Here is a 144179-nt window from a genome sequence, read left to right as displayed (position 1 = left end):
GTAATGAATTATATCATGATTTTAACTCAATACATTGTAAAACATGTCCAAACATATGAAGAAAGTATGTATTCTTCTTTCCTTCTTAATTTTTTCAACAAAATGTATCCAAGAATTGACTTTACTATAGTATATAAGAAGTAGGTCAATTTTACGCTATCCCAACAAAGCCTGTTTCGTCAGCATACATTTAAATTGATTGTTTTCATTTTTTTCTCCATTTTTATGCTTGTCTCTTCAATTATTGTACCACAGCAAGGAAGAGATTTTATTTTCCATTAAGAGAGCTTAGTATGTGACAAAATGTACCTTTATGCATGTTGATCATCAGAGACTTTAGCCTACAACTATTAGAAGTCAAAACTCTCAAATATACCAAAACAAGCAAACATATTAGAAAATAACAGACATGCAGTAACATATTTGTATTATTCATATGCATCCACAGACTGTATCTGTCCTTGCATCACTTTTTAAGCCCTCCACACTCAGCTGTATTTCTATCTATTGTTTCTTCCTATCTCCTCACCTCCCCCCATCATTATTGCATCATCTTTCTTGCTCCACCCTAATATCACATCCCTACAACTCACTCCTGTTCCACCTCCCTCTTATCAGCTCAGTCACCAACCTGTCACTTATTCCTCAGAGCACTAGGACACAGCTGCTGGGTATCTGTAACCTCAATACACATGCACACGCATGTGATTGTCCCCTTCTGCCTCTCTGGGCTGTAATCAGTGGTGTCTCAGCTGCAGGTATGACCATCTCTTCTCCGAGGACTGCAGAGATCAGTTTCCCCTCCCGGGGAATGACAGTATGTCTGTGTTTGTGTATGTACTACAATTTTCAAACATTTGGGGACAAATTTAGATTGCCCCGTCTAATTAGCGACAAATCTGGTGTCCCCAAATACTTTTTACTGCAGCTGCATTCAATGTTAGCTAAAACAATTTGGATTATCTGAGGATTTCATTCTGAAAACCTTTTAAAACAATGTGCAGTGATGTTTGTTTGGCTCCACATCAGACTGACCTGCTGACTCATGAAACTCTGTGGCAGTTAATAAATTCACCGTATCTCGTAACTCCATCAGCCAAACTCAGCCTGATTGATGATTATTTTGTGGGGGGTTTCCTGCTTTTTACTGAGCTGGTTATAAATGAAGATTTACATTCACATGTGATCAGAAATTCTGTAATTCAAAGTTAAAAACAAACAAGTAAAATATGAATCACAATTTAAACACAAGCAGTAAATGCTTACAATGAAAAACAAAATGAAACAATGAGTTGAAAGATGCTGAAATACTGAACTGCAAAGTTTTGTCAACCATGATTATAGTGATTAACAACTAATAATAATAATTTTTTCAAAAAGGCCACTCATGTAATGAATGTTTCATATTCTGGGGAGGAAAGTGACCTTTTTTATTCCATTACTGCATTATTATTGTGCATTTTATGGAGTAGTTAGGTCAACGTGTCAGTGTAATGCTCATAGAAGGAGATTTAAAACAGGATGCATATCTGAGAGACAGCTTTTGAAGAAATTCATTAATCTGAGTGTGTTTGTGTGTACATGTGCAAGCTACTGTGTGTTTGTCAGCCTATCCATATTATACGTGCATGAATGCACACATGTCAGTGCCTGTGTAAGTTCTCCTGATCCCTGAAGGTCAGCGGTGAGGTGATTATACTTCAGCTACATCCAGGTCTGGAGCACAAATGGCTGAACTTCCACATTGATTTCCTGTCACTCCAGATGGAAATTCGTACTGTATGCCAGATTGGACTCCACAGCCCCACCTCAACCTCTCTTTCTTGCTCTCTCTCACACACACATGCACATAAACACACATGCAGACTAATCATCCTCAAACTGATGAATCATTTCAAAGTTGGCGGTTAAAAGGTGAAGGATCGGGCTGTGTTTGTGACAGGTTGCTGATGGTTTTTGTGGATGGGTGGAAATGTATTCTCTTGGATCTGGATGAACTGTCAAATGAGGTTATAGGAAACGGTTTCATCTGGAATTTTAATTCTGAAATTTTAAACGTCTGACATGTTATTGAAATTCAAATGACCACCTCCCCAGTATTTCTCAATCTTACCACATGAATATGAATGGAGCAATAGCCTCCATCTGATTCTTCCTTAATATGCATGAGAGCAGAAGACTTGATGAATTGCTAAAATCTGTGTACTGATCTCTATTTGAGATTATTGGACCAAGAAACCAATTGTTCTATAATGAGAACCATTTACGGTTGCTCCGAATGGACTTTTAATGTTATTTAGTTTCCATACTGACCTGGCCTTCTTATATGAGAGGTCAGGGGTCATACTTTTTGTGAAGGGAGTATCCGTCACACTTGACATTTTGTATTGACCTCTGTAGAGAGCGCACCGAGGAAGCTGTGAGGGCGGGGAAGCTGCTGACAGATCATCAGCAAAGGTGCAACGACTGGAAGCGCACATAAACACAAGAAGACACACATGCATACACGCACACACGCTTTCCACTTTCAAACCACACGTCCTCCATCCCACACGTGTTTTAAAAGCTTTTCATTTCAAACAGTGATTGTGGGCTTTAAACATAATTTGTGAATGGGGACCACCATTACGCGTTGTTCATCGCTGTGCTAACAGCCCTGCTCCCGGTGACATGTCAGGGCTGAGTAAGTGGAGCCACATAAGTGATGAAGTGGCGCAGGATGAAATCAATGCCTAATTTTTATGCAAAAAGCTTTGCTGCAAATGAAAATCATCATTTGGCATCATGCCATGTAATGAATTTCAACCCGACATATTTGACCCGCAGTCTATAATTTTACTCTTTCTTCATTTTTTCGATTATTTTAGACTCTAAATCTCAGCAAGTTGGATTTGAAAACCATTTTCTTTAGAACAGAAAATCGGTGGTGGATGCTGTATTTAATGTGACGCTACAGGGTACTTTTTACTGGTGTGACTGGGTGAGGTCACCTGTGAGCTGGACTCTTATGGTGGCTGCAGGACGCATCTGTGATGCATGCAGGTGCATCTAAGGTTGTGGTTTGCAAACTGCTTTCTAACACTTTAAGGAATGAGGAAAATAATATACTAAAATTTTATAAACATGCAGTGAGCATACAAGTAATGAGATGCATAAATGCATTAGTGGAAATTAACATTTCTTCAAATGTTGAAATTTTTATATATTGCTGGGTAAATGTAACATTAAAATCAGGCACCTCATTAAAATGCTGCTCATATGTTATTGCATCAGCAATCAGAGATGAGAGGAGGTATTCAATCAGAAACACCTCTTCTGAAACCCCTAAGTAGATGTTGGTGTGTAAACTCATAATTTAAAAACCCTCTTGCAATACAAAGTTATAACAGTTGGCAGATTATATATAAATATGCCCTATACCCTCTCCGTACGACTACAGGGCAGGAGGAAAGACGGGGCTTTATAATATTGTAGATATAAACAGTTAGTAGTACAGTATGAAGTATAATGTTGAGCACGAGGAGTAATTCTAGTATAGTATGGATTTTAGTTAAACACGTCAGCAATTATACTGAGCTATAATAATAGTACAACACAATGAGTTCCCTGTTAAATACATATTTTTGAGTATACCAATTTCAAATGAGTGATAGCTTGAACCTTTTTACTTATAATGTATTTTTTCTTATTTTAATTGTAACCACAGTATCTGATTACCTTCCCCACCACTTCATTTAACTGCAATTTTGAACTATTGTGTCTTTGTGGTGCAGTGGTAATGATTTCCCCCTCAAAGAAAAAAAAGTTTAGTGCTGGAATAAGGTTGATAGGAGCATTTGTGTCTTTGCAGGGAGGGTTAGATGGACACGACCAGTGCATTTGTGCAGGAGCTTTCCTCACAGACACACACACACAAACACACACTTTCATAATTGATGTGGGAGAAGGGACTCCCTAAGGGTCATCTCCTCTCTCTTCATCCCTCCCAATTTCCCCAGCTGTTCTTGGCTGTCTCCCACTCACTTTCGCCTCTCCTTCTTCCTCGTCTTTACATTTTCAACCCTTCATCCCCTGCCTTTCATCTTGTCCATCCATTTACATGCCTACTGGCTCTCAGTCATTTAATGCACTGACAGAGCTAGGGGTTACCCGTTTGAATCCAGAAAACCACTCATAGCAACATGCTTTTCTTTTTCACCTCCTCACTGCTTGCTCCTCTCCCTTGGCGTCTCTGCACCTAGTGCATATATGTATCTCCAAATAAATTCACCCTCCCCCACAGGCATGAATTCACACAAAACCCTCAGTTTGCAATTTACTCATGGATAGATGCTCAGACATATAAGCACCTTGTATTCTCTGACTATCTCGCTCTCTCTCACTCTCTCCTCAGGGGCTTTTATCCACCATACCTGGGTCCCTATCCAGATGTTAAGTGTCTTGCTGGCTGGTGGAGATAGGAGTAAGGAGAAGTGAGGCAAGAGGAAACACACAAAAACACACACTGGATATAGATATCCATTGTATGGTAGGGACCACCAGCACCTCACACACATACGTTTACGGTGAGAGACTACGACATTAGTTTAGATCTTGCTGAAATCTTCATATATATATATATATATATATATATAAATTACAAATGATGTGTCTCAGTTTATCAGATGTGACAGTCATACTTTCTTCAGCAGTAATTGTGGCACTACGAGTTGATGTTGCATTAAATTTCTTTTTATTGGATTTATTATCGTGGTTGCTGAAATGGAACATGTTTTATTGCGGAAGTGAAAAAAAATGCACACCTCATAAAATCACTCCGACTGAGTGAGAAGATCTGTTACATTCAAACACACAGAAATCTTATTCTGCCATCCTTGTGCAGAAGCTCATCAAAAATACTGTGATAAATGGAACACGGACGTGTGAAAGAGTTTGAGGAAGTGTAGGAGGCTCAACTTGTTCAATAATTGAAAGTGAACTTAAATGAATTAAAATGCAATTAGATGCCTCCCTTAATTTTCCAAAGTCTATTTCCTTTTGTCCTCTTCACTTTAATGTTTGCAGTTTGATTTTGTCAGTCTAAATTAATGAACTCGCTGTTGTTCTGCTGCTGATTTCAGCTGGAAAAGGGTTGATAGCAACCGAGTTGCCTTCCATTATTACAGCATGCTTGAAAAAAAGAAAAAACAAAGAAAAACACAGGGCGCAGTTAATCTTTTTGCTCAAGGTTGTTGAGCCTGTGTGTACAACCTGAAAGGAAGCCCTGCGAACACTGTGAGGGTGTCAAGGCTGGGAACAGGTTTTATTTTGAGATGCTTGTAGGGATGTCAGATGTTAATTATTTTGCATGCACAGCCATTTTGAATAATTTATTTTGTTCTTAATTGATTTAAATGTTTCAGAAATAAAGCAAACCACAATAAGCACCCATTTCTCTTTTAAATGACAATGCTTGGGTGGGTTATGGGTCACACCATAGCCTGAGGAGACTGTCTGGAGACTCTGTCTGGTTAGGGTGCCTCGCAGGCAGCCCCAGAGCCCAAGGAGGGTCCCTGCTCCCTGGGGACCATATGACCAACCTCCAGTCACTAAACCAGCAGATGGTGGAGCACTGATTGATATGAACTCCCCGCTGAAATGGTCTATAAAAACAAGTGATATAAGTGAAAACACGGCCACACCGAGGAGCAACAATGAATAAAACATAGGGCTGTGACTCCTATTTGACTCCTTTCTGTTGACATTTTTTCTGTTCAAAAAAGAAAAGGAAGAAAAGACAAGCTCTTCAATACGAGAGTCAGGGGAGATTGGGTAAATTTACATGCAGCAGATCTACTGAAATGATTTTATGTGACAGGAGAAACTGACGATTATGAGACATCTCTGGTTTAATACTAGACAGCAGGAGAGGGAGTAACAGGAAAGATGGGCACAGGGAGATGTGAAACAACGTCTTTGAGTTGGTATCAAACCTGCAAAACCCAAGAACTCATGTACACAGAAAACACAAGGTTTGCTCTGTCAAAACACAGGAAAGCAATCACTTTCACTTGAAACGGAAGTTTTTAAATTTAATAATATTATAATAAAGCTCTACGCTGTCATGACAGAGGCAAGTTTAAACTTCATCTCTCCTCTAGTTCCTAATAGGCCAAAGTTTTTGATGATAATCTATTGCAGCAACAACAACTTAGTTTCTATTAACTTTGAAGAATGCAAACTTTGTCCTTGTAGTCCTGTGGAGTAAATTAACAGAGTTTGAGAAACAGTTAACAGGATAACTCATGCTTGTAGTGTTCAAGAGATTAGGTGTGCTGCCGGAAAATTACTAACACATTTACTGAATGGAATTCTAAATATCAATGTAGTCTTTGTTTCACTACGAGTTTGCAGCATTTGTAGCTGAAGTAAAGATGAAAATAAATAACATGGTGTTTAATTGCTTCAATAACTTATGTTCAAAACATAATCAAGCATATACGTATTTAAACAGTTTAACTTTCCAGGGTGACACCCACAGTACTTCATCAAAAACAGCTGAGAAAGAGGGTTAAATTTGCAAATGTACATCAGTGCATCAGCCTGCGTTCCCAATGGGTTACACACATGGGTCCTGCACATGCTGCATATTAGCTGATGGATCACACGATTACAGGAGTTCACGCTGGTTGAATGGGTGGTAATCATGCATGTTGCAAAGTGTTTTTCACCACTGTATTAGTTGCAGGGCCCACATCTGCTAAGCCTGAGAGAACAAATAGCTCCATCTGAAATATTCGATCAGACACGCATGCTTACAAACACACACACACGCACTGAGTTATGTTTACTCCGCAGAGACAAGCTCATTTACAACAAATGTGTAGCAGCTTTTACCATCCCTCACATAGTTCATGATCATCTAAATATTGTGAAGTGTGTGGAGAGGTTCATGGCACGGTAGCGCTGATGGATGGGGTGAAGCTCCCAGAGTCCTTCCTGCTCATATTGGATTAACACAAACACACTCAAAAATAGAGCTTCCCAAACCACTGAAATGGTCCTTTCACATGTGATAAATCAGAAACAACAAATATGCAAAGAAAGGGGTGATTTGATTATAGCTGACACCAGCAAGTGTTGTTTTGATACAATAACAGAGGCCAAATCTGCTTGATATAATTTAGTTTAACTGGCCATTTATCTTCCTCAGTTTACCACCAGTTACTAAAAAGGTCTCTGTCCCTCCATTGCAGCTGCCATGCACCCAATTAATTTATATTTCAGAGGTTGATGAAACCTTCAGCAAGGTAGTGTTTGTGTTTCCCCATTTTGAGAATCAACCCTACCTGCAGGCTTACACTGAGATGAAAACTGTTGCACTTGTTTTAACCCGAGTCCACTCTGTGAAAGATGGCTAAGGGGGTTCAGGCTGAAGGTTAATGAAGAAGATGGAAGAATGAATGTGTTAGAAATGCACACACACACACACACACACTTCTTTCTTTGTGAGGACACTCTTTGACACATTGTGTCTCTTAGCTCCATAAAGGGTGCGTACACAGGAAAGCCTTTATGCTGTGATATCTGTGTGGTAGGACAAAACTTAGCATAATCCATCCTGCCTTATATGAACAGCTCAGGCTGGTGATAGTGGTGTAGAAGAGTATCTTCTTTACCTCCTTTGATTTTCTCTTTAGTAGCCCTTTTTTATTGGCTGACTGTGGCTCAGGAGGTAGAGTGGGTTGTCTAATATTACTTATTTTTCTTAGATGTAGGAGTCATTAATGCACACTATGGGTGACTGTGGCAATCTGCTAAGAACCAAAGCAATCACAAGGAGGGTTTTTTAGTGCTGTACCCTTGTGACAGACAGCAGCTACCAGAAACCACTTAGTCTACTTGGAAAGAAGAGGCTTGGTCTCCAGCCTACATGCTGAAGTATCCTTGGACAGGATGTGTGTGAATCTTAGCAGTGTGTGTGTGTGTGTGTGTGTGTGTGTGTGTACTTGTTTTCGTGACATCTGAGGACAATTTTATGATAACACACTCACAAAATGAGGACGCTCGGAAAAATGAGGACATTTTTGAGGTCCTCATTTTTCCGAGCCTTCTAAAGTGTTCTAGAGGCTCCCAACATGCTCCTAAACCAAAAATCTCGAATGTCCTGAAATATCACAATTTTATGAAAAAGTGTGTTTAAGTGTGTTTAGCGTTTTTGCTCACTTTCAGTTTCGCCGCCTACTGGCCAGTTTTGGAACAAAACACACTTTAAACACACTTTCAGTGACGTCACTCATGAGTCCTCATTTTGTAGGTGTGTCAGACACAATAACACATTTGACCCAGGTTATAGTGACGTCACTCTGCGAGTCCTCATTTTGTAGGTGTGTCAGACACAATAACACATTTGACCCAGGTTATACCCTTCTTGGGGCTTATGCAAGGGTAACAACAGTTAAATCAGGCAAATCTTGACAAAATGAAGGTCTTTAGATTCAGTTATCAGTGCCTGTACATCTTGGGGTTTTTTGTTGTTGACAAAATGTCTCAAAATATAAATTTTCAACATTTGTGTAATTATATTACTATTATTTAATGAGTCTTACTTCTCAAGATCAATGCACAAATTGTCTGACCTTCACTAAGCAGAATGATGTGTGTGCAGATTTTGACCCTTGAAGAGTTTACATTAATCTGCATTAATATAATTGCATCTGCAATCTGCAGTTGAACTTAGAGATTCCTGCCGCTGTCATGCGATTCAGTATGATCATCAGGCTCAGTCTTGACTCTGTGAATTCCAAGATGGCAGCAGCATGTCTCCTTGTTGAATGTCTGCTTTGAATTTTAGGTTGTTGTTTTTTTCCTTCTACTATCTTAAATGGATTTTAGTTTTTTCTAACAAGCTTTTTAAGAGTATTTTAAACTATTCTGTAAATTCTTGAAAATGTTTTTGGGGACCTCTGCTGCTACCAGAAGTTGTCTGCACCACACCAGGGCCTGTGCTGTTTTCTGAGGCCATCTCACTGCACGGGTCCTGTTCTGCTGGCTGGGGCCATCTGCACCACACCAGGGCCTTTACTGCTGTGTAATCAATTACTGTAAATGTACATGTTATCAGGAAATGATCAGACAGCAGAGGGTTTTCAGGAAACACTGTTAAATGTTCAGTTTCTATTTCATATGTTAAAACAAGATCTAGAGTGTGATTAAAGTGGTGGGTGGGTTCTTTTACATTTTGAGAGAAGCCAATTGAGTCTAATAACAGATTAAATGCCATGTTGACACTGTCATTTTTAGCATCTACATGGATGTTAAAATCACCCACAATAATTATTTTATCTGAGCTGAGCACTAAATCAGATAAAAAGTCTGAGAAATCAGACAGAAACTCTGTAAGGCCCAGGTGGACAATAGATGATAACAAGTAAGACTGGTTTCTGAGTTTTACAGCTGGGGTGGACAGGGGTAAGCATCAGGCTTTCAAATGAATTAAAAGTCTGTCTTGGTCTTTCGTTAATTAATAGGCTGGTGTGGAAAAATTGCTGCCACACCGCCCCCCTCCGCCTGTGCTTTGCGATTTCTGGTAGTTAGAATGACTCGGGGGTGTGGATTCATTTAAACTAACATAATCATCCTGCTGCAACCAGGTTTCTGTAAGGCAGAGTACATCGATTTGTTGATCAATTAAGTCATGTACTAACAGAGACTTGGAAGAGAGCGACCTAATATTTAATAATCCACAATGTTTTACTCTTTGGTTCAGATGTGGATACTGTATTGTTCTTTTCTTTTGATTTTTTTTATGTTTAAGTTGTTTTTGCTGGTTTTAGTTTGTTTTTTGTCTGTTTGGGAGCTGACACAGTCTCAATGGAGATGGGTTTTTGGGGGGGTAGCAGGAGGAGAGAAGCTGCAGAGAGGCGTGTAAGACTGCAACTCTGCTTCCTGGTCCCAAATCTGGATAGTCATATTTTGGGGGGTTTAATAAATTTGTCCATATTTCTAGAAATGAGAGCTGCTCCATCCAAAGTGGGATGGATGCCGTCTCCTAACAAGACCAGGTTTCCTCCAGAAGCTTTGCCAATTATCTATGAAGCCCACATCATTTCTGGGACAACACTCAGACAGCAATTTAAGGAGAAATGCAGCTAAACAGGTCACTCCTGGTCTGATTGGGGAGGGATTAGAGAAAACTACAGAGTCAACATTGTTTTGGCAAAGTTACACACTGATTCGATATTGATTTCAGTGACCTCCGATTGGCGTAACTGGGTGTCATTACTGCCGGTGTGAATTATGATTTTACTGAATTTACTTTTACCCTTATGTGGTGGCGCGAATGAGGAATAACCGGGGACGGTAACTAAGATGTTGACAACGCCACCTGGGGGAGGGAGTTACAACCCAGGAAAGATATCTCTAGCCAATGTAAGTGTTACACTGGCAACCAAAGCCCACAGACTCGTTATTAACGGCAATCGTGAGGCAGGTGAATTTTACAAATCAAGGTTTATTAAGAACTACTAAAAACATAGAATTATAAAATCAAAAAGGCACCTAAGGTAGCAGGGTTGAGACGGCAAAATAGTTAATTAAAACGACCAGACTCCCTACCAGGATGCTACCCTAAAAACAATCACAACATGATAAAAGAGCAACTAAACAAAATGGTGGAGACCGGCCACTTGAGGAGGCAACCTACAGGGAGGAGTGCCCAAGGGCGCCACCAATATCTCACCCATGTGATTTCACTGCAGACCTCACTCACACTAAACGGTGCAATCTACCTATGCCCGTGTGTACACTTGCATGCATCGGGAGGATTCCACCTCATGTGCCTAGCCCCTCAACAAGCGGCCACACCTCCACTAAAGCAATAAAAGAAAGCGTAAAACGTTAAACAGATTAGTAAAAGATCTACATAAAACAAATACACCCCAAATTACTGTTTTTTATAAAAGCATTATGTAACAAACAAACAAAACAGCATATGACAAGACAGCAGTAGTATAGTGCAAGCCAGCAACAAAAGAGGGAAACAGTTGTCAAAGTCCACCCTACTATGCCACGTTATGATGAACACAAGAGTCCCACTTACCACTCTCTAAAGGGCAATACTAAACTGAGTAACTTTCCTGTAGAGATCTGCAGCGCTTAACTGCCTAATGCCACCTTGGATGGACAAGACTACCAAATGACTCCTTCTGGTAGTGAAGCGCAGCTGTTTCTTATAAGCCTGCTAATTGTCAACTGGGAAGGTGTGGATGTTAGTGGTGCGTTTGTGGACATCATGTAAAATCCTACCCCAGAATCTACTTCACTACACTTAGCCAGCAGTTTTAAATTTCCTTCAATGTCGCCTGCTCTGGCCCCTGGAAGACAATTGACTATGGTTGCCGGTGTCTCTAGCTTCACATGTCTGAGAACAGAATCACCAATTACCAGAGTTTGACCCCCGACGGGTGTGTCGCCGAGTGGGGAAAAACGGTTAGACACATGTATGAATTTGAGGAATGGACCCAAAATGCAGACACAAAGGAACGTGAAAGAAAATTTTAATATTAACAGAAAGCAAGCTGTTTATTAAGGCTGGTAAAATAGGCAGAACCAGCTTCCAGTTTGGATTCGGGAGACAGACACCATCTCTACTTTTAAGATTAGGCTTCAAACTTTCCTTTTTGCTAAAGCATATAGTTAGGGCAGGATCAGGTGACCCTGAATCCTCCCTTAGTTGTGCTGCAGTGGACGTGAGGCTGATGGGGATTCCCATGATGCACTGAGGTTTTTCCTTTCCAGTCACCTTTCTCACTCACTATGTGTTAATAGACCTCTCTGCACTGAATCATGCTTGTTATTAATCCACAGCATGTCTTTATCCTGTCTTCCTTCTCTCACCCCAACCAATCACAGCAGATGGCCCGCCCCTCCCTGAGCCTGGTTCTGCTGGAGGTTTCTTCCTGTTAAAGGGAGTTTTTCCTTCGCACTGTCGCCAAAGTGCTTGCTCATAGGTGGTCATATGATTGTTGGGTTTTTCCTCTGTATCTATTATTGTGCGATCTACTGTACAATATAAAGCGCCTTGAGGCGATTGTTGTTGTGATTTGGTGCTATATAAATAAAATTGAATTTAATTGAATTAAAAGATTACAAAACAAAAGGCAGAAGTGAAGCTAAACAATAACCTAACCTGGGGACAAACCATGAAACCTGACATGGATACAAACATACCTGGAACATGGAAACGTGGCACCAAAGACAACAGATGACCTGACACTGAACAAATGAGGACAGGACTTACAGTGGCTTGCAAAAGTATTCGCCCCTTGAACTTTTCCACATTTTGTCACATTACTGCCACAAACATGAATCAATTTTATTGGAATTCCACGTGAAAGACCAACACAAAGTGGTGTACACGTGAGAAGTGGAACGAAAATCATACATGATTCCAAACATTTTTACAAATAAATAACTGAAAAGGGGCTGTGCCTAATTATTCAGCCCCTGAGTCAATACTTTGTAGAACCACCTTTTGCTGAAATTGGATTCCATTAAAATTGATTCATGTTTGTAGCAGTAATGTGACAAAATGTGGAAAAGCGGGACGAATACTTTTGCAAGCCATTGTAAGTACACAGAGAGACAATGAGGGGATGAGGAACAGCTGGGACAAATCAGACCTAACAAGACAAGGGGAAACAAAACTAGACTCACTGCATATAGGACAAGGACTTTCACAATAAAACAGACATCACAAGGGTAATCTAATAAACAAATGAACTTAGCTAACCTAAAGAACTTATAAATAAACATCGACATCCAAACAAACTAAAACTTAAAATGCTGGGTCAACAGACCCAGGAAAGTGACAGTAAAATCATTTATTATACACATTATACTTATTTTCTTAAATTGCTTATCTATTATCTGTATTTTCACCTGAGGGTCTAAGGGTGCTGCTCTTCTTTTCATGACAAATTAGGACATGTTTATGATAACACACTGACAATATCAGGCCAATTTTGGCATTACTCCATCAGTGAACAGCATGCCCATGCTAACTTAAACTAGACCAGCAAGCTAACCACATGTGTATTAAGTGTTACTTAAGAATAGGAACCAAACAAATTAACGGAACGAAATTAACTGTAACAGCAGTTTGCAAAACACTGTGACACTTCTCAAGTGTTCCTACCTCAAATACAGCGAGTGTTGCTGTGTTTTTGTTGTTAAATGGACGAGGAGAGCCCGTGGCTGGTGAGAGGATGCGGCATTTCGTCAGTGGAACATAGAACGACGTCTGTGATTGGTCAACACGTGAGTAACGCTGCATCTGATTGTTCGAAAGCCTCAACCAAAGATCTGCTGGTCACGGCAAGATACAAACTCGCCGAGAGCTCTGAGTGAACGGCACATCCGGGACCTTCAGCACTCAGCAGAGATTTGTCTTGACGTATGTATTTACCTTTGATATCCATGACTCGACGCACATTTAGCAAGGTAGGTTGTATGTTTAACAAGCTAATTAACGCTAGTTAAACGGAATTAAAACAATACACAATCGATTTGAACAAACTGTGTAATGAATGATGATGAATGCTAAAAAATTACTTAAGATTTATCTTCAACAATAGATATTAGAAGTTAAATTTAACTGTTTTAAATTTCCACGGAGTTAAAGGGACCTGCGACCTTGCACGTGCTCTGCATCTGCAACTGCACAGACAGTCAGTCTAAGCTCTTTTTAAGTGTAGCTAACTGCAACACACACTTTTTTTTTTTCAACACAAGATATGTTTGGGGGATTTAAATGTTAATAATAATGTTTTCGTATTTAGCACAAACCAATAGGTCTGGGTCTCTGGCCCAGCGTTTCTGACGTTATTCTAAGGTTTTTGAGTTTCTTATGTTTAGTGGTGGGTTAGTTGAGTTTGGCTTAACGTTATTAACATTGTTTTAAGGAGTTTATGTTAGGGTTGTATATTACAACGTTTGTATTTTCATGCCATTTTCCTGTTTTATTTTGAAAGAGTCTGTTGTGTTCAGTTCATTAATCTCACTACCCTGTTGTGTCAATAGAATCATTTGTGCCAGCTACTTCCCTGCTCTCCTTCCATCCTGTCTCAACCTCCAACAGGAAAGTAGAAGTCCTCATATGGTAGGACCAGTGATTGTAGTGTGTGTGTTACACTGTCCTCATATTGTTTTAAGCTGTGAAGGACATGAGTGTGTTTCAGTTGCCTTCCTCATGTGGTAGGACCAACAACTCTAGTGTGTCTTACACTGTCCTCATATTGTTTTAAGCTGTGAAGGACATGAGTGTGTTTAAGTAGAAGTCCTCATATGGTAGGACCAGTGATTGTAGTGTGTTTTTACACTGTCCTCATATTGTTTTAAGGTGTGAAGGACATGAGTGTGTTTCAGTTGCCTTCCTCATGTGCTTGGACCAACAACTCTAGTGTGTGTTACACTGTCCTCATATTGTTGGTAGCAGAACTGTACAGTGTTAAGTTTCTATAGAATCTGGTATAAGGAAGTCAGATCCTTCTGTAATAATGTTCACTGATACAAATATGATCTGTAGTTGATCATCTAGTCGGGATTTATACTAGAGAATGTTTCTGACGGTATATTGTTGTCTTTTGTTGCAGACACCAAGTGCTGAGGTCCTGTCTCAGCCTCATACAGACCAATTGGTGAGTGACATACCCACTTCATTCTTCCAACAGGTTACACATCATGTTTTTGTATTTGGTATCAAGTATATGTGTCAGTTGGGCCTAGTGCATAAATGAAATGCACTTTGATTATACTAAAACAATCAGTTTGAGTGAAAGTTTCCCAAAAACAACATTAGCATTAGGAGAAAGTAATTGTCTGTAACATTTGTTAGTCCAAACTTTCCCTTAAAGCATCAGCTTGATCTTTATTCTGACTACATTTGATATTTTTGTCCTTTTACACATGTTTTTGTCCATTTAACCTCCCGCTGATCAGTTTACATGATTTAATTTCTGGGGAAATAGATGGCTTTACATCAGTGTTGGGTTTAGAGCTTTTATTGACAACAGCAGGAGAAGTTAGAAGTCAGGAAACTGAACTTTACATGTGTTCAGTTGTCATGTCCTCATATTGTTTTAAGCTGTGAAGGACATGAGTGTGTTTAAGTAGAAGTCCTCATATGGTAGGACCAGTGATTGTAGTGTGTGTTACACTGTCCTCATATTGTTTTAAGCTGTGAAGGACATGAGTGTGTTTCAGTTGCCTTCCTCATGTGCTTGGACCAACAACTCTAGTGTGTGTTACACTGTCCTCATATTGTTGGTAGCAGAACTGTACAGTGTTAAGTTTCTTTAGAATCTGGTATAAGGAAGTCAGATCCTTCTGTAATAATGTTCACTGATACAAATATGATCTGTAGTTGATCATCTAGTCGGGATTTATACTAGAGAATGTTTCTGACGTTATATTGTTGTCTTTTTGTTGCAGACACCAAGTGCTGAGGTCCTGTCTCAGCCTCATACAGACCAATTGGTGAGTGACATACCCACTTCATTCTTCCAACAGGTTACACATCATGTTTTTGTATTTGGTATCAAGTATATGTGCCAGTTGGGTCTAGTGCATAAATGAAATGCACTTTGATTGTATTAAAACAATCAGTTTGAGGAAAGGTTTCCCAACATCAACATTAGCATTAGGAGAAAGTAATTGTCTGTAACATTTGTTAGTCCAAACTTTCCTTAAAGCATCAGCGTGATCTTTATTCTGACTACATTTGATATTTTTGTCCTTTTACACATGTTTTTGTCCATTTAACCTCCCGCTGATCAGTTTACATGATTTAATTTCTGGGGAAATAGATGGCTTTACATCAGTGTTGGGTCTAGAGCTTTTATTGACAACAGCAGGAGAAGTTAGAAGTCAGGAACATGAACTCTACATGTGTTCAGTCGTCATGTCCTCATATTGTTTTAAGCTGTGAAGGACATGAGTGTGTTTAAGAAGAAGTCCTCATATGGTAGGACCAGTGATTGTAGTGTGTGTGTTACACTGTCCTCATATTGTTTTAAGCTGTGAAGGACATGAGTGTGTTTAAGTAGAAGTCCTCATATGGTAGGACCAGTGATTGTAGTGTGTGTGTTACACTGTCCTCATATTGTTTTAAGCTGTGAAGGAGATGAGTGTGTTTCAGTTGCCTTCCTCATGTGCTTGGACCAACAACTCTAGTGTGTGTTACACTGTCCTCATATTGTTGGTAGCAGAACTGTACAGTGTTAAGTTTCTTTAGAATCTGGTATAAGGAAGTCAGATCCTTCTGTAATAATGTTCACTGATACAAATATGATCTGTAGTTGATCATCTAGTCGGGATTTATACTAGAGAATGTTTCTGACGTTATATTGTTGTCTTTTGTTGCAGACACCAAGTGCTGAGGTCCTGTCTCAGCCTCAAACAGACCAATTGGTGAGTGACATACCCACTTCATTCTTCCAACAGGTTACACATCATGTTTTTGTATTTGGTATCAAGTATATGTGCCAGTTGGGTCTAGTGCATAAATGAAATGCACTTTGATTATATTAAAACAATCAGTTTGAGGAAAGGTTTCCCAAAATCAACATTAGCATTAGGAGAAAGTAATTGTCTGTAACATTTGTTAGTCCAAACTTTCCCTTAAAGCATCAGCGTGATCTTTATTCTGACTACATTTGATATTTTTGTCCTTTTACACATGTTTTTGTCCATTTAACCTCCCGCTGATCAGTTTACATGATTTAATTTCTGGGGAAATAGATGGCTTTACATCAGTGTTGGGTCTAGAGCTTTTATTGACAACAGCAGGAGAAGTTAGAAGTCAGGAACATGAACTCTACATGTGTTCAGTCGTCATGTCCTCATATTGTTTTAAGCTGTGAAGGACATGAGTGTGTTTAAGTAGAAGTCCTCATATGGTAGGACCAGTGATTGTAGTGTGTGTGTTACACTGTCCTCATATTGTTTTAAGCTGTGAAGGACATGAGTGTGTTTCAGTTGCCTTCCTCATGTGCTTGGACCAACAACTCTAGTGTGTGTTACACTGTCCTCATATTGTTGGTAGCAGAACTGTACAGTGTTAAGTTTCTTTAGAATCTGGTATAAGGAAGTCAGATCCTTCTGTAATAATGTTCACTGATACAAATATGATCTGTAGTTGATCATCTAGTCGGGATTTATACTAGAGAATGTTTCTGACGTTATTGTTGTTGTCTTTTGTTGCAGACACCAAGTGCTGAGGTCCTGTCTCAGCCTCATACAGACCAATTGGTGAGTGACATACCCACTTCATTCTTCCAACAGGTTACACATCATGTTTTTGTATTTGGTATCAAGTATATGTGCCAGTTGGGCCTAGTGCATAAATGAAATGCACTTTGATTATACTAAAACAATCAGTTTGAGTGAAAGTTTCCCAAAACAACATTAGCATTAGGAGAAAGTAATTGTCTGTAACATTTGTTAGTCCAAACTTTCCTTAAAGCATCAGCTTGATCTTTATTCTGACTACATTTGATATTTTTGTCTTTTACACATGTTTTTGTCCATTTAACCTCCCGCTGATCAGTTTACATGATTTAATTTCTGGGGAAATAGATGGCTTTACATCAGTGTTGGGTCTAGAGCTTTTATTGACAACAGCAGGAGAAGTTAGAAGTCAGGAACATGAACTCTACATGTGTTCAGTCGTCATGTCCTCATATTGTTTTAAGCTGTGAAGGACATGAGTGTGTTTAAGTAGAAGTCCTCATATGGTAGGACCAGTGATTGTAGTGTGTGTGTTACACTGTCCTCATATTGTTTTAAGCTGTGAAGGAGATGAGTGTGTTTCAGTTGCCTTCCTCATGTGCTTGGACCAACAACTCTAGTGTGTGTTACACTGTCCTCATATTGTTGGTAGCAGAACTGTACAGTGTTAAGTTTCTTTAGAATCTGGTATAAGGAAGTCAGATCCTTCTGTAATAATGTTCACTGATACAAATATGATCTGTAGTTGATCATCTAGTCGGGATTTATACTAGAGAATGTTTCTGACGTTATATTGTTGTCTTTTGTTGCAGACACCAAGTGCTGAGGTCCTGTCTCAGCCTCATACAGACCAATTGGTGAGTGACATACCCACTTCATTCTTCCAACAGGTTACACATCATGTTTTTGTGTTTGGTATCAAGTATATGTGTCAGTTGGGCCTAGTGCATAAATGAAATGCACTTTGATTATACTAAAACAATCAGTTTGAGTGAAAGTTTCCCAAAAACAACATTAGCATTAGGAGAAAGTAATTGTCTGTAACATTTGTTAGTCCAAACTTTCCCTTAAAGCATCAGCTTGATCTTTATTCTGACTACATTTGATATTTTGTCCTTTTACACATGTTTTTGTCCATTTAACCTCCCGCTGATCAGTTTACATGATTTAATTTCTGGGGAAATAGATGGCTTTACATCAGTGTTGGGTTTAGAGCTTTTATTGACAACAGCAGGAGAAGTTAGAAGTCAGGAAACTGAACTTTACATGTGTTCAGTTGTCATGTCCTCATATTGTTTTAAGCTGTGAAGGACATGAGTGTGTTTAAGTAGAAGTCCTCATATGGTAGGACCAGTGATTGTAGTGTGTGTTACACTGTCCTCATATTGTTTTAAGCTGTGAAGGACATGAGTGTGTTTCAGTTGCCTTCCTCATGTGCTTGGACCAACAACTCTAGTGTGTGTTACACTGTCCTCATATTGTTGGTAGCAGAACTGTACAGTGTTAAGTTTCTTTAGAATCTGGTATAAGGAAGTCAGATCCTTCTGTAATAATGTTCACTGATACAAATATGATCTGTAGTTGATCATCTAGTCGGGATTTATACTAGAGAATGTTTCTGACGTTATATTGTTGTCTTTTGTTGCAGACACCAAGTGCTGAGGTCCTGTCTCAGCCTCATACAGACCAATTGGTGAGTGACATACCCACTTCATTCTTCCAACAGGTTACACATCATGTTTTTGTATTTGGTATCAAGTATATGTGCCAGTTGGGCCTAGTGCATAAATGAAATGCACTTTGATTATACTAAAACAATCAGTTTGAGTGAAAGTTTCCCAAAAACAACATTAGCATTAGGAGAAAGTAATTGTCTGTAACATTTGTTAGTCCAAACTTTCCTTAAAGCATCAGCTTGATCTTTATTCTGACTACATTTGATATTTTTGTCTTTTACACATGTTTTTGTCCATTTAACCTCCCGCTGATCAGTTTACATGATTTAATTTCTGGGGAAATAGATGGCTTTACATCAGTGTTGGGTTTAGAGCTTTTATTGACAACAGCAGGAGAAGTTAGAAGTCAGGAACATGAACTCTACATGTGTTCAGTCGTCATGTCCTCATATTGTTTTAAGCTGTGAAGGACATGAGTGTGTTTAAGAAGAAGTCCTCATATGGTAGGACCAGTGATTGTAGTGTGTGTGTTACACTGTCCTCATATTGTTTTAAGCTGTGAAGGACATGAGTGTGTTTAAGTAGAAGTCCTCATATGGTAGGACCAGTGATTGTAGTGTGTGTGTTACACTGTCCTCATATTGTTTTAAGCTGTGAAGGAGATGAGTGTGTTTCAGTTGCCTTCCTCATGTGCTTGGACCAACAACTCTAGTGTGTGTTACACTGTCCTCATATTGTTGGTAGCAGAACTGTACAGTGTTAAGTTTCTTTAGAATCTGGTATAAGGAAGTCAGATCCTTCTGTAATAATGTTCACTGATACAAATATGATCTGTAGTTGATCATCTAGTCGGGATTTATACTAGAGAATGTTTCTGACGTTATATTGTTGTCTTTTGTTGCAGACACCAAGTGCTGAGGTCCTGTCTCAGCCTCAAACAGACCAATTGGTGAGTGACATACCCACTTCATTCTTCCAACAGGTTACACATCATGTTTTTGTATTTGGTATCAAGTATATGTGCCAGTTGGGTCTAGTGCATAAATGAAATGCACTTTGATTATATTAAAACAATCAGTTTGAGGAAAGGTTTCCCAAAATCAACATTAGCATTAGGAGAAAGTAATTGTCTGTAACATTTGTTAGTCCAAACTTTCCCTTAAAGCATCAGCGTGATCTTTATTCTGACTACATTTGATATTTTTGTCCTTTTACACATGTTTTGTCCATTTAACCTCCCGCTGATCAGTTTACATGATTTAATTTCTGGGGAAATAGATGGCTTTACATCAGTGTTGGGTCTAGAGCTTTTATTGACAACAGCAGGAGAAGTTAGAAGTCAGGAACATGAACTCTACATGTGTTCAGTCGTCATGTCCTCATATTGTTTTAAGCTGTGAAGGACATGAGTGTGTTTAAGTAGAAGTCCTCATATGGTAGGACCAGTGATTGTAGTGTGTGTGTTACACTGTCCTCATATTGTTTTAAGCTGTGAAGGACATGAGTGTGTTTCAGTTGCCTTCCTCATGTGCTTGGACCAACAACTCTAGTGTGTGTTACACTGTCCTCATATTGTTGGTAGCAGAACTGTACAGTGTTAAGTTTCTTTAGAATCTGGTATAAGGAAGTCAGATCCTTCTGTAATAATGTTCACTGATACAAATATGATCTGTAGTTGATCATCTAGTCGGGATTTATACTAGAGAATGTTTCTGACGTTATATTGTTGTCTTTTGTTGCAGACACCAAGTGCTGAGGTCCTGTCTCAGCCTCATACAGACCAATTGGTGAGTGACATACCCACTTCATTCTTCCAACAGGTTACACATCATGTTTTTGTATTTGGTATCAAGTATATGTGCCAGTTGGGCCTAGTGCATAAATGAAATGCACTTTGATTATATTAAAACAATCAGTTTGAGGAAAGGTTTCCCAAAATCAACATTAGCATTAGGAGAAAGTAATTGTCTGTAACATTTGTTAGTCCAAACTTTCCCTTAAAGCATCAGCTTGATCTTTATTCTGACTACATTTGATATTTTTGTCCTTTTACACATGTTTTTGTCCATTTAACCTCCCGCTGATCAGTTTACATGATTTAATTTCTGGGGAAATAGATGGCTTTACATCAGTGTTGGGTTTAGAGCTTTTATTGACAACAGCAGGAGAAGTTAGAAGTCAGGAACATGAACTCTACATGTGTTCAGTCGTCATGTCCTCATATTGTTTTAAGCTGTGAAGGACATGAGTGTGTTTAAGAAGAAGTCCTCATATGGTAGGACCAGTGATTGTAGTGTGTGTTACACTGTCCTCATATTGTTTTAAGCTGTGAAGGACATGAGTGTGTTTAAAGAAGAAGTCCTCATATGGTAGGACCAGTGGTTGTAGTGTGTGTTACACTGTCCTCATATTGTTTTAAGCTGTGAATGACATGAATGTGTTTTGTAGCCTTTCTCAATTGGTAGAACCAACAACTCTAGTTTGTGTTACATTGCTCCTTTAAAGTGCTCCAGTAGAAAGCAAGGTTTAAGAACATTTTGTATTCACATTATAAACTATAAACTAGAATATTTTCTATCTTCTACCTCAGTTTTCACTAGTGTCTTTGACTCTATTGGTCCCTGTATTGTGGAAATGATAAATATTTCTCTTCATACTGGCTCAGTTTCCAGCTTCTTTAAAAAGCTGTTGTTGAGCCAATATTAAAGAAACTTTACCCAGATCCATGCCTCCCTAACGATTACAGGCCAATATCCAAATTGTCTTTTGTACCAAAGATTTTGGAACAAACTGGAGGACAACAACTTAACTATTTCCTGGAGAAAAATGCTGCTATGGACGTTTTCCAGTCTGGTTTTCGTAAATTGCACTCTACAGAAGCGGCTTTGCTTTAAGTGTTTAGTGACATCTTGATGGCAGCAGACTCTGGAGAGTACACAGATCTGGTCCTGTTGGGTCTGCTTTTGATACTGTAGGTCACAGCATCATGATAACCAGACTCAAGAACCTGTTTGGGATTACTGGTATTGTTTCAAATTGTTCATGTCATATTTGTCTGGGAGATCTTTTACTGTTCGTATGAACCAAGTGATGATCAACAGTTTTGCCTTTGTGAGGTACCTCAGGGATCTGTCCTGTGTCCAATTCTCGTTTTGCTTTACATATTCCCCCCTAGGCCAAAAATATTAGGCGCTACAATAATATCTCCTACTATCTCTATGCTGATGACATTCAGTTATACTGTTCTTTAAAGTCTCTTAGTTTCATAAATTGTCTAGTTTAAGTAATTGCCTGACAGAAATTATGCAATTGTTAAATGACAGCTTCCTCCAGCTAAACTCTGATAAAACAGAAACTCCTTTAAAACTCCTTTAAAGCATCAGCTTGATCTTTATTCCTACTAAATTTGATATTTTTGTGTTTTTGTGTTACATTGTCCTCACATTGTTTTAAGCTGTGAAGGACATGAATGTGTTTTTGTAGCCTTTCTCAATTGGTAGAACCAACAACTCTAGTTTGTGTTACATTGCTCCTTTAAAGTGCTCCAGTAGAAAGCAAGGTTTAAGAACATTTTGTATTCACATTATAAACTATAAACTAGAATATTTTCTATCTTTTCTTGCATTCACATTAAGATATTTTCTTTTGTTTCCATTTATGACAGCTGGGAAGGTGAGAAGCAAGTGGACAAATGATGAAGTAAAGGTTGCTGCAAAGTACCAGGTAAAAGGAATGTGACTGCTGCTTCCAAGCAGAGCCGGCAGCTCTGAAAGGCAGAGACTGGGTTGCCATAAAGTACTACATCCACAACAGGATCATAGCATTAAAAGAAAGATGCAAGGAAAAAAGAAACAACCAAAAGAGATACTTTGTTGCTTCCACAGTTATGTCAGTATTGTAGTTTTCTGTATTGCATTGTTCTTACTCATAAATCTGTGGTTTATGCTGGGTGCTTTTTGCAATTAAATGATAAGAAAGGCAGATAATGTTCCACGTTTTTATTCACATGAACATTCACTACAAAATGAATTAATGCATTACAATAATAAGACGACTTAAAAAGTAGACTGACCACATTTGACCTATGTCTTTTTTTAAGTCTCTACACAGCTCATATTTACTGTTTTATTAACACATAAATGTCTGATATTTCTGTCAGAAGTTACCCGACTGGTGAGCATCCATGCCTATTATATTGTAATCTCAAAAGGAGCCAAGCTAAAAATACAGAACCTACCCTTACCTGGTCCTTATAAGTCATGTATACTTGAAAATTATGTGTTTCCATGGGCTTCACAATTCACCTAAACATGAAATATCAGTGTGTGACCTTATGGTACTCATAACTCACATAAACCTGACAGTGTCCTCACAAGTAGCATTAAATTCAGGTTTGACCAAAATTTCACCCTAGCCAAAATCTCAACAGATGGGCGTGTTCCTGGAAGCATGGGTCAAACTTTGTGTGATTCCCATGCCTCTAGGACCTTCAGAAAGGCACGTTCCCATTTGTCACATTTTTGTCATAGGTCCTGATATTTCACGAAAATGTGTGTGTGTGTGTGTGTGTGTGTGTGTGTGTGTGTGTGTGTGTGTGTGTGTGTGTGTGTGTGTGTACCAATCCATTTACTATTAAGTATCAACTGAGTAATCCTGATAATTCCTTAACCTAATTTTAACCAAGTAAAAATTTAATCCTTAAACACTCTTTGAAGGAGTGACACAAAGTAAGAACCTGCTAAAATGTCAACCAATATTAATTTGGATGTATCACTTTAATCATTTTACCTGAGAACTGAAAGTGCTTGACACTACACCCAACATTCATACCCTGTTTACCTGCTAAGTCACAGCTGCTGCGTCCTCACTCAGGAGGTCTATCGGGGGTAAATACTCTGACGCAGACACAGACAGCTGCAGACAGAAGGAGTAATCATTCCTGCTTTGTTTTATTCAAGACATGTGCACAGAGCATCATGCCCACCATGTGATTTTTTTAAACATGGAAACAAGTAGACCCTTGTGCACTCACAGGCAGCGATACTCTAACACCTATCCAAAAATCCAACTGGTCCTCACAAAGATAGGTGCATGGGCTAACACACACTTTGAGGGGGAAGAGTGAATGTGGAGGATTGCTCTCATTTGTCAAAGACCTATTTTTGTTCCCATCATTTTTACAGTTTTAGGACTATCCAAATGCCAAAATCCAGATGGGAGAAGGGCTGAGTTGATCAAAATGTAAAAACTCTCATCTGAGTCACCTTGAGTTATTACTCTGTGCTCACAGATTTAAGCTTTACAAGCACTAGCAAATCATTTTGTGGATCTTTGTGGCCCGTGGCAACCATTCAGCATAAGCTACCCTACAAGGAAGACTGCTGGTCACTACTTAAAGCGATAAAAGTCATCCAACTGTTCGGCATTGTTTTTGCAGAAATAGATCATCAGAGATTCATAAATGAAAGATAATGGCACAAAGATAGCATTCTTTATCTTACTCAGCTCAGTGAGCTGCATGCAGCATGGCTCCTGCTTAGTGGTGTTGTCAGTCTCATTAGAACACACATGCTTTCCAAGTGCTTGGAAAACACATATCTTTGCTACGGATGGGGACTTGACACATAAATAGGAGTGCTTTGAAAAATAGAGGCAGACAGAGTAAGAGACAGAAGGCATAAGCGCAACGATCCATACAATCTTTCTGAAATCCCATGATGTTAATAAAGCACTTACAGGTATTTAGTTGAGCCGAGAGCACAGAATATCCTCCACATACTCTCATTTACACACACACAACATAATCCATGCTGTTGGCACTGGAGTCTTGGAGCAGTTGCCGTGCTGCACACACTGAAACATCATCTGGCTACTGAGAAAAGCCTGTCAGCTATCACACATTTGGACAGACGTGTACAATCCTGAACTTGCACATCCACATACAAGTACAGTCACACACTCTCGAAATGTCACAAGCACCCACATCACGCAATAAATTATGAAGTAAGCTGCGCAGATTGAATGTAGGTGATCTTCTCTTCTCTCTTAGAAAGGAACACTTGAGCTGCACAGCAATGAATACGACCTCATGAATTCTTCACTAAAACTCTATCAATAAACAAACAGAACAATAAATAAACCACTAAGTTTAGTTGCAGCAAGACAACAGACTGGCAGGAAGGCAGGCAAAGAAAGGCACGGAGTGTCCCATTTGTCTGTTAGCTTTTTGTGTCTGCTTGAGATATTCTGCACAACAATGCACGCAGTAATAAACTTGAGACATTGTTGATTATAGATGGGGTGCAGGGATTTAGAGAGTGATTTACAGGAGAAAACATCCGGGAAGGCAAGCTGGAAGGAGACAAAGGCAGTCTGGAGGACAGTGGATGCCTGTATGCTAAATCATATGGAGAAATGTGCAGCACCAATAGGATTTTCTCAGAGGAGTCCAAGGTAGTGGGATTTGGGCAACAGGATTAGCTGCTGTGTAATAATGTGGATGTGATGGGGGCAGCATGCTCAGAAGATTCAGCCCATGTGGTGTGTGTGTGTGTGTGTGTGTGTGTGTGTGTGTGTGTGTGTGTGTGTGTGTGTGTGGAGCGAGGGGTTGAAGAGAGCAGTCAAAGGGATTAGGATGGTCCTGAGAATGAAATGTTCTTCTCCGTCTTCCTTTCCCAGTTGACAGATTTGATGTATCCATCCCAATTTTAGGGCGTAATGTAACAAGAATGAGGCCGGCTTGGTTTGCTGGTTTGGGGCCGTTCTCATCTCTCTCTCTCTCTCTCTCTCTCTCTCTCTCTCTCATACAGCCTACACATGCACACTGACACAAACAAGACCAGCCCAAACACAGGACTAAGCCTCCCAGTACAACAAGTATTAATTTTAGAGTGAAAATAAAAATAATCGCCAGTGTTTTCTGATTGCCCACATCACAACAGGTAAAAACTCTGAAGTGAACACAAGAAACAGTTATCACACATTAAAAATAAGAAATGATAAAATACTTTTCAGATGCAGTTGTCAAGAAAAACATTTCCAAACAATTCCTACTCTGATCCCTGAGAGCAGATTTTTCTAATTTGGGCATTTTTTGAACAGCTGGAAAAAAAAACATCATCACATTTATGAATTCTGTTACTGGGAGTAACCACCATGGAAATTCACACTCGGGAGGCAGACAGAGTAAACAAAGAGCTCACCTTTATTGGTGTGCAATCAAAAGAAACAAAGTCCGTGAACAAAGTAACCTACATGGAGGAGAAATTCTGGGAAACACACCAAGAGGTTATACAGACACTGTAACAAAGGACAAAGGCAATACGGCTGTATTTATACACACAGACACACAAAAGGGAATAGGAAACACTTGGGTAACAAGCCACAGATGAAAACAATCAAAACAACAAGACAGAATCAAAACTCAAAGGGCACAGATACAGACAAAAGGGGGGGGGATGACACAGATATTCAGATGATATCTGTGTCATGAGGGTTATTGTAAAAATTATTTTTTTCCAACATAAACAAGAAAACTTTGGCCTCAGTCACATAGGCCTAGACCCCCTGACAACCTCTAGGCGCTAGGAAGTTGGTGAGTGGTTTTTGGTACTAGTTGCCGTCTGTCTTTAGTTGAAATCTAAAATAATCCTTGTGATTGCTTTGGTTGTTTACAGATTGCCACGATTGTCGGGTATTTGCATGACAGACGTCATCTTCTGTGCCAACACTCTGAGCTGTAATGAAAGTTGCATCTTTTGACTTTGAAGGCAATGGTCGCCGTTCCTGGTTTGCATTGATCTTTTATAGCTTCACCACATTTCTGTTTGCAGACCTTTGGTAGTTGGCATCGTCAGTGAAAATTACTGGCGACTGTGGCAACCTACACGAGACCAAGACAAGTGCAACTAGGTTTTCACTGCACTACCAGGTATTTCACACTAGTGACTGCCAGCAACCACTTGCCAAACACTTGCCGAGCAGTTGGGGAATGTAGACTTTTCCTTTGCAAAGTCCTTCTCTGTGAGGTTGAAAGAGTGGCAAAAAAAAGAAAAAGAAAAAATCTTTGGACTTTTCTCAGTAGGAACCTAATATTTTTTTTTAAAAAAACTTCCTCAGTCAATCCTATCTGAATCCATTATCACCATAGCTGTTATTGTTCCTGCTGGGGTTTTTTTCAGTGTTCCTACTCAAAACTGTTGACATCTGATAAATGTTTAGCCAGCCTGAGGACTGCTTTGTTAGAAAACAAATAAAATAGAAAGACATGAGATTATTGACATTCTGTAAACCACTCACCAGGGCTATATTATCTGCTGACACATAGTAAAGCTAAATATCTGAAGTACTGGCTTGTGGGGAGGCATTTTAACTAAGAAGACATGAAAAACACGTTTCAATCATGCTGATCTGGAAACCAAATCAGTGGAGTATTCGTTAAAGATGTCCTGTTTTCCACCACAGTAGGAGTAATGTCCGGACCAATGTCTAAATCCCAATTAAACAGAAAAATAACCTAAAAACTGTGGAAGAAATGCACCACTGACACACTTTTCCTTGTCAGCTATAAGTGCACTTAAATGCAATTAAAGAATGATCTTTTTTCTGCTAAGTGTGCCTTTTAAAACAGAGACATTCAAAAAATGACAATTTAAATGTATTGATTATATAACTAAATACATCGTGTCATTTTTAGACTGGCATGCCCGTTGCACAAATCATCAAGAGAAAAAGCAGAAACATTTACCAAGTGAAAATGCAGGAGCTTCCTTATTTTGTCAGTGTAACAGATGCTGATAGCATTATCTGCTGTGAAGCATGTATTGTCCACAGTTTCTGTCCAGATCAGACAACAATCACCATCAGAAAACACAAACTATGAGTCAAGGTCAGACTGAAATTTGCTGAGACTAATCAAGTGGTTGTGACATGTCTACCTCTTGACCTTTGCATGTTATTACATTCCTCTCTGCAATCCCATATCTTTTTCTCAACTGAAAACCAACTAATAGAAAGAACTTCAGAGGAATCATATCCTAAAATATCATCCGACTTTCTGCCTATCTTTTCATATTTCTGTTTACTATTGCTGTGCTTTGAAGCACATATATTAAAATAAGTAGATGGAAGTGATATTGCTGTATTTTCACCTCAAGATACCTGCAGATAAACAAATACAGGCACAGGGAAAATGAATCTAGATGAATGGAAGAAATAAAAGAAAGTCAGTTTGCATTATTGTGGTCTACACAATACTAACATGGTTGTCCCTGCATCCACTCTGCCTTTGTTCTTGCCTGTGCTTCACTTAATATCACTGCTAGAAAAAAAACACTAACAAAAAAAAAAAACAAAGGGCTTTGTTTTTCAGTTTGGCAGCTCGGTATTGCAGCCCTTCATACTACAGATCTAGACTGACAGGTAAGGATGTGAATTGTCCCCCTTTGTCGCTTACAGTACTCTGACCTCTGATGTGTCATCTCATAGCGTTCTGCTGTCTCAGTCTCTCTCTCTCAAATATTTGTATCCTATCATCAACATAAGTGCATTTTTAAAATTGCGTCTCAAAACCTCTATTTTTGTTTTTTTGGGGCAGTACACTGCAAAAGTCTTGACCCAACCCTCATTTATATTTATTTTGTTTCCAAGGAGCCAGACCAGACTTAATTGTAATTTTTTAAAGTGGTCTTGAGCAATAGTTCTCCAAACCACTTCTTCATTCATTCATCATTCACGTTCATTTTCAGTCCAGTCCTTAAAGAAATATTAGGGGACTGGATAAGTGGAGGACAAAAGATCAACAGTACCTAAAAGTATTGTCTTTAAGAAATAGGAAAAATTCAGCAAAGACCTGACGCAGGACCTGAGAGTTGCATCTGGGCCTTCAGTTGACCCATGTCCTGTTCGCTAAAGCTCAATCAAAAAAGGATCAATCGTGAAGCCCGGAGAACCATCCCTGAAGACTACTTAAAGAAATGATGAGAAAGCTTGCATAAGAAGGTTCAGGTTGCGTTAAAGAACAAAGGTGGTCATGCCAAATATCGACTTTCGAGCTCATTAGAAATGTACAAACTTTGTTTTTGCCTTATATAAAATATTTCATTGTATGTTTGCAGGTTTCAATAAAGTGCTGAACCTGCTTCTGATTTTTCTTGCAAAATATAAAAAAATGAGGAGTGCTTGAGTTTTTTGGCACAGTATTGCGGGAAAATGAGTCCATTAGACTACATATTTTACTGTCCAGTTGTGATTGCTTGTGATTCAGAAGTTGTCCAAATGAGAGATATTTATTAAAAATTATTTCTAGGCTTTTCTTTTTCTTTCACTAATGCCCTACCCATGTTAGAATCCAAAATACACCCTCATTTCTCTCAGTACAATCCCTCTAGCCCCAAACCCAAAGGTATTCAATTATATTCATAAACAGCAGGGGAATGTAAAATACCTGAGAGCCTTGCATCCAAACATATTTTCCTTTGTTTCCTTAATGCATGAACTTACAGAGGCAATCGATAATCAAAATCATTGCTATTCTGCTTCCAGTCAATTAAGTGAAAAATATACCCTTCTTTTCATGTCTAGAATGTTCAATACAAGCTGTAAACAGAGCTATTTATCTTGTTTATGTTTATGTATGTTTTTATTTAGTTTGGTCCTTATCAACTCTTAGAATGGTAAAGCTTAGAAAAGGCATCATATGTATGTATGATTTGTACTTTTTTCCTTGTGTTGCCAGGGATTAAAGCGTAACCACCAGATATTCTGTCTTGATTCCTTTTATCCTTTGTGATTTTGTTGGTTTATTAAAGTCCTGAAATATTTCATTCCTCATAATTTAAGAGTTAACAGTAAAGTAAAAGATTCATCGTGACAACATCTAATCAGACTTGGCAGGTTCTACTGGAAGAGAAGCAATCACTTGACTGAAAATTTAATTTCCTATCCATAACTTCAGGAAACTCTGTGTTGAATTGGCTGGATTGGTTTGTAACACACCATGTTCACTGAACTAGGGAGCAGAACTTCCCCATCAGGTCCAAATGCAAGACCAGCTACAGCTACAAAATACCCCGAAGGATGTAACAGTCAGTCATCCCTCTGTCCTACTTTCCCTGTTTTCATATTCCTCCTCCTTCTCCTCCTCCTCTCACATCTTCCCACTCTCTAACTCCATCCCTCCATTTCACTCCTCCAATGCAAGAAAATAGCATCACTGGTCTGATTGCTCTAAAGTGGCATCAATAAAAATAAAAACACCACTTTGTGGACGTATCTGGGAAAATTCACCAGAACGCTGAAGGTTGTTCTGGCTGGCTTGGATCATTGGATATTAAATTACAGTTGCCCTTCATGGGAGAAAATTTGGGTAGCAATTCTCTAGTTCTCACTTCATATGTGCAGTAGCTAAATATTAGAAATAAAATAAATTATAAACATGCACAAAGGGTAACTAAAGAGTAGATGCATGAGAGTCATTCCAATATTGATAAATCTCAAACTGAACAAGCTGCAAAAAGCACACAAGTTCATTTCTCATCTATGTTCCTTTCTTTTCTGTGTCCAAAGAAAAAGTGCCGAACAACCAAGAAAGGAAGTCAGTATAGAGGCCTGCAGTGTACTAAACTGGTAACTACACATGTAGTATTTAAAACCGCAACTAATGCAATTCATTCATACACAGTTTTTTGGGGTTTTTTTTTTTTACAAATGTTAAAGCTTCTTTTAAGATGTGCACACATCACTGTAATTCTCTGCCCTGATGTTTTTTTAAAGACACATAGGCTACACAACAAAGCCTATTTCAGTCTGCAAAATAGTCAGGAAATTGTATTTATTTATTCGTGTTTTTTCAAACAAATCGTAATACTTCCAAATCCAAAGATCAATAAAGTCTGCATATTGAGGCAAGATTTTGAGTCAGAGGCAGAAGTCATTCATTTAATAGACCTGACTTTAAATCGCAGCAGCAATCTTATAATACCAATAATAGCAAGCTTTGGCTGTCATTCTGTGTTTACCCTCTTTTTCACTTGATGTTTGGTTAGGTTGATTAGATTTTGGCACCAAAACTGTCTGGTTAGATTAAGAACTAGATCATCTTCTGAGTAAAAATATAACTTCTACCAATCACTTTGTTAGGTGCAGCTTGCTGGTATGGTGTTGGCCCCACTTTTGTCTTCAAACTGCTTCATGGCAAAGATTCAACAAGGTGTTGGAAACATTCCTCAGAGATTTTGGTCCATATTGACATGATAGCATCAAAGTAGCTGCAGATTCTAAATTGATACTGAGGGGCTCAAAGTGTGCCAAGAAAATATCCCCCACACAATTGCACCACCGGCAGCCTGAACCATTAATGCAAGGCTGGATGGATCCATGCTTTCATGCTGTTTCTTGCCAAATTTTGATCATTGCAGCAGAAATCAATACTCAACAGACCAGGCAATGTTTTTTAGATTTTTTGTTGCCCAATTTTGGGGAGCCAGTGAGGGCTGTGGCCTCAGTTTCCAGTTTTTAGCTGACAGGAGTGGCACCGCATGAGGTCTTCTGCTGCCTAAGCCCATCTGCTTCAAGGTTCGACATGCTGTTTGTTGTAACGAGGGGTTATTTGATACTCTTACTGTTGCTTTCCTCTCAGCTTGGAGCCTGGCCATTCTCCTCTGACCTTTGGCACCAATAAAGCATTTTTTTCCCAGTGAACTGCCCCTTAGTGGATATTTTCTCTGGTTCTCTGGATGGTTGTGTGGGAAAAATCCCAGCAGATCAGCAGTTTCCGAAATGCTCAGACCAGCCACCCTGACACCAACAAACATCTCATGTTCAAAGTCACGTAAATCACCTTTCTTCCCCATTCTGATGCTCGGTTTGAACTTCAGCGGGCCATCTTGGCCATATCTACACGCCTAGGACTATAATATGTGTACAACTATCTTCCCACAACTTGTATATGGAACAAAAATGTAACCCTTCCATTCCAGAAAAGCATAACCAGCAAAAATCATGTCTGGTTTATGAATGTATTTGTAGGACGCAGGATTCAAGATTTTAATGGTGAATAAAGTAATTATTTTCCAATTATGCTTTAACTGTGCTGGGACTAGGCGATAGTCAGTATAGCAGAAATACATAGAAAGACATACAAAACTACAGAGATGCAGACAGACAGACACAGAGAAAGACAGAATGGCAGACCAATAGAGGCAAGGTCAGCAGGTGCAGAAGACAGGAAGAAACACAGAGAGTAAAGGACATTGACAGACATATAAGACAGAGAAAGACGAAAGGCAGGAAGAGAGGAGGATGGTGAGCTCCCCTGGCTGTGAACCTGCCATGTGTAGAGGCATGCTGCACCATCTGTGTTGAGACTGTTTACGTAACACACCGCTGCCGCAGAAACCCTGCAGATGCACACCCCATACCACCTTGCCTAGGACATCACAGGGCAGGGCGGTGCCATGCTTCACTTCCCAGAGCAATGAAAACAACAACAACAAAAACCCTCCACAGCAAAATCCAGTGAAAACAAAAATAAAAGTCAGGATATACACTAAACTACAAACACACGAGAAAAGAGGATATAAAGTTTTACATTAAAACATGTTTGTTTTTTTTAGATTTCAAGAAAGCACTGGCAATAAAGTCAGAGCCGACAGCAGTCAAGAGGAAAAGAAATCGTGCAATAAAAATGAAAGAACTCGGCAGCCTGATACTGCCAACACTCGTCACCCTGTAACAAAACATGACCCTAAACAGCACTGACAGCCATTGACTGTTGTCTGTCATTAGACCCAGAATCACAGCTGTAAACAGTGACCCAAGATACAACCACCACATTATCTGCTGAAGCTACGCACTGAGAACAAAGAGAATCAAGACAGTGAAAGAAAGAACAAGACAGAAAGGACAAACAACAGAAGTGATGTCACACATATTGACAGAGAGGGCAAGACAAGGCAAGACGTGAGTTTTGCAAGAAGGGAGCCTAACAAGTGTGAAAGGACTAGCAGGGCAAGTGGGGTAAAAGTAGACCATGAAAAAATCGCCAGGGAGGCAGGGAGAGTCTAGTGCGTGTTGACAGTGCTGTCGTGTCTTGGCAGTGCCAGTTAGACTCTGGAGACGTCTTCAGCAGACATCGCCGCTTTTTGTCCAGAACCAAACAAATGTCCACAGGGAGGTGTTGGTAATTATGGTGGCCTCTTAGACTTATTTTGCCGTCAAGCAAGATATTAAAATTTTTACTTCATTTTCATTCAGTTTTATTTATATAGCAACAATTCAAGACAATAGTTGGCTCAAGCTGTTTTATTTATTTAGTAGGCTAGAACCCTTACTTAGTCACTTAGTACTTAGTGACAGTGGGAAGGAGAGACTCTATTTGACAGGAAGAACCAACAAGGACAAGGGTCAAGAAGGGCCAGCCATCTGTCATGACTGGTTGGAGGTGAGGGGAAAGTGAAGAAAGTATAGGCAGACAGGGCAAAAGAGACATTATAGAGTTAAATAATTACTAATGCTGGTTTAAACCTCTAAACGCAATAGTGGTGTATAAACACATTAGAATGAAAGGAGGTGAGTGAAGGAGAAATGCTCAGTCCAGTGGGAATGCCCCTCCCACCAGAAGCGTACCTGATCGTGAACCATCTCTTAGCTTTATCAAAAAGGAAAGTTTGAAGTCTGATCTTGTGAGTGGAGAGTGTTTGTCTTCCAAAACCAAACTGGAGGCAGGTTCCACAGCAGAGGGTCCTAATAGCTGAAGGCTCATGCTGTTTTTAGTTGTTCAGCATCACTTCGAGACAGGATGTTTCTAATTTTAGACTGCAGTAGGAGGCACAAGAAGGCAATCCTACATATTTGTTTAATGAATCCGTTGAAGGACATATCCTGGTCAGAACTACAGATTCCTTGGCTAAGTAATGTTGTGCATTGCAGCGAGGAGTGCTCAGACCTCTGCATAGGAGAAACCAAATAGCCACCCCATAAATGCATGGCACAACATAGACGAGCCTCCTTGACAGGACAAGACTCTGCTGTACATCTGCATCTAAAGGATAAAGGTCACTCAAGACAGATTTTTTAAAAGAGGTGCAAAAGAGGGCATGCAAATGCACAAACCATCTTTGAACAGAGGGTGTGGTTTATGACGCCAACTGTCTACCATATACAACGCAGTTTTGAGATTAGAACTGAAGAAGCTTCTTGGATGAGAGGTGCCTTCAAGAAACTTCAAGAAGTCCAGTCCCTTTCTTTCTAAGCTCTTTAGACTACCATGATCTGGATGACTGAGAACCTACACAGACATATACACAATGAAACTGTTTGGATGATTCAATTTAAACTAGTGTGCTAGCATTTATGGTAATTGAGCATAGTGTTAGATTAGATAGGCCACCAAGCTAATCCTTCAAATTTGGTACATGAGCTAGTAACAGTGCATTTTAGTTCATGCCCTTCTGTTCATTATTTTGACAAATCTAATCTGGCATCTCTTATTTAAGTTCCCTTAGCCTGACTGCAGTTGGTGCTGATTCTGCAAGCAGCTTTGCAAGCCACCTCCAATTCCAGCTTTTCCAGCTTCACATTGTGTCTGATTTAATCAGTGTCATGTCTGTTCTGCTGTGGTGGCTGATCTGCTCCCTTCACATACCAGTAAGGCAGGGCTGGGAGTTCCCAGAATGGAGTATTTACTAAACAAATTACTGTAGATGTAAATAAATACCTACTTTTGACCAAAGTTGTCCAGACTGACAAAAAAGATTTTTGCAATATATGCATTAACACAACAATAGCTAATGGCATTATTTTGTGGAGCTTGAGGTTTTGTTAGAAGAAAAAAAGACAGAGACAAGAGCATCTAAGTCTAAGTTAGTTAATCAGTCCTAGATTCACTGTGCACAGTTTTTATTTGTGGACATAAATTAAACAGTGTTTACTGTCGTGAAATTAAAATGATGGGTGTTATAAGAAGTTGGTCATTTTAGCCCATTGGCAAGTGGTTGTAAGAATTCTGATTCTGATTTTGATATGATAAAGACATAAAATGTGATGTAGAAAAGACTCTTCAAGGTCTACAATATACTTGTATGCCAGGTTTGGCTGCCCATTTGATGTGTAGGACTAAAGAGAAGCAACTGTGTTCTAGAGTCTGATATCTTTATCCTAAAATCCTTCCCTGATTCTGTTACATTATTCTTACTCATTACTGTTGTTAGGGGCAAAACAGCTAAAAAACCTTGGCTTTTCTTTCATCTTCTCTGCACGAATCATCACCTGTAATCATCACCTGAAGGGTTTTCCCTTCAGTAGGACTGAGTTTTTAATCACTCTGCGAGCACTTGCTCAGAGCAGCCTTCTGTTTCTTGTTTTGCCCTAACACTTATTTCTGTTTTGTTATGTCAATCAGCTCCTTTTTCTGGTCCATGAACTTGACTTCCTGTTTTTCCCACCATTGTGATTTACATTCCCTGCCTCATTGTGTGTCTCCAGTGTTTTTCCCTTGTCGTATTTGTTTCCCTGATATTGATTCCCCACCTGTGTATTAATCCCTACTTGCCCGCTAAAGACTTGCCCTGCCTTGTCCTGTTTTGCAGTCGTCTGCTTGTTAGACAACTACCAGAGTTAAGTTGCTAAAATAAGCTTTCATGAGTGAAACATGAAAAGCTGCTTCTCTGTGTATGTTGATAGGATACAAAAGGTTATTTGGTTAAAAATCTGATTAAAAATAGTAATATCATAAGACCTAGGTAAATACAGCACCCGACTGTATTGACAGAAGCTGAAACTGAATATGAATGTCCCATAAAGTCAAAGGGACATGCAGTATCAAGGTTTCCGTTTCACTGAGCGATGCAGAGCACCATATGTGAGACGAACCTGCTTCAATGGCATATATAATTCATCAAAACACACAGAAAACTGCATAAAAATATTCTTATGCCACAGTAGCAAACTTCTTTCGTTTATGCCAGGTGAACTTTGCCTGCGCCAAGGTCGTCTCCATAATATCATATCGCAAGATCAAAACCGCAACTTGTTTATTGGAAAATCTGCCCATCTGGCTAAGCATCATAGCTGGCAGCAAGATGAAAAGATGACTCACAGAAATAATGTTGGGGAATGAGGGAAAAGCAAACGATGTGAATCATGAGTATAGCCTGGCAGTTCCCGATTGGCTCTATAATGGAAACCAGACTATACTCAGCCAGACGAGGCTGGGTGCCCAGCATTGCCACCTAGGGCAGTGGACCAGCAGAGAGGCACTAGCTGAATGAACATGCCTATTCAATTTGCCAACTGTGCAGCCAGCTAGGTAGAGCATGGAGGCAGAAACAGAGAGAGACAGAGAAAGATGAGAGTTTGAGAAAGACATCATGGTCATAGCTAGAAGGGTTTGGAAGAGCAAAGACTTTGAAAAAAAAAGTGGGGATGGAAAGGAGGACAGGAAGTTAGTTTTAAAAGAAATAATGATGTATCTGCTTTGAACAATGTGGACAGCAGGACAGAAGCAGTGCTATGACCTTTCAATGGAGCGGCCTTTGTGGTAGTGTTTCCTGTGCTATGCTTTTTAGTGAGAAAACTTTGACAAGTTTAAGTACTATGCAGGAAGCTCAGCAGGCTTTAGTGTCATAGCAACACTGCATGTGTAAAGATTTCAGACCCTTTCTGCAAGTTTTCTGCATTCTGGTTTCAGACTAATCTTAAAATGGATTCAAGTCGTTTTTGTCCAGATCAATCTGTTCACAATATTTTACAATGGCAGAGCAAATAATGGGTTTGTGAAAAGGGGTTTTTTTGTGTGTAAAAATAATATTTGCACAAGTTTTCTAATACCTTCAATAAGTCGTGTTCTACCGATATTCTTGGCAAAACCATTCAAGCACATGGAGTGGGGGGTGGGGGGTGGGGTATCTATGCACCGTCATTTTTTTTTCTTTCCAAGATGCTGTATTGGGGTCAGGCTTGAATTCTGGCTGTGGCACACTCGGACATTCACTAAGATTCCCTGAAGCCCATCCTGAGCTTTCTTGGCTGTATTTTTCTGGTTGTTCTCTAGTTGGAAAAATGAAAACCTTTTCTCCAGTTTAAGCTCCTGGACAATCTGGCTTAATATTGTTTTCTGCATCCATCTTTCCCCTCTGTCCTAACCACTCTCCCAGTCCTTGTCACAAAAAAACATCCCCAGAGCATGATGCCCCCTCCCCTGGGTTTGACTGCTGTATTGCTTCCTCTCAGATTTGACAAAAGGGCTGCATGTAACAATATCAGGTGCTATGAAACTCTAGTAGATAGGAGGCAAGTGGAAACAGGACATACCAAAAGAAGAAAACTGCAGTTCAAAAACAGAGTCATTCCCCATACTGTCAAAATGCCTATGAGGAAAAAACCCGTCTCCAGCCTAGTACCAAAAATGATTGATATCTAATTTTGCTCGGCTACTCTTATGGGACACAGTTTGGAATCACATTCTTGCTTCAACTGTTTTTAGGTAAATAGCTGAGAGCGTTTACACGTTTAACGACAGATAGGTGCCAATACCAATCTGGGTTAGCAGAAAAAAACTTTTTCTCTCTCTCAAAAACATGGTAGCATTGGTAGTATTCCAGTGTCTAATGTAAGGCCACCTATCTGAGCACTAAAGTTTCAGTTATTGCTGCGAAAGGTGGTTCTTGGAGTTACTGAATGATTAAGGTGAAGTTTTTCACAGGACTACATAGAAAGCGCTGAAAATTAGCTTTACTAGCTAGCCGTCTGCTAGATGTTCCCTTAGCTAACTCGAGTCACTGAGCTGGATTTCATGAACCAGTTGGTGACCTCATGGTATATTCACCCACTTTTTACAGACAGCTACACTGAAAACTGTGTTCATTGCAGATTTTTTAAAATCTGTCATATTATTATTACATGGTAATTAAAGTACCGCTGTTTAAAAAAAATCCCCACTTTCTGTTAAATTCATGGAAGCTCTGAGCTCTGAGTTTTGAGTTTGTCTCAAATCCATTTAATTTTTGATGTCCCTCCTTGCTCGTTTTAGTCTCCTGAATTCTTGAAACTTGTACTAATTAAAGCAGGACCTCCTGATTGCTGCTTCTCAAACTGTGATCTTCCTCAGAAACGATCCCATGAACGAGTTGTCAGAGAAGTCCCTGCTTACGTTTGCATTACCACAAGCGTAAATGCAGCTTTGGCAAGAAAATAAAGGTGACTCATTGCCAACTGTGATAGATGTCATGCCAACTTCCAGCATCTACGAGATAATTTTCATATTTTACTATCATGAATGAAACAAATGACTCCCTGCAAGGTAGAAAACAAATCAGTGAACTTGTGTTCGAAGATGGCTGGCAGCAACATAAAGTACATGATTTGTAGTTAATGGGCTAAAACAGACCTTTCATGCATCACACTGTGGAAAAAAAACAACACAGTTAGCATATTGAACTCTTTCAGCATGTTGCAAAGGTTAAAGGAGCATCAGTTTATTATCTTTAGTTTTATTGACAGTCATTCATCATGCTTTGCTGTGTCTTTGAGGAAAAAAAACATTATAGCTGATTTGTAGATGGACAAGTAGCCTCGATATCAAAGAAAACAAAGACGAGAGTTAATTTTAGACCTGCAGAACAAAGTAGAACATCATAGAAAATTAGAACCAGGCTTCATGGGGATGAAATGTTATACTAGTAACATGAATGAAACAGGTTTGTAATACTGGCACAAGTTTCATATACTCATATCTCAGGATAATAAAACAAACTTTTAAAAAAAGAAATTAAAAATTTATATATTGGAGCAGTCAATGTCCACATTTTTTGCAGACATAAGCTAAGAAAGTTGAGTTTGAAAAGGGAAAGATGGAGAAAGAGTTTTAACATCCCCTGTCTAGAGGAGGAAGACTTGGTTCTGAAGCTAGAGAGGAGCTTATATGTGTAGAGCAGACAGAGTTTGGAAAGTCACGAGAGAATGTTGTAAAAATCAAGACGATGGGATACGAGAAGACAGAACCTGCGAGAAGCTGGGTGCCCCAGTTCATTTAAAAAAACGAGATGAAACTCCATTCAAGTCAGCAACTTTCATATAAACATGCAAGGAAGATACCGCTGCTAAAACCTTTCCTGTCTGTGCCCCGCAGCAAGATGTTAATTCTACAAGGATAATAACAGAGTGGAAAAAAGAAGAAATACATAATACATACATAATTGGAAAGAAGAGAGTTTCAGAATAGAAGGGAAAATCATAATTTGCAAAACACTTGTTTGTGTGAGGACTGACCACAGGTGGGTTATTGGGGCTTAAGGTTGAACGGTCAATTTGGAAAGAAAACTAACGTAGAGAACCACTGAATATCTGATGTGGCCATTCTGCTCGAAACAGCCAGAGGAATGATGTATGACCATTTATCACCATGAGACCATGAGAAAAGTAGTGCATTCTCCTAAAACATTGCCAAATTCCCAAATTAAACCAGGTATAAGTCCAGAACTATAAATCATGTGACAGAACCCCTGAAGGGTCACAAAGGTAAAACATTGGTACCTTAGCTTGCAAAAACGTTTGCATTTCTTCTAGCCCCTACAAGAAAGCTCAGCTGTATGATACAGTAGGCTATTATGTACAGTAGATTGTAGATTGTAGAGTAACTGCACTCTCAGCTCAGCAGCACAGGCACAAGTTTGCACCATTGCATTTAGAAACAAAACCAAAGAAAGTCACTGACCAGCTCTCAGACTGTAGGTTAGATTATGACTGCAGCCTTGAAACATATATTCAGGTAGACAAAAAATCAAATCGAGTACCTGCCACGATTCAGCAGTTTGTATCAGCAATAGCAAATTTACTCTCTTCTTTTTGACTTTATCTGTCTGTCACATCATTGTGGAGGAATTTTTTTTTTTTTTTTTTTTTTTTTTGTCTGTCCCATTTGGTTCTTTAGCCGTCAGAATTGTTGTCTGAAGACCAACAAGGATACCAAATGGATTTATTTTGCCAAATGGATCATCATGGCATTGCCGTATTGGTCCATTTGATCAAACTTAGTTATTTTTATTTATTTTATTTTCAGTTGTTACAGATGGGACAGACATGACTGGGGGATAGGAAAGGAGAAAGAAAGAGAGGAAGGAAAGAAAAACAGAAGGAAAAGGGACAGTGAGAAAGGGCACTTACAAAGACAAAGAGGGAGAAAAAAAAAAAAAAAAAAAAATCTCCTGGATCACCTGTTGAGAGAAAAAGGAGAAGACAAGCAAAAAAAAAAAACCAAAGCAACATACTAAACACAACACCATCACGTTAATCTAGCTAAGTGTGAACAGCAGTAAATACTAAATATTGAAAGTTGTTGTGCAGCACACAGGACAGACAGCGCACAATGTGCTTTGAAGTAGCAGCTACGAAAAGTGTAGTTTGTCTCACGAACAGTGAACACCGTGTGTACACCTGTGTGGATCAACGCGCTTGTATACAAAAAAGGTTTCCCCATGTAACGGTCTGCTAGAGGGTGGAGGCCCATAGCCCCGCCCCCAGGGCATGAAGCAGGCATGGAGGAGATCCAGGCTCCAGACATCCAGAGGCCCCAGAGTGCGAGAGCCCAAGGAGGACCACCGGAGGGGCATCCGTGCCACCTTCCTGGGAAGGGCTGAGGGGATCCCCAGACGAGGGGTCACCCAGCAGCCACGGAGCAGAAGCCAGAGGGGCTGCACCGGCATGCCCGCCGGCTCTGCCGGCAGCCAGCTGTGCCAGAGTGAACCGAGTTGCAGGCCCCGAGGCCGAGGCCCGAGGGCCCCTTTGCTCGGAAGAGGCCTGACCGAGCGACAGGCATCAGGCCCCGCCAATTAGCCACCGGGAGTGAGCTGGTGCATACCTGAGCGCCCAGCCCCGGACACCAAGAACCACCAATGCACCAACCCCTGAGGGCATCAGTTACCAGCAGGGAGTGTGGTGAGGGGAGATAGGCCTCCACACTTGGAGGGCCTGGGAGTACCCAGGGAGGTGGAGTCTAAGACCCGACCTGACATATAGACACAGACAAACAGGCACACACAGACATAAACATGCTTTCCCACCCTCATGCACACATATACAAACACTCAGCACTCACCCAACGTAGGGACAGACATACATAGACATGTACACACAATCATACTCCCAAACATACTCTATGCCCGGGTCCAGGTGCCTCGCCCCAGAGGGGAAACGGCACCCAGACCCAAGATATGTGACCCTTTCCCCCGGGGTGGAGGCAAGCAGACCGCCCCAGGCTCCGCAGCAGCAGGGAGGCCAATCGGACGGCCAACACCATTGTGGAGGAATTTTTGGCTCACTCTTCTTTATAACGTTGCTTCATTTCATTAATGTTTGAGAGCATTTGCTTATGGAGCCATTGCAACACCTTGATTCTTTTCTCTTGTTGCAGATGCATATCCCAGTTCAGCCCAAACTTTAGTTGTCAGCCTCAGTCATGGTGCCCAGGTTCTATTGCTACAAATCATTCCTAAATCACGACCCCTCCACACTGTGCTTCATGATGAGTATGAGTCAAACTTGTCACTGTGACCAAACATCTCCACTTTGGTCATGGTTTTAAACATGCTACCTGAGCCCTGTAGAGTCTGAGATGTAGTTTTTGCAGTTTTTGTGATTAACGCATGGCTGAATTTGCTATAGGATCTACACCGCTGGGAAGATTGTAGCATTGTGTTAACACACACACACGAAACGAATGACAGACTTGCACCTGGCCAAAATTTCTGCTTTTATGCAGGTGGTCACCCTTACTGATAATCAATCAATTTGATTATCAGCACCTGGCTGCTACTTACCCTCTTAATTCCTATGGAAGCAGTAAAGGTACATTTTCTTTTTCACATTACTGTAGCTGTCATAGTGATCTATCGCTCGGGTTTATCACAGCAAAAGAGATAAAAAAAGAAAATAAAAAGCTATTTTTGCATCATTTCTAGCACTATACTCAGAGGTTAAAGTGGATTGGAACAAGGGCTGCTGTCCTTCTACAGAAGAGGAGCCGGCATAAAGAGAGTAGTAATGTTTTGTGGCAGTTTATTTCAAATGCAATTTTCTAACAGTTCAACAAATATCAGCAAACACACAAACTGCGTCTGTTCAGCGTGACACACAATGTGCCTGCTAGCTAAAGGTACGGCTGCTTTATTTCCCAGGGAGAAAAAAGAGAGTGCGATAACTTCACTCAGAGATGGAAAAAGATGTGAGAAAGAAAGAAGAAGAAGAAAAGAGATTATTTTTTTAAAGGCAAGCGCTGCCCAGTGACATTTGATAAACTGGAAATTTAAAGCTTACACGTAATGTCCTCATTCATTCTATTTTTAAAAAATAAATCTGATATTGGATCTGCACGTGATGTGAAACATCCTGCAAAACAAATTGAGAAACACTAAGTTTGGGTTATTCAAAAGTTGCATAAAAATAGTTTGCAGTTTGGTGCAGGCTACAGTGTTTAGTTTGCAGTGCTGTGGGGAATTTATAATAACGGGCTATGTTGGACTGGCGCAGAGAGGCTGTGGTGTTCAGCGTCAGTGTTAGGTTACATCAAGCGTAGCAGACATCAGTTTGAATTTAAGCTGATGTTGGTGGTTAGATTCACTCACTTTGCACCTTTGCATTGTCTAGATGGTGGAAATCAGCCATGATAGAGCTCGTGTAACATCTGTTCATATTTTGATGAATTGAGCTGTGTAAATCCACAATGAGCAGTAACCCTCAGAGCAGCAGCAGCAACACATGTCAGCTGATCACAGCCTGTACGCAAAGAATATCTACTTTCGCTCAAAAATATGAATTAATGTGACATTTTTCTAATTTATTTGTTTCCTCCCATATTGCACTACAAGACCCATCTGCCACATTAAACCCTGACTATATTTAGTTTTCTGTTCAGGTGTGAAGGTAAAGTCACTTATCTCCAATCCAAGCAACAGTAAATAGAGTTTTTTCCTCTACTTGTGTTCTACATAACAGATGTTCAAGCCAAGTAAATTCTTTTGAGTTGAATCTGCTGTTTACTTTTATACTCTGATTGCATTTGAGAGCCTGTACTTTGTCACATTTACTCGAATAAAGAAGTTGGATCAGTACCTTAACTTTTACCAGGGCATTTTCTTTAAAAAACATATATCTGTACTTCGACTTGTCTGTACTTATGTGACACCTGCTATAAACTGTACCAAAGGATGAGCCACAGCTTCACCATCAGATCCAAACCCCTTAATAATAAACACCTTCATTTAGAAACTGTATTTTGTGTTTACTTGCGTTATCTGTGTCTAATATTTAATTTTATTTGATGATCTGAAACATTTAAGTGTGACAAACACTTAAATGGAAATCACTTTTTCACACCACTGTATGCAAAACATAGTTTTTTTGAACTTTTTAATAATTTCTCAGCTGTAATTGTTACCGACTCTGAAGTGGAAGTCAAGCAAAACAGTGCTTGACAGCAACCTTCTAAAAAAGGTTGCATAGCTGATACAGACTGGTCCCAGTACAGCAATTTCCAAGGTAAAAGGTGGTAGAAATTGCACAACTTAAATGTGTGGAAACACTTTTGCACGGCGTATAACTGTATACCTTAAGCTGTGGAAGCAGTGTGTCAGATTGAAAAAAAAAAAAAAAGGTGTGTGTGACAGGCAGTAAAAGGGAGAGGAAGTGGCATAAAAACAACTGTTAACAAGTGAAGAGTGAAAAAACAAATAAAAGCAACTGAACGTGCAAAGGTTAAAAGGAAATAATGAGTTTAAGGAAGAACTATCAGACCTGCTTTTAAAACTATCACATGGATGTATCATTTAAGTCCATCCTCAGAGGTGAGTGTAAAGTTCAGATGTTTAACTGTTTTCATATTTGTCTCAGAGTTGATTGGTTTAAAACTCTGCTGTAGATAAAAAAAAAAAATATCTGCACTTTTTTGATCCACGCGATTTGAGCTGGGATCATGATACAGCTTTTCTAATGGCTCGCGCTGACAACACGCTCTTAAATCGCGTCAACCCCAGAATGCCTCAGATATGTCACAAAAAGGCTACGGGGGCAGGCTGACATGCCTCAAGGTTGCGGATTACACGAAGAAAGTAGCCTGATCTACATTATTACTAATTTATTTCACATTAGATACCCCTCAGCCCATTTGCAGAGCTTGTTGGGAGCCAAAAGGAGTTGAGCTGTGAATCCAAAAGTAACTCAATGTTTTAATAATTCAGTTCTCACAGATTCTGTGACAGGAAAAAACCTCTTCACTCGAATGCTCGTCATCTCTTAAATAAACAAAACAGTCAAAATAAACGTACCTCATTAAAGAGCTGTTCTTATTTGATAAGCTGTTGGTTTTGCTTCATGTTCTTTACTGGCTCTGAGTTATTGTATTTGCACAGTGGTTGCAGCTTTAGACATTCATGATGTCTTAATAGACACAAAGTGATAGATAATGTGCACTGGAAATAAGTAGCTGCAAGGGTTTTAGGAATCACTCAGACTCAAAAGATGCATCAAGAAAAATGCTGTTACCTGTCATTCGTAGGTGGAATTGCCTATATACTACAGTTGTGTACATTGCCTGTAAATGCTCCCAGTGTGTTATAGCCTTAGGAGAAATTATATTACTTGTCAGTTTTTGCAGGTTTTTCACATTTTGCAGCATCATGCCTTAACACGCCTCAAGAAACACATCAATTGAGGAACGTGTTCGGATATTTTCGTGCCTCAGCGGTAACAAAATCACTTGCACAGTGCATCTGTTCAATAAACCTGACGGCAGCCAATCAAATTGCTTGAGAAAGACATCATTTGTTCATGGTTGGAAGAGCGGGGCTTAGTTTTCAAATAGAACTTCTTTATCTTGCCCTAATAAAACCTGAAACTTCTTTCACCCTGTCATATCACTCGTTACGACCTTATAACTAACCAAATATGCCCCAAATAAAGAGTTTTATTGAATTATATTTAGTTGCAGTGCACTTCATTCTGATGTGTTCAGTATTTTACCATACATGCGGAACATCAGCTGTTAAACAGTCCTAATTGGGATGATTTTGTGCTTTTGGGTGTCTGAGAATAAGTTGAGAAAATGCTTTAAAACTAAAACCACAGTCTGATTATTTGCAGTAAAATGAGAACTCATTTTAAAAGGTGAATCAATACATCAATCAATCAATTAATCCAATGATCATTCTTTAATTCATCAATCTTGCAGTTTGCCACTGCTGTTCCTGAGCCAGCTGAGAGATGCAGTCACAGTAAAGACAAAATACACACTCTCAGTACTAAGGCATAATAAAAACAAATAACTAGTGTTTATCAGGTCTTAAAATATTGGCTCACACTTCTTTACAACTCTACTTCAGTCTATTTTGGTTTGTAGGTATTTATTTAAGTACAGCTCCCACCACAGAATTTCAATCAGGCTGATGTTTGGACTCTAACTCAAAAACTGGAATACTTTGATTCTATTGTAGATTTGCTGGTTTGCTCTCTTTTTCTCATTGCACTGTCCTGTCACGTGAACCGAGGCTTGTAGACTCTGAGACGTAGCTCTTAAGTTTTTTGCAGTTTCTCTGAGCATTTCACTGTCTGACCTTGAGGTTAATTTGCTGGGACATCCACTCCTGAGAAGATCGGCAACTGTCTTGAATGTTTTCCACTTATGAACAATCTTTCTCGCTGTAGAATGATAGATTTCAAATGGTTTGGAAATGGACTTATAACCTTTCCCAGATTGATGGGCAGCAACAATTCCTCCTTGGCATTGTGTTAACACAAACCTAAATGCTTCAGACCAGCAAACCGCCCAAATGTCTGCTTTGATAAAGGGGCCACACTTGGTGATGCTCATTTAATAATGAGCACCTGGCTGCTACTTACCCTCTTAATTCCCTTGCTTAGTTTTCCACACACTGCTTTGGCATTTTTGGTTTAGTTTTGTTAAATAAATAATGGCACGGTGTAATATGCCATGTGGTGCTGTTCATCCGAGGTTATATTTACCTCATTTTAAAATCTGGCAAGGACCAGATTATTTTTATTATGTTTTGATATGTAAAACCTCTGAACTGAAAGTGGGTGTACTTTCCTTTTACCTTGAATATATAATTGCTCTAGAAGTTTCTGGGTTTGCCCCGGGGCCTCCTGCCACCTGCATATGCAGGAAACCTTTCAAGGGGAGCTGGATGCCACCTTAGCTGTCTCCTATCAGCGTGAAGGAACATTAGCTCTGCTCTGACCTCTCTGCTGACGTCTGAGCTCCTCACCTTAGCTTCAAGTCTGAACCCAGCCACAATCTCCCTCTCTCCTTCTTTTTCAGGCACTACTAAGTTGAGGATTGGAACTTGGATTGGAAATACTTCAGCGTCCCACTCAGCGGTCTCTTCACCACAACGGTCTGCTTTACACACGCTCCATCAATCCACACGTCCAGATCTCACACGCTACCTTCCCATTATAGAAGACGATCAGGATCTGGAGCTACTTAAACTCCTTCGCTCGAGGCAACAGCTCTTTCCAAATCAACAGGGAGAAATCAGCCATTTTCATCAGAGAACTGTGGCCTCAGATTCAGAATTTGAGGCACTAATTCCAGTCGCTTCATACTCAGAAAAGTGCTCCAGTCCGTCTTAAAGGTCACATTTTGATAAAACCAACCAAAAAGCGAGAACCTGAGTTTGCGCTCTCTAAAATAAATACATATTCCTTGAGATTCTGTCTATGGTAATCAGAAGAATGATGGCAGACAGGGGGCAACCCTCTAAAAGTCCAACACCCACTGAAAATATATTTGACCAACCTACCAAGGACACAGAATGGCAAAAACAGTTCTGGAAATGTGGGAGGTATAGAGGTAAGTCAAGTTGGTCCTTTTATAACTCCACTTTCTACTGGAAAGAACATTTTAAACGTTTTAACAACCAACCACACATAAGAGACAATGACATGCAAAACAAACTGCTCTTGACACGACACAGATTTATTATGACTACCTCTCTCCCCGCCATTGTTCACTTTCTATTAGCTGCTCATAGCATGCGTGTCCATTGTGAAGGGTTGCTCGTCATAAAAGACTGGTGCTATCTGTGCAACTTAATACTACTGTTGTGACTCTCAGCCGTTGTTCATCTCTTACAAAAGACACTCATGATCCTGTCTCCTTTGTTGTTGGAAAGTAGCAGTTGTCAAGCAGGCCCGAGACAAGCGTAGCTGTAGAGACGGGGATTAGACATGTGAACTTACTGTACACACACACAAGTATGTAGCTCATTGTCCGCTGTTTAGACATAACGCCTTTACAAAATATAATAATTATACAGACAAATGCAAACATCTAATGCTGAACCAAAAAAGTTACATCTATTTTACTTCATGTACAAACTGAGCTAGACAACATGTTTTTGGCGTATTTGGACAAATAATCCATAAGAACCTTTCTTATGAATTTATTTTTTCTGTTAACTGGACTCTTGTACTTCCTCTTGGTCCTCTTTTTAGATTTTAGAAAATCTTGCCTGTGATAGAAGACTCTGACCAATCACAAGGCTAGATCAAGTGAACAGTGAAAAAGTCTGCATGTGAAAAAAGATGCAGTTAAGCAAATAAATTTTATCTGGTTACTAGAGCTTCAAATACAAGGTGAACCGAAAAGTTTGCACTGATTTCCTTTTAGTGCTTATAAAGTGTGTGCATATGCTAATCTCATGGGAAGGGCTACAAAAACAGAGGGGAGAGACACATGATGACAGCCTATTCTGAATTTCTGCCTGTAGATTTCCTAGTTAAAAGTCAGTTAAAAAACTAAAAGCTACCAAAGGTAATTGGATGAGTTATCGGATGCAGAGCAGCTAATCTTGAATGCAGTGCATGTATAAGCTAGTTTCTAATGTAACAGTTACTTCTGCACCTACAAGTCTTTGTTATTTCTGGCTCTGCATTTCTTTGTTTCCACTTTTTGGTTTGCAAGACCTTACTCTATTTACATCTTTAGGTATTAGCTTTTGGTCACAGCAGCTTTAAATCAGTACCCTTCAATGAAATTGCCTCAGTTTGCCGGGATCAAGTACATTCATGTGGCACTTTCACAGTCCAATGTCAAAAGTTTCAACTTTTCACATGTAAATGTGCAGTGAGGACTGCTCGCCAACTACTGAGTCTGAAATTGAGAAGGCATCCAATTTTATACAGACGTGTTCTACTGACTAGGAAGCACCATCAGTAGAGTTTTCTCATTTGTATCAATTTGCCTCAAACTAAACTGGCGACATCCAATGACGAACCCTGCACAACCAGCAAGCCACCATTTCAATGAGCTTGGAATGAATTTCACGGGCAGATTTTTTTTGCAATGACCAGGCACTTTAAAGGGTAAGGGTAGGTTGTGTTACTGCTTCTTTTTGTATTTGCTCAGTCTGGGTTTTTCTTGGCGTAACAGCTTGTGTAAACATTGTTGCAACTTACCTATCCGCAATACATAAACCTGTTTTTTTTCTACTTTATGTAGAAGGCAAGACTGAGTAAAAACAAAGAGGAAAATTGAGTCAGTGTTGTGGGTAGTGGCGCACTACTGGGTTCAATTGTTTGTTGGCTTTTGTGTATCGTAGAAGGGAACTATCAGTGTCTGTCATCTGTGGCTCAGCTCTGTCAGCCCTACAGGACCACAGCCACATACGGAGGTAAGTCCATTTGAGACTTATTAAAGCTAGACAAGTACAGCATCCCCCGACTAGCTGCTTCGTAAAAAAAAAGTGTGTTCCTCTCTGTGTGGTGTCCAGCCTGACTTAGTTTGCCTCATAACACACACCAGAGCAAGTAAACTGCTTTGACAAGTACACGCAGAGACCCAACTCACCAGACATTAATACACAGGCATAGACACATACTCCTCCTATTCCTCTCATTGGGACTGTGTGTGCTGTATCTTGCTGGATCTCAGTGTGAGTCTCAGTGTGTGAGTGTCTTTTTTCCTCATCTTTTTTTTTTTTTTTCCAGGCATCCATCTCTGCATCTCGGCCTTGCCATCTGTTCTCCATGCTGTGGAACATGGCGCTCCCTCTGGCTGCAGGCGTTTTCACATGGTGGCAAAAATTGTCAATTGTGGAGTTTTGAAGAAAGGAAAAAAAAAAACCTGAGGACAGAAATTGTTTAGGATGTGGTCTAAAATGCAGCAATTCAGACGTGTGTAAGGAGAGTGTGTAAACATGTCTAGCTTGGATCTTGTTTGAAAGGTGGGGATTATTTATATATGTCTTTGCATATTACTTTGGAAGAAAAAGCAGTTTTATCTGTTGCCTTTTTTCCTTTTTTTGCACTATATTTAAGTAGTTTAACAGTTGCTACACTAATTGGCAATTACTGGACCTACTGCAAGCAGGGTTCCCATAGTAAAGTTCTTCCATTTTACAAGCTGGAAGTGGCAGTAATTTTGTTTGGTTGAGTGCGTATTTTTGTTTTTATCATCTGTCTACCTGCTGATTATCCTATTAACAGAGCTTGCCACCTGCTAAAGTTGGACATAATCAGCAGTAGAACCACATGAAAAGTTGCCTTATGACTGAAGGAGAACTTTTTGAAATGCAAATATCGTTTGAGAATATTCTTTTAAACATTTCTAAAGTAAAGACAGGCATGAGAAGTTTCTCCTAACGTCATATTTACGACTCCATTTCTCCACCACTAATCTGGCTTTAGAGCAGCAGCTTGGGGTTAAGAAAAGCAGCTTTCTCCCCAACATCTTTCTGCCAGGAGGAGGAACCAGAGGGGTTCCTCAGCCAGGTGGCATTTATTATCACTCAAGTGTGTTTTGCACACGACTCATGAGATGTCTCAAATGACATATCCAAGAAGCATCCTGATCCGAACCCCAAGCCATCTTAACTGGATCCTTTGAGCTCCTCACCCTCTGGCAAATGAAAATTCCAGGCATCCAGCAAAGAAAGCTGATTTTTTCATTTTTGAGTGTTTCTACTGATCTAAAGGCACAGCTTACTAACACCAACACAGCAATAAGCCACGAATCGCCTGCTGATGTTATCCTGACTCATTAACAAGACTTTAGAGGTATTTGCAATAACAACCTGCTCCAAAAACAATCCCAAATAATTTGTCTTCAGAGAGCCACAGACAGAGAAACTAAGTCACAGATGGCTGGAAAGGAGCCTTACTAAATAAATGTTGGAGATCAATGTCTAATGAGGGCAACACATCAACATCACCAACAAGAAGCATTAATGCTTTCTTGAAGTTAAAACGCCATCTCTTAGTAAGGAAAGGAAGAATCATGACAATCTCTTTCTTGTATGCTCATAAATGGAACTTGTAATTAAGGCCTCAGTCACACAGGGCAAGGGCTGGTTGGCCTGGCAACCTCTGGTTGCTAGGGAAAAATGTATATTCCCCAATTGGTCGGTGAGTGGTCGCTGTCAGTTTCTGAATGAAATTGGTCACAAAGAGGCCACAGCACCCAAAGCTTCCTCGTCATTGCTCTGGTCGTTAACAGACTGGTGCAGCTGCCCATAGCTTGTATAGAAGATGTCACGATGTTTGCAAATGCTCACCAACTACTAGCTGGGCAGAAGGCAATGCTAAACAGTGTGTTGCAGTTTTCACAGTTTTGTGACTGCTCGGTTAGTAGTAAGTGTTTGCGGGCAAGTTGGTGCCTTCCATGGAAGTCTGGGCAACTGTGGCAATCTGCTGGTGACCAAAGTTATTACAAGGAGGTCTTCTTTGCCACCAAATTCACCTTGTGACTGCCCGCAACCATTTGCAAATTAGTCGAAGAATATACAGGCCACCCTCCCAGCCTGTGATTGGGGTCTCTGACTAGTCTCCAGGCCTGCATCACTGGGGCTTTTACAATCAATCTCACCCTAACTTCAATCTCTAGCAACCACTTGCCAGTCTGTCAGGAGTACACGTTTTTCCCTACTGGTGGTTGCTAGATGTTGACCTACTGTTCCCTCTCTGGTGCCTAACTGACTTAAAATTTAAAAAGCCATGTGACAAACACTACATAGGTAAGCAAGTTTGAACATATACACAAAAAGGAACCAATCACCCAATATACACGCCACTGACTGTACACTTTACAAATGAAATTCTTCATTTTGCCAGAAAAAAAAAAACCAGTCTAACAGATCAAATCACCAGAGAATGCAGAGAAGAGCTATTGGATAGATCTAATAAAGTAAATGGGTTCACTAAAGCTCCAGGGGAAAACAACACCTGGGAATTAGGGAACTTCTCAAGCTTTGGTTCAGTGTGGACGTGAGGAAATTATGCACATACACGCATACACAAAAGGGCAGATGCACAAACAAGGACACAGTCATGCACCCATGTTCTCACAGACACACATTCGTGCACACAGTCTCATACACACAATCACGCTGGAGGTCTGCTGTGCCTCCCAGAACTCCCATCTGTTGAACCAGCAGTCCAGGTTGGTCTTAATGAGAAATAATGAGCCTTCACTAAATAACAACAGCTTGGATGGATTTCACCTCCACTTCAGATTTTATTAGAATGGCATGGAGAGTAGTTCATTCTTCAAGCTACACAATGCATTTGTTGTAGTTCAAATGACATTTTGACATTTAATTTCCTTTTTTTTTTCTTTTTCTGAGGGTACAAAGGAAAGAAGCTAAATGACTGTTGGCACATTTTCATCAGCTACATCTTGTTATAAGGAATGTATAAGGAAAGCAAGCATTAATTTACTAGAGGGTGGAGAAAACATTATTAAACAAACTTGTTCAAGTACAACTCATACTGATGAATTTGGGGTAATTTCCCGCTATAAAATCCAGGCTCTGAGTAATGAGTGCAAAAAGGAGTTCAAAAGGGAACTCCTTCCTTCAAACTTGACATATTTCTCAAATAAATCAGAGCACAAATTTAATTGCTAGGCCTCTAACAGCTGCATGGCTGTCAGCAAAAACACCATTAACATATAGTTCGTGTGCTTGTGTGTGTCTGTGTGTGTGTGGCTGTACAAAGTCCAAAAGGCATCATGTCAGGGAATCCAGCTGTCCTTGGACGATTTCGAGCTGAAAGAAAGAGGGGAAATGATGAGTTTTTGGAGCGAATATGTGCACAAAAGAATGACACAAAGAAGCAGAGGAAGTCTGAAAGAGAAATTTAAAAAGAGAGGGAGTAGAATGTATCGAAGTATGAAGGAGTGCAAAATGCAACATGGATACTTGGCACAAAAACACGAAGATGATGTGGCATGAAAATGGCACGGACACACACACACGAAACGAACCTTGTTGTACAAATCAAGCAGTTGCTGGTGGTTAAACTCAACGAAGACATTTTCCTGAACCTGGAGAGACAGCGAGAGAAACGAGGTTAGAGACAGTCAGAGAGGCATAACATTTATGGGAGGAAACAATCGAAAAAGTAAGAAAAGTTCCGAAATATACAGAAGCAGCAGCGATGAAAGCACATAGGTAAGAGGCATGACGCAGATTTCTCGAGCTGGCTTCTTGTGCTTTCTATAAAAGCCTTCATTAATTATTACTGCTCTCTGACCAGTATGCACCATCTTTTAAGTCTTATCCATCAGTTGTTTAAAAATACACAGAAGAAAAAAAGCTGTCCGCCATCTTGCACAGGGAAAACCCATCACTCTGTCTCCATTCTGTTGGCTTACTTTGAAAACTTGTAGACTTCTGTCACCGTGTCACCAACCGTAGTACAAAACTACACACATGACTAAATAATACAGGACACTCCTTCTTCTACACTATCAAGCATATAAACCATCATCCGCTTTCTATGTCAGAATTAAACAAAGCAAATACTCTTTTTCCAGTTTATTCTTAAACAACGGTTTTTTTCCATCTCATGAAACAAAAAAATATCAAGTAACATAGATGTGAAACACCATGAATCCAATCATGTGACAGTTTAATGAAATTAGTCTTGTTCAAGAAACATTTGCATATGCATGGTTTGACTTTTGGAGCTAAAAACATGTTCACTACTTAAATTAAGATTATTTGTCTACATGTTTCCTTTTACCAGCAGACAGGTGTAGTGTAATGTCACAAACAGCGGGTTACCCAGGGGAAGCTCATACAGCACATTGACTTGAGGTTAGCACACTGCAGACATTCAAGAAAGAAATGTGTGATTTGAGTAATGGGGAGCCTGTGCCACAGTAGATCTTTATGTCTAACAATGCCTCTGGCTCCTGTTATAGACTCAGGAGTGAAGTCATGTTAATGATGGATCACAAAAGTTAGAGCAGCTTTTGTTTTTTTATACATTAAATGATGCATTTTTCATCAGTGAAGCTGGAATATCAAACTAAGATACATGAACAGTCCAAGTTTGCCTTTAGTTTCATAAAGTTTATTACTTTATGTGCTAATTCTTAGGTTAACCCTGGAGCCTTTTTCTCTGCAGACTCTGTGGAAAACTATACAGAACCAAGGGCAACCATCACTGAACTACCATCATCATCGTCGTCATCATCGTCATCATTATCCCATCAGAAACTCAGACTGAACGATAATCCACCTCTGTGAGCGGGCGTAATGGGGAGACACTTTATCAACACCCATCACAGAGAAAATAGCTATAATGTGTGAAATGGATGGAGAGTACAGAATGAGAACAGCAGTTTTGTAGCCAACTAAAGTGCATTTATTGATGTTACCCTAAATGTACCAAACTCTGATCCAAGAAGGATAGCAGACAGGAGGGAAAAGACAGAATGAACGAGATAGACACAAAGGGAGAAAAAGGAATTAAATAAGTTCATGCTGAAAGGCAGTAAAACTAAATGTGAGTTTTCTGATTGTACACTCCCATCTAAAGCTCCACTCCCAGCAGTTTGGTGCTCGGAGACTAACCGGAGCTTGGGGGCTTGAAGCTAACTGGCTGGCTGGTTGGGTGGGTGGAGGGAGGCCATGTGTCATGGTAAATTAATGACAGAGATATTAATTAGAAGCTACATTAAAAGTCCATAAAAGAGAGCACAGAGGGCTGTTATCTCTTGTCAAAGCTCCCACTCGACAGCAGCTTCACAACACAAGGAAAATGTAGGACAGCCTTGAATTTAGCTAGAGCTGAGGGAGCGCTGCAAGGACAGCCCAGCAGGTACTGAAACAACTAAATAAAGTGTTGTTACTGAGCGAGATAAAATGAAAAGAAGATGCACATCAAAGAAGATCTACGAGGTGATAAATCATTTCTCAGAGGAAAGACAGTTGCTGTTAGGAAATGATTTGATTTGAAGGAAAAAATTGTGCATGCAGTGAAATTAGTTGAATGATGAACACGTTTTGCTTCCAGTAGCATTAATCAGCCTCAATTCACGCAACTCCCTCCCATTGATCTCCACTGTGGCAAACACTATTATAATGAGCAGACTCCTGTGCTGCATAATAACTTATCTTGGTTAACAGTCTTTAAGTGTGCTCGGGTCACGGCAGCACCAGGAGACTTGGTGGAAAAGCAGAAATAAACACTTGTCAGCTGGCTGAGCCGCCTACTGTTTTCTGACAGAGGTAAGACAAGGGACAGCCAAAATGACGGTTGTATGTTTGTGACTGCGATCAAAACTAACCTATGAGAAAGTGCGTACAACAAACCGCTGTACCGCTTGGTGTCTTCATGTGTTACGCTTTTGTGAATGTGAGACTGACACTGTGTTCTGATAAGATTTTCAAAAGACTGCTGTGTGTGTGTGTGTGTGTGTGTGGTGTGTGTGTTTTATCTTGGAAAACACATTCCTAAATGTGTATGTGAGTGTGAGTGAGTGTGAGTGTGTGTTTGGCCCATCAAATTGTTCCTCAGGGTTGAGATTTTGCCAGGCAGTAACCCAACAAGGCTCTGACAGATCTGGGCTAACACTAATGGGGATAGGATGCATCATCCTTGTCATCACAGCCCTATACAGCCCTAAAGTAGGCACACGCACGCACGCACACACACAGATATACATAAACGTTTCATCTGTCTTAGTGCTAAAAAAACAGAAAACAGGAAACAGGATAAACCCATTAACATAATCACAGATTCACTTGCATCTGGTGTTCCATATGCACTACATGTTAGACCGTATATAGGCTAGACACTGAGGGAAACCCAAAGCATGAGGGAGAATGAACGAGCAAAGGCGTAAATTAGCAAATAAAGGAGCTATAAAGTCATAAAATAAATCAACAAAACTTCTTGAAATATATCCTTGAAATGTAGGACAAACTTTTTTTCTCTCAGTGCTAAAAGCTCTCAACAATGTCACTTGTACAATTCTCAAGATGAGTCAACAAAGTCACAGAGGATAAAGACTCTTTGGGGATTACAGCATAACTCACCATGAGGACGCCATGTTAATTCTTTAGTCTCTGGACACTTAAAGCGAAATTACAACAAGCACATGATTTCCACAGCTCTGGCCTTCAGTGCTATCAGTAATAACAACGTTGTTATGTCAGTTTCTCCAATCTGGATGCGCAGTTTGATAGCAGAGAAACAAAGACAGTGAGATATTAAATAGATGCACATTATAGGAAATGTTAGAGGAGAAAAAAAAGGTACCATTACTATCAAAACTGACTGTAATGTCAATGTAACATCTTACTTTCTTTCATTATGTGATAAATGGTTACTTATATTCTGGCTGTGTTCACTTGAAGTTTTACTTTTAAATCGAGGTAGACAGCCTGTCTAACTGGCAGCTTTAAAAAGCTGGACCCCAAACATGCTATTTCCTTTATAGCACCAAAATTGGGTTAAAATTTTGTTATTATTATTGTTATTTTCCTTATTTCATTTTTTATATAGTCTTTTTATCCCCAGGACTGCCTTAATTCTTACAGGTGCTGGAAACATTCCTCAGAGATTTTAGTCCATATTGACATGATAGCATCACACAGTTGCTGCAGATTTGTCAGCTTCACATCTATGATGCAAATCTCTCATTCCATCACATCTTACAGGCGCTCTTCTGGATTGACATCTGATGACTATGGGGGCTATTTGAATACAGCGAACTCACTGTCATGTACACGAAACCAGTTTAAAATGATTTTGAAGCTTTGTGACATGACACGTTATCCTGCTGGCAGCAGCCATCAGAAAATGGCCACACTGTGGTCATGAAGGGACATGATCAGAAACAGCAGTCAGGTATGCTGTGGTGTTTAAATGATGCTCGGTTGGTACTAAAAGGCCCAAAGTGTGCCGAGGAAATATCCCCTACATCATTACGCTAACACCTGGCCAAACTGCAGGTAGAGAGCAGGATGGATGCATGCTTTGGTTGTTGCTGTTTTTGGCACATTCTGACCCTACCCCAGCAAAAATAAAGGCTCATAAGGCCACACACTGTTTTTCCAACCTTCTACTGGTCAGTTTTGGTGAGCCTAGGTGAACTGTATAACAATTTGCATTTCTTAGCTGACAACAATGGCATCCTTGAAGCAAACGAGCTCTAGTTGCTGCTATAGCCCATTTACTTCAAGGTTCAACTGTCGTATTCAGAGATGCTCTTCCCCTACTTTTTTTTGCAACAAGTGGTTATCTGAGTTACATCAGCTCGAAGAAGTATAGCCATTTTCCTCTGTTCCTCTTTGGCAATACGACCCTTTCTCACAGAGATCTGCCATTCACTGGATATTTTCTCTTTTACCTTTTTCCCCCTTCTGATGCTGGATTAGATATAAGATCTTTGTATTAAGGATAAACTGTGGCTGTTGCTCAGGAGGCAGAGCAGGTCATCTACTAATCGGAAGGTTGGTGTTTCGTTCCCTGGCTGCTCCAGTCTGCATGCTAAATATCCTTGGGCACGATACTGTGAATGTGTGCAAATGTTAGACAGAAAGCATTTAAGCTCAAAAAAGTGCTTCTATGAATGCATGAATGGGGTATGTTGTATCAAGAGCTTTGAGTCATCGAGTAGAAATATATAAGAACCAGTTGCACAAGTGTACCTAATGAATTGGCTGGTGAGTATATATAGTTTTCAACGATGGATTTCTATGAACTTGGCACATACATTTGTTGCACCCAGGTGAGGAAACCTAGTAGCTCCAGTCATCTCCTGACTTTTTACCTGGAGCTGCAAACACCAAATATTTCACACACAGATGGCACAGATGTTGGACTTCATCTCTTTTTCCACCAGCAGTTTGACATTTGTGATTCATAGTGCAGGTCTGGAGAAACCTTAGATAAATTTCCAGGCTTAAGGTGACCTTTGCTAGTCCCCTGACTTTACTGGTCTATTGACTTTCCATCGAGTGTCACAATCAGGTCAAATAAATATCGGCATATTTGTATAACAGGTGTGTTTTCTTTATGACCGCAGAGTCACAAGTGTGAATGCCGACTCTGTCTTGTTCTCGTACAACCTGTTTATCCTTGGGCTCCTGAGTTTTGTTTTGTTTTTTCTGCTTGTCATAGTTTATTTTATAGATCTTACTATTTCTGATCTCCGACATTACTCCGAGGAACACAACAAAATCTGACCATGACCTAAAACCTAAACCCAAACTGAAGCATTTTAAACAAGAATTTCCCTTTTAAATAAATATGAAACGGAAAAACACTACTCCTCCTGAAGCTCAGAGAGGCAATCATCTTCTGTCATCTAGACGAACAACGGGTAACTCCAGCACTGACGTTGAGAACAGAGCAATTTCGTGTTATTCGGCTTAAAGAGGTTTGTTGTATTCTTGAGTGCTCCAATCAATGTGTTCCAATTGATAAAGAAAACGACACTTTCAACAAATGGTGCTTTTATCTCATCAAGTTGTTACTGTAGCCAGTTATAACAATTTTAAAGAGACTGTGGTGGACAACATGGAGCAGTAACGGCTCTTAATTCACACGGAGTTCATTGGAATGGGGCTAGGAGGACGCAAAAACACACTCTTCATAAATTATTTGCTCCAGTACAATAAAGTAAGGCTTGGATTTGAAACACTTGTCAAAGGAGTGATTTTTTTCTTTCCTGAGCACTACACAAAAACTGGATTTCTTATTTCTGACAAATATAAAACAAAGAAGGGCATGGTGGGAATAAGGAACGGGAGAGTGAGTACAACATGACAAGGAAAATAGAATGACAAAAAAAGAGAGGATGGGAGAAATGAGCAGCATACTGAAAGCAAGAGTAGAGGAAAATGTGACTCTCAAAGACAGAATAAGAATCTAAGAGAAGGTTCTTTGTAACAAACAAAAAAAACCCTCTTCTATTACTTAAATCCAGAAATTTGCAAACCTGATATAACAACACAGCTGTGGATAATTTCACAGAGAGCGATAGAGACTGAAAGTGGGGCACTTTTCAATGTCAGGGTGAAGCTGTCTGCTGGGTGAAGCAATCTTAAAATATGCATGGCAGAGTCGATACCAGACAGACACGATGTGAAGCAAATCAGACTCAAGTGTTGAATACAAGTGACAATCAATCTTCTGCAGAATAGTTAAATGATATGTGTGGCCGTGTGAAGGGGCATCACAGTGGTGCCGCGGTGAACAACGTCACCTCACAGCAAAACAATTTCGTGTTTGATTGAGAGCCTTTCTGTGTGGAGTCTGCGTGCTGTCCCTGTGCCCGTACAGGTTAATTCACCATAATCTCGAGTGTGAGTGAGAAGGGTTTGTATTCTCGCATTTCTGGAAGATTGTTTGCAAATTCAAAGTTAGGTTCTCAGTACAGCAGTTTTTTTTGTGTGTGTGTCTATTTTCAAGGCACATTCTGTGAAGTTCAGGGTTGACAGCACTCACAGTCCTCTGTGCAAAAACATGCTCACTGTACAGCTTTGTTTTGCTGCTGCGCTCACGACAGTTTCAGCTGAAAATAGTTGTGAAATACGACTGCGCTCGTCTGTATCACTTCTCAAGAAGTGGTGGCATTTACAATACAAACACTGTCCTGTCACGTCTGAGGTGAAACTAATCCTAGCTGTGACTAACAACCGAATTATTTTGATCTACTGAACAAAATACTTTTTAACCTTGTAAAAACAAGCTGTTTTGAAAAAAAAAAGCCCCTCCAGAAACAAGGTCATTAGAGATTCCTGTGCCTGTGAACACAGACCCTTAAACTTTTCTGCAAGATGAATTCACGAGTTATTTTTTTAATTCTGGTGCAGTGTTCATCACATGATTACTTTCTTTAACTTCTCAGCCTGCCTCTGTCATCTGTGTGTGTAGAAGCAACCAGCTGTGCCATAGACATGACAGTTGGGAAAGAAAAAGCATTTCCCTAGATAAGCGTTTTCCCTCTGGGGCACCTAGATACCCATGTGGAAGGTTTTTAACATTAAACTTGGCACTTCTTCCAGAAATGATGTCACATTCATGAGAGGTCTTAATTAGCAGAAAAATACATGAAGGCTGTGAAAAAATAAAAACAGACTCATCCTCTTGGTATTTACACAAACTGTAAAGAGTAATAAAATATTTTTAGGTCTTGATACGTCCCACATGTTTATGGCAACTGACATAAATGATTTAAGAAGTTTTGAAGCCACTGATTCTGACAGATTTTGAGAGCATTAAAGTTGAAATATTTATCACGAAAAAATGTTTTGCAGTTCATCTCAACCAAAACAAATGTGATGCAAAAGTTTTAATGAAAAACTTTAGAATAAAGGCGCTATTAACCTGCCTTTCTGGTTCCTTTAATGCAACACAAGAAAGAAAGAGTTGCTTTAATTTCAACAGCTGAAGAGCTCTGCAGTAAGAGGATATGGTACAATCTTTGTCACTTTGCTGCATTACAAGTTTTCTGTGACTATGAGCTCTTTCAAAGTTTATTCAAACAGCAGACTCTAACGCCGTCTCTCTGTTGACTTTTCCAGACAAAGAAATCTCTACTCTGAAAGACAAATAGATAGAAAGGGAGATGGAATATGCAGGTTAAGCTATTGGATTTTAGTGGCCCTATTCTCACCACACACACACACACACACACACACACACACACACACTTGTAATTAGTGACCATCTTTTGATGGCAATACATGAGCTGTGACACCAGTGAGCTCTTGGACCTCAACTGCTGTGGAAAATATTATATTTTAATATACATAAAATGGTTTAAAAATAAGAAAAAAAGTACAGTGGCCTTGAGAGGTCAAACACACTGCAGCGTGAGAAAACACCTGCAAATAGAACAATGCTGGAAAAACCTTGCAAAACACAGCGGAAATGATTAGGGAAGATAATGATGTTACGGACACGCTGTGGAACGACAGAAACTGAAATATGTGAAAGATTACACTGAGACACACTTAAAAGAAGTGGAGGATTCGTCGGTACTGTGAGGGGAAAAATATGCACGTTAATGTGTGTTCTTATTGCTTCATTGAGATAATACTGTAGCTACAGGCAGCTGCTCCAACCCATTGTTGACTCCTCTAAATCACTTCTTTTTTTTCTTTTAATTTGCTGGTGTTTTCTTCAGTTTCAGTGCATTTGACCTAAGGTAGGATGACCATGAGATCGTTGCCTGTCCCACAAGGCTGTGAAAAAAATATAGGTACTCAAGAAACGAATTGATTTTAAAAATTACTATTGGATTAGGTATGCATTTGTAACAGCATTAGTCCCGTCTTCACCTCCTCCAGTTAAACAACTTATAACCAGCATGTTTGCAGGCTGGCAGGGACTCGCAGTGGAAGTAGTTCATACCAAGTTAAGCCCCAGTCACCCAGGTCTAGATAGTGACATAGTGGCAACCCGAAATCCTTGCAATGTCCGGTAATTGCTAAATGACTGAAATAAAAATTTGCATTTGCTAGCTTATTTTCCATTTGCGGTTGGTGTGTTGGAATACACATTTTTCCCTAGCGACCAGTGGTTGCCAACCCGTCACTAGGCCTGCGTGCTTGGGGCTTTGCTCAGCACTCATATCTCAGACCAGATCCATCTTCAGACTTGAACTTCATTTGAAACCACAGCTGTAAAATTTGGGCTTTGCATAACTAGCGCTGTTATTGTGTTGACAAACTCTATCTGGACAGACCGACATATAAACATCTGCCAAAGTGCTCAAAACCCTCTTTGTCCTTCTTTGCCCCTCCAGGGCCAGACTTTGTCGAGATGACACACAGACACACAAGGTGAAAACAATGCAAGCTTTGCTATGGCGGGTGGTTACAAATACACCCTTCCCTTTCCTGGTTGCTATACGGTATTTTAAAATACACATATGCTCTTTGTTTCAGCCTGGCTTCACTGAACATACACAGCATTAACAAAAAAAACAAAAAGGAGCAACAATGGAATGAGTGTTGGTTTATCTTATTCTTCTGGCTCCAAGTTGTCTTTATGCTTGACTGCCGTCCTGTCTCTCTGTAGCCAGTTCACAGTAAGTCCTCTGTACACCCCTGTTTGTCAGTTAGCCTAAAGTGCACGCATCACTGCAAACCTGTCTGCTGATCCTCTTCTCTGTGTTCGTGCTAGCCAAATTTCACAAGCTCTACCTGGCGTCTCTGTTGCTTTCTGTCATCTTGCTGAAGGGTGATCAGCAGGAGTTACTGAAAGAGGATACGCTCGTCTTTCACTGGGCATGCAGACAGGTGATAAAACTGTGGCATAAAGACTGAGTGACGTTTAGGAGAAAACAGCAATTACATCAAATACGCTGGAATCTCATCATTGTTGATGTACTTAATAAAGTTGCATACTAAAACTTCCTTTAATATCCAAATTAACAACCAAAACACATCTGTTGCATCATAGCAGAAAAAAAACAAAGTCAAAATCAAATGTGAGCCTAGTTTATTTATACATGGTGGCGCATGTGTTTCCATGTACATGGTTGTAAGGGTGCAAAGCTGTCTGTCACTAACAACTCAAATACTGGCAGGTGTGCTGACAAAACAGTCTTTAAACCTCTCAAACATTTTTGTTGTTTGCTGCACAGCCACAGGTGTGCTACATCCTCTTTCATGCCACGAGTGCTTCTGTCAATGTGTCTATCTCATCAACACTTCTGAGATTTGCCTAGATTGCAGCCACCTGATTCACCTTGTTGGATGAAGAACTCAGGTGGGAAAATCAGAGACAGGTCAAAGTTGCAGCTGAGGAGAAAAACTAATTTGTTTAAGCATTATACTTTGTTGGGGAGCTTTAAACTCATTATGGCACACCAATCAAACAAAATGTAATGTATCATAAATCTAATATGTGCTGTAACTACATTTTCGGAACAAGCACAGGGTGCCATAATAAGACAATTACAAAATGGTGACTACTGACCCTTAAAACGTCCAAAATGTCATGATCTATTAGAGCCAGCATTTCTCAAATTAAGGCATGTTGCTGGGTATTCCCTCAGCCAGTTAGTGGACAGGCACAATACATGGTATTAGTATTCAGAAGGTTTTTTGGGGTAAAGCATGATTTGCAAGTAAATGGTCACTACTGATTACAAGACGTAATTAATACAAAGATGTTTCTACTCAAGAACTCCACCCAGTGAACTGAAAACTGCCCACAGGTTGCAGATTATAGAATTATCCTATCCTAGCATCCAACATTTGTACTATTTTTGCGTTAAAAAAAGTGCTACCTACATAGAACTTCAATAAAGTGTGACATCCTATCTCTGCAAAACCACAAGACAATTACCTGCTTTTTTATTTTCGCTATTGCAAAAGGGGCGGCAAGGTTAAAGATTGTTTCATCTCCCTGAGCCGTCAGTGTCTGACATTTTTGTCCTCACATACACCACCATTAGGCAAAGATCAGAGTAGTTCAGTGCTCTTCAGTGCTGTGATATAACTTTTGTTTGAGATATCTGATTGCCAGAAAAGTGAGTCTGAAACACTGAAATACTGGTATTATTTTAACTTTTTATTTTATATTGTAGTAGTAAAATGCACAAATAACAATCAAACTGTCAAAAACCCATTTTCAGTAACATGAAACCTTTCTTTTAAACATATACAGTGTAACAGTACACAATAGCTCTTATGTTCAGAAATGAAAAAAAAAAAACAGAAATCACCAGCGCAATAATTAACCATGTTTAATCTTCCCATGACCCGTTGAGACCGTAGCCATTGAGAAAAAGCAGTCTATAGGAGCCACATATGCTCTATGCATAAATGCTGAAAGAGGGGCAACCATTAACTGGTATCCACTCTACAACACTGCCCTGTAGCCATCACACAGTGACAGACATGGAACCTCAAAACGTCAGCCATTCACCAAAAGCCCGTTGAGTGCAACAAATAAGAGCTGTCAAAGCCAAACACTAGAAACTGTCAATCACCTCTGGTATTTATAACAGAAACGGGCACAAGCAGATATGCGCGTACACGTGCACTCCCCACACAAATACACAAAGAAGAAAAGTTATTTTCCAAAGCTCTGTCAGACTTATGACATACAATAGATGACATGATGGAAAACCCATCCTGCAAACGGTAAGTCAGGGGCCTTCTGAAAACATGTAATGGGGCCAACACATCACTCAGACTTTCTAATTTCTTTGATTTGGAAAAAAAAAAGGAAAAAAAAAAGCATCGAGCAATAAACTGGCCCACTGACTTTATCCCTCTTAATATTTTCTTCCTTTTTCAACTGTCCTTTTGATAAAACCCTCATTTTCTCTAAACTCTGAAAACTGCAGGGAGTAACTAAAAGCATAGAAGAGTGGAGTGCACGTCAGGGGAGACAGTGGGAACTTTGACGACAATAAAAAGATAAATAAAGCAGGCAAAACAATAAACAAACTGTAGCTCTTGTTTTGGTATGAAGACAAGAGGAAGCAGCAGGTTCTAAGCCCAGCGGGTAGGATTCCTGAAAGCACACCAGGACACACACACACACACACACACACACATCTCTAACTAGCCCCCACGACAACAAACAAAACATAACACATATATTTTAGGCTCATGGGGACGTATATACACAAGCATGCACGGGTACAAAAGCACCCACCCAATAACACAAACAATAACCATATACATATTTAGGAGGAAGTAACATAGAAGAGTTGCTTTTATGTTAAAACGCTATAAAAAGCACAGTTTGTTTGCATGTACACTAACACATCAATTACCCTCTGGATGTTATATTAGGCCATTTATTATTTAAAAGCAGTTGCTGCAATGATACAAATAAATAATTAATATTTTCCGTGTTGGTCTGGGTGAATATGTCAGTGGCCATTAATTTCTGATGAAGGACACCTGCTAAGTGGTTCCAGTGAAGCTGTCTGTTCATTCTTCTTGATTAATGGGTAGCCTCAATCTAAAGTAGGTTAAAGTTTGCCAACGTGTTACAACAGTTAGCGAGTTAACCAGATGATACCAAATTAAATAATTTACACGAAGCACTGTCTAGAACAACGCTCACAACTGTCAGTGATCTGTTGTTTTTTTCTACCCAGCTTTACACTGTAGAATCCTACGTCAAGGTCTTGGAGCAGCTGCTCCCTGAATTTCCTCCTGATGAAACATCTGCTTGAAAGATTGGGAAGTCCTGTGTTCAGAAAGTCGAGCCAATTTCTGGCCATTTCCACCAGGAAATTCTTACCGAACTTCAAAACTTTGGCTCAGGTGGCACTGCTAATTCTAGTTTTGAGTGTGGCAGTAAAGTCTAAACTCACAGTTTAGAAATTATAAATCAAACTGGACATGAAAAGCAGTCACTTTTCCAAGGGCCAAGACTTGAAAGCAAATGACAATCACCTCTGTAGGCAACCTCTTTCAAGTAAGCATCTACTTCAAGTCTTTCTTTTTTATCAAAACTGCTTGTTTAAGCACAAAGACTGTGGTGTTTTAGTAGCATGGGAAAAAAATCATCTGCTTTCATGTGATGCCTTATTTTCATCTTTTCTGTCTATCCCCTTACAACTGCACACTCTGTTCTCCATCTATCCATTTTCTTTCGCTTATCAGGGTTTCTGAGAGGCTGGACCTATCCCAGCTGTCATGGGGTGGGGTGCAGCCTGGACTGGTCACCAAACAAAGAGACAGACAACCATTCATGCTCGCATTCACATTTACGGTCCATTTAGAATCACCAGAGATTATTGGGAGAGCATGTAAACTGCACACCGAGTTGGAGCTGGTAGATTTGAACCTAGGACCCCTCTTACTGTGCCATGACAGTCCTAACCACCACACCACTGTTCCACTAATGCACATATCTTTATACTCTGTCTGCTATGTTGGTTATTATTGTGATTGTTTCTTTTAAACTACTTCAAGAATACAAGAATTAGGATGCAACTAATAAAACAATAAAACTATGAAATGGGCAGTTAATACACCGAGAGTCCTTCTAGAACATAGAAATGAAAGATCTCCCCCTATGAAAAACTGCACTGCCGACGCTCTGAATGTGAAACTACAGGAGTTTAAAACTGCTGTGCACTCCAACAAGGCAGATAAAAAGTACAGTGTTACCAACCTAAGGAGCAGAAACTCTTCTACTAACCTTAGTTTAACTAAATTTTATGTCAAGACTAGAAATGAGGTGTTCAAAGCCAGACAAGTGTGTTACATTAAAAGTGGCGAAGAGACCAACCTCCACCCCTCAAACCTCCCTGCATCTCTTTCTACCAGTACATCCCTCTGCCTGGTTACAAAAATGTTGTTTGACATCCAACTGTTTTTTGGCTCTGCCTGACAGGATGGGCAAGTGAGCAAACCATCTTTCATCCTCCACAGAGATGGAGTCAGTCTGGTGCACAGTCAACAAACTAAGAATCATAAAACCTAGACTAACGCCCACAAGGAAAACCCAAGAGGCTTTTCTGTTTGAAAAGTCTAATGATCTGCTCAAATCTGATACAATCTTTAAGAAATATATTCCTAAATATGTCCATCAGGTGCCAAATGATAAGACAGTAGGTGTCTACAACATCACGTACACATAATGTCTCTTGATATAATAAACATGACAGGCTTAGACTAAATATTGTCTCCTCCACCCCCAAACCTATGAAATATCCTTATTATTTAACACCTTAGGCATTTACCCAAACTGCAACATTCAAAGCAATGCTTCGGGTCAGCCCTCTGACACAGGCCCAGAGAGCTATCAGATAATGTCAAGACATTAATGTGAGGGCAGCCTGCAGGCTCACTGGCCTCCGTCACTGTGGGAGAGATGAGCACAGAGTCGTGGCTTGTCATATTCCAATGTGCCAACAAGCAGTACCCACCATGGCCAGCTGACAGCTGACTAACAACCTGCTTACATAGGTCACTCTGTTTTCTAGCTTTTAGTCTTACTCAATGCAAGATTATGTTAATTTTGTAAATTATGGTTACTGTTATTGTCAGAAAGGAGGATGAAGCAACTTTAGGGTGGGTTGACAAGTTGCTACCACGCGGGCATGCAGTGTCCCTCAGTTTCTTAGTCACCTCCACCACTCACTCGTCATGACTCATTTAAAAAAAAAAGTTATCTGAATAACAAATGGGTGATGTCACATCTGCCAGGTTCATCTTTTGTATACAGTCTATGGTATGCATTACATTTTACTAAGCATTTCAGGATCTGCCAACACATTTGCATGTTCTAAATATTTACTTAATGTATTTTAACTATGAATACATTTAAATTAACTACCTAACATATACTTTTAGCTGTTATTGTCAGCTAAGTAGTTCTGACGCAGGTTATTATTGTTCCAAATAACTAAGGATGACTGGCAGCCAAGTTGGTATCAGCTGAACTTTGAACATCTCCTCTGGTAAACCCAGTTAGGAAGCGTCGCACACACAAATCACAAGTTTGCAGACTCACAGAGATACATCACTGCTAGTACGTGACCTCCTTCCTGTCACACACGCCATGTGGTTTCACAATCACTGCCCTCAGATTGCAGTAGGATGAGGTGAGGTTTTGCTCCGTCTCCTTCTTCCTGTTGAGGTAATTTCTGCCTCCCTGTCCCGCTTTCATCTTTTCCCCATCTCTCACTGGCAAGAAACACTACCCTTTCTTGATGTATGCTTTTTTCTTTATCTCTGTAACTTCGCCTCATCTCCTGTCTTGCCTTGCATTAAGTGACGTCTTGTTATAAACAGCCCATCAGTGAGCTGTCCATCCGTAACCCGCCCGTGGACTGACATTTATTAAGAGTCAGCTTTGCCTGCAGTCTCCCTCCCTCGTTCTGCATCCCCACATGAATACAGAGAACCAATTAGAGAAAGAACAGGGCATATGTAACGTCTACATGCTCAGAGAGGTTAAGCCACATACACAAACAGATATCTAAACAGAGACAGCAGACAGATGGAGAAATGGACAGAGAAGAAGAGGAGAAGGGGACAGAGAGCAGATGAAAGAAGATGGGAGTAGATGAGAAAGAAAAAGGTGCAGGGGAGGATTTGAATGAACCTCAATAAATAGAGAAATGGAAATACTACCTACGGTGCTAAATGGCTGCTGCAACAAAGGCAGAGAACGGAAACACACTAGCTAAATAAACACACAGCACCTTTATTCAAGAGATTAAAAACACTGGGAGACTGCAGACAAGTAAATTGTGCAGCAAACTCTCATTCAGCAATGATGAGTCTTGACATTTACCATGAGCAGCGGGAAGCAGCTCCTGGGGCTATACAAATAATGTCCTCAGTGGTGGACTGAATAGAACGAGGGATATTTTGCCTATTGGTTTAGTCCCACGTGGATGAGGTCACCTATGTCCTGCCTGTCCAGTTTCGGTGTTTGTGCTTGTTCCTTATTTGTTTGTGTGTGTGTGTGTGTGTGTGTACAGTCCACCACATCCTGTGTTGTGGCTAGAGACAATGGGACATGACTAGGTTTTCACATCCGCCTCTTGAACCTTCGCATGCTATGCAGCAAAACACAGCGCAACAGAAACACAAACACAAGTAACTTATTGATGAGGAGCTTCATGTGACGGATTAATTTAGGCATGAATCGCACTCGGACGAGCCAGGGAGACACAGAAAGAAATAAACTCCAGTTAGGTATGAAATCTGGAACAAACATTGTTTTGTCTGCCTTAACCTTACACGAACAGGCCTTCACTTTGAAAAAGTTCCTTCTGAGCCTAAAAGAAAACTGTTACAGAGTTTTATGTTTGCAAGATCAGAAAATGCAACACAGAAAGTTTATTGCAGGCACAAGTTGAGAGACTGTTTGCATTCCTTACAGCCATCACATTATCTCCCCCTGAACAAGCAAAGACTTTTCTATTACACATACATTTTCTTCCACATGTGCAACTTTGATCACGTACCTTGCAGAAGTCTAATGCCTTCAGAGTAAATCTCCCACTTTGAAAAGGATTCTGTGATCAGCTTTTTTACCTAAATTATGAGGTTTAAGAATGTAAAATTTTAATCTAGGTTTCCAGTGACAGCCTTTGAAAATATATGGTCATTGAACTTTAATTAAAATCCCTACATACGCCGTTTACTCGCCAGCGTTTTTCCTTAATACTCCTCTTCTCGGGATGGTATAAGCAAAAGTGCTGACTGATACACTGTGTTTTCATCATAATCGAGCTACGAAAACACATCACAAAAGACTGCCTGAAATGCAGTGAACTGGAAAAGTTATTTTAGTTACCTGTCTCATACAGTGTGCAGGATCATTTATTTAATTTCTTTGCGTTGGGATAGACTGTTTAATGTCTGAGGTTTCTGTAAGCACTATACCTATTAAAGCAGAGACACACAGGAACAGTATACCTAATATGGATACTTCAATACTATTTTATTACCAACTATTATCACCACGTTGAAAAATATTATCCCTAATCACAGATTTTTCTCACATCATGCAGGCTGTTATTAGTTTATGTTCACAGCATAGTACCGCACATCTTCATTCTGACTGGAGGACTAATTAGCATGATGATTGAAAACGTGGAGTGTGTGCAGGACCTTTAATCCTGCCACGAGCAATGCTTCACTCCGCACGTAATAAACTTTATTAACAGGCAGAATGGATATAAACATGTGGAAAATAAATAGTTTATGTACTAATAAGTGATGGCAAGCACACCGGTAAAGAAGGTTTTATTTAGATTCTTAATAGTAAACCCAAATGTCTAAAAACTAAAGAGCGTGAATTACTGGGTACACAGTAGTAGTTATATAGGTAAACAATAAATAAACAGTGGAAGCCACTTGATCAGCAAATTCTCTGCTAAAGGCAGTGCCAATCCTAATGCTGTATCTCAAAAGTTTAACGAAAGTGATGCCAACACGCACAAAAATTGATTTAGACTTCTGTGGGAAATCTACATCTTCACTCACGTAGTAACCGGAAACTTCTTTTATGCCTACACTGCAACTTTCTACACCATGCAAGTTGTATGCATCGACCCAATGTGTAGAGGTGCACATCAGGTTACGTAGAAGGTTGTGGTGTAGGGTTAAAATGGGGTTCTGGTGACGGCGTAAGGACTTGTTTTGGCTAATTGCATTGACCAGAGGAAAACAGGCAGAATTAGATGCTGAGATAATAGTCTAACCACACAGACAGTGTAATGCCTGAGGAAAGAGTGTACAGAGGGACACAAAGACAAACAGAAAGAGACAGACAGGCAGCAACAGTGGAGCTGGGTCTGAGAGAGAACAGTGCAGCGCCTGCCAGAGGTCATTTGTCAGGCCATTAGGTTCACCAGTTAATGCAATAAAGGAATAATAACAAATTCCCCTGTAATGTCCAACACAGAGACTGGCTGTTAGTGTGGAGTCCTCTTTCACCCACCACTTCCCATCCTACACACATATGAATACATGCACCCACCCACACACACACACACACACACACACACACACACACACACACACACACACACACACACACACACACACATACACACACACACAAGCACTGTCTTTTCTTTCTGGGTTTCTTTCTTTCTTGCACGCATACACACAGAGCTGACAGTCTCTAGGTGGGCAAGGGTGGGATTTTCACACGCCTCACTCCCCAGAGCACATTCAGTACAGTACAGAGCGTGGCAGCAGGACATACACACAAAGGCTGGGATTGTCGGCACCCCATAAGCCACTCACTGAACTAGAATGACAGAAACACACTGAAGCAAGGATGCACACACATACACAGGCTCCTTGGGGGCATGCCTGAACACACACACACACACACACACACACACACACACACACACACACACACACACACACACACACACACACACACACACACAAACTCACACCGAATTCAGATGCACATTTTTCAGAAGTCAGCAGAGCTAAAGCTTTTCCTTTTGGGCCCCCAAGACAAGAATGAAGACATCGCCATTCATTATTTCATCAAAAAAACAAAAAAAAAACGCTAATTATGCAGAGATGCAATCACTCAACAACATTAAACTCACACAATCACTCACTCTTTGGCGAGCTTTGGACTCAGGCATGTTGTTTACAAGCTCAACAAACACAATTTCAAACAGAACCAATACTCTATATGCAAATAATACCCTTATCAACCTGCAGTCAAGCCTTTGCTAACTTTAATGCATTTTGACAAAAGTTCAGCTGTTCCACTTTGATGGCCCTCCTGCAGAGTCATAAATTTTTTAGGCATTTTTAGCAGTTAATTCATAAATAATAACCAAGGCCACGAAGGACTCTGGAACCTAACTGAAATAAACATCCAAATCTCACTTACTGTTCTCTGAATAAAATATTCTGCTCTCCTTATTTTATCAAGCATGGCAATATGAAAAGCTCCCTGTATCTCTGTCAAACATGGATGGTTTCTTTCAGGACTGGCTGTTGACATGCTGTGCTGAAAGATTCATAGAGAATGGATAAATAGTAGAGAGTGGCATATGCACTAAGAGTGCTAATTGTTTAATTTCCTTTCAAAGTGTTTGGTTTGTGCAGTTTGTTACGGACAACACTTCAGTTTTGTTTTTTGGGTTTTTTTTTTTTTTTACATTTTAAGTACATTCTCATTCTTTTCTTACTTCTTTACTTCATCCCTCAGTAGTTTAGTGTCTTCCAATTAAAGGCATTATTTAACTTTTGATGTTTTTCCTAGAAGCAAAGTGACACACTGAAAACAGCATGCCAAAATATGTTAAAAACAACAAAACTGAAATAACAAAAGTATAGATTAGCTGTCTAATAACTGACATTATCACTTCTCCAAGAAAATAAATAGAAAGATTCTTTCCGCTGCTCCCTCACTCACAAGGCGTTCGCATACTTGATCTGGCAGATTTTATGCTGAATGCCCTTCCTGACATAACCCCCCAAAGGATTTGTGTCTCCTCCCTGTCTCGAACTGGAGACCTTCCACTTCACAGCCAAATGTGTAAACCGCTAACTATGGACTATGGACCACTGCAAGAAGGAAAATAAGTCACCCTTGAAAGATCAAATTCAAGTGCCTACAGTAATTGATCTACTTCACATGCAATGAGTCCACAGGAACACAATTAAGAGGTAATAATCAGCATCCGAGCAGATTATGAGCATCTGAACTTTTAGCCTTTGTCGACCTCGATGAATACTTAAAAAGACACTGTAATTATTAATTACTGTAATGTTAACAAGTCACTTGGGGAATCAAACCCTGGACCTCTGAATCCTCAGAGAAAATTACTCACTTGTATCTCTGGGAGATGTGATTTTTCTCACTACCTACAAATTGAGGCAACGGTATCAGATGTCCAAAACTATTTACAGTTAAAAATGCTAACAAATGTCAAAGGAGTGAGAAAAGCACATCATTCTGCTTGTTTTGAATGGACTGTCAAATACTTTGGTGAGGTTTGATTAAAAAAAAAAATGCTGTGCATACGGTACTAATTACAGTAAGGAGGGATTCTGCCAGTTTGTTACAAACCCCAAGAACCACCAAACTGACCCCTCGGCTTAAGCCCCAGGAGATTTAGTACTTTAAGATCTTTAAGGATATATACTACAACTGCTAAGTCAGCTAATGTATCTTATTAGCTAGTGTAACCTGAAAGGATTATTAAAACTATAAAGAAAAGAAAAAGCAGTTTAAAAAGGAACCAAACAGATGTTATGTCTCATAACTGTGTTGCTAAAGTGGTTCATCAATATAGGCTGCGTTACATTTATATTTATGAAGTGGGAAATGAACTCCCTATTGTATCTCTCACTCTTGGCACCGGCAGGAGTGCATCAGGTGAGTCGTAAGACCTGAACCTATGCAGCTCTGCATATTTTAGAGCAGATGACCAACAGAGCAAAGATGCAGATGACTTTAGAGACTAAAATAATGAACCAGTTTTTAATCCTCGCCAAAATATTTTTGCGACAATGACACAAATGCTAACTCAGTCGTTACAGTTGGTACACTTCCCTGAACTTTGTGGGCTGAGTAGTGGCTAGACTGCTTTTGCATCATATGCGTGCATTGGACATGTACGCAAAACATGATATTAGTATGTAACTTTAAGTTAAATCAAAGGCACGGGTGACCCAAAATCAAAAATTTCAGACTTTTCCTCTGGCCTGTAGTACTAATCCTTCTACCTTGTTTTATCGAGGGTTGCTTATATTTTGAAATACGGGCTGTAGCTCTACCTTCTTCACTGCAACTAGCCCAACACTAATACTGATTTCTCTGCTCTGCACTGATGACATAACATTTACTTAATTAAAGAAGCAAAATGTCAGTTTTGGCCAGAATGTTAAGAGTTCAAATAGTTGGGTTGATAAAACTCTAACAGATAAAACAAAATTAATCATTTTAAACACCAAAGCTTCCATCTAACACTGGATCTGATGAGAAATCTTATCATGGAAGATAATCACTATGTCTTCCAGATAACTGTGTCATGACTTCACTGGAAGGCAAAATATCCCCGAATTCACTTAACGTTTCATTAAATGAGCCAAAGCCATAGCCTGCAGGTACAAAAATGCAATGTGGATTTTAAAGCAAGATAAATACGAGCTGACAGATACGTTTGTCTGCTTGTGATGAGACGAAGGGTTTCTAGTGACTTTCATAAATGGGTGAATGTCAAGCCATGATGTTTTGGAATAAATCTGGTTCACATCTTGCAGGGGCGTGCACTCGTGGTGCTTCAGAGGCAGCATCTGTGCTGATCAGTGGCCTCTTTGAGGCTAAATGACGATGACTGGGACTACCGCATCACTTCCACATCCTTTATGCATGTCTGTCACTGCTTAGCAGCTTCAACTTTAATCAAAAACACAAAAACATGCTTGGCCACAAAAAACTTCTGTGGGGTTAAAAGCAGTGCAGTACTTTTTGTGGTGCCAGTGACTCTTGTGAACTTCCATGACAAATGTTCCGATTTCTCTCCTCCTTCCGTGAACCCTGTTTCTCCAACTTCACTCAAGTGAGGTGCAGCCAAATTATTATTCATCCACATGGGAATCTCTCTCTTCTTGCTCTAGGGAAATATGACAGTTCCTCAATCCCTCTATCCTACTCCTACTCCTCCCTCCCTACTGTGGTCACTGTTGAATAGAAACAGAGCCTGGTTCTGATCATCCTTCTAGCACGTCTGCAATGCGTCATCTGCCATATGCTGCGGTTGCTGGTTTCTCCATGGCTTCACAGGCTCTAAGCCTAAACCAATATACAAGGAATAAGTGCTTGTGTTATTGATTGGCTGCATTTTCACTGCCTAATGTTAATATGCATCCCCACTGCCTAAAGATTAAACCAGAAATCAATAATTCAAGCTTTCAACTATGAGAGTTTTTCCTTAAAAAACACCATGATGTTATTTTAGACTGGCTTTGGTGGGTTTTTTCATTCATTTATTCATTTATTAATTTACCTTTTTTTGCTTGGTCATTTTCCCTGCCTAATAACTGTCCTTATACCAAGCCTCATGTGTCAGCCAGGTTCGATTATGCTTCCAGGCAGCATCGCCCAAAGCTGAGCCAACGGCAGCAAAAAGGAAACAATACACACCATAGCATCTACAAAACAGCTTTTAAATTTTTAATAACTGAATCTGGGGCACTTTCTTCATTTTTTAGAAGACACTGAAATACTTATTGAGGTTTCATATCAAAAACATCCCATCCATTTTATATATAGTACATTTATTTCTATGCTTTCTGCTGGAGTACATTTTAATTCTGTGCCTGACACACTATACTTTGATACATCAGTAATTCCCCTTTTGAAGCCCAGCGTCTGATGCATGACTGATAACTGCTCACAATAAAAGAAAATACATGCAGAAGGCTTTATTAGACTCTGATTAAACCTCTCCATATGTGGTGTGGGAAGAAGCAGTGAAAGCCATTAAGTTTTTTCTACATCAAACCAGTCCCCCAACCACCTAAGCTTGACAATCTTAATGTGACAAACCAGAGCAGTTCATGACTATTTCATTGATGTATGAACTTGAAAATTTGTAAGAAAAGCCTCTAGAGAGTCTTTAAATCCAAGTGCACCCTTAAAAACTCATCTGAGACAAGGCTCAGGCACCTTTTCATCATCGCAAGAGGAATCCTGAGGTTTCAACCCTGTAGTAAATTTCTGTACTGTGAGATGCATGAAGCAAGAAAAAAATACATTTAGCTCCCACCTACAAACTTCCAACTTGTATTTCACGCTTTTTAAGTTCACTCCTTGTTGTATCTTCCAAAAAACAAGCGCTGTTTAAGCTACTACCAAAGTATTTTACTCATTCACTCTGTTGTTCTGCTGTGGAGCTTATGAATATGGGATTCACAGAAAGAAAGCTGCACTTTGAGAGGAATTTGGTCAAGATGAGAAAGTCAGCTTAATGCCAGCTTAACATAAGTGGAAGCTTGTGTTTAGGCACTATGTAGTGTCTGCAAAAATGTGATGCAAAAACGTCTCTGTACCTGACCTCCTTTTAAACATTTTCTCAACAAAGTAAATCATGAAATGACAAACCGGAGTATTAAAAGACAGAAGATATAAGATACTAGGGAAAAAGAGACAAAGAGAGCATGGAAGAGGACGGGAAAATAATCCAGGAGCTGGGACAGCAAACTGATGGAAGAGGACAAAGAGAGAAGCCCAAAGATGAGCAATTTAATTTTGATTGTAAGAGAAAAAAAAAAAAACTTAATCCATTTCATAGTCACCCACCACACCACCCATCATATGTGGTCTGTGGGAGTGGCAAGGGCTGGGCTGGCCTAGATACATGCAAAATGAATAAAGCTATATTATCCTTTGATACAAGTCTTTGAAACACGTTCAGCTTCGAGCAGCATCTGTTCCCACTTTTAATCTGGTTAGGGTATTTCTCTAAATACAGCCAAGTATTATCGTCATCAGCAGGCGTTACGGATAGGGGGATGTGACATGATCAATGGAGTGCACTAATTTAGTGGAAAATAATGTCAATAATCCTTGTTAATTCAATTTCTCAGTGTACATTTTTAACTCTGTCAGCGACTGTGAGATCCGTATAGGAGCACCAGAGGGGAAAAAAACCCCATATAAACACAATAATATTGATGAATAATAAAACAGCTAATTTGGGTGTATATCTGAGAGAAAATAGGTTTGCTATTTGGCTCATACTGTGCTCTATATCTCCAACAATCTCCCCTATGTGGCCTATTTAGCCCAACTAACATCCAGCATCTGAAAAGGACCAGACCTCAAAGTGTGTGAAGCCTCTCCCCGTGCTCGTCATTACCATGTTTGTTTATCTACTGCTCACTCCCTCAAAGGAACACCCAGCCTTGTTAAGGAGGGAGAAGAAAGCTTTAAAAGTGGAAATAAGGCATACATTTGAGTCCGATCCCAGGACGATGCGCAGCGCCGAGCTATTTCCATAATGGTAGCTTAACGGGAGCTAGCCGGCTGAGCGAGGGGCACGTCGCCCTCATTAAGGCACTCGCTCAGGAACAGATTAGCGCTTCATTAACATACAGAGAGAAGCGGGGGAAATTACCACTCTCCATTTCACAGTCTGAAAGGCAGGCAAAGACCAGTTAGAGATAAGTGGTAGGGAAAAGATGGACTCAATTTAGGGGATGATAAAAATCGGTGTACGGTATAAAATTTCCTATTAAAGCATCCTGAATGTCTCTGACCATAAATGTGCATGACAGAGTTTCCTGTTTCTGTCCCCATATTTCTTTCGCTCCTTGTCAATCTCTTTTATTCTCTCTTTTTAACAACTTTGTCACTCTTACTGCCCCATTGCTTTTAAAAAGATACCTTCCTGGCCATCATTATACATTAGTTTGAAGAGAATGCGAGTAGTTGCCCTAGGCTGTATTGCTATATCCTAATACCCTAAGTTTCTGCACAATCAGATGCATCAACAAAGCCAGACTTCCCTCTTCCTAATTAGCCTGATGCTAAACGGGAGGAAGACGAGGCAGGACAGTGTGTTGAATAATGAACCAGCATCTGAGAAGCCAACCTGCAGTTAGAGCAAGTCACACTAAAAATTATGAATCTTAAATTTTACTTGTAATGAGCTCCTTTAACTATCCCAAACCAACAATGTACATATGAAGGTCATTTGATGTTCATTTAAGTTGGAAAAAAAACCCCCCATCGTATCGTGGTGGGTCCCTTCTGTCTGCTCACATTCAAAAGTCGAAGCTCGGGGAGCACGTTTGGCAGAAAAAGATTAATTAGCCCTTTGTGAAGAATTTTAAAAGAAACCAGAGTGGTCAAAAAAAGCCTTTTAGAAAAAAGATATGATTAGGCTTTCTCCAGCCAATTCTCCAAATGCATTTGGAGAATGTTCACAACAATTTCCTATTAACCTGCCCTTCACCTTCACAGTCTCATGTCCAATCTTTACAATGATAAATTCCGCTAAAATGTATTTACTGGTTACATTTAATGCGCCTAATTAGTGAAACTACCTGTCAGAAGACGGCAGAAATAGAAATGACCCTTTCGTTAAAAACTAAAACTTAGCTCAAAGAAGTGTCTAATTAGGGAAGCTACCTGGAACAGGACATTTGCACAAAAAGGGAGAATGAACTTTTCTCACCTCTAACTTCACGATGCGACTTTTACACGTTTCTGCCCTCATGTTAGTGACCCTCACAAAACTCCATATTTTAACCTTTCCAGGATGTTTAATTAGGGAGAGGTCTGTCTTGGCGCTCTGGCCAATTAACATAAGGAAGATGTGAGCATATCCTGGATCCTCTCCGTATATAGGATAAGTATACAGCTATGCTAACTGATCCAAATGCAAACTGTAACAAAAAAATATTTTGAGCCCTGCTTGGCTCTAATTAGCCTCTGGAATCTAACAAAGACAACTTAGTGCTGAAATTAACTTACCTATTTTATTCCTTGTCCCCCGCTGTCATTAAATAATTTACAGTAATTTCCAACCTACTCAGAGAATTTTCCCCTTTGTCGATCTGTTTGTTATTAATACCTTTCTTTCACTTTAACTCTCAACTGGACTCTTGGAGGGAAGCTTATTATCCAAAGGTTGGCAGGGTTATTATTATCTACACAGTCTGAGCTGACTTTGGCCAGACGGACTCTGACTGAACAATGCGCTCCAAGTTAATAATCTGTGCTTCATTCTATATAGAAAAGAATATATTTCAAAGCTCTGTGAACTACACCTCACTGAAGCCATATATTAACCTTGCAGGAGTCGTTTTAAAATCTCTGGTGTCAAAAATGATTATTTTTTATTTTTTCCATACACATTTTTATTTAACCTAAGCTAGAAGATCAAGGATGAGATAAAAGCAAAAAAGTAGTCTGGTGTGACGCCACACTTTACCGTATTCTCCAAAAATCAAAGCCTTAACCCATCAAATTTCAAAACAATCAACAACACATATGATTTTTGCCTTCAGGTTTCCTTTTCTTTTTGTAGCTTATGGTGAATAAAATGACACTAAAAAGCTAATCTACTACTACAACATCACTTTAAGTTAAAAAATAAAATGTAAGAGCTACCATTCAAATTAACCTCAGCAAAGCATGACCACGAATCAGATAAGTGAATAAGAAAATAGGTGGGCTGACAGTAATATGTTTTTAACGATACTGAATATCAATTTTAATTTCGGCTTTAAAAGCTGTCCACAATCTTGCAGTTTGGTACTTGAAATGATTTCTCGAACATGTAGGAATATTTGCAAAGGTTGTCTGAGTAGTAAGATTTCTGTGCTGTTCTGTAGCTCACATAAAAAAAGAGACCTGTCGGACACCAAAACAATATAATTAACATGGAGTCAGTGGTGTAAGATACACCGAACTTTAACTACAGCCTACAGATTGTGGTAACTTGCAGTGCAATAATTAAAATTCACATTTTAACCTTCTCAACTCTCACAAAATTAAATGAATTAACTTCAGCTCTCATGCAGTAGTGTTCTCCTCTCCCCGAGGAGTATGTCAGTACGACTACAGTTGGAATTAAATGATAAATGAACCATACAGGCAGCACCACTACTGACAGTGAGAACACTGATTTACAACATAATGAGCTCAACCTGTGCAATACGGTTCATTCAAAGTGAGACAATTGCGTCTTGCAGTATATTTTGTGTTTCTCAGAGAGCAGCCACACTAGTTTACAGTGAAAGCAAGAAATCGAGTTGACTTATAACCCTTGCTGCGTAATATTAAATAAATATGGGCATTTTGGGAGTTAAGTTCTTTTCAGAAGTTTTTTCATTACCTCTCAAAGTATAAATAATCATAACTACTTTTCTATTTGTTATACAAATGAGATAAAATCTAATAATTAGACAGCCTTAAAGGTGTCTGCAGGCAGTTTTGTTTTAGTTTTTCACTGAGCCAGGATAGCTGTTTTAAACTGCTTCCTACACCAAGCTAAGCTGAGCTAAAATAAACCAAGATAAGATAAGCTGAGTGGCTTTGAGCTTCACATTAAACACATACAGCAAGACGCCATTTCAAAGCTTGGATTTAATCGTCAACTCAAACCAGCTTTTACTCCCATATTATCCTGATTTTATCAAAATTCTCATGAACTTGAGAAGAAATCACATTAAACATCAACTTGATAGACAAAACATTCACAACACAGGAGCCGGTAAGATAGCAGAGGTTTCCACATTTTCAATCGTATCACATGATCTTCCTTAGCAGATGGAGCTCACACGGTTATCATGCAAGTAAACAAGTTCAATCTCACCTCCAATCTTAAAAAAGGCATCTGTTGAGCATTTTCCAACAGCTAATGTTTCCAATGTTGTAGCTGAACTCATTTTAACTTGAATATTACATACTGGATGTCATATAGTGATGTACAGTGGCAAAAACAGTTAAATTATAACAATTATTAATTATTCTATAAAAATAAAAAAAAAAACTATTTGTATCCACTGCATCATACTGAATTTTTAAGTTTGCTTGTGCAAGAAAATAATTTTTATGATTTCATTTTAATGGAGAAAGACAGACTATCCAGCTCCAATGGATTGGCCATGTGTCCATGTGGCACAAAGATTACAATCAATTAATGCACAACGCTGGAATATCCATCAGCAATAAGCTTGGTGAGAAGATGACAACGCCTGGTGCGATTATTTGGAAACTTAAATAAATATAAAATGACCGTCAGTCTCACTCGGTCTGGAGCTCTGAACAAGAAACTCCTTCCTTCACCCAGAACATAACAATGACCCAAAACGTACCGCCAAGACAACAAAGGCACAGCTAAAAGAAGAAGCTTATTGAGGTCACGGAGTGGCCCAGCCAGTCTCCAGACCTGAATCCTATAGAAAATCTGCAGAGGGAGCTGAAAGCAGCTGCCAAGAAATCAAAAAGATTTAGAAAGTTTCAGTCAAGAGTCAAGTTTTGCTTAGAGGTCAAATAGCTATATCATTGAATAACATGCAAATCAATTTATAACTTTTATGTTTGGTTTTTTTTGGTTGATATTCTGTCTTTCTCCATTAAAATTAAAGTACCATAAAACTCACCTAGTCTAAATAGAAGAGTAAACATTCATTCATTCTTTATTCAGATTAACTGAATAAATTCACATGCAAAGGGAACATATGTCACAATTTCAGCATGCTTTAAAGTGATGCATTCCTGAAATAAAATTCAACCCCATAAAATAACATCACAGACTCAGCTCATCCCAATGCAGTAGCCTAGTTTCTGTTTCTCTCTTTCAACATCTCACAGAGGGGGGAAAAAGATATGAAAGCTTTGATTGTACTTTATCCTTGAAGTATGAAAAAGTAAACGCAAGGAGAGAGAGAACGGGGGAAAAAAGGTGGGAAAGGAGCTTCAGGTGCCATCCAGATTCCACCGCTATCTTTTAGTCTTTCATGACCAAATCAAAACATATCTAGTGTCTCTCGTCTTTATTGTCAATGCCTTTAATGTCTTTTCCCCTGCTTCAGCTCCTCCATCCATCCATCAACCCATGTTTTTCTAACCTTAAAGCACACAAAGGCTCATGCACAGACAAATAAACACTAAATAGTATCCCAGCCATCTCACACTACAACCATAACCACATACTTATTATGCAGAAACAACACATGCCCGTGCGCTTACACATGCACGCCTGCATATGCCACCCATTCAGAGAGCCACACACCTCAACCACCTTTAACCATTCCTGTCTCCACACTCAAGTCGTGATGGCTGCTTCCAAGATGTGGGAGACAGTAGAAGCGTAGCCTCTGCTGAGCCTCCTGAAATGCTAGAGTTGTTTTTCAGCCAGGCTTTCACGATCTCAGGTCAAATATGCTTGCTGCTGAAGGCATTTCATCATCTCGCAAATTTTAGAAAGGTCTATGAAAGGTTTTCCGATGTTTCGAGTCCAGGTTGCGTGCTGTCTCTTTCAAAAATGGATGACTTCTGTCAACTTAAGTGCCTTGCTGGAAATGCAATTCCAAGCTGAACCATTTACCTGCGTGGGTGCGTTCAGGTGCTATCCAACTTTAAAAGTCTTTGTGGTGTCAGTGTTAATAAGAAACTTTATTCCATGCTGCAGGTACAAATATGAACTCAACCCTTAATGTGACAGTCATCCAATTTGGGATAGTCCAGATAACTTTGTAGGTTTAAAAACTGTAAAAGCAAGAGTGAAACATGCCTTCAGATAGAATTAACTAAGTATTAAACCAATGGTGACAAAGATGAAGCGTTAAAATGTGGGGTGTATGTTGGGGTAACTGTCTCCCTCTGAGGGTTTCTCCCATCTCTGCTGTGACTAAAGGGATTGCAGAGACTTTTTTTTTTTTTGACGTAATAGCAGAGAGAGGAAACAGCCTTCTTGGAAGCAACTGCCAAAATGATTTTTCCATCCTTGCCACCCCCTTTGCCACCTTCCTCCTTTCCTCATCTCCTTTCTCCTCCTCCTCACTAACCTATCTCTTCATACTGCTCTTCACACCAATGTGTCTTTTTTAGAGCCTTCAGAGGCTGGGTGTCTTATCGAGGTTTCCCAGGTCTACGGGCAAAGCTGAGGAGAAGCTACTGTCAGCTCCTCTCTCTGCTATCAGCCCCGTGGCAGTCACAATGACACTGACATGCATACTCAAGCAAGCACATTACCACACGCACACAAATGCACGCACGCACGCACACACACAAGGGAATTTATCAACCCCAAACAAAAGTCTGCTTTAGACTGGAGTCATTTTCCCAGAGGGCTGCAGCAGAAAGAAAAATTGTGCTTAATGGACATTATTGTAAAAGTGCTTTATGAAATCTGTCAAAAGGCTACCAGACCAGTAAATAGAGCAGGATGAAGCTTACAAGAAGCCGACACCTTATTCAAATAAGATGCTGAACACATCTAAATCCTATCCAGTCGGTGAAAAGGAATGCATAAAAAGCACATTCTTGCCAAAATGATTTCAAGAAACAAAGAACAGGACCATTTATTTTTTCTCTCTGTTCCCTCAAAATGATGTAATTGACTATGTTTCTCAGTGTTAATAAGACAAAACAAAAAGATCTTTTACCAACTGTTTTAACTCCATATATCAGCTGTTTGTTTACTTCGTTGCTGTCATTTCACGGCTAACTGTCATGTTTGTCTCTCTTAAAAAAGAACAGTCACTGACAAATCGAGACTGTGTTTATTATTGTAAAGTGGTTAACTACAAATGTGTGATGAGTCATGTCATAGAGAAAAAAGTACGCTGAGAAATCTTCCTGTTCGTCAAATTTACATAAGATCTCTGATAACAAAAAAAAAAACAGAGAATGGAGAGCCATTCCAAGAATGAGGCAACATGAAAAGACATGCAGACACTTTAGTTCTTTGTCCATTGTTCTCTCACCCTTTGCCAGCATGTTTATCAGATGAGCAATGTGAACCACTCCCACTGGCTTAATTGGTGACCCATGTATCTCATACAGTAAACAAACACTCTGAAATAACTTATTACGCCCTGTGCCATGTTATTAATGTGTGTGTGTGTGTGTGTGTGTGTGTGTGTGTGTGTGTGTGTGTGTGTGTGTGTGTGTGTGTGTGTGTGTGTGTGTGTGTGTGTGTGTGTTAAAGGGGGGCTGAGTTGGAAGGAGAAAAGGTGGGTGTGCTGTAGCATGACAGAGAAAAACATTCTCACAAATTAAAATTACTACACTAAAATGGGCTTCGCTTAGCAGAAGGCAGCCAAAGAAATTAACAGGCATGTCAGAAAATTCAGCCAGGATCATCTATCTATATCATCAGAGGTTCCTAACTGAGAGAGTTTGTCATTAATATTGCTTAACATAAAGAGACTTTTAATATATGTATATATTTATATATAAAATGAGTAATATCATAAGAGACACCACAAGCCTCCACACTTTAAGTCTTTAAGTAATGTTAGATATGTTACATGCTCCTTGGGGAAATTTGTCTTCTTCATTTGACCCATCCAATCTAATTAGAGGCAGCAGGCACTCACAGTGCAGCACCCAGTGGCCAGCTCCAGCTCCTTGGTCAAGGGCAACAGCAGGAGTATTCCCAAATTCTAACATGGTGTGAGAGAAAAATGGCACACACAGTGAAAGCGAATGCAGAGAGGACAAGTAAAGTTTTTCTTCTCTCTTCTGTTCTGTCTTTATTTAACCTACTTGGCTTCTCTATATCTAGGAGAAAATTGAAAACAATATAAACTTCATGCAAAGCGAGTTTAATATTGCCTTGGAGAGTTGGGGCATGTGACATTTAGCTCTGGTAACCTTTGCTTTCTGTGGCTTTACTCTCAAAGCTGCAGGCAAAGTTAAATCCCAGCAGTTTTGTTTACACGGCGTCCAGTTTTCCTGACATACACAACAGGATGTGTGTGGGGGGGGGGAATCACCTGCAGGATGCATTTAATCAATAACAACCACTGCAAGTTGTTTGTGTAAAAAGATGTGCAACACCAACGTGTGTATGTTACATGCCCAAGAAAGGTTGCCCGTTTTGCTGTTGTACAGAAACTTACATATATGTATGAAGGGGCCAAAGTCTGTGAAACGTAGAGGAAGAAGACGCCTACATAAACAAGTGGGTTCTGACACTTGTACTAGACTTAGAACAATGAGGATTACTTCTCAACACCCACCAACACTGGCATGTTCTGGCCTATCTGACAAGCTGTCATCTTCTACATTGTTCACTCTGTGCAATTGCACAGTGACAAACGGTATGAACAAAACTGTGTAGGAGAATAGCACAGATTTCAGAAAAAAATGTCAAACTACAGTACATAATCTCTGCCACTGGCAATCACTTAAACAGCTAAGCTAGAGCCATGTGCACTGAATCTACCTACACATCAAATATCGAGCTGAACGCCACATCTGCACTGTCAGATATCTTCAATGGTAATCCTTCGCCATTCATATCAACTGTACAATGCTAATGCTAATATTGAAAAACAGTGCCAACAACTACTGCCCTTCTTTAAACAATAAGTTGGCTGTCTTTCATGCAACAGTGTCAGTTTTATTTGGCTCTCAACAACACATTATACAAACTGAAAATTAATGCAACCTTCAAGCTGTTGAACCATCACCAAGTCACAGCTGGGAGCCACTTGGAAGGCTTTTATAGTTGCTTTAAAATGGGGGGATATATTCAGAGCACTAGGGGGAATTACAGCTGAGTGTGTGTGTGTGTGTGTGTGTGTGTGTATACGCATTACTCATTTAGTGGGGACATAAATCCGTTTATATAGTCACAGTTCAAGGGCTTTCCTTTTTTTTTTAAATAAACAAGAAATATGACAATTAAATTAATTAAATCAAATTTTATTTTGTCCAGTCTAATGATGGCCTCCTTCACTTTCATTGACATTTCTTGGAGAATTCAGTTCAACACTTGGATCCAACTTCAGATCTTCTATCTGCTTAATTTGTCATGAAATAATGAGGGAACATGCTTCACCTGGACCTCATGACTGCTTAATTGTCCAATTAACTTTTCAGCCGTTGAAACTGTGGGACTGTGTATAATAATCACTGTAATTCCTAAACAGTTAATTCAATACTTTCATTAAACCCTTGAAATTAAATGCACTCCAATCACATCTTGATGGTCTAGAGACAAAATCACCAAATATTACCAAAACTTTGTGCTGCCCAAATACTTTAGGACCTCACTGCACCTGTACCTTGTTTGTGTGATGAAAAGCAGTTGTGCTCGAAATGTTACAGCTGCAATAAAGAGATGAAATTGGAGTCTTCTGGTGTGTGAGCTGTTGATTTTTTTACATTCAAAATGTTGACTTGCTTTGAGCCCAGTACCTTCCCCGTGGTTTTTTTGGTATGGATGTGTGTATATTTTTTTCTACGTTGCTTATCTGTACCTAAAGCATAATGTTTAGGGTACGCATCCCAATGAATGTGTCCTTGCAAACACAAAGAAACCAACAAGTGTGGAGTGTGTGCACTGCACATCTGTTTGCACATAATGCCTGAACATGAGAGAGCGTGTGAGTCTATGCATATGTGTGCACCATCATTAGAGGAAGGTCAGTGTGACACCCTGTATGCTTCATAAATAATGTAAAACAGCACAGGAATTAGACTTTGTAATTATAACTCTTCACAGCACTATGGCTGCTGTTTGCATGTATACATGTGTGCATTATGAGCATCTGTGTCTTTGTGTGTGTGTGTGTTTGTCTAATCTCTAATTAGCTCCAAGAGAATACACTGCCTACTAAAGTGTTGCATTACTTATTGCTGGGGATGAGGGAAGTGGTGGAGGGCTAAAAATGCCTCGGTTCATTATCATTTGTCTCGTGTAGTTTATGTAGCTGTTTTAAAGAAATTCACAAAAGGAATACATGAGAGAAAGAAAAGGGGGAGAAAAGAAAGACAACATTTAGAAATATGCAAGCTCACAGGCTTATACTCTATTTGTGTGAATGAGCATGAGTGAATGGCTCATGTTTATAAAGTGAGCCTGGCAGTGAGTGTATGTGAGTGTTGCACTTGTAATCATATTCATCCCTGTCAGGTCAGCCACAGTTTACACTGCCACTTTCAATCTAGCGGCTGTGACTTTGCTTTAAACAGCACACACATGGTATTTGGCTGCTATTCTAATGACATTTAACGCTGACCGATAGGGACTGCATGTCACTCTAATTAGAAGAAGCGTTCCCCTGTATGGCTAACTGTTAGACTAACATCGACTCCTCCCTGCAAATTTGGGGATGAATTATTGAAAAGGGCAAAGCTGAGCACCTTGATGAGGATGGCACATTTGGCTGGCTAAACAGTCAAACTGACACAGCTCAGAGAAAGAGAATAAAGGCCATCACTATCACACTAGTTCAGAGTGCAGCTTTGTGTGGAACCTGGACCTTATCATAGAAACTACTGGCAATCCATCCCAAAGATGACCTAAAAGCCAGAAGTTACCAAAGTTCAAATTAACATCAAATTTTGAACAGCTGCCTTTGTGGTAGTATTTATCAGAAACCAGCATTATGGCTCAGCCACACTAGAGTAAAAACAGGATGGCAACTCCCTCGTGATTAGGAATAACTGATGTTTGCACAGTAATTACAATAAATTTTTTTCCACATTCAGCAACAGACTGCTGGCATTTGTGGTGAACAAGTGGTTGTCCAGAGATTGAATCACAAGACAACTGCATGGCTCACCTGCTGGGAGTAAATCTGTCTTCAAACAGTCACAGTTTGAGAACTGACTGCAATCACCTTCAGACAGACTGGCGAAGATTTGCAAATAATCACAGTCTAGTTTATAAATGCAGACACTGTGCTAAACATTCAGTCAGTGTGTGCACCACAATTCATTTATGACACATCTCTTTTCAATAACGGACTTTGCTGAACTGGTTGTCAACTGGTTGTATGAGTTTCTGGCTGAAGTTACTGCGAAGTCCCGTTTAATGAGAATTTCTATGCATGCAGATGCAATGCATTTGCAATTTTCACAGAGTTAATCGCCGTATGATCAGAAACAGTTCTCATATAACTGCCAACTTGAATGGATAGCGGACATATTACTAGTCATATTATTGTTTTATCGTAGTCTTGATCAGAGATGGGCAGTAACGCGTTACAAGTAACGCGTTACTGTAATCTGATTACTTTTTTCAAGTAACGAGTAATGTAAGGGATTACTATTGCAAAAACGGTAATTAGATTACCGTTACTTTTCACGTAGGAACGCCTGCGTTACTGCGTTACTAAAACCGTGATTTTTTTTGCGAGAACGCCTCATGACAGTGACGTAAGCGAGTGCGACGTTCGTGACAACAGCTGTCTGCAGATCATAATATATCGAGTGCGGGACAGAGTGTAGCATGCAGCGTTTAAAGCGTGGAAGTACTAACCTTATTTTGAGTTTGATTCCATAAAAGTGACAAAAACATTAGTGTCCGTTGTGCGTGGAAGAAAACTTCTTTTACAGCGAAAAAAACCCTAAACTTCCAAGCAAGCACCGAGTGTACTACGACGTAATGTGAAACTCACAGAGAAACTCGCGGATTCTTCCACTGACCGCTGCAGCACACCTGCACCAGGGTAAACCTCCGCCTAACCCAGTCCTGCTTTACAGGTGAAAATAGAGCAACAGGACCGCTAGTCTTTGATTTTATTTATTTTCTGCTGTGTTTTACTTGCATCTATTTGAAAGAGTGAGTGTAAACACAAAAAAATATTTTTTTTTATGTGCTGGAATGTGCAGAAAATAGGTTTAAATGTTAAACAAATTTCTTCCAGTCAGAGAATGTGCATATAATTTAATTTTTGCTTGATGCATAAAGTTAAAAGATTAAAACTAATAAAACAAGTTTTAAAAAGAGACTTTTCCATTTGATTACATTTTGTATGATGAATTATGCAGGAAAAAGTAGAATTGGGCTGAAAGATCTATCGCTTTATCACCTATTCAGGTTGTAAATCGTGTTTTTAAAAAGTAACTAAGTAACTAAGTAATTAATTACTTTCAAAAATAAGTAATCAGTAAAGTAACGGGATTACTTTTTGGGGGAAGTAATCAGTAATTAGTAACTGATTACTTTTTTCAAGTAACTTGACCAACACTGGTCTTGATAACTGGTCACAGTAACTTTGGTCATGCCACAGTTTCCAACATCTGTTTTCCCTACTGTGACTAGGGCAGGGCAATACGGCCAAAAATATTTATCACGATATATATTTGAAAATTTGCGATAACGATATAATGGAGGATATAACTGACGCAAGACAAAATACTTTACAACTCCACAACTTTATTAGTGCAAAAAACTTCATCAATGTATTTTCACTTAAACAAGCAGCTGTTTTTTATGTGCATTAAAGTTATATAAAAATGTAACACTGCAAATTCCTTGCTGACAGTTTAACCAAAAGGCATTTCCAGTGGAAATTGGCCGACATCTTGAGCATAACCATGTATAATATCCACAAAACTTAAAAAGAGGTTATACACACACAATACGGTAATATTATGTTGAAGAACAGTACGTATCACTCCGCGAGGCTCCCGACTACGGTAGTCGTAATGCTCCAACAATCCATCAAGCAGTGCGGCTTCGTAGCTTACCAAAGTTGTACTAAAACATTTTTTGACAGATTTTTGTGCGCCGTGTACCACATAAAATTGGTTCGAGGTCAGTAAGCACGACCAGAATTCATACATAAGGCGCACCGGATTATAAGATTTTTCAGAAAATCAAAGGATTGATTTTAAGTGTGCCTTATTTTCTGAAAAACATGGTAATAACGACGGCCCACTTGCATGCTCTACCAAAAATTGTGCTTTGGTGTGTATCTGACGGACGAAAGCCAAACCAGTTCCACACCACTGAAGTTGCAGCATTTTTTCAAACCAATTCTGGTTCATCTGTTTCATTCAACGATCTGCTTTCGCCCTTCTCATTCGGTTACACCAGTATAATGTTAGGCAATGATAAGAAAATGAAATATCGCGATAGAATATGGGTAAAACGCGCATGCGCAGTGCCTTTGTTTTCGTACGCACATGGCGGAAAAAGCATGGCCCAGCCCTAACTGTGACTTTAGCATTAGGTATTAAAACGTTTTGAATGCAAAAGGTGTAGCTTCAGTGCACCTAGCAGCAAGAGCTTAATGGCCCTCATTTACTAATATGTGTGTAGAAATTTTCTTATCCTTTGCAAATAACAAGTGCGTACACAAAATTACCGCCGGATTTATGAAGGGTGCACACTTGCGTATTTGGTTCTTACCACCATTCGCACATTAATAAATCACAACCAATAGCAATGGCAATGTTGTGAGACAAAAATCTACACCTCGAAGGAAAGAAAGCTTGAGTGTGTGTGTTCGTGAGAGAGTGAGTATTAGTGTGAGAGAGAAAAAGAGTGTTGAGTGTGTATGTGACATTGTCACGAAATGTACTTAAAATTGAGGGTGGCACTCCGCAAAAATGCCCCCCCCCCAGGAGCCAGAGGCAGACAGAGATGGATCCAGGAGAACCGGGCCATCCACAGCCCCAAGAGTACCGAGGACCTAAGGCCACACATCTCGGTGATATCTGTGCTCCCATCCTAGTAAGAGAAGGAGCAAGGCCCTAGATGGAACACCCACGGCCAAGGGGTGGAAGTCCCAGAGGACCAGAGTCGACTGGTGTGAGCAGAGATCAGGGTCCCAGGGCTCCAGGCGCCCAAGAACCGCCCAGTACCCAGTAGAGCAGTTTATTAGTCAGTGTAAATGTCTTTTTGAGGACACTGAAAAAAGAACCAATACATGCGCAAGTACCCGCCTGTTTTAATAAAACCATAATATGTAAGTGAACGGCAATAAGCGATATGGTGTGTTTTTGCTGGATGTCACTGGTTAAAAGCTAAAACTGAATTCTTAAAGGCTGCAGAAAAAAGATCAGATCACCTCAAAGTCTCCGGTGAGGTGTTGATAATCAATTGTACATTCAGACATAATCGAATAAATGTACTTCTTTGTTTTCAGTAGCAGACGCAGGAAAACAAAACAAATTCATTGATATGCATTCTTCAGCTGCCTTGGGGACATTTACTTAAATGACTAAACTGAGATGACTGAAGATTGAAATCTAATTTGTTGCTTTGCTACATTCCAAAAGCTTTCTTACCAATCGCTTTGATGGCTGAATCCAAATTTTGCTACAGAGCAACCCAGATAACTAAACGATTCAGTGCAGTTGTAGATCCTGAATATGTGTATAAACCTCTTTCATGTGTGAGCATGAGAGAAATAAAGAGTCTGTTAGCCGTTCCCAAGTGATGATTGACGCCGCTGATGACAGAACGGTGGCATCGGATTCTTTTCCGTCTTGCTCCCAAGGCTCCTGACCCACCTAATTGGTTTTCATTGTTTAAAAGACCAAACCATCAAAGGCACCACTGTCAATCTGACGGCTTTCACTTTCAGATTAGGCTCTCTCTATTATTTATAACTGACAAGAAACTTTCTGATATACTCTCTCAAATATACAGACAACAATCCCAACTTGTCTACATACAGACCACACTTTGGTGATCATATATGCACACTTATGCTTTCTCTGCAAGCATGCGTACACACAGAGTGTAAGTACGTTCAGAGACAGCCAGCACACCCTGACACAGCAAAGAGAATATATGACCAAAGGGACTTTTTCAGTGTGTCTGTGTGCGAGTGTTTGTGGATGTGGTATGTTTGAGAGAGGAAAATGAAGATGGACAGTGTGTGTTTGCATATGTATGTATTTCAGAAGGAGACAGACTGATTTTGTGAGTGTGTGTATGTGTGTCTGTGTGTGTTCAAAGCCTTCATATTTTGCCTCTGTACAGACTCTGCAGAACTGCTGTGACAGTGCAGAACTACCGACAATGATACAAGTTCTGTGAGAGTTTCTGCTCCAGACAATACAGAAAAGGCTCGTTCTAATGATCAAAGCACTAGAATAACCCAAGGAAATGTCACTACATAATCCTAGACATTAAAAATAGCCTCGTAAATTCTTGTTTAACTTTGCTGAGCACAAAAATAAATACCACGCACAATGGACTCGGAGGCTTAAATGTTAAACTCCAATCAGAGAAATATTTGACATAAAATAAATGTTTCTGAACTCTCTCTTCCCTCAAAATGACTTTCCCATCTCCACAAATAGGCTAAACTTCAACAACTCCTCTGACAGCTACACAAACATCCTCCCGTTCAGCCTCTTCCACATCAGCACGTTAGCTAACGGCTGAAGAAACAGCCAAAACCACTACAAACAACATGGTTTTCCTTCCTGCTATGCATCTAATCTGCACCTATCTCCCCTAACTCCACATCAGGGATACAAATTTAGCACAGATTGAGTCGTGCTTTGAAAGGAGGCTAGATGCTGTAAAGCTATCTTTCTAGTTTGGTGGAACCCCAGTATGCAGTCTGATAACATCAGATACACCTCAAACCAGGAGAAGGTCCGACTCCACCTACTTCCACCCACACACGTTCAAGGTATTCACTACACAAACACATACACACACCTCTTTTATCCCAAGCTCTGTTTCGTCTTTAAGATGCCAATCAAACATTGATAAGCACTTGCTTTTAGACTTACAGTGACAACATCCTTCTCTACCTGCCTGTCTATTTTCCTTTCTTCTTTACACAATTCTGACAATATGAGTTTTGTCAATATTGCATAGCAGCCTCTCTTTCATTCTCCCTCTTTTTTCCTACTGTGATAGTGATCCAAGCGATAAAGCTTGCCTCTATTATTAGCAGAGTAATAGAGGGCTGTGGTTGTGAGGATCTGACAAGGAGATGATAACAGAAGTGCTTACTCCTCCGTTCTCCCCGTTCTCCCCCTATATCATTTAGAAAATAGTTGCAGTGCTGCAGCAGATCATGGCTGGCTAATGGCCTTAGAACATAACTGCTGCCACAGTAAGACACACTCACCATTACTCAATTTGTACAGACATTAAAAAGAACATCATTAAATGTAAGAATGTATCTGTTATTTCACTACTCAAACATGCTCCAATAAATATTTGTGACCAGGCACAAGGACCAGAAGCCAAATTAAGAGGTGTAATTAAGAAAGAGTGAGACTTTAGCTCCGCAGGCCTAGGGCTGCTTTCAGGATTGAGCTTCCTATTACGAACTCACAGCTGCTTTGTCTGAATGTGCATACCTCCTGGTTTTGGCAGCTCTCAACCAAAACATGCATCTTTTTCTTTTGAAATTGCCAGTGGGTGCATTTCCAGACAGACTTATCTTCTGTTGCAAATTATTTTCTTTGGAGAAGCTCCAGATCTGACACCTGGCGACATCAAGGAGTTAAAATTAGGTCTACAACATTAGGCTTTAGGGGAGTGTGCTCATTCAGTCCCGAAATACAGATCACATTTTGTCTGCCCAGCAATGTAAGATCCATGGAGTAAAGTAGAGTAGAGTAAAGACCCTAGTTGAAGGAAGAAACCACTTTATTTGTAGTTGGGTCTAATTTCAATAACAATATTCAAATGTAAGAAAAGTAAAATACTAAAACCTGAGAAAACAAAGCCAACACCGCATCACAGTAAAAGAGGGAAGGAAACAAAAGCAGTCATTGTTAGAACAGCAAAAGTAACCATGACCGGTCAAAGTTATGGTCACTTTTAACAAACAGACTGTGTAAAACTGTTACCAGCTTTGTTTACTGTTATAAATGAGTTCATCTTACTGTATCTGAGGGTTTCTTTACAACTTGTAACATGCCACGCCTTTTGCTGTCAAGTATATTCAGTATATAGTATATATATATTGCTCTTATTTTATTCACTAATCTTTAGTGTAATTAATTTGTATATTTTATTCATTTTTTTGTCTTTTTTATTAATTTAACAAAGGGTTTCTTTGAAGCTTTTTATTAACTGCTCATTTTTTTAACGCTGTGTAATTACCAGCTTGTTCAATCGTCTGTGAAGTACTCTGAAATACACTATCCTACATGAAAGATCTTATACAGCACAAAGCCTGATTGATGTTCACTTAGTCAGTACAATGCTGTTATTACCAGCATGAATTTTTGCATGGCGTCCAACAACAACAGAAGACAACACAACATAATGTAGTAGTGTGGCAGCGAAGAAAAAGAATGAAGATTTCAGCAGACACAACATAAAATGGACCACATCCCAGTTTGAAAAGATGTGTGAAAAGTCCTGTTAGAGAAACTTCACACACGTTCTTATCTGTTAAGCTCAGAAAAAGAACTATAAACCACGAGCTTATTTCCATAGGCTAATGATTTTTACGCTGCAAGTATTCCTGCGCCAGTTCTGCGAGAAAGGTCAATAACAGGTGCTTTTTGTATGTGTGTGCGTTCACTGAGTTTGGCTCTGACAGCAGCACTGAAGACAACCAAAGCCTGCATAGATTTCTAGGGGGTATGTATTTGGAGCGCTGTGGGTGACTATGGAAAGCGTTCAGAATAAAAAAAGAATAGTTCTCCAAGAGACCACCTGCTGTGTGTCTCTACACTATGAGTTTTCTGCTATGCATCTGTTACTTACATATACACAATTTAGCCTCGGTTTGAATACATTCACCTCAAATGGTGTGCTTCTCTGTGTGTTTGTGTGTCTGCATCGAGTCTAGCACTCTCAAGTGTGTGTTCCACCAAGCCTAAGAAGGTGACATATTGGAGGAGCTTCCTGTATCTATAATTCATAATGCAGCCTCTAAACAAAGAACTGAGTGCTCGACTCCCATCAGATATGCTACAGGGGAACTGACACGGTTGCAAAAGCTGCAAACAAAATATAGCTGGATAGCTAGGACCTGGAGCTAATAAGAGGTATTACAGACTGTGATAACAGAAAAGAGTACACAGACTGACAAGCAGGCTGACAGCCACATGTGGAATAAGGAATACTATTTTCTTTCCGTCTCTTTTTCTCGCCGCCTTGATGGATTTTCTCTGACCCACATTATCAGGAAACAGACAGGCAGACGTGTAAACAAGTTCAAATATGACTCAGTGTGCTGTCTACACTGAAACAAAGGCTCTTTCAACGCACTGCAATATTTCCTTTGTTGTGATAGACACCTGTAATCACCCCGTGCTCACAATGAGGACAATCATGCAATATTTAGAAACTCAAGCTCAAATCATTCTCCAAGGGAAGATGCAACATTTATACCTGTTGTGTGCTGAGGTTTGTCTTCATGCTACACAGGTAGAAGTTTGTCACATTAGTCAAGCAAACCACTCATCCCTGCCGAAGGAAACATTGTGCACCTTTTCTTTCAAACACAGGGTGGGGCGAGCACAGATAATTTCAAATAAGAGAACAGCCAGAGCACAAATATTGAATATAGCACAAAGCCGAATAAGTGTAGAGCTGAGAAGATGAAAAGCTTATTTGTGTGTGAGAAAAATTAATAATCTGCAATTTTTAAAATCAACTTAAATGTTTAAGTAATCTTTCATCTGTTTTATATAATTAGCCATTGAATATATGTGGATTTTACAGAGTTAATATAGATGATCCCTCTGACCACACTGACAGAGGTATATGCACACACTTCTAGCCTCAAAATGTGTTCATGGTGTTCGGCTTGTTGGTACTCGCAGTAAGTGACAAAATCAGTTGCGTGAAAAATGAACAGAGAGTTTAAGAATTTATCTTCTGCCTGCTGCTTGTGGCTGTGCATGTTTGTGAGTTTGGACATGTCTTCAACAAAAAATATGAATGCTGAAATTTATTATTTGCAGAAGTTCAGACAGACCAAAGTTAATCTTAAACAAAGATAATCAACAAATTAATATTCTGTGTTTAAATCTATAAACCTATTTCAAGTTCCTACATTTGCCTTTCCTAGAAAACAAAATCTACTTTTGCAAATAATGAACACTCAAGTCACACACTGTCTGAACACTAAGATGCAATGATGGCAGCATATAGCACCAAGCTCACATCTGTTCCTGTGAGTCTGTGTCCTCTTAATTAAATAGCTCCATATTGTTAATAGCAGGTGACAAATGCGATTCTCTCAAACACAAATTGTCATGGGCTTCTGATAACAATGCGATGCTTGCTGCAATTATCGCACAGATGAAGGAGCCAGGCAGAAGGGAATATGTTCATTAAGATGGTACAAGGAAAAATAACCTGAGTTAGAAGAAGACAAAAAGAGGTGGAAAAAGAAGGATAGGTGATTGCAAAGTTGGTAAGATACACTAAGATTGGTGTAGATAAGACATCGGCAATGATGGAGTGGGAAAAAAGTGGCTTTTTCACCACTGATGGAAGAATCATTCCTCGTCTATTCAGATGTAACTGGCTCATCCTTCAGTGCAGCCAAAAATAGCTTCCTCGCCAATTGCACATGGTACATTCCCCACCTCATTCATTCTGCTCAACTCAATCAGAGGATGAAGGAAAGTAAACGTCGGGATTATAATTCATATAAATATGTAAACATGTGCAACAGCATAAGACTAGTACAGTTGGACTGTGATATGTTCACTACGGTGCAATAATGTTCCACGAGTGTAAGCTTTTTTATCAAATTTGCTGTGATTACTTCTGGTTCTAGAAAACTGTCACATTTGCACGAAATGGTTCATTTATTTCTTTTAAAAAATCTGTTTTTATTAGTTAAATTATCAGGATAACTGATAATGATCTATAAAAACTAAAGCAAAACAAGCTTTCGAATTTAAAAAAAAAAAATGTATTATTAATAAACTCCCTGAAAGGTCTGTACATCAACACTCCCCATCCCAGCTAAGAGTCTGGCTGATTTTGCCAAGAAGAAAGGGAAAAAACCCAAAAGAAAGCTGTGCCAAGCTTATAGCAAAATTTCCACAAAGACCTGAGTCTGTCAGTGCTGCCAAAGGCGGTACAACCAAGTACTAAGTAAAAGGTCTGAATACTTCATATTTTATATACCCAAATATACTGTTCTTTAAGTTTTACTTTGAGAAAATTAATAAAATATAGAGTGATGGGTTTTAATTAATGTGAAATATGTTAAATTAATAAAGGTGCATATTAAATTACAAAATTGAAAGGGTCTGAAAAAGGGCCAAGTATACAGGTATTCAATGAGCGAACACAATTGTTTTCTTCAAGACTTGATGTATTGTGCATTCAGAGTTACTCCTGCATACTTTGGTTGTAACAAGAGGCTATTTTGGTTACTGTTTCCTTCCCACTAGCTTGAAGAAGACTGGATATTCTCCTCTGACCTCTGACATCAACAAGGTATTTTCGCCCATAGAACTACTATTCACTGGATATTTTCTATGTTTCAGACCTGCCTCTGTAAACCACTGAAGTGGTTGTGCAGGAAAATCTCTGTAGATCAATAGTTTCTGAAATAGTCAGACCAGTTGGTTCGCCACCAACAATTATGTTCAAGTAATTTAAATCACCTTTCTACGTGACTGGCTGATTAGATACGTCCATTAAAGACCAGTTGAACAGGTGTACCTAACACCTTTCGTAGCCAGTGAGTGTATATAAAGCACAACTTTAAAGTTTTGCAAGTTTGTCAGCACTCCTGACAATGCTTGATATTGGCACCAAAACCAGGGTCTTGGGGAGTTATATAATACTCTTTTTAAAACGACTAGGCCACCAGGACTTATAAACACTGACAAAGCGAAAGAGAGTTGGTGAAGAGATGAAATAAGAACAAACTGTAAACAAAAGCAAGAGTAGTTGGAGAAATGTAACTAATGTGGAAGTACAGTATATCCTGTTAGAATGGCACCTGTCTGGAAGTAGCCTGGTGCTTTCACATTGTTTGTTCACACCGCCCACGCTGCTTAGTTGGAGGGTGACAACGCTGAAAGGACGCAAATCATATTAGGCACCTAAAAATTACTGAGTCCTGAACTGGAATGACTGGAGCTGGCAGCTTATCCGTGGGCAGAGGAAATGCTGCCTGTGTGGACCGTTTATCCAGTGCTATTCAGCATCTGATTTTCAGATCAACCCTCGCAATGCTTTCAGCTCATTTAGGCTATGCCCACACCAATGAGATACAATTAAAACGCCTTAAACAGGTGAAGAAGATTTCTTGGAATACTGCCTAGATTCTTTTTTTTAAGTTGAGGGTACAAGGGTAGTCTGATATGTTGTTTTTAAACAGCTTAATTTTTAAGCAGTAAAATCTTCCCTAATTAAAAAATAAATAAATAAATCAGACTTTTTAGAAGTTCAATTGAAATCAGTCAAAGTTTGTCCAATTTTCAACATCACACTTGTCTAAGTTACTCACTGGATTGGGTTTGAGTTAAGAAGTCACAAATCTTGCTCAGTGCTGAAGGAGCTCATCTTCAGCACAGATTTTGAGTTCAAACTCTCAGCAGAAGCATTTCAAAATAACATTTCAAGTACTTCTAGTGAATTACTTTACCTCAAATGCATTCGACAGGTGAAACAGCAGTCGAAGGACAAGCCGTTTATTTCTCATAAACATTGGTATTGATCACATTTATGTATTTATCCAAAAATCTTCAATAAGACAACTTTATTTATGATGTAATGTTAACTTTAAATTAATGTTTACTAATGCAATGAGTATTGGAACGAAAAATGAGTTAAAAGAGGCATCTACCCTAAAGTTATTTTCCACAAACTCAAGGCAACTAAATGCTGGCACTGCGTTGTGCATCATGTGGAGCTGAAGCAAGTCGTGTGTAACTTGAAGCCACTTTTGAATTTCTCATGAACAATTACTGAATGACTTTATTAAAACCATTTAAATGTGTCTGGCAGCACTGCAGACATAAACAATGCTCTTCTGGTGCATTCCTGACAAAGTAGAAGCTTAATGAGTGTTTGTTCACTGAGCTGCACTCATTGAGCTTATTGTTAATACCGGTAAAACTGTCAAAGAAGAGAATTTTGGGAGAATCAGGTCAGGATATTTTTCCACAGTTGTCCTTTCCAACATGCAGAACACCTGCAGGAAACACACTAATTGCTTGTATATATTTCTCATTAACACTTTGTTAGAAGCTCACATCATCAGCTGGTATCGAACAGCTGCAGTTCCTTGCGTTTTCACCCACATGCTGATCTAACACAGTCCGTTATTTCCTCAAATTCATACCGCGTTCTTTTTTTAAACCAACAACACTCATGTTTAAGAGCATCTAAATCAGGAGGCTTGACGCTGCGAGCCAGGGAAAATGGAGACACGATCAGCTCAAGCGCCAAGACAAACAAGCCAAGGAACACGAGCCGCTTGTGAGCCATAACAGGATCATTATGGTGGTGGCAGCTAGGTACCCTCGCCTGATATGCAGAAACAGGGAAGATGCCATGTCATGTACCAGCCTCTGCTGCCAAGCTCATACACTCGGTCTCCTTTCCAACAGGGCTGGGAAATAATGTTCCCACTGATGTGCAGCTACCACAGGAAAGCTGCAAAGACTATATACTGTATTGACTGCATGATGTGAACTAATTTAAGAGCTCTAAATTTTGGGCTCCTTTTGCATATAACCCCCATTTTATGCTTGTTATTTGACAAGCCCCAAGTTGTACGAGCAAACTTAAAGTTTCCTCCACCAAACCCGATGCTCACCTCTGAATCTGCTTACTACAACATGATATCGAGACAACACAGCTAAAAAAAATCTGTGTCAAACCTTAATCATCTAAATGTGTGTGGGGTGAGTTGAGGAAGAAGTGCAGCTAGCCAACATCTTATAGCACGAGCCTTAACTAAGGCTTGGCGTGCCAGATTTAAGCATGAGAGGCACTCAACCCCTTCAGCCAGGGCCTCCATTTTGAAACAGTAGGCATTTTAATGTATTAAGTTGGCACAAGGTTAGAGTGGAGGTCATGGGTAAATGAGCTGGGTCCGTTAAGGAGAGAGAGAGAGGCTTGCAGAGGACGAGTAACGGCTGCTATTCACCACTGCAGGCCTGCTTCTTTCTGCTATGTGGCAGCCCTAGACGATTACCAAGGCAGCCACCCTGTGCCCCTATGGTATGTAGACACTGTCGCTCTCATACACAAGGAAAGAGAAGGGGGAGTACTGAAATGTGCGTGTGAGAGAGAGACAGAAAAAGAGATATGGGGTGGGGAGGGTTGAGGGGCAGTTTACAGTACAGCTTGCAAGAGACAATAGCCGTGATCCTTCCAATACAGCAAAACATTCCATCTCGACCGAACACCACAAAGCCAGATATAAATATGGTGTCATCAACAAATACTGTAGCTATGAGAAGAGACAATGAAGTTTTCCCACTTCTTTCCTGTTCTATAGTTAATGCCAAAATACAAAATCTATTTATTGAGGGTGGAAACCTAAAAATGTAAGTATCAAAAGGAAGGAGAAAAGCAGGTATTCAGTGCCAGGTCAAGTGTAGTTTTCACTTAAAACCCCAATTCTGAAAACACAGAGATGTTTTGGAAAATGTAAAAAATGAACAATAAAAAAAACCAAGAATGCAATGGTTTGCAAATCTCATAAACTCTTGTCCTATTTACAACAGAACACAGAAAACATATCAAGTGTTCAAACTGAGAGATTTTATTGTTTCATGAAAAATAATCGGTCATTTTAAAATTGATGGTCTCTCTACAAACTGTGCAACAATTTCAGAATAAAGCCCCTAAACATAAAATTGAAAATTCTTTGAATATCTTATCGTCTACAGTATAACATCATCAAAGTATTCAGAGAATCTGGAGAAATCTCTGCACGCAAAAGACAAAGTTGAAAATCAATAGTGGATGCCCGTCACTTCTGACTGGCACTGTATTAAAAATCAGGCATGATGGAAAACACTGCATGGACTCGATGATTTCTGAAAATGATTCCAGAAATCACTGACTGTGTATACAGTTTGCTGTGCAATCCAAAAAATGCTGGTTAAAGTGCTATCAAGCAAAGAAGAAGTTATATAAGAACATGCTGCTGCCTTCTTTGGGCCAGAGCTCATTTAAAATGAACTGAGGAAAAGTGTTCTGTGGTCAGATTAATCAAAATTTGAAATTATTTTTGGAAAACATGGACATCACGTCCTCTGTGCTAAAAACTACAGAGAGACCATCTGGCTTGTTATCAGTGCTCAGTTCAAAAGGCTGCATCTCTGATCGTATGGGGGTGCATTAATGCCTATGGACCTAGCAGCTTGCACATCTGGAAAGGTGCCATCAGTGCTGAAAGGTATATACAGGTTTTAGAGCAACATATGCTCCCATCCAGACAACATCTCTTTCTTGGAAAGCCTTACATATTTCAGCAAGACAATGATAACCCGAATACTGCTGCTACTACCACCATGGCTTTGCAGTAGAAGAGGTGCACCTGCAGTCCAGACCTGTCACCAACTAAAATTTCATGCATCATGAAATAAAAAATACAACAAAAAAGACTTGGACATCTTTCCTCTCCCAAAAGTCCAGAAACTGACTTCAGACGTTTACAGGCTGTTAAAAGAAAAGGGGAAGTGACACAATGGTAAATGTGGCCTTTTCCCAACGTTTTGAGACATGTTACTGCCGTCAAAAATGAAATAACCTTGTTTGTTAAAATGTTCATTTCCTTAGTTTAGACATTTAATATGTTTTTATGTTCTACTGTAAATAAAATATGAGTTTATGAGGTTTGAAAATAAGCACTTTCTGTGTTTATTTACCTTTTTACACAGCGTTTTTTTTGTTTGTTTTTTTGATTGGGGTTATATTTCTTTGTTCTTTAATTACCACACGTCCATGCTACAGTAGCGTTTGGTGCAGCTGACTATGAAATGAAAACGATTCAAAGCTTTTTAGAGAGCTGTAGGTACATATAGGCAAAAAAGAGGTCATTTTAGCCTATTACTAAGTGGTTGCTAGGAAACATGATGACATCATGATCTCTGATATGTACCTTCAGCCACCTAAGATGTACTTGTAACACACAGACAGAGATGTTGTGTATTACAGTACAATACTTGTGTGTATTTAAAATGGCCATTTCTTGTATGGCTGCCTGTTTTTAGACACCATTTGAGATGCTTGATTCATTTTTGTTAAATCAGAAAACAGGTTTTGTAGAAAATCGTGTTTATTTGTCCATCTCACAAATACAACGGATCGCATATGCTTCTGATCAGTCAATACAGCTGTCTGCACAGCAGGAGCAACATTTGGTGTTCCACTGGTGCTTTACAGTTGTAGTCAAGAGCCTAATTGAATCCATATATGTCTATACATGTGTACTGTGTATACATCTATACCCATGGTGCAGGTGAAGCAAATAAATTCCACTCTGAACATATGAAGTAATTTCAAAAGTACTGTTTTATCTTTCAACAGTCAAATACCAGTGTAGCATCAAAGAGGGTGGGCATTCAATAAGAAACTGGTGACAATTTGTTGATATAGGCAGAGGGAGCAGTCTTTGCCCTATCATTGCAAGTCAGACGACAGCAGTGTCAGGCTGCAACCCACTCATTATAATCATTATTTCAAGGCAGGCAAAAAGCCTATAGCTCAGATCCTTTCATTGTGATTACATCTCGTCACAGTGTGATGCAAGCAGACAAAGACAGCTCGAAAAACAAAAGAACACGGCGACAATTACAATAGAAACCAGAAGAGTAAACATCCAAACCTGTTCATGATGGGATGATATGTCTACATTACTATCAATATCTGGCATTTGAATAAAGCAAAAACAGCCTTTTCATTCTGTATGCCTATCAGATAACTTTCACTGGAATGAATGGATGTGATTTGGCTCTATGCTTCTGCAATCAGTGCGTCTTGTTTAAACTCAAATAGATTTCTCACCCCAGCATAGTTCAGCCAAGTGGCAGAGCAGCTTCTCAAAAATAAATGCCAAAAAAATTAAAATGACGAACAGAAAAAACACACACACGCACATCTGAAAATGGCACTCTTAAGCATTTCTACCAGCTTCTACAAAATGGCCAACAGATTAACAGGGGATTAATGATTACTTCACAAACTGGGTGTAAAACAAACCAGGCTGAATAACCAAAGAGAAATAAAAGCTGATCACAGGAGTGGGAGAATAAAAGGGGGACGTTAAATCAATGAGATTTAAATGGGAGTTGCAGTTGGATTTGCAGGGTTGATGGTTCGCCTATCTGGGTGTCAAGCATGTACCGTGGGTGTGCTAAACAACATCCAAACATACCCAAATCCCCCAGGCGCCTTTTAAGAGGCGAAAGAATTTGGGAAGGGGATTGGCTGAGGAAAACAGGAGTGGAGGTTGGGGAGAGAGCGGGGTGGACAGGAGAGATATAGAGAGTGTGTAATGGGGAGATCGAATCAATGGGTACCCCCGGAGCAAATAGGAGCCATGACATCATCGTATGGCAAGCAGCAAGGAGTGGGGTGGCGAGAAGTTGGGGGGAGAAAGAGAGAGAGAAAGAGAGAAAGAGCGAGAGAGCGAAGGCAGAGACGAGAGCACCCACAGTCACCCATTCTGCATCTCGGGGCCCATCCACTAGAATGGATAAGAGCTGAACAATGCACTCTGAATGAATGGGATCCCAAATCCCACAGGAGAAAAACAAATCACCAGTGGGAAAGTGGAAGGGCGAGGGAGAGATGGAGAAAGAGACAGAGAGAGATGGAGAGAGAAAGGGAGACCCTTAAAAAGATGTGCACACAAAGCAACAAAGCATCTTGGGACATGTAGAGCAAGGCAAGTAGAGACTGAGACAAAGCTGCTTTTGTCCTTCCCGGCTGGTGGGTGGCTTGGTGTGAAGGATTTGAACGTGGTACCATTTACATCAAAGCTCTCAAATATATTGATTGGGCTATGTAATCCCTCAAATGGAAAAATGAAAAGGTTGGATCTACAGTGGATGAGTTGTTTTTTGGGTCTACATGACGACAGCATGTGGGAGGCAAGAATGAGGCCTTACGTAACTTGTCAGGAGGACTTCGAATTGTGTTTAAAGTTTGCCCCGCATCCTCGTGATGCTGCTTTGACAGAGACACGTGAGGCAAGCAGGGACGTTCAGGGAGGCTCTGATCACAGCACCTCCTCGCAGAAGTCGAAAAGGGATGTTTAATTGTGTGTCTCATCACACAGTGTTAATAAATAAAGTCACAGCCTTCACTGAGAGGGCTCAAAACGTGTGCCGAGTGTGTATTGTTGTGTGCTTTCGAACACAGAGCTTTCATTCCTCCTTCATTACAGCACTGGTGCTATAAGCCAAAACAGAGAAAATAAATTAGAATCACACAACAAAAAAACTCTTTCATGTTGGATGCTTTGATAAGAAAAACAGGTTTCCACAAACTACATTTAGTTGGCTTATATTTTGGAGCTAGCTAGGGACAACCTGACACACAAAAAAATAATAATACAAATTTATGAGATTCACTCATAAAAAAATCACAAATAAAAGATAGGAGAGAAAAAAAACTAGGTCATAAAATTTATTTGAGGATCGATAAAAAGGAAAAGCGCTGAAAGCGTGGACTGGAGTAAAACAATGCAAATTTGGAGGAATCCGACAGAATAAGACCCCGAAATGTGAATCAGGAATCAGAAATATGCTCTTTCTGAAAAGAAGCACTTGCGTATGAATGAGCACAATTAACAGCATGCGTATTTGATGCTTAGAAACACTCTGCCTACGAGAAAGAAGCCACTCTTCCGAGTCCAAATTTTATTGAGAGCTGTTTAAACTACCACAGCATCATCCACCATCCATCAGGAACAGTGAGGCAAAACAAACTCAATTGTTCCCTTCCCAGACGCTACAAGAAATGGACTGTTGACTGTTTTACTTTGGTTACAGTTTTGTGTTATAATATAGTGATCTGTTTGTACTCTGTGACATTTAAGAAACAGGTGAGTGCAGTTAAAATGTAAGTGCAGTGAGCGCAGTTTAAATGACAGATGCATTTAAACACAATTTATATAGCAAAAAGCTGAGATTGTGAGGTCTAAAGCGAGCCCAGACATTGAAAAGAGGACCAGAGGAGACGCCTGTTAATAAAAATCAATGTTAGTGGACTGAAATTACCTGGAGTGAAATACTGTATCTCTCTGAGATCAGAGGTGCTGACCCTAATCTCTAACCTCTGAACTTCTTTTAAGTAACAAAGTATTTTCTCTATACTTACTCTAGCTACATTTTTCAATCAATTAATTGATTAGTCTACAAACTGTCAGAAACTGATAAATCCTCGTTTTCTGAAACCCACAGTAAAATTCTCAAATTGCTCCTTTTATCAAACTAAACATTTGTTAAAGCTAAACAATAAAAAACAGCAAACATTTACATTTGAAAAGCCAGATATAGCAAATATATGCCATTTTCATTTTATAATTAGAAATTACAAAAAAAAAAACAAATTCCGATTATCTTGGGTGACAGACACTTAGAGAAGATCCTCCTCGAGTTTGAGCTTCTCCTCTTCTCTCCTTCATGTGTATATTTGCTTTCCCTCTTATTTATTATGGGGAGGACGTCGCTAGGTTTGTTAAAACTGTCTGATTTTAAAGAAATATTTTATTTTTATTGTTATAAGTTTTGTAGAGTGAGTTTTCCTTATCAGGATTGAGGCTCTAAGGCCAGCAGGGTGTTGTATCAACCAGTCACTTGAGCCCCACAGTGAAATGAAAAACAACAAGACTGAATGAAACAAGTACTTGGGCGGCGTCCAGTGGAAACTCCAGCTCTAGGGGAAAAGCTATTCCTGCTTACAAGTTTTTGATTGAATAGGCCATAGGAAGAACATAAGAAAAATCTGTTGGGAAAAGTCTGGGATTTGTCTCAAAGCTGCATTTAGTACATTTTTTCCCCTTTGAGGCTTAAAAACTCAGAAGAGCTTTGCTTTATCAATTCTCATCAAGTCTGTCTGAAGCTATCAAGCAAAGATATCCTTTGAAGTCGGAGCCAGCATGTAGAGGGTACATTAGCTCGCTAGCTCTTACCCCGTGCTTTTGCAGCCTAGCATGCGCACAATAAATATTAAAATCGACAGAGTCTGCCTTGCAAGTGGATGTTCCGTATTATAATTTTCACCCTAGCCTTTGGTCAGCAGGCCAGTGGCTCATCCTAATGCCAAAAGATAGAGACAGACACCAAGAGCGGTAAAGGATTTTAATTTTAAGACTCATTAAAGTGACATCAAAATTTCCTTTTTATGAATGTATGTTTAGAAAACAAACTTAAGCATCCAAAGGTTTTTTAAATCAATCAGTCTATCTTAAGGTGGTCACAAGTAGCACCGCTAAAAGGGGTCAAAAGGCTGATTTGTAATATTGTTTTACAAGTTAACAAAAATTTTAAACAAATGCAGGCTGTGCCCACTTGAGTATAGCCACTTGTACTTTCCTCCATGGAATATCTGTCTTTTCCTCAAATTATTTATCCGAGCGTTTCAAAACAGAAAAAGACCCAGTGTGCTCCTTTAAGCACTGCTAAGGATGTAATATCCACTCACTCATAAAAAGCCTCCTCAAAAAGCCTCCATCAGAAGTGGGTTTTCTCTCGGTCCTATTCCCAAAGTGTTGTGCCGCACAAATTAACAGTGCAACTGATTGACGTGTTTACACTAAGCTGCTTATTCTGTGGCCAAATATTTTGAGTATGACTAATGGCCCTGCAAATGCTTACCTTACATCATATACTTAAAAGGATCGATTGATACTGTGTCTTTATTTTTTTTTGTCTCATATATATACTTTAGAAATTATGGCTGCCAATACCAAACATGCCCAAAATTTCAAATAATGAAGTTGGAATATGTACAAATAATTCTCGTGCTCTAAAAACTCTTCACTCTAGTCTAAACACTGAGATTCAGACAATCTTTCTTCTATACGATGTCAAACACAGTTCCTAAATATGATCACAGTCATGGTAAAATGAAGGTACACTATCTGTCAATTTAAATGTTTTATACAGGGCATAAGTTTTAAAAAATCTACTCCTTACTGGTCTAAAAAATAATTCAGTATCAACAACATATGGCACATTACATCACATAATGCCATTATTTATTTAGTGTGATTAAACAAACCCCGACATTAAACAGAACCACCTTTAGCAGAAATAACCTGAATTGTTTTCTGTGTGACTTTATTAGTCGTTCAAATCATTGTGAAGGAATTTTAGCCCGCTCTTTTTTACAGCTTCAATTTATTGAGGTCATTTGTTTCTCCACAGCTCTCTTAAGGTCCTGGCACAGCACTTAAGTCAGGATGAGGTCTTGACTTTGGACAACTGCAACACCTTGACTATTTTGTTTTTCAGCCATTCTGTTGCCGGTGTGCTTGGCATGATTGTCCTGTACTATAACAAAATATTGCCCAAGCTTCAGCTGTTGGACAGATGGCCTCACATTAGACTCTACTTTGGTATACAGAGGAGTTCATGGTCGACTCAGTGACTACGAGGTACCCAGGTCCTGTGGCTGCAGAACAAACAAAATCCTCACACCTCCAACACCATGCTTGACTACTATTTGATTTAATAAACAGTACATGGCTGCTACTTACCCTCATAACTCCTGTGAATGCATTAACTTTACTTAGTTTTTCACACTGTCTGTTTTTGTTAAATAAATAATGACATGGTGTAAATAGGTCACGTGGTGTTTTTCATCTTTTAAGACCTGTTAAGGACTAGATTCTTTTTTATTATATCCTGATACTTAAAACATTAGAAATGAAATAAGGTGTACTTTCTTTAAATCTCCAATCATCTCTGTCATCTCTGTGAACACCGAACCCCCGCCCACCTTGTGTTCAAATCCTTTGCTTTTGAGAGGCAGCCAGTGTTTCCGCATCTCAGAGATAAATAAGATAAATAAAGATTATTTTCAACTGTGAATAATGCAGAGTTTCTGCAGTTTAGTTCAAGAATAATCCACTTTAATGTTTTACTTTCAGCGTCCTTTTTATCTTTGCCTTTCTTTTATCTATTATTGAAATATTCTCCTCTTGCATGTTTGCTTTCTGTAAGCTGTATCTTTTTACAAATTCAATAATCACAGAAAAATAATAATATCTTATTAAATACTTTGTGGCCCAGTCATGGTGTGATCATGAAAACATATGGCTAAAAAAAGATCTCACTTCCTCAAGTTTTCAACACTTACGTTTTTGTCTCTGCTGCTGTACAAAATTGTGCCATCTGGTTTGTTGGCATGTTGGTTTGTTGTACTAGAGATGCAAATACAGAAATTTATGAAACTAAGAATCTTATTTTTTTGTCAGTTTCTTTCATTCATAACCTACCAGCATATTTGAAGATTTTCAAAAAGTTCTGCACCAAAGGATAAACTCAGCAACTTGGAGAATGAAAGGGAGACGTCCATGTGGTGCTACAAACTCAAGCAGTCCAGTATGCATGCAGCAGATGCTGGGTAGAAAGCCAGTATCTGCTTTACGCATCGTTATTTCTCTAAAGGCAAAAGTCTCACAAACAACACACCTCTGACATAAAATGGAAAAAACTATGCATTTATATCTGAAGGTCTATGCAGCTGGAAATGTTTAATCGGGTTATCTGCAGTCTAGCTAGCATGCCAACAAAAACCTTCTCGAAATACAGATAAAAGCAGACATTCCTGTTTCTCAGAAGCTCAGAAACACTTCCTGTCATAAAGTCGCATGCCATACATACTACTATTATGAGGACTTCACATAGCCTAATGCAAACTGCATGAGAAATTTCAGCAAATTCTCACTCTCATCTTTCAGTTGTCGTTCTCGAGTTTTCTTTGTAGTCTTTTCTCTATTGTTTGTCCTTGCTATCACCTTCTGCTGCATCCTGATCTTCTCCCTTCCATCATCTGCTCACATCAAGTTTTCCCCCTAACTTTTCTTTCCTTTTGACAGCAGATCAATCAAGTCATTTTTCTGTCTCAGCCCCCTCCCCACTGGGATAACAATGCAACAGGTCTTGCGTCATACCTTCACTGAACGAGGCCAATCTCACCGGTCCTTATGAGGGTAAACTAGAGCTCTCACTCCTGAAATATTAAGGAGTGCATGAGAAGACATTTATGCCTGTGTGCCGATGTACTGCAGTGCTTCCTCGGTTTTCATATCTGAAACAGCAACTTTTCACCGAACCCGATACAAATTCAGTTATGAGGAAAATAGCATCTCACATGGGTGAGGTCACACAATCATTGAAACAGAAACTATAATCCATAAGTTCCGTGTTGGTCCACACACTTTAGAGACAGAGGGTGTTATGAAGATCTTCCCCTGATATTATATACTTCAATAAAACACAGAAACAAATATAAAAATCCACTGCACTCACTTTTAATTTCAAGTATGCCTTCTAACATCTTATCCACTCTACTGCAGATACACTGTACGTCACATATAGTTTGGAGAATGAGATGTGAAGCCCCCTGGCAGTCCTCCTCCTCAGGAAGAGCGCTAATGAAGTAGGAGGCCAGTCGGATGAGAGAGTCTTACTCTCCACTTAGGTTCCAAGCAATCAATAAAACACAAAGTGCCACTGTTGCCATCCCCTTACACATCTTTTGCTTTCTTTTCTTGATCCCAATTTTCTTCAGTATTTCTATCCTCTTTAATTGTTTTACTTGTTTTCACTTCCTCTCTCACCTTCATATCTCAATATTTCTGTCCTTGTCACCTCTTAATTCTCTGCTTTCTTCCATTTGCTGTTTTCCCTTCCCCTCGCCATTAGACAGCCAGCACTGACGGTGCTATAAATCTGTGCTGTAATTAGTATGACACTTGCAGCAGAATTTCATTTCTATTCACAACTAATTTACTTCTCCGTCATTGCAGTGTTTTGACATCTCAAAAGTTTTACTGAGGGATTCTCAGAGTTTGGAAGCAAACAAACTTACTGTCAAGAAACTCTAATCAGAAAGCACCAATGGAAATTTAAAAGAAAAGTGCACGCTCAAAGTACCTTAATACAAACTTAAACGAGGAATCTTATCCATCTCAGACACTTCACTGCCCCTGAGGGCTGCTTTCCAACCTGTGAGGCAACAGTGCCCCCTGTAGGTCAACGGTGAACGTGCACCTCAATGATGTTCAGTGAAGTTGATCCCTTTACACTTTTAACCAGCCTTGTTTTAGCCCCCCAGCTATCTCCTCCCACAAGGGAAATTGTGTAAGTGGATTTAAATAAATTAATACCTCTTCTGCAAAGCCTAGGGAGAACACAGAAGAAAACCATAAAAAAAATAACGTACTGCTGTTGCATTCACAAAGATAAAGCAAAACACATATTTTTTTCTGGCTAACGCCTATAGGCCCGCATTTAAGACGACAGCAGTTTGAATATGTCATGCCTAATTCTACGTTCAGACTGAGCCGACATTCTCTAGGGTCTGAATACAAAGCAGTGTGCAAGAAAGACACTTGACTAGTCAGCTGGAACACCACTATCCAGGCTGTGGGGATAATCAGTCCCACCATTCTGAGACAAAAAACTGCTTTACAAGAAACCGTTCAAGTGCCCAAAGGCCAAAAATGAATTTTTAGTATCTGTGCCAACAAACAAAAGTTGTGTGCAACACTCATAGTTGGCAGAATACATTTCAAGTATTTCTCAAAAAAAAAAATCAACATTTCACTAAGTATGTTTTCATGTTTGAGGCTGAGCTTGTTAGGAGAATTAAATCATTAAGACTCAAGAAAATGTTTCAATTAAATCTCAAACTTCAAAGGTTGAAAATCATTTAATGTTAAAAAGACACTGTCTTTTGAGTTCTGATTGCTTTCACTGCAGCTACAGAGCTCTACCTCTCCCAGTGGAAAAAGAAGAAATGAGTGAGGGAGGCTCATGAGGTCTCAGTTATCAGAGTAACTACATGGTTTTAGCTAATTGGGATCCAAACAAACTCTGAATAAAAATAAATAAAAACAGGAAAATGCTTTGATAGAAAACAAAAAGTCAAAACAATATTTAGCTCATGCTTCCTGGTGTTTTCCTTTAGAAGAACAAATTTTTAAGGTTAATTAGATTGCTGCTTAATTATTTGTCCAACTATTTGTGGGCAAAAATTGCCTATTAAGAATCTTAATGAAGAAACTCACTAGTGACCTCAATAAGGCAGGCGCCGAGACTAACACAGCTTAGATGCTGGGCATTCAAACAATTCAGTGCTGGTAACAAAACAATGCCCCAACATACTGACCAATTTCAACCACACAATAAGTCTCTCAAGAGAACAAAAAGACCCAGGAGGTTTCCGATAACAAGCTCCCTGATCTCTGATCCATACACTACAGTTACCCTGGAGCTAGATGCAAGTCTACCTCTGGGTCAAGACAGAGACCAGAGGGATTAGCAAAAGAACAGAGAAAGACTGATGGTGCCTCTTAATTGACATTTACAAAGAACAGCTCTGTGATCAAAGTGCACAATAAGACTTGGAGCAAATAGGATGTTTACAATAGATAAGTAAAGCTATAAGAAAAGCAGACTGTCTGTTTGTGTCCATACCTCAGACTCTTCACCCTGGAGCCCCAGCTGGAGGACGGCACTGGGAGACTTCAGTCTGGCATGGCTGGACTGAGCCATCTGCAGGTTCAACTGCCAGCCAACATACTCCAGCTGAAACACACAAACAGTTTTAGAATTAACATAACCGTAAAAATAACGTCTCACACTTCAGTGTAATAACTGCCTCAGGCAGCTTTTCAAAGACTTAAAAAAAGTGCTTTTCCCATAAAATAATTGCTATTTTATTATTACTTCTGCCTCATCCTCATTATCTTGGTACTTTTGACCTGATTTTTTTATCCTTCATTTCCTTCTCATTGTTTTTCCCGTTTTTTTTTTTTTATGTTTTATGTTTCCAAAGCACTTATTAGTCAAATTAATCAGCATTGTACTTTTTTTTCCAAACTTCATGTTAACATTTTACCATATTGCTTTGTTACAAGGACAAAGGAAAACTGAAAACTGTTGTATATGCCGCATGGCCACGTTTTTGTAGACTTTTACTTCATCCCTTCATCCAAACTTTCCTCCAACAAAAGTGAAAAAAAGGACGGTCTACGTGATGTGATGTGAACTCGTAAAACTTGCAGTGTCTCCTTATACCAACCTCACCAATTCCCCCACCTGCTTGGCTGATTTAATGACAGACACTTCACCAGTCAGCTGAAGCAGTGTGATAGATTAGCAGCGGTGAGTCAAGGCGGGGCAGTTAAGTGTTTTATGATGCAGCGAGAGGCCATAATAATAAACCATGTGTGACTTATTGGTTGTGGATGCATCACAGCACAGGTGTGAGGTGGGGAAGGACTGAAATGCATTTATTTATACTGTAGAAACATTCAAATTAGCAGGAATAAACATTACAACTCTGCGGTCGTTGGTCTTTAAGTCTCTTTATATGTAAAGGAATCAATCTGAATACATTTAATAAACACCTGCAGTATTTTATTATCTTGTAGAAGATAGGCCAAAATAAATGAGCATTCTAATAGTACAATACATGGGCATTGCTTTCTAACACATTTCTGCTTTTTCTGCTTGATCATAGGTTAGTTTGCTCAGTTTTAGATTAAAAAACAGGAAATGAAAGGAACTGTTCCCGACAACCTCACATGAAGGAAAAATTCTTAATTCTCTGTAAACAGCAGAGTTAATTAAAACAGCAAATAGCCCATTCAATCACACAACAGCCAGTAGCAAGCATAGAGATTAACTTGAGGTCCTGTTCCCACATGTGTGATATTTATATTATTTTGGTATTTAGTTCTCACAACTACTTAAATCACTGGGGTGATGCGGTTTGTGTTTATTTGTAAGACCGTTGCTCATTTCTGCTGTGCATTCAAAAAACTATTTACTTAATTTGTCAATCATGACACACACATATATATTTGACACCAGCACTGAGCTTACAGCTACATCTCGCATATTTTCCTTATTGATTCATCTGCTGATTGTTTTGTTGTTTGCTCTGTAAAATGCCAGAACACAGGGGAAAATGTCATTTATAATTGCCCAAGGTGGGATCTTCAAATGTCAGCTTTTTGTCCAACCAACCAAAGATATTGCATTTACAATTGTGATATTATCAGTGAAGAAAAAAAGACCCAAGTCCTGATATTCCAGAGGCTGAACTCTACAAATTCTTTGATACACGCAATTAATTGCTTAATCAAAAGTGATGCCAGTTAACGTTTAGTTGGTTAACTAACAGTTTTAGCTTTATTGTTCACACCCAGTTCTGATATTGAGCAAGAAATTTATGACTTTATGTTCAATGAGCATGTGGCAGAAATGACAAGATGCCTGCTGAATAGAAATGGTGTGTATGAATATGAGAATCAATTTAATCTCAAATGTGCATGTGAGACAAAACATGTTAGTTTAATTATTACAGTATTAGTATAATTACGACTCTATTCTCAAGGATCAATAGCTGTCACATCCTTCCACGTATAAATTCATTAGGGAGCGAGGGGAAGATTTGCCAGACACAAGCAGGTGAGACATATAAATGTCTGACAACAGCAACAGCCTCAGCATAATGTGACTGATGTGTACATGCTGCGTATTTATTCTGTGTTTGATCTTAATTCCCTTGTCTCTGAAAGGAATGCTGTTTGAAGTGTCGCTCTTTAATCAAGTTATAGAGCGAAACAAGTTTTAAAATTAATGAAACAACTTGTGTGAGCTTTGAAAGAAGTCTTTGTAATCCAAATGGCTGGAAAGAACTCACATAAAAGCAGGTCAGTCTTAATGTGGACAGTCTGATGCTTATTTTCAATTCAGTATCACATTATGAATTCAATAGAACTCGGCTCGCGATGAAAATAAAATATAACGGGCAGCTTTGGGTTTCAAAGACGTTATAGCAGATGTAGTCCAAGTTCAGGTATATCAACACTAATAATGTTCCCAAAAAAATATTACACAGTATACTGTATCGCTTGCTTTTACTGATCCTCCACAGACTTACGGCAACTAAAATTCTATTTCTCATTTACACCAGCACAGGCACAACTGGTGGATGAATGACAAGAATAACTGTTTTACATGCACTGTAGTGTGATGGATGCAGTTTCTGCATCAGTGGTAAAACTCTTGTTTGGATAGATTGTTTGTAAAACATAAACAACAAACTGTGTATATTCTGCTAAATAAAAATAAGCAGTCTGATGCTAACGAGGACAAAAAAACCCTTAGTCTGTACCTTCTTCGGGGCAAACAAATTACGTTTCAGTTTCTCCACCAGTTCGGGTCCAGTAGTTGCCCAGGTCTGAGAGAACACCTCAGCCTTCTCTGGGGCTAGATGGACCATCTCCAGCTGTTGTTGCAAAGAGGCCGGCTTTACGCTATGATACACTGCCTAGTAAAGGTGATGAGAGAAGAGGACAGGATGTGTTAATCAGCATCAAATGTAATAATTTATATGGGGTTATTGTGCAGTTACAGTTATAAAAGAACAATCCATTTAATCTAATACCAAACACAACATTGGAAATACAACTACTCGCAACACAACAGTGACCCCAGGTGGAGAAATAGGCTCACTGTGTGATTCAAAAGCTACAGTACAGACTCCATGCCAATCTCCTCATACTAAGATATTTAGAAAATATGCAAAATAAGCGCTGTGCATCATTTGAGTCACTTTTTATGTGCACTGCAGGAAAAACAATGTAAAAACTTGTAAACATGCCTGGTCACGTGACTTTGGTGAACCATGTACAGAAGACCTCACTTATCGCTCTTATATTTATCTTTCTTACAAATACACCTGTATGATGTACACAACAAGGGCAAAGAACAGTAACACATTTAAATGTACAGAAATGTTTCTATCTGCACTGCAGCAACATATCTAAGTGGATTCAGGTCATGTCTTTGTTCACCACCACACAAAACCTATTTCTTATTTTGTCTTCTCCATCATGTTTAACAGCCATGTTGCCTGTTAAAAATTATATTATATTCTCAAACTAGCAAAAAGAAAGTCCAGCTTATCAAGATAAACACAGCCGTAACAAAGGATGTCTGGTGACCACTCACTTGCTCTAATATAAAGGCAGAAGTTTCCAAGACTAGGTTGAGAGCATTTTTATCCAATGAGAGAGCAGCCTGGAGTTTTTCCTCCTCTTCCTCACTGAACGTCCGCTCTCCCTGTGTAGAAAAAAAAACAATGTAATGTAAAAGCATCCTGAAATAATAACTAAATATATGAACGAAAGGCCACTGTCTGCTTGACAATCAAAAAAATTTCAGAATTAGCTTTAAAACACAGTATGTGGGTGTCAGTGTTAATCTGACAAGTCTGACAACAACAAAGGTTTTCCTTGAAAGGAGCTTATATTCATAAGCAACATACAGTATTATACTCATATTACTCACACTAATGTTTTGCTGCGCGCGGCTTCTCTGCTGCCACTCGTGAGTGACAGTCAGTTCAGTCAACAAACAGATTTTTATTATAGTTTTATTTTTATTTTGGATATTTTTAAAGCAAAATATGCAACATTGCAGTATCACAATTTCCAAAGTTAAGTCCTTGTCACTCTGCTTTCTTCAACTTATCCAATTCAGGGTCATATAGCAGCTAAAGCCAATGTCCTATCTCAGTAGTCATAGGGTAAGAAGGGAGGTACATCCTGGATAGGTTGCCAGTTTAACAGGGCTAACATAGAGAGACAGAGAGAAAGCCATTCACACCTATGGCCAATTTAGAATTGCCAGTTAACCTAACATGAACATGGCTTTGGAGGAATCCAGAGTACTTGGACATAACCCACAAAGCAAGAACATCACAGGTTTGAATGCTTCTGAGTTTGCAAGTTCTCTCTGGGCCTGTGAGCCAATGGTGCTAACTACTGTACCACTGTGCCACCAGTTAAGTAAATAAAGCCCCTAGTCTTTATTTAATGTGGATGCTAGGTCATGGATAGACTGAGGCTTGTAGCACTTGACATCAGACATGCAAAAGGTTGAAAAACTGCTACTGTATGAATAAAAAACAAAGCATAAACTAACAAAGAGTTAAAATATTCATTCTAATTACATAAATATCAACAAAACAATTCATCCGCTAGGCTGAATTGCAGCATAAGAACATTAAATAATGTGATCACCTGTTGATACATGTCAAAATGTCTATGGCATTAAATATTATTATTTTAAAAAGTTGCACTGCCACCCATTAGCACTTCAAAAAAATAAAGAAACCACGCAAAGAGTCCCTTGAATAAAACATTTAGTTTGACGAGTCAATCTTGTGACAAACCAGAAAGATTAGCAGATCCAGGTCTGCGTGTGCATTAATTAGAGTCAAGTGTGAGCGATGCTCCAGTAAGTCTTTATGCATGCACGACAGCTTTGCTGCGAAGCCTCTCATCTTTGGCACAGATAACATTGTGCAGTCTCCATACCTTCAGATGAAGCTTCTGTATGATGCGGGAGATCAGTCTGGAGAACTTGTTCACATCAATTGCATTGATGAAAGTCACTGCTTCTTTTATGCTGTTTAAGAAAAAAATAAGAGTCACAAGTGTTAATGACACTGATGTAGGACATTCTCAGATCTCTTAGTTAAGAATCAGAGTTCAGGGCTCAGCATGAAAGATGGTTCTCTGACTGTCATTGAATTTCAAAGGCGCTTCTAACTAAAAACGTAAAGTGCTGATTGTTTTGTACCGAAGTAGCAGATCTCACAAGGTAAAAAAGAACATCAGCTGTAGTGTGAAGAGTGCATGGCAGCGTAAAATGAGGCTATGTACTACAGAGTGAATGTAGAATTCTGGGACAATACTAATAACAATGTGGCAGATACACATGTTTTGATTTTGTTGTAATTTATTTCATGTTTTTAAGCCAGACAGATGCATGAATGATCCTTGTAAAAAAATAACTGAAATTTAAAGGTCTTTCATTTCTTCATCACTATATTTGAGCATCTAGCTCAAAATTGATGCCAGAGCTAGATGAAAATTATGCACCTACTTCGGTTTACTAGCAACATATCAGTAAAATCACTGGGTACAAAAACAGCATCTTAGAGACAGAGACTATCAGAGGTAAAGATTGGCAGAAGTTCACCAATCTCCACAAAGAGAATCTGGAGAAATCTCTGTGCATGAGGGACAATTAAAAACTATCTATGGTTGAGTGCACTGGCTCCTGGAAGAGATCTATCCTCTTGGGCTACATAGGCTAAAGGTTATCACCGAGTAAAGCCTGATGGAAACAGGATTATTAAGACTGTTACAAATACAGATAATCAATTATTTAAAAGTCCAACATCCTGACATACTGGCCGATATTTTTTTCTTTCAGACCCACTAAACATAAACAGATTTCCCTAATTTTTATAATATGTAGTGATTTATGTACTCGTTTACACTCAGTTTGTCTCATTTGTAGTATTTGTATTTCTTTCCAAAAGGGAAGTTGCAGAGTGCCCTCTGGTGAACCAGTTATGCAACATCAACACGCATAATATGGTTGAAGGGTGTTTCAGCAGTCTCTTCTTTACTCTTTCAATGTTAATTTATCAGCCGTTATAAGTTGCGATACTAATAGATATGCTGCAGATAAATCAGCCAGGCCGTTAGAACCATTTTCTGAGTGATCCTGCTTCACAACCAGATTCAAAACCTGCAAGCAAAATACCCCAAACAGCATAGTAGTGACACCAGATCCCCTTAGTGCAGGATTCAGGGGTTCAGACCTTTTTGTTTTGTTTTTGTTTAGATTTTTTTAAATGTATCTTGATCGTAAACTGGCCTTTTCTTTTCTTTCGTCAAAAACTTAAAAAAAAAATTAAATCTCTTGCAACTACACTACATACAGAAAGACTAAATGGGTAAAAGTTTTTTTATTCAAATCGGTTACACGATATGATTTCAACTGTCTTATAAGTGGTTTAAAAGGGGGCCAATACTCCTGCCCAGTTTCAAGTCGTAGTAGTTTTGTTTTTTTAACCATAAGTAGTAACCTGTACAGACTGAACTCGAAATACATCCTTTTGGGATTTTACTTAACCCGGCACCCCAGTAGTATTTTTATTTTACAAAGACACCGCTTAAGTGGAGTCATTATGCGCATAAGTTCGACCACTGTACCACAGGATGACTCGTTTACTCCAGCCCACCAACATACTTGCTAATGTTACCATACCAGACTGAGAAAACGCGTAAGGCTAAAATGGAAGAAGGCGCATTTGTGCAATTCAATCTCACCAAAATTTAAAAAAAAAAAACAACAAAAAAACAAAGATAAATATAGATATCTTTTGCTAATATGTATTAATGCAACAAATTACAATATCGACTTTTGCCATGCCCTCGTATGCTACAGGTAGCTCAGAGTTTGCTACAAGATTAAATGTCGTTAATTTTTTTCGGGGGGGGTCCCACCTTTGTGTTTCTTTTATAATGGAAGTCATTGTAGTCTGCGTCCTTAAAAAATAGTGAATGAAGAGTTGAAAAGCGTCAAAGCCACAGCAGCATCCTCACACTGTTGACATTCCGGCTTCCTGTTGTCACAAGACGAGTCACGTGACCGTCAAAGCTGCGCGGCGATGCGCAGTCATGGCAGAGAGTGGGGTCGTGCTGGCTGCTGTTAGCCTGCTGAATGGAGGGAAATCATTTACTTGCATAAAAAACGAAAACTTACTGCTGACATTTGTGATCATTTCACTTTCTGCAAAATAAAGTTTGTGTGAGATTTGTTTTGCGTAAAAACTGCGCACAGTGAATCTCTGAAAATGCAACAGTCACTACGGAATCAGCGTTGGACAAATCAGTGCCTGTCCTGCAAGAAAAGCGCTAAAAAACGGCAAGAGCACATAAAATGATTTATTTTACTAATGCTTTATCCGTCATTTACCAGAACAAATTTCTGGCTGTGCTGAATTTTTTTTAAAACTTCCCTGTCGCAGATGGACTGTTCTTCTGATAAAAGCCCAAATACAATCATGATAATACGTCATTTTAGTTTACTGGTTGTCGTTTTCTGTTTAACTTGTTTTTAGGCAATAAAGGCGCGACGTACTGGATATGAAGATTTTTGTTTTGTGTGAGTTTTGTGTGATTTTGTCCCAAATTTATTTAAAATTGTCCATTGCACTGTTCATTTTCCCCACCTCCGTGGTTTAAAGTTGAGATTTGATATCCCAAGAATGTTTTCTTATGAACTGACTTGACAAAAGTAAAGCACAGTGGATCTGAGAATTTGTAATAAATGTTAGGCAGCATATTTATTTTAAACATTTAGTTAAATGTAATGTACCACATACATATTTAGCCAAGTATCAGGGGTGATTTGTGGCAGGAGGAACAAGCGCAAAAGGGAAGGTCTACAAGATGATAGTGAGACCTCTTGGGATGGATGGTTTGGAGACAGTGGCACTGGCAAAAAGACAGGAGGCCGAGCCAGGAGTCATCAGGAGAAACCGGGATAGGGTGAAATGGAGGCAGATAATCCACCATGGTGACTCCCAACAGGAGCAGCTGACATAAGATCTTTATAAAAATGAAGTAAGCCAAGCACACAGGTTTCATTTTGACGTTTATTATGTTGAAAAAAAGAAGAGAAAATAAGTCATATACACACAAAAATTAAGAGCATCATTTGGTAAGACATGGTGAATCTTTGAAAAATACTTTGCATACAAATAAAAGAAAAATCATTTCATATATATTTTTCTGTCACACAGCATATCTTCAACATAATAATCTTCTGTACCCTAAATCTCTCAATACTGTACTAAACCGGTTCCAATTTTGGATTCGAAATAGTTTTGCTTTCACTTTTACTTGACTGATTCTCTTAGTCTGGAAAAAAACAAACTTGTAAGATTGCCCCGAAAGGTCACTTCCTGCCACGCAATTCTCTTTCAAGTAAACACTTTAGCAGATTCCAGTTACAAACTGACACAGAGGAGCTGAAAGTCACGAGCCAACCTTCAGTGAGGCGCAAGGAATGTACCATTCATAAATAAATACTTACTTTTACTTCAAACTGAAAAAAAAAAATAACACAAGAAGAAAGAGAAAGCACACGTACAAGGAGTGTCAGATCACACAGTACCTTGAAGATTTATAGTTTTGATAAAAGTTGGTAAATTGAGGTTGTGGTAAACAGATTGCATCACTGTAAACATTGGCTGACATCTGCAGGTTCGGGATCTCGCTGCCACTATTTGAAGGAGGGTAAATTTGGCACTTTTATGCTGATGTCACCAATGTTGATGTTTCTGGGCATTTCCGGGAGGTTCATGTTCTTTACAGCTGATACGGCACGAGCGGGCGCTCCTGCAATACCGGCCTATACACACACATACACACGCACAAAAAACACACACAAGGAGGGTTGATAAGACACAAACCAGTGAAGCAGAAAACATGCCGTTACAGGACGAGACACTGAAAAGTGAACACTGGACACACACAGTGCTAAACAAAGTACTAGACAATCAACTGCTGACAAAATGCAAAAGCACTGACAGCTACTGAGACAGACAACATGTGCAAATGTACATTCAGATGCCTTCATAGCTTCATACGCACATGCATTATTTTTCTTATTTTCTCGAGAATGATTGGATCACAACCAGAGCCAATTATGAGTCAACGGTGAGGACATACTGTACTACACCATTCACTGATTTTGAGCACTACTGGACATTCATCAAATGGACAAAAGGCAGCATTGCTTGGAAAGTGAACCCACCGGACTCTTGAGGACCGATAAGGTTAAAATGGAAGGAGAGAATTGGGTAAAGCAGAAGAATGGATTTCGATATGAAGACGGTAATGATGTTCGGATAGATAGGTGGGTAGATTTTAGAAAACATACAATGTTTGCTTTAGGTGTAATAGTACAGGTGATACTATACCTCTAGTGAGTTGAATTACCTCTGGGGAGCCTACACATGACAGTAGCTAACATTTTTCTGTCTAAATACATATGAACAAAAAAAAAAAAATAGTGTGTCATTTGCATGTGTGTTGTGTTAACTACTGATGATAGGAAAAGGCTGTAAGCCTACTAGCACTAAACTACAATGGAAGATCTATTTTCAGTTACAGAGGAGGCACTTCACTCTAACACAATGAATCTCAATGTGAAATTATACAGGAGAAATTGAGTGTTTTTAAGGGAAGATTCAAGCCAAGTATAGCTTTTTATGATCAATAACACAGATCTGAAGAGATTGAATGATTTGATGTTTTTGTCTCGAGTACGAGCAGACATTTGAGAATCAGTGCGGTTAGAGAACCCCCAGCTGAATCTTTGGAAGACAGACCCAAAAATGACCAAAAGGATAGAAAACTGCAGGATCGCTGCCTCGCTAGAAATGAACACCCTTGTAAATCATTTCAGAGCTTGACACGCAAGGTACGCTTGGAATGGAGATTAATCCACTTCATGTTTCATAAGGTTTTTTCAATAGGCTGTTTGTCTTAGGGGGTGTCCCTCCCTCTGCCGGGAGTCAAGGAGACTTGTGTTAGACGGAAAGATGACCGTGTCGTTAATCGAAAGGAATGCTGAGCCAGCAAATTGGCTCAGCATTAACAGTGAAGGATACTTTTTTGCCTTCCAGCAGGTCGCCCGGAGACCTGCTGTGCAAATCCATTATAGTGGGTTTTTAATAAAGTACTGTGTGACGAACACGCACAGAAATAGCAACGCCAGCTTCATGTCACATAACTGGAGTTCGATTCTGTGCTTCATGCAAATAAAAGAGCCTTTTGAAAAACTCACCCTGGGCTCAGTATCGTTTATAAATGATATCAGTGTTAAAGAATCGTGCTTGAGGTTTTTCATTTCTCATTTATGTCAATCTACATGTACTGTAGTTTAGAGGAAACGGCTCATTTACTTTCTCACCAAAAGTTTGATGTAAAGGTTAATAGAAAATGCGCCCATGCTATGCAGCCTTAGCCAGTAATTTAGCATGTAGATTGAAAACCACGGGAAACAAATGAGTTACTTTTGTCTTCTGGCTCTGGTAAAAAGTAAGAAAAGTCACCTTCCAGCTCCTCCAAAGCTTGCTGTGCATGTGTAAAAACAATATTTCACTGTTTAAAAAGGGACATTTTTGCCAGAAAGGTTCTTGGCTGGGACTTCTATTATTATATTGTTTCTGCTGGGCAACACACAACACTACAGTAAAGTCTCGAGCCACTCATCATTTCTTTATATTTTGCTTCCAAGCAAAAATTGGTGTTTACCAGTAGTTCTCCGTGCTGCACCTAGATCCCATTTTCCTAGTAAAAATAGAGCTCAAGACTTTTTCACAGTAGCGAATAGTCCAGTATACAATCCCAGACAAACTGCACTTTGGTGACCTTTAGAGATGCTAGTTGGTTTTACATAGAAATAAAGAAATGTTTTACCTTGTCTATCTATGCAAAGCTAAGTTATCCACCTGCTACATACAAACCACCCACACATAAAACTTATATCTTTTCATTTAGTTTTTTTATTAGAAAGAGAGCATGCTACTACTTCTCTAGACTGCAGTTTCAACGACGCGACCGTTTTTGTTCCTGATTAAGGAGGGAAACATTTTTGGGTCTGCCACGAAAGATTCCTACTGTATGTTAGTGACGTCACTTTACTTCAACATGGAGGGCCATATGAAGAGACTCAAGAGGGGGGGTAAACTGCAATTAAGGTTACAGTACTTGGTTGTAAATTTAGCAGTACCTGTGTCTACCTGTCCTGCCTGGTAGACTGAAAGATAAACGTCTGTAAAGAGAGAGAGAAAGAGAAGAATGGAAAGAACTGGACAGGGTCAGGAAAAAGAGGAATGAGGAATGTTAAAGCAGATTAAAGTAATTACAGTTTATCTCCACAGAAAAAAAGTGATAGGACCTATCATACACCACAACTGTAAACTGTATACTACAATTATGTATAGCTGCGAAATATAGAGATATTATGTGACAAGAAGGTGTGTTTTGAAATGCGACTAATATCATAATCGTTCCTTGCCAGTCGTGGAGAAGAATGGCTCATTCCTTGGTCTCCAGAGACTGACCTATAATGGAACGGTGTCACTGTCAATTAGCATCAGTGTGATAAACGAACTCTGTGGTCTACGATAGGTCCAAGAGGGAAGAGACAGAGCAGCTCAGATGATCGTAGAACAGTAAAGGATCTGCTTACAGAAGGTCAATCGAAAAGGAAGAGTCTGTCTGGTTAAAAGCACACAATGCAGCTCAGATTATTAAAAAAATATATACACTTAAAAAAAAGAATAAAAGGAAATCTACTGTTAGAGCACACAATTAATCAGCCAGTTAAAAACCTGAACCTTCAGTTTGTCAAGGAAGCAAACAAAGTAGAAACAAATTTGTATGACTTTGTGACTTTCGCTGCAAGAGTAAAAAAGGATTTCACCAAAACTCTGACTCACTGCTGATACATTACTGCAGCGTGCTGCAAGTACTTTGGAAACAAAGGGCCAAATCATTAGTGCAGTTAGATTTTAGGACTATCAGGTGCTACAATCCACATTATTTTGCAAATACGTGATTTCATAAAATTGTCTCTGGCTGGCTGTCAAATTAAAATCAAATTAAACTTTTCAATTTGTAAAATGAATGTTTCTCTGCTAGCAAAAGCTGTGTGCAAAGCAAAGCAATGTCCTTGCATAGAGCGGTTATCTAAGCAAGGACACTGGCTTGTAGATGCAAGAAAACAAGTTTGAAAAGCATTTACTACAACATTGACAGCACAGAAAGTTCACATTCTCTTCTAAAATAAAGAGCATATAAAGACACAGCCTGAAACCAGCATATTTTCACTACTGTATTTCAAATATAGATGATATGGCTGATTTTATGGTCACTGAATCTGGAGGTGCTTTGGAAAATGGTACAGTTAAGTCTCCATAGAAATGGTAGAAGTGATGACTATGGCTGTATAGTACACTGAGAGATACAGGAGAGAATATGTTGAGTCTTGATCTGAGTTGAGAGCAGTGCAGCAGCAGGAAAAGAGGCCCAAAAAAAAGAGCACAAACACTCAAGAGTGGGTAGGGAGCATCCACAAGGTCACTGGAGAATAGCATGCAGGGTGCAGCATACACACATGCCTGCATACTGTATACACCACCTCAGAGTTTGGCGGTAGCATCAAGTCAAACATACAGTTGAACTGACAGGGTCACGCTTACCTCAGACTTCTCCATCTTGTTCTGGGCATCCACCTGCGTGATGATTTCATTCATGTTGGTCTCCAGGACCATCCCACCCATTACCATCTCGGCCAGAATGTTGTGGACCTGAGAGGAATTAGACGTGAATCTAATCATCACGCAAAGCTTTTTCCTCATATTGCAGTGTTACAGTGCTGTGAAAAAGTTTTGAGACACCCCTTATTCTGTGTATTATTCTGTATAAACATGGCATGTCTTGGCGTGGTGTGTAGTGACTCCTTAAAACTTAAAGAAGTCCAGACGCTTTTCTTTGCAAACTCCTTTGACTACGATGACCTGGATGACTGAGAACCTTCACAGACGACTCCTTAAAATAAAACATTTTTTTTTAAAAAGGGTACGTGGCGGACAAAATAAGAAGTGGTGGGCCTGGATTAAGAAATGGGAAAAATCCAGCAAAGACCTGACAGATACATCTGGCCCTTCGCCTGATCCATCTACTTTTTGCCAAAGCAGCATCGGAAACAGTCTGAATGCAAGGGTGGCTGCCATGAAGCCATTCATAAGGAAGGAAAATGTGGAGAAAAGACTGACATATGCCAAACTGCACAAGAACTGGACTAAAAATCAGCAGCAACAAATCCAAATGTGACATTTCTGATTCAATTCTCATCAATATGTACAGAGGAGGTGCAACAGTGAGTGTCTAAAACCATCTTTAAAACACAGAGGAGGCTCTGTGATGGCTTTGGATCTTGACAAAATTGATGGAATTTTGGACGTAAAAAATTACCATCAAATTTCGAACCACCATGCAAAATCATCTGGAAAGCATTCAAATAAAAGCTTTGGTCGTCCTCCAAGAAGTCTGAAGAACTATTGCTAAAGATTACTTAAAGAAATTCTTAGAAAGCTTGTCTAAGAGAGATCAGACTGTACCAAATATCAATTTTCAAAGCTGTTTTTGCCTCACATATTTCATTTCCAAGTTTGCACCTCTTTCCATTTTCTTTGCTAAATATAAAAGTAAAGTATGTGACCTTTCTAAGTGTTTTATTCCTAAAATAACAATGCAGTGATTTTTCTGTTTTTTTGGCTCCCCCTTAACCAAGTTTAACGAGAACCAAAGCAGTATTGCATGAATTATCAAACAAAACAATGAGGGAGAATAGACAACATGTGTAGCCAAACTACGGCCTGTTTTTCTCATCAAATGATGAGAAAATCCATTATACTGTCAGATATCATAAGAAACATGCACCTTCTTTTTATGAAAACCAACTTAAATTACAAAAATAGTAACAGATCAATCCGAATCGGTCCCCTAAACACTGAATTAACTATATAAGAACAAAAATGCAGCTACACAACATGTTATGGAAGGTAGGTTATCAGATTTTTTACCATAACACGAGTCACTAATGGCTACAACTGATTTCTGATTTCATAAGAGGTCGAGGTCGTTCCAAGGCTCAAACAAATGGTATTATAAACATGTTACATCACAAAGAGACAAATGAATTTATTACCTTGTCAACATGGAAAATTAAGTCAAGCTCACAGACGTTCTCAAAGCACTTGTCCAGCGTTTCCACAAATACCTGCAAACGAAATAGAAGAAAGGGCTTATAGACCTAAAGGAACACAGTCTGCAAGAAAGATCCTGAAAGGATACCAACAACTATGGTGAAACAGATGGTGGCATTATTGTTTTCCCAGGCTTTTACCTGGATTAAGTCTAAAATTCCTAGTTCACTCTCTGAGGAGTCGACACAAAAGACAAAGTACAATGTGGCGTAGTGTCTGTAGATCAGCTTGTAGTCTGATCCTCCAATCAACCTGAAAAACAAGAGGCAAGAAAACATTAGAGAGATTGCTCCTCATCAAATATATAATGAGGCCTGTCAGGCATGCCACAGAAACTACGGCCGATAAGGGAATCTTAATGTATGCTAATCTTCTAAAAGTACGCACAAGGTTCACGGGGAGTTTAACACTCAGAGAGAACTCTGAACTCTGAGAATGACCTGATTTAACTAGTATGAAGTAAACACAGATAAAGACGTGAAGAAAAATAGCAAAATCTTTTCCGTTTTTATGAGTCAGCAGTGTAAAGGTAGTACACAACATATACTAGCGTGAAAAGATAGAAAATGGTAGTGGTTACTCAGCCTCTTGCTGGGTTTGATAAGAAATCACAGTTTCTGTTAACAACAGGAAATGTAGTAACTCTCCCTCAGTATTATGCAATTACTAAATAAAATGAGTAAATTAAATTAGTTGTGGGTTGTGTTTGTTGTGCTCTCCAGTCAGTGACTAGATTCTTATTCATTTTTTTCTATGTATATTTTTTCATTACCCTTCAATTTTGCAAAGTGTAATGAGACAGAGGGTTGAGACAAAAAAAAATATATGCAAGAGCAACTGCGAGCAGTGGTGTTTCACAGTTCCACGCCTAGTTCCTCATTCATGAATGTTAAATGAAGATCAAACGAACACCGTTGCTATTGATTGTCATTCATACAGCCCTCCGAGCTTTCCTTTGGAGAGTGAAATTAAGACCTGTAATGTTGCGTCAAAGTCAATTATCTTCTGGAGTAGATTACTTCCACTAAAGCCTGCTTCTTTATCATTTAGACACAGTCTCGTATGCACAAACAGACTCAACCGAGCAACCTCATAACTTACATTCCTCCTTCGAGGAAATTGCAGACATTCTCATCTCTTTTTGAGACCAAGTGGAAGGTTTCCCTGATGATCTGTTGCTCTGTGTCTTCATTCTGGAGGACGAATTAGGAAACAAGAGGCTGTTAAACACAGAAGCGACTGTAAACAACGTGATGTTTGCCCACTTAATTGCTTCCAGTGAGCCAGTTCATTATTATTAGCCAGAAGACTGGTCTGACAGGATATTAATGGTTCCTCTCACCTCTCCCTTTTTGTTTTTGTTTTATTTTAATTAAATACGTGTATTCCTACGTAGCTAAAAATAAAAGATTTATATAACAAACATTCTATTTGTCAAAATCAAATATACAATACCCAGAGGTCACAGAGGCTCTTACTGAACCATGTCAGGGAGGCTTATCTCTGCAAAGAGATGAGATTATGTTCAAAGCATTCAATATCCTTAGGCATGTTTGAATGAATAAGGGAACAAAAATCTTCTTCATCAGATTGTTCTGTCTTTTAAAACATGAGGGCCCAGAGAAAGGATCTAAAAAGACAGTCTCTGCACTGTCTTAATACAAGATCAACAACCTTGCTAAAAATCTGCTTCATTGCAGCTCTAACAATGACACCGTCTCACCAAAGGGTGCTAATGTCCTCCCTGGATCTATAACAGTTCAGTGAGCAAAGGGAGAGCAGAGGGTGACCAGTATGCAGCTGGCTGGAAGGCTAAAAATCAGTCATGTGACGTGCAGCATGGGACTTAATGATACAGTCACAAGGTGGAGCAGAGCAGTGAGCCTATTGCAGAAACAGCAGCAGCTTTTAAACTTGTCAGAGTTTGAGAGTTTCCACATCTGGCTACATGAACCTGTAAATCTATTTGAAATTCTGGAGGTTCACAAGCCGCAACACAGTATAAGTTAAATTTAAGGACCAACAGGGGGCTAAATAAATAACAGGATAACATATCTTAACATCTTTCATGTGGTAGCCAAACATACCAGAAACCCTAAGATTATAGACGGAGATTTTTAATTACTAGTATTCAAATTTTAAACCATTAAAAATATTACCAGGTGAAGCGATTTTCTCGCTACGATACTGAGAAAATCGTTATCAATAACGGTCACCAGAAAATATCTGAGCCCTACTCACCTTCTTCAAACCCCCTCCACCTGAGGACTAACCAGTTAAGGTGAAACCACACCCACTGTAACAATTATTGGAAATTAATATCACCATGGTGACAAATGTGAGTCAAAACAATGACCAAAACTACATATGATGGTCCCTATACAGCATTTCCCATTATGCAGTAGTTAGTATGCCAACAGGGGGCCAAAGAAGGTCAGCCAATGAGCCTGTGACACGGAACATGGCTTCCTAAGGCTCACTGATGTACAAAGAGTGAAAAAAAGATCTACTACAACACAAGAGACTGACAACCCTAATGCTGGCTGTCATAGAAAGTTGAACCTTTATTTGTATGGGGCCTGTGTAGCCACAGACCGCCACGGAAACCACCAGCAATGAGATCAGAACAGAACAGTGTAAAAAGGTGAACTGGTCTGAACGTTTACACCACATGTGCCATCGGGTCTGTGTTGCATTATTTACCTGTGGAAAGAAGGCAGCCAGTTGCACTATAAAACCTGGTTTGCCAGCATAGGCATTGTGTTATACAATGGGAAACAGTGGCTGGCAGTTATGTTTATGCTACATTAATAGATAGCATATACCCTTTCATGGCAACAGTTTTCACTGATGCAGAGGTGTTATTCAGCAGAATAAAGTCAGAGGACTGCAACACTGCAAAAAATAATTCTAGAATGGGAATGTGACAGAGGTCAGCATCACTGTGCTTGATAGCACAGGACACCTTCAGAGCTGTTTTGACAGCCTGGAAGAAGGGGAGCTAGAAAATATTAGGCAGGTGGTTTTAATGTTGTGGCTTTCACAGTGTATGTTCATCCACCAGCCTCCACTCATGGCTCTGCACATCTATCCTATAGCATACTTTAGCACATTAGCACATTGTTACTTTTTAATACAATGAACCACGATATCCTCATCAAAAAAATAAATAAATCATAAAATAAGCAAAGCAACTTTTTTCTAAAAGCAGTAGCACAAAAAAAGCCTATACTGCTACATAAAAAGTTATGGCCTACATTACTTACTGATGATGAATGAATTATATATAGGGAGAATTTTTATGTGCACATATTTCTCCCTCCTCTCAGACTGGACAGATGCTTTGGGTTTATGTCTGAGCCAGCAGGCTGGCTTTAACAACCAGAACAACGCCTCTTCAGCTCTGCCACTCAACGCAGACACACACACACACACACACACGCATATATAAGGCACAGCCACACTAAAACAAACAACATACCAAGGCCGAGGCTTAACAATAAACTCTGATCAATAAACTGAGTCCTAAAGATAGTTTTCACAGTCAGCCGGATGTGTGAAATTGTATATGCAGCCAGCCTGTAAGCCGACACCTCAACTGGTAACATAACAGATGGCATCTACATGGACTACTTCTAATCCAATCAATTTGTGTTTACCCTCCTGAAATACAACCGCATTAATGTCCGTCTCAATAAATAATTATGCAACATGGATGCTTAAATTCATTTGCTGCTTTCTATTTTGAAACCAAACTCGTTTTAGAGATTCTGCTTTCTAAAAATGATGCAAAATGATGAATACATAAAACTAAGAAAAGCGCCACATCAGCAGACTGGAGGATCTGTAATGAGGATGCCAGACTGACTAATCAATCAAATTACCACTTGGTAAATACTTATGTTTTTAAATACAGACAGCTGAGTGATGCCCATCATGCGTTTTCTTAAATCTAATCTTTTCAGGATGTTGTTCTACCCTAAAAATATTTAGTTATGTAGGCTGAGATCAAATCGAAAATCCAGAAGTTCCAGCTGAATCAAACTCCAGTGCTTCGAAATCCACTGTTGAACAGCGCAACGAAACTCACATGTGAAAAGCAGGTGCTTGGAAAGTGTGCAGAATTTCTAAGCAGGCTTCACTTTTTTCTGGCAATTGATCTGTTAATCAACTTATGTTTGTTTGTGTTTTCCCCCCCATTGTCCCCAAGAGTTCATTCAGGGAGCTGGACCAATGCATGTGCAACCTTGTTATTGTGATACCTACATAAAAAGAAGGCGGCGGTCTTGAGGTATAAATCCAATTATAAGACCAAGCCAGCACAGCTCACACAGCAAATGACATTACATAACCTGCCATTTGTTACCTGTAGCTTTTTAAACAGAGCAGGTAGCCTACATTTAGTGATGCCAACTTACAGGCAATAATCTAATGGCATCAGTGATGGTGATGGGATGGACTGAGCACGAGTTACTCACAAGGGCCACAGCTATAACAGTCATGTGACACAAACAGTAAACCTGCTTCAGGTTGTGCATCACACAGACTGTATATAGGCTGCATGAGATTAGATTTAATAAGCTAAGTGAATAAAACGGAGCTCACTCCTGTTCACGCAGCCTCAGCGGGAATGTGATAGCCTCGCTTCGGCTTGCACACGTTTAATTATTCATATTTTTAAAGGCCAGCGTGGATCAGAGTGGCATCTTATAACCTACATCAGTCTGAAACAACTGCACATTATTGAAGTAGCCACAGCTTCCCATTCAAACAGTGTGCAGCACAATATCATTAATACTGACAGTGATTGAATTTTTTTTTTAAAGTGTCCTCAGCACAGCTGTACAGCTTGTGATTTTTTAATTAAGCATTTCCACGTTAAACCTTGAATCACACATATGTGCAGTAAAATATTAAGAAGAAATTTTCACTCACATAATGTTCGTAGAATTTAGAAAGCCTTGGTTTCCCGTGGTTGTTGAATATTAAAATGGCTTTTATCATGATTGTAGCGGATCAGAATGAGGCGGGGAAGAGAAAGGGATCAGTCTGCGAAAGACTGGTGTCCGTCAGCTCCGGTGAACCCAGATCTGAGCGGGATTCACGGCTAAAGCCCGTCTCGATTTAAGGTTAGTAAACGGGATAGCTTCGAGCTACACTCTGCTACTCCTTCATCGTCTCTTTACGGAAATATTCCACGTCAAGGACCAGTCATGCTCTCCTCCTCCTGCTACAGCAGCCGAGATGGCTCAAACTTTGCTGTGGGTAAATGCAAATCACGGGGTTAAAAAAAGAAGAAGAAGGAAGAGTGTTTATTGATTTGTTCCTTATTCTAGGAGTGATTCTCTACACATTCACCCACTGGGGTCAGCCAAGCATTTTCTTTATCACTGAAATTTACCCCATGGGAAGTGAAGCTTATTTTACTGTGATCACCATTTTTCATATTAAGTTGATGTTTCTACGTTTTGTTTTGGTGGTGGGATGTTATGTTGCGCATCGGTTGTGAGTCTTAGTGGAACTTAGATTCCTCCTAAAAAGTCCTGAAAACTTATTAGAGTAACTTTAAACTGGCCATCCACCAAGACTATCCTATGTTGCTAATAATGTTAATAAACGTGATTACAAGAGAGCAGAAGACACCGAACAATCAATCGATCACTTAAAACAGATTATTATGGATTTCAAATCTTATATCTTATTTTCATCTTATTTGGATATATTATTTGGTCACTATTTTCAGTGATATCAACTTTAATAGCAGGAAATTAAGTAGGTATATAATAAGCTATATTTGACAACAGCATAATAAAACTAGAAATTCTGTTTTTAGTGTGCCACCCCAATATTTTTGGTGGCCCCCAAATGGCCACCCCAATGAAAACATTCTGGTGCACCTGGGTGAAGTAACTAGAGGAAATCCACCCAAGCACACAGGAGAGCATGTAAACTCTACACAGTTTCAAACCAAGAACCGTCTTGCCATTAAAACACGGGACTAACCCTGAAGCACTGAATGCCAAATGAAAATTTTATCCAAAGTTCACAAGGTTGATTATCTGGGAATGTTTGATATATTGTTAGTGCATTCTCCAAAAATGTACACTTGGGTCTGGTGACACTAGAGGAAAAGTGATGGCATCACAAACACTGACCAGGTTAACAAAGGACCAAGAATTCAATCATCAAATTTCATAACAATCTAAAAATATGAGAGCCTTGCTCAAAAAGAACATTTTCTGCTCTGTTAGCTCAGTAACATCCCCAATACATGTTAACAAAAGTAAAATGTCCTGTAATCTTGTTTAAGTTCTTAGTTAAACTTTTAACCTTCAAGAAACATTATTTGAAATTATAAACATAAGAATTTTTAACATTTGCCAGTGTTTGGAAATGTTGCTGTCTGATGAGTCTGATGTTTCAGTGTTTTGTGTTTATTAATATTGTCTTATATTCTTGTTTATTCTGGTTATGTGTTCTGTTAAGATTTGCTAGTTGTTAGGTTTGGGGTCTGTACTCCCTCTTATCCAGTTCAGTCGGGTCTCTGTGTAAAGCCCATGTCTCTTAGTCTGTGTCTCTGTATGTGTTTTGAGTTTCCTGTTTTACTTTGAAGGTCTGTGTCTTAAGATAAGATAAGATAAGATAAGATGACCTTTATTAATCCCACAGGTGGGAAATTTGTTTTGTTACAGCAAAGTACAAAGTTATGAAGCAGAAATTAGAAAACACTGGAAAGCAATAAAATACAAAAAAATAAAATAAAATACCATATACAATAGAATAAAATAGAATAGAATATATATATATATATATATATATATATATATATATATATATATATATATATATATATATATATATATATATATGTCAGTGTATTCAGTTTTGCGTGCTCCCCGTCTCATTTGTGTAATCATTGTCAGCCGTGTCTCTCAGCTGTTTCGTCTTGGTCCTGTTCACCTTTTGTATTTAGCGTCTCCGTCTTCCCCTGCTTGTCGTTGCGTAATCTCCCATTCTACCCTGTGTGTTCTGTCTGCCAGCTTGCCTGCCTGTTTAGGTTATTTGCATTCTCAGTGTAAATAAGGCTGGGTGGTTTTGAGTTTACATTTGCCTCTGTGAGTCCTGTTCTTGGGTCCACCATTCCTGCCTGCCTTCACACAGCCATGACAAGCCTCATGGCTTGGCACACATTTAGCCTTTCTGTCTGTATTCAAGCATTTAATGTTTAATTTAATTTAAACATTTTTTAATTGTTTTTTTGTGCATCAATCCACTCTCTTCCACTTATCCAAGTTAGGGTTGCAAAGGGGGCTGGAGCTTATCTCATTTGTCATAGGGCAAGAGAAGCCAGGTAGACCCTGTACAGATCACCAGTCTATTGCAAGGCCAACACATTTGTGCTTGATTGTATGACACAAAACTTTTAGATTTTGTGTTACAAAACTGGTTTAAAAGTAACTTAACTCTAAAGCAACATGTTTTTTTAAGTTAGAAATTCCACTTTTTTTCACATCATGATGGATTTCTGTAATATTTATTAGAGTAAAGACTAGAAAATCTAGCCCCTCTAAGGGTTTTTATATAGTTTAATGTAAGCATCTGCATGAAAAATGTTATGCAACGCCCCCCCCCCAAACTTGAACGATGATTTAGGCAGCCAGTAACTGTTTTTTGTTGTCAGCACATAACATACAAAAAGAAAACTGTCTTTTAAAAAGATAAATTCACAAAGAAGGCTCAACATTGCAAAAGACAAATGCAGTCATGTGAAAAGTTTACACAAGATGCTGTGCAGTCCCATGAAAAACCGAGTTCACCCTCAAAGTATAAAAGAGTAAATAGCAGCCAGGTGCGGCTAATCAAATGCAATTCACTAACTGATAAGCAATAAGTGTGACTACCTCTATAAAACCAGAAGTTCTGGCACTTTGCTCCTCTGGAACATTCAGGTTTGTGTGAACACTAAATGTTAAAGTTCATAGTAGAACAATTAAAAAGAGACTGAATAGACATCTGATTTAAAGAGGTCGACAACAGAAAGCTTCTTCTCTCTATAAAAAACATGGCAGCCCAGCTTAAGTTTGCAAAGCTGTCTCTGAACTTCTGAAGGACGTGACCAAAGTGCTAATGTCTGTCATATTTCACAGGACCACATTTGGCAAAAAAACAAGCACAGCTTATCAATGCAAACACCTCATACCACATCAAGTACAGTGGTGGAGGGGTGATGATTGGGTTTGTTTTGCAGTCACAGGACCTGGGAACCTTGCAGTCATTGATTTGACCATGAACTCCTCTTTATAAATATCTCTATAAATATACATATGAGGCCATCTGTCCAAAAGCTAAGGCATGGATGAAACTGGGCCGTGCTACAGGAAAGCAATAGCAGCAGCGAATCTAAACCAGAATGACTGAAAAAGAAAAATCAAGGTGTTGCAACAGAACACTGAAGGTACAGACCTCAACTTGGCTGAAATGCCGTGACAGGACTTAAGAGAGCTGTGCATAAACAAGTGTCTGCAAACCTCAATGAACTGAAGCAACATTGTAAAGAAGAGTGAGCCAAAATTCCTCTACAACAATGTGGGAGACTGACAGTCATGCAGAAAACAATGCCTTCAAGTTATTGCTGCCAAAGGAGCTTCTCGAAGCTACTGAATTTTGGAGTGTTTTCGGGGTTTTTTGCAGAACTGCAAAGAGTTTGTGTGCTCATGTGAAAAATAACGTTTTTCACACGAGCATGCAAACTGTTTTGGAACATTAGCTATATTAAAAGCTAGTTGTTAGTTTGAGAGTAAATTTTTGGAAAATAATTGCCCTATATAGCCTTTTAGGTAGCCACACAATGTCACATTGCTTGAGCGAGCTTTAGGTTTAATTATATATACAAAGCTAGGTAAATATTTTCAATATAATTTTCATTTAATCTGATAAATATTTATTACTGCCACAAAAGAGCTGGAGTTTTGGGGGCCTTTTTCCTCAATGTGGGCAGCTCCACCTGGGTAATCAAGATTCAAAGTTTCAGCCACAGGGTGGAGCAAAACTTCATTTTACAATGCTGATGTGGCAGCTCAGAGGAAAACTTGGCACATTGTGATGCAAAGAAAGTTCTCCACTCTTGGTTCTAGTAAACACCAACCTGATGCTTCCTCAGACAGGTTGGATTTTCCTCTAAAGTACAGATACGTGTTGGATGACAGAAAACAAATGCAGAGTATTCCTGCTGGAAAAACCTGAGCTCAACCATGGATTTAGACTCTAATCTGAAGTCAAAGTAAATAAATAAAACAAATGATAACAATTAAGTTTTATGATAAAATTTTTAAAATAACAACAATTACATAGATTTATGTAAATTATATATGAAAAACGTAAAAACTGTCTTTTTCATCTCCATTTGAGCATGACATGGTGACCAAACTTAGCTCTCTAATATCTTTTTATCTTTTATATTTTAATCAGTCACTGCACTATCCAAACTATTTATTCATTTATTTATTTCCCGTATTGACCAACGGCACACACTTTTGTCACACTTTATTTTTGAGACAAGCTTGTGGAGGACTGGAAAAGGATCGCCTGTGTGGAATGTGTTGCGTGTCTTAAGAAAAATTTGCATTAAGGTGGGACTCACTGATAAACAGTTGCTAGAACACAGTGTGAAGAAGATGTTGGCTATCTCATCCAAAATATTTGTCTGACTGGTTCTCTTTGTCTCTATTTGAAAGGAAAATTTTCACAGTCAGACAAGAAAATGAAAGCATTTAATTTTTTTGATCTCCAGACTATGTCACATTTTATGATCAAAAATGTGCATAGATTTGAATCTACCTTTATTTCCACTTATGCTGACAATCAGCTGGTTATGTTTGTTTATGAGTCTCCCATCATAACATATCCTGGTCTGGTACTTTTCCACCAGTGATAACCTACCCTCAGGAAAGAAAAAAAAAAACAGCCCGTCCTCATTGCACAATCTGTAATTGAGTATTCACCTTTTTTTTTTTTCAAATAGGTAACAGCTACTTAAGTTGCCTTCTTGAATTAATTATTTTATTTTTATTATTATTAAAGGATTTTCTTTTCTTTTTCTTCTTCTCTTTGCATAGTTTATAATTTACCCATATAAAAACTTGTTGTAGCTTTTTTATTTATTTTTTTTTAAAAAGCATTTTTTTCAGTACATTTCTACAGTATTAATCTAATGACTTCATGCAACTAAATCAAAGCTAAGCTAAAGACAAACAATATTAAAATATACACTAATATATGCAGACACACATTTTATGTCTCCCATAACATGCCTGCTGCCAATCAAACATTTTTCCCACGTTTTCTCCTCCATCCTGATTCAGATCTGCAACAAACACCTTGGATCAATTCAGAGGAGAGCGCCCACAAAAAGAGGGGAGCAAGGCCATTACTAGAGGAATGTCTCGGTGGGAGAAGAAAAGGAGACAGACACAAGAGGTGTCTGTGTTTGTGACAACGTGGTGGTGCCGGTCTCAGAGAGGATTAGTCCAAGTTGTTAAAGTGTGAGATTAACGGATATCTTAGTCAGAACATACAAACATAAAACTCACACCTTGTAACCTCTATAAAGTAAGTGTGGTGAAAATACAACCCCGTGTTTCTGTAACTTTCCAGCGAAAGAATATTCAAAATTTCAATTGGACTGTTAGATGTGGGCGTTCACCGGTTTACATAATGGTACAGTCCGTCTCCAGCTCCCCCCCAAAAGTTTGCGGCGCCGGCCTATAAAAACTAAAGGACTGCGCAAAGTAGAAAGTCTTCACCACCTGAAGTTTTAACTGAAGCGAAATACCTAAGAAAAAACAAAACCCTCTCCTCTGCAGCACAGCGATGGAGCAAACCGAGGTGGTCAAACCAGAAACCCTGGACGACTTGATAAAAATCCTGCACAGCATCTTCGAGAGTGACTGCATCAATGTTGAGGAGGTTCAGAATATAATGGAGTCATATGAGAGCAATCCTCAGGAGTGGATGAAGTATGCAAAATTTGACCAATACAGGTAAAATATTCGTGTTTCTGTTTGTTTTGGGGGTTTTCAACACCTACCCACCCAGATATTCCTCATCTATACTGTTGTCCTTTGGACTTTTGCACATTGACCTAGTGTCGTGTTGCTTTATCGATATTCAAAATTATATTTAATCTATCATATTTTTATTTACCCTAAACATGTGCTATGAGTCCCTTTTCTTCCCTTTTTTAATTGAAAAGGTACTCTTGAAAAGACTACTACTGCATGCATTTCCTCAGTAGCTAAAAGCATTATTTTTGAATGAAAGCGGCTGATTTTTTTTTATTTATTTATTTTTTTTCATTTAGGTGACAAAAACTGCTGCTCTAAGGTTTTACTTTGAAAAGAAAATTGCTTGGCCTATATTAGTGTGCTTTATTTTGAAAGGTCGTGTTACAATGAGGAGATATGCAAACCAGTTCATTCCTCAGTTCACTGTTCTATTCAAAACTTTAAAGAGCCCCCCCCCCCGTCCCAGTGTTTTGATTAGTGGGGGTTCAATGGAAGCCGGGTGTGTGCCATCCAATCAACACCGAGAACAGATACACACCCGCTGATTTTTGGCAAATGGGACAAGTTTGGTCTCTGACGGGCAGACTTTCTTTTTCTAAGCCTGGTTAAAATTGTTGAGCAGTGAATTTCAATCAAAAAGTATAATATTTAATTGAATCTAGCCAAGTAGTTTTGTTGCCTGAACCCTAACCAAAATGTGACTGAAAATTTTGAATAGTCATTAAAAGAGCGGTTTTTTTGTTTTCTTTTGTTTTTTTGTTAGGAAGTCCTGAAAGCCATCACCTCTCACTAGCTTCCCAATCTCACAACTGCATCTGCCTTGCTAATGTTTGCACACGTTGCAATTGCACAGTCCAGAAAATACAGGCCTAGTAAGAAAACAGACACAAAAGTGGAGGGTATGAGATATCTGTATGAGGACTATAGGGCAATGATTAAAACTCTTCTGTTTCTTTGTGAGCTCCAGCTGGATGACGTGAAAGCTTCTCGGATTTCCAAAATAAAACTGATTTGTATTAATGTAATGTACAGCTTATTGTGAAAACGTTATTGTGCATAAACAAAGTCCATCATCAGTTTTCTGCATTTAAAAAAAATGGAATTTGATCACTTGAAAATAAAATTATCATATTTTGACAAGATGTTTCAATCAAAAAAAGCTCCAAACTGCTTGTAAATTCAGCCTCTTTGAGCTTGAGGTTTCTTAACATTCAGGTTCATCTTTCATTATTTAGTGTATTGGTCTGTATTTGTCTTATATTTCAGCTTTGTCCAATCATTGTAATACAGTTTCCAAATTCCTCCATCCTTCAAGCCCTTCACTCCTCTGTAACTGTATAGTTGTGACATAATGCATCATATTTTTCCATGTACATTTGACATATTTCTCATTCCTGCAGATACACGAGGAACTTGGTTGATGAGGGTAATGGGAAGTTCAATCTCATGGTTCTCTGCTGGGGTGAAGGCCACGGCAGGTAAGATATTTGTATCTTTAAAAATAAATAAATAACATAACTATTATTCATATAAAATAATCTGATCAGAAAACTGAATTTGTTTAAACCTTTAATAATAAGATTTCTGTTTCGGGGTATACTCTTAGATACTGTAGGCCACACGGCCATGTTTCTCACTGGCAATTATTGCATTAGTTAATAAAGATAAGAAAGTCCAATGTTCTACACACTTACAGATTATGTAAATAGACATTGTTTGATATCTTTCTCATGTCCCACTTTGTCAGCAAATGTCACCCAAACACCTGACAGAAAGGCTGATAATTCCTGGATGTGTTGCAAATCTTGTAGGCTGGTCTTTTTATATGATTGTGTATTACAAGATACAGATCAGCAGCTGTCTTTTTTCACACAAGAAAAGACTGTTTTACCACAACCAAGTGTTTTATCACATGGCTGTACCAGTACTAGTGTTTTAAAACAGGGACTTGTTAAGTAAGACTGTTCTGGGAATTTCTTGTTTTGTTTTCGTGAACATACAGTATTGGTGATATGATATGGGGTATGACTTATAAACATAGCTGTTCAAAGTATGTTTAGCTCTCGCCTTGCAAACTTAAGACTTGCCTCATCTTCCCAATGTTTTTTTTAACATTCTCCTCATCTTGTCTAATTTTTATGAAGAGAGCAGTGTTGACATATTCTGACAGTGTTCTTTAACGCTTTGCAGTAGTATCCACGACCACACAGAGTCCCACTGTTTCATGAAGCTCCTGCAGGGTCAGCTGAAGGAGACGCTGTTCAAGTGGCCAGAGAGCAAATCACACGGTGATATGGTCCAAAAGTCACAAAGAATTCTTCAGGAAAACAAGGTTGCTTACATAAATGGTGAGAAACCAAAGTGTCTGACTATCTTTTTAAAATCAGAGCTTGTTCTCCAACAGTATTTAGATCGATATGTCTGCTGATATCTTGATATCTGTCTATTGAGTCATTTTAACTGGTTCTTCATTTTACTTACGTCTTTATTATGCCTATGCAGCGTTCAGCACAATAGACCAAACAAACTTACGTGATCATTTGAGATGCTAATGTGAAATTTCCTTGAAACTAAGGCAAGGCTGTTAAATGTGTGGCATTTCTGTCAGCGTGCAGTAAAACCCAAGTTTCTAACCTCTGCAGTTACATAGTGTCTAATTGGTTTCACAGGCAGCTGTAAATTTACAATGAACATTTTTTTTTTTTTTTGTCTGTCCTTCAAATCCCTGCCTGCTGTGTATGTCCCTGAGGCAAACAGAGCTCTGGTGTCATGTTTCTGTCTTTAACTGTGGTTGAGCCCTGTTTTACAGCATTCCAATGTTACATGTATGCTGTTTGTTCATACATGTGTACGTGTGTGTGTTTTAGACTCCATTGGTCTGCATCGTGTGGAAAATGTCAGCCACACTGAGTGTGCAGTAAGTTTGCATTTGTACAGTCCCCCTTTCGAGACCTGCCAGACATTTGACCAGCGGACAGGACACAAGAACGCTGTCAAGATGACCTTCTGGAGCAAATATGGAGAAAGGACTCCATTTGTAAGCAGTTTTTTTTATTACTTTAATACACATATATTGAGTGAAACCTGCTGATTTTCTTCTGATTCATGCTTTGAATCCCCCCCCCCCCCCAAAAAATAGGCTTGAGTACTGAAACTTGAAACTCACAAAGATGCATTTGTCAGATGCATAAAATCAAATCTAGTCAGTGTGCATTACAAATTACAGTGCAGCTCTGTTACTGTACAGTGGGCACACTGCTTACTTCACTCCCCGCTAACCATTTCCCACCTAACAAGAATACCTTCTGAGCAGGAAATGGGAAGAGTTAATAGTTTCTTGCTTCTCTCATTAAGCTGAGCCTATAAAGAATGAAGGCAGCACTCCTTGAAGATTCAAGAATTAGTAGAAAGTTTCCATTTCCTTTCCTTCCTTTACTTTAATGTGCTTCCAAATGCTTCAGCTTTAACAAAGAGTTGCTTGAGTGAACAGAAGAGTTAGGTATTGAACATATAAGAGTGTCAAAGTTCAGAGAGAGAGAGAGAATGATCAATAAAGGTTAATTTAACATAAACTAGAATCAGTTCATCAAGATCTTCAATAAATTAGTTATTAATAATTACACAAAGGGGGGAAAACAAGACCAATTACACTGTCGGACCTCTGCCTGTTTTGGCCACCCTGCCAAAGAGCATCAGCCTTATCTTAAATCTACAAGTTGTATAAGCATACCTTGGTCACAACACTGTTATAATTAAGTTCATTTGATTGCAACACCAAACATGCAAGATAAGATAAGTATATCGGTGTGAGCACACAGTGAACCCAACTCGGCATACGTCCATAGTTCTCAACAACTGTTCGAGGCTATTTTACAGACATTACATGTCTCCGTTTAGAACCTGACTGTAAACATTCCTGTTTTAGCTTTGGTCAGGACTTGATATAAAGGAAAATGTGACTATATCTTAGTCTAAAATTGTCTTTCTTCTCAACCTTTTCTTAGGAAACCACAGTTTCACAAGAGAACAACTAAAGGCCACCAAAAGAGACTCCAGATGATGAAGACATTTAAAGTGACAATGTTATGATATTGATTCAACGAGAAACTGCTGGTGAAGCGAAAATGTGGACCTATGACTAAGCTACCCATTTAAAAATCAGGAGTGGGCTAGTTCAAAAGGACGACCCAGTAATTAGAATGGCTTTATCACTGCCCAGTGTGAGCTTGGCAAATACTGATGAGCACAGGACGAATGCATGAATAGGCTTGGACATGGATTGAATCTGCCTTTTGTTTGCTGGGCCTGAGGAGACCCTTTTCCAATAACAACATTCCTGTCTATCCATGACCTGTGTAACCACACTGTTGTGACGTTATGGCCTATAGTCAAAGACTAGACCTTTAGATTTTCCTAAATTTTATGTATTTCTAGATAGGGGGGGGGGGATCTTAAATCGGTTTTGATCTCAATGATGTACTTTTATAGTTGTATGTACTGTTGATTCATGCCACTGACAATTGTCTTAACACCTGTTGAAAATTGTAATGAAATGTAGTGTTGTTTGTACAGTCTAACAAGTGTTTTGTTTTTTTTTGTTTTTTTTTCTCTTTTTGCATTTGGAGAATTAGTTGTAAAGGTTTAGAGCCGTGTTGTTTTTAAAGTGTCATGCTTGTAATTTATTTGCAGGATCTTACGTACACTGAAAGAGTGTTTAAATCGGCTCTTAAATGTGTTCATATTAAAGGTTTGACCAGGGGAAGTGAAGCGACTACTTTTATTGGCAGAAAATATATTTAGGTTACTTTCTCTCAGGATTTTAGCATATTGTGATTGTAACTGTATTTGTTTAGTGTTTAGCTTCACAGCAAACCACTTCTTATAGTGCTGTCAACATGCTAGAGTTTTCTGATGCAGTAATTGATAAATCTGGCCATAACTGTAGTCCATTAAACACCTTTACTCTTTCAGAAGGTTTCAATCTGTTTTGTCTTTATTTTTCATGTTCTGTATTTTCTCCAATGCCTATTGTTATTCATATAATATTTAAGCTTAAATTTCTTTGGATAAACCTTTAAAATCACTTAAATCTTAGCTTTCTAACCAGGAACAGTATTAGTAATGAAAGTTGTGGGCTCAGTAACATTTGGAGCGTTGGTTGGTAATTACAAGCTGCCTCTATGGAAATCTACATTTGGCCAAAGTATATTTGGGGTATTTGTTGCTGTAAGAAATTAAAGGTGGGTCTATCTGGGATCTTTTGAAAATCAAACAGAAACAGTTTTTAAATATTAACCAGTCGTGTAACCATGAATAACTTGCTGTCTTGTTAGGGTATTTTAGTCCGTCCTATCATTTGTTGTGTTTGATTTTTGTGTTTTAGGCTGCGTATTGATTTTCTTCTGTTTTAAAGGGGCGGGCATTGCAGACTAGACTAGGCTATAGATGCTGTGGTGTGTTCCCTAATTCATGTTACATACTTGTCCTTATGCAAAAATGAACAAAACTAAGAAAAACTCAAGTTACTATACTCAAAATCAAGTTACTATACTAAATTCTGCCTAAAATTCCACATAGTGTAATTGAGAGACATTATCAAAAGTTCCAGTGTTACAACACCAAAGCAACATAGTGAATAGTTTAGTTTAGTAATTTCTAACCTTTAATATCTCCTGCTGATGTATTATACACCAACAGGCACTTTATTTGACGCATTTTGTCAATACCACGTCGGAGTCCCTGTTCTTCATGGTATAAAGTCGAAAAGGTGCTGGAAACATTCCTTGGAGATTGTATTTCATATTGAAATGATCGCATCACACAATTTCTGCAAAATAATCAGTTGCACATAGTAAACCTCCCATTCCACTACATCCTAAAGGTGCACTGTTGGATTAATATTGGTTGTATATGGAGGTCATTTGAGTACAATGAACTCACCGTCATGTTCAAGACAGAAATTTGAGATAATCTGACTTTGCGACATATCCTACTGGAAGCAGGCATCAGACAATGGGTACGATGGGCGGTCATGAAGTGATGGCTGTAGTCAGCAACAATTCTTTAATTAAACATTAAACCCTTACCACAGGCGGCATGGTGGTTAGCACTGTTATCTCATAGCAAGAAGGTCATGAGTTCAATACTGCCATCAGACTGGGATCTTTCTGTTTGGATGTTCTCCCTGTGTTTTTGTGTGGGCTCTATCCAGGTACTCTGGCTTCCTCCCACATTCCAAAGACATGCAGTTAGTGGGGTTAGGTTAATTGGAAACTCTTAATTGTCCATGAGTGTGAATGTTTGTCTGTCTCTATGTGTTAGCCGTGTGACAGACTGGCAACCTGTCCAGGGTGTACCCTGCCTCTTGCCCTATGGCACCTGGGATAGGCTCCAGCCCCAGATCAAGGACAATTTTTTAATGTTCAATTTTGGTGAGCTTATGTGAACTGAGGCTCGGTTTTCAGTTCTTAGCTGATAGGAGCAGAACCCGATGTACTCTTCTGCTGCTGTAGCCCATGTGCTTCAAGGTTCGACCAGTTTGAGTTACTGTTGCATTTCGATAAGCTCAAAGCATTCTTCTGGCATCAACAAGGCATTTGCACTCAGAAAACTGCAGCTCACAGATATTTTCTTTTTTTCCGAACATTCTCTCTAAATGCTTGAGATTGTTGTGTAGGAGAAGAGTAGATCCCAGTAGATCGGCAGATTCTGAAATAGGCCATCCTGTCTAGCACCAACAGCCATGCCACATTCAAAGTCACTTAAACCACCTTTCTTCCCCATGTCTACATGACTTGAGTTGCTGGCATGCCATTGGCTAAGTAGATATTTGCATTAACAAGCAGTTGTATAGATAATTTGGTGGCTGGTGAATGTTTCTATATACAGAGAGATGCAGCACTGGTGTTAACTCACTGATTATCTGTTCATAGTCACATAAAAGTACTCCAGCATTTTATTCACAGGTGACAATAGTGTGGTACCAGCATGGAAAGAAAGCAAACAGCTGCATTGATGTACACGTTTCTATGTGTACTTTGGTTTAAGGGAAATATTGATTGGCCATTAACTTGACTAGCAAAAACATTTTGGTAAAAGTGCACTGATAACAGTATTAAAGAACCAGAGATCAAGGTCTGCCACATTTCACTGGCAAGCCAACAAGTGTATTAACTGTACCACTTGTGAATCAGAAAGATAACGTGCTTTTGAAAAGTAAAGCGTACGTGCACCGAAACAGCAGGCTTCATCATGTTCTCTGTGTCAGTTTCACATGCACAGTTAGACTACTGCAGACTATTGCAGTCAATGACCAGATAACAAAGTAGGTAACAGTGCACGAGGTAAATGCACTTTAATCTGTTCCTTTATGTTGCATTTAGGGTGTCCTTTGCACAAACATATGGCTTCTTAGTCTGTCATTTCATTCATTTTTGTATATTGTGTTAATGTTATTTGTATACAAAAAGAGGACAATGAACAGTGTAGTTTCCACAAGATAGGAAAATAAGTCAGTTTACTCAAACAGGAACAAATGAAATGTTTTCATACTCATATAAAAGTGACAATTGTGGCCAGAAGTTGGTAATTTGGGGCTTTTAATTATTTCATTGAGCTGTTCTTTTTCCAGAGTACAGCACACATCTTTAATGACTTAAAAAAAAAAAGAACTAGGTGCTAAAGTTTGTATTCAGGATTTTCTCTAATCTACAAAGGGTCAAAAGTATACATGCACTATGCAGACATGCACTTACTTAAATCCTTTAATAACTGGTGCTGAAAGTTGTGCAACACATATTAACTCCAATTTGAATTGACCTCATTAATAATCATGACTGGCTACAACTGGTAGTTTCTCTCTGCTGGTATAAAAAGGATATGTTTGAGAGAATTTGCTGGATTGACCACCTTCAAGCTCAACTGAAATTTGCAGCTGACCACATGGACAAGCGGAATACCTTGTGGAGAAAATTGACAAATGAGAGAGATTGGGCTATTTGGCCACAGTGAGAAGAGGTTTGGATGAGTAAAGTTGAGGTTTTCAAGCCAAATAAATCTCCGGGCGGTCTTGGTAGCCGGGGATCAGTCCGCCAGGGCCTCCGCTCCTGACCGCCGCCTGGCACACAATGCACCCGACCCCTACAGCGCCTCCTGCGGGTGGTGGGCCCCTTTTCGGGCTGTGCCTGGCTGGCCTCCATGGACGTCTGGTGGCCCAGCCACCAGACGCTTGCTCACGGGCACCCTCCCCGGGCCTGACTCCAGGGCGTGGCCCCAGTAACCCTATCCCAGGCAGGATAAGCTGTTTCCCCGGTGATATTCTCATAAGGGTCTTCTGAATCGCTCTTTGTCTGGTCCCTCACCCAGGACCAAGTTGCCATGGGATACCCTACAAGGGTGCAAAAGCCCCCAGACAACATGGCTCCTGGGATGCCTGAGACACACAAACCCCTCTACCATGGAGGGCACAGTGACAAGAGGTGGTGTATCTGTACCAACTGTCAAGCATGGTGGTGGTAGCATAATGCTATGGTGCTGTTTGGCTGTCAGTGGTACTGATAGATTGCTGAAGGTGGATGGAACAACGAGGAAGGAGGACTACCTCCAGATTCTTAATCTCAAACCAACAGCTAGACAGCTGAAACATGGAGGCAACTGGGTGTCCCAGCAGGACCCAAACAGACATAAAAACTGGCTTTAGAATGGATGAAGAAGGCTAACATTAAACTTCTGGAATGGCCTTCCCAAAGCCCAGACTTCAACGTCATTAAAAATGTGTGGTCTATGCTTAAAAACCGGGTCTGTGCCAGGAAACCAACCAATTCAAAGGAATTCTAATAACTGTGCCAAGACGTGTGGTCAAATATGAAACTAGAATCATGCCAGAAGCTTGTTAATGGCTGTCAAAAGCATCTGGTTGAGGTGAAACTTTCTAAGGGACATTTAACCAAAATGTACGTGGAGGTGTATCTGTATATTTGAGCCTATATAATTACTTTTGATCATGTATAGATCAGAGAAAATCCAAAATAAATTCAAAGTTGTGCATCCAATTCTTCTTTTTTTAAGTCATTAAGGATGTATGCTGTACAATCATTCCACACTGGAAAAAGAACCGACTTTTGACCATTGCTGTATGCGCTTTTGAAACGTATTTTGTTGACTTTGCTCTCCTCTCTC

The 144179-nt window shown here is 39.3% G+C and overlaps 3 protein-coding genes and 1 long non-coding RNA gene across 4 annotated transcripts; 2 read left to right on the top strand and 2 right to left on the bottom strand.

The window, feature by feature from the left end:
- Positions 1–18912: 18912 nt before the first annotated feature.
- LOC120443182 lies at positions 18913–22792 on the top strand. The gene is made up of 2 exons (XR_005615218.1): positions 18913–18961; positions 22609–22792. It is a non-coding gene; the product is annotated as an uncharacterized LOC120443182 (long non-coding RNA).
- Positions 22793–51433: 28641 nt separating this feature from the next.
- On the bottom strand, positions 51434–116752 carry commd10 (COMM domain containing 10). Its single transcript, XM_031750172.2, has 7 exons — positions 116597–116752; positions 114611–114701; positions 113241–113351; positions 112402–112557; positions 109692–109802; positions 52213–52272; positions 51434–51994 (listed from the first exon to the last, which is right to left on the bottom strand). Exons 1-7 carry the CDS (start codon positions 116623–116625, stop codon positions 51956–51958), a joined length of 597 nt encoding a protein of 198 aa, XP_031606032.1. The 5' UTR covers positions 116626–116752; the 3' UTR covers positions 51434–51955.
- Positions 116753–117732: 980 nt separating this feature from the next.
- On the bottom strand, positions 117733–129197 carry ap3s1 (adaptor related protein complex 3 subunit sigma 1). The gene is made up of 6 exons (XM_031750175.2): positions 128875–129197; positions 125041–125132; positions 124080–124191; positions 123882–123953; positions 122371–122478; positions 117733–118508 (listed from the first exon to the last, which is right to left on the bottom strand). The coding sequence occupies exons 1-6, from the start codon at positions 128941–128943 to the stop codon at positions 118380–118382; spliced, it is 582 nt and encodes a 193-aa protein (XP_031606035.1). The 5' UTR covers positions 128944–129197; the 3' UTR covers positions 117733–118379.
- Positions 129198–134717: 5520 nt separating this feature from the next.
- Positions 134718–139978, top strand: cdo1 (cysteine dioxygenase, type I). Its single transcript, XM_031750165.2, has 5 exons — positions 134718–134978; positions 136403–136480; positions 137193–137350; positions 137870–138039; positions 139007–139978. Exons 1-5 carry the CDS (start codon positions 134809–134811, stop codon positions 139034–139036), a joined length of 606 nt encoding a protein of 201 aa, XP_031606025.1. The 5' UTR covers positions 134718–134808; the 3' UTR covers positions 139037–139978.
- The last annotated feature ends 4201 nt before the right edge of the window (positions 139979–144179 follow it).

The sequence above is a fragment of the Oreochromis aureus genome, linkage group 12, assembly GCF_013358895.1.
Source record: "Oreochromis aureus strain Israel breed Guangdong linkage group 12, ZZ_aureus, whole genome shotgun sequence".
NCBI lineage: Eukaryota > Metazoa > Chordata > Actinopteri > Cichliformes > Cichlidae > Oreochromis > Oreochromis aureus.
This window is presented reverse-complemented; position numbering and strand designations above follow the sequence as displayed.

Coding starts and splice junctions, on each gene's coding strand:
- commd10 (XM_031750172.2), bottom strand. CDS start 116,625: ATGACTTCCATTATAAAAGAAACACAAAG. Junction 113,352..114,610: donor TACAGAAGCTTCATCTGAAG/GTATGGAGACTG, acceptor TTTTCTACACAG/GGAGAGCGGACGTTCAGTGA. Junction 112,558..113,240: donor CTGCCTTTATATTAGAGCAA/GTGAGTGGTCAC, acceptor CACCTTTACTAG/GCAGTGTATCATAGCGTAAA.
- ap3s1 (XM_031750175.2), bottom strand. CDS start 128,943: ATGATAAAAGCCATTTTAATATTCAACAACCACGGGAAACCAAGGCTT. Junction 125,133..128,874: donor CTAAATTCTACGAACATTAT/GTGAGTGAAAAT, acceptor TTCGTCCTCCAG/AATGAAGACACAGAGCAACA. Junction 123,954..124,079: donor GAATTTTAGACTTAATCCAG/GTAAAAGCCTGG, acceptor TTTCGTTTGCAG/GTATTTGTGGAAACGCTGGA.
- cdo1 (XM_031750165.2), top strand. CDS start 134,809: ATGGAGCAAACCGAGGTGGTCAAACCAGAAACCCTGGACGACTTGATA. Junction 137,351..137,869: donor CAAGGTTGCTTACATAAATG/GTGAGAAACCAA, acceptor TGTGTGTTTTAG/ACTCCATTGGTCTGCATCGT. Junction 138,040..139,006: donor ATGGAGAAAGGACTCCATTT/GTAAGCAGTTTT, acceptor ACCTTTTCTTAG/GAAACCACAGTTTCACAAGA.